Genomic DNA, 144,179 nt, shown 5'->3' on the forward strand with positions numbered 1-144,179 from the left:
AAGGTTGAAGAACAAAAAGTGGAAGAGATGAGCTTTGGGAGTAAGAGACGGCTGAAGCATGAAAATGGAGAAGACTAACATAAAACTTATAGGTGGGAGATGATTTTAGGTTGATTTTTAAAATTTTGTTTAATTCCCTCTTAGAAAATCACAATTTTGACTCTTTTACAAATCAGTCCTTTTTCTAAAACTAAAGGTTTCTAAAACAGTTTTTCAAAAATTGTTTTGACCTTTTAAAAACCATGATAAAAAAAATATTATCGATATATCATGCCGTAAATTCTAAACACTCTATGACTAAAATTCTTAAAATACCTCTAAAACTCTTAGGCCCAATTTTTGGGTGTTACAATTCTCTCATTCTAAAAAGAATTCTATCCTCGAAATTCCCTACTAACACATCACTTGCTTAATCGCTAAATATGCCATCCTAATTTTAAACCAACCATCACACTTTCGCTGTGCACTTTGATACTATTCTCTCTAACTTCTTACGGCTTTTCTTAAAGATCTTATCCACCACCACAAAACATTATACGATAAATTTGCTAACAGATTCCTTTACTTACTATGACACTCTCATCTAAAGAACTCGTAATTGTTGTTCTGAATCTAGCAGTCTCTATTGGGATTCCCTACTTAATAGTTAAATCGGTTCAAAATTATGAAGGCATAGAACCTAGGTCTACTAATGAGAACAAAAGAATTTATTACAAGGCAAAAATACCCGCAATCTCGTTGACCGAATCTAATAATCTAACATTCACAAACAAACAAACAAACAAACAAAGGTGTGAGTGGCGGGGGAGATGATCCAAGTCTCGTTCCTACAAGCAAAATTTAGGATTAAAGATAATGTGCTCCCATTCCTACCCCACATGCAATTAAATCAGAATATTTCAAACAATCTCATGCGATTCAATCAGAGTTATATCAACAATTTCAAGAAATCAAAGAGATTTGACTAAAGAGTGCCGAAAATACAAACACACAACAATCACCTAGGTCCAAGCGTATTGAACCTAGAGCTCTGATACTACTAAATGTAACATCCTATACCCGGCCTAGTCACCAAACCCGAATATCAGGATGTCACACCACCGTCTCATGTCATACTCATAGTAAATTGTCACATTATTAATAAATTTATCCTCTTTATCAGTGATCTTATAAATTTTTAGTCAGACATATACCAATCATCATTAGAACATGCCAAACATACTTTAAATAATCTTGTAATAATAATTAAATATGCATAAGGTCCATTTAGTAAAATCTCAAAACTGACTACATAGATATCAATACTGAAGGTGAGGTATTGATAATTCTTTCAAGTGGCACCGATACCGCTTAGAAAATCGGTACCAAAACAACATTTTGTTTCTCATCCAAAAATCAAAACTTGGAAAATATCAGTACCATTAAAAAAGTATCGATAAAATTACCTCGAGTATTGATACTCCTGATAGGGTATTAGTACCAATTTACAATTCTAACTTCCTACACATTTCAAAATTATAGAGGTATCGTTTTTATGCAAAATCCTGAAATCCACCATTAACGAGTCAAATTTCAGATTTTATTCAAACATGTGATTTAATGGCTAAAAACTTAGTTTTAAAGACTAAATAACATTTAAAACTATTTAGGAGTTGAATCTTTACCTTAGACAATGAAAAATCGAGTGTTTGATTGAAAACCTAAAAAACCCACAAGCTTGACAATGTAGGAATCTATGGTGTTTTTGGGTGTTTTTCTTGGATTTTATGGAGATATTTGACTTGGGTGATGATAGAAATCAAGAGAATTAAGGTTGAAGAACAAAAAATTGAATAGAGGAGCTTTGGGAGTAAGGGACTACTAAAGCATGAAGATGGAGAAGACTAACGTGAAACTTATAGGTGGGGGATGATTTTAGGTTTATTTTTTAAAATTTGGTTTAATTTCCTCTTAAAAACTCACAATTTTGACTCTTTTACAAATCAGTCATTTTTCTAAAATTAAATGTTTCTAAAACACTTTTTTAAAAATTGATTTAACCTTTTAAAAACCATAAAAAAACATTATTGATATATACCATGTCGCAAAATTCTGAACACTCTAAGGCTAAAATTCTTAAAATACCCCTAAAACTCCTAGGCCCAATTTTGAGGTGTTACATCTATTATTTCCAAAACTTGATGCGCCAAACATATTAACATAAATGTAATGTCATGTCAACTTATTATTTACACATATTACTCACTAAAAATCCAATTGATGGATTACTGATTGTCATTTGTGTTAAGTTTGAAATTTCAAAATTTGAAAAGTATAAAGACTTAGAATCATTCAAATGGAGAAAATGAACCAAAACTAAAACTGTACACATAGTATAGGACTAGTAAATAAATTTGATCAAACAAATTTAACTGCTACTATATATATATATATATATATTTTAACTGCTACTATTTAGCTGGGAATAAAATTAAAAATTTTGAAAAATACAAAAAAAATAAAATTAACCAATTTAAAAAAAATATAAAGATTAAGATTAATTAAATAAAAATATATAAATAAAATCCACAACTTTCATAAAGTATAAAAACTAATAGCATAAAAACTAATAGCATAATTTAACCTTTCCAAAATGCATGGAAATCTTAAAACAATATATGTGTACACTAATCACATAACTATTACTCTATTAATTAAAGACATGTATGTAATTTCAAAACTAAAGTGATGGGAAATATTGAAATATATACTTAAAGAAAAACTATTAGCTTCTAAAATTTTAGAAGAAAAGAAGTTAGAGAGAATAAATTCTAGTAAATATTGATTTATGAAATTTAGATTTTGTTTTCCCAAATAATTAGTATTATTGTTGTTGTAATACCATTACATATTATCATTCAACATAAGAATAATCAAGATTATAAAACTTAAAAAATAAAAAACAAACTACATGGTTGGAAAACCAAATCATCTTTTTCATTTCCTTGTTTTTTCCTTTTTTTTAATTTCTTTATTTTTCCTAGTAAAAAGAAAATTTTTGGCTTTTATAGGGAAAACTTGGGTGTTTATAGAAAAAATCATTTTTATCTTTATTTTTTTAGAATTAATTTTTTTTTTCAAAAAGATGATTTTTACAGAGAAAAATCTAGGGTTTTATAGGAAAAACCTAAATTTTTATAGAGAATTGAAGAAAAATTTGAGTTTCATCATTGCAGTTGAATAACTCAATTTTTGGTATAGACTCATTTTTTTTTCTTCAAATAAAATTAATTCTAAAAAAGAAAAGAGAGACCAAAATAAAAATATTACTAAAGTTGAGTGACTAAAATGAGTGTACAATAACATTGCCTAACCTAAATTAACGACGAATGACTAAAATAAAAACATTTTGTAACAACAATACTTTTCTTGCATTTTTTTATTTTTAGTGCCTAAAATAAAAGGTTAAGAAAATTGGATGATAAACCATAAATTTCCCATTATAAAATTTCTTTATTGATGTACTTTTGCAATTTTTATTGATTTATGTGACTATTCAATAAAATCCTTTTTTTATTTTTATTTTTAATGAGAAATGGTCACATTTAATATATATATATATTTCATTTTTGAATTTCAAAAGATAATTAGTGATGTCTACTGAACTAATTAAAAATGTAACATCCCGAATTTTAGCTTAATGGGAATGAAAAATTATTCCAAAAATAAGAAAATAGCTTAGGGGTTAAATGAAAATTATGAAAGTATGGAAATTAAATTAAGGTTCCAAGTTCGATTCCTTTCCCTTTGTTGGAAAATTCCCCTTTTTTTCATCGTGTTAAGATTCTATGCACCACACTATGGTGAATTCGTTTTTTCATGACTAAGATTATTTTGAGTTTGTGATTGTTTTTTTTAGTAGTGTTATTTTCATTATTTGAATTTGAGTCTTTTCGCTTAGAGTGTAATAATTTTTTTATTATTTCATTTAAGATTTATTAGTGTAAGAAAGACATTTTTAATAAAACACATTTCTTAAAATATTAATAATTATTGATAGAGTGTACAACAAAGGGAGGAGATGAGGTGGAGATGAGGAAGAATAAGGAAGAGTATATAGTAGTGTCAAGGAGATCGGTTCAACTTAAGAGTTAGAGAGCTAGAAATGGACAAGAGGATAGGGTGATTACTAGAAGGGGAGATTCCTCAAGACAAGTTCAAGGCTTAAGAAGGTGATCCTTTTTTTCATTGTTGGGAGGGTATTTATAAGAGAGATCCTTATATCCTGAAGTTCAAAGTGGCAGGCGGTTTCTACCAACAATGGACGCATTAGCATAGTGTATGCGAGTAGCAAATGTACTAATCCCAAATAATACGAGATTGTTATTCACTGGTAGGACTCGGCTGATGTTTGAAATGTGTTCACAATTGAAGAAATATTTGTATTCATAAAGTGGGTAACTAATGATATAGGTTGTTGAGTGGGTAACTTCACTAAGGAAGCGGATGGCTAAGGCCTTCTTCTAAAGGGAACAAATGGTCAAGAAGTCTAGATGACCAAAGGGGTATACAGGTTGATTTTGGTAGCTTCTTATATTGACAAGCGTCAAAGTGCCAAGATATGCCAATAATGATATGTACTTGTTTATTAAATTCAGCCTCTTTCTTCAATTTATCGCTATTTATTTGATAAGGAAGTATCATATGAAACAACATAGATACAAAATCTCAAAATTTTCCCATTAGATTCAATCACATTAGTCCTATAATATCATCTGGAATCAAGCAACAGTTTCTAGTAATAAGCAAGAAAACAGACTGAAAATGCGACCACAAATCCAATACTTTCAATTGTTGTCATCAGTAGTAGTGTTTGATGTAGCAGAAATGTGCATTTTGAGCTTCTCTAACTCCAGTCTCAGCTTCTCATTCTCTAACTCCAATCTCAGCCTCTCATTCTGGTGCAACAATTGATCTTCTTCGTTGATCACTTGAATCAATTTCAAGTTCTGTTCCTTTTCACGCTCTAATTCCAATCTCACCCTCGCATTCTCCTTCTCCAATTCATCTTCTCTGTCGATCGTTTTAGCTCCAAGCTGGTTAATTATTTTCTTCACCTTCTCCTTTTGATCATCCAAACTCGTCATCAATGCCATCAGTTCGTTCACCATTGTTTCTGCATTAACTTCATTGCCACGGCCACCTGTAGCCGGATGTTGTTCTTCACCATCATCGTCACATGGAATCACCGCTTGTGTTGACTCCACGGGGAATACAGGGTCATGCACTTCAAACTCCTCGTCTTCATTACCGTTCCCTTCAATTATCGATGAAATCCGACGGTTAAGGAGCAGACCAGACGCCCAGTCCCCATTAGGATCACAACCCACACCTTCCTCAAGAATCTTGCTTGCTGCCCTAAACCTTTCTTCAACACTAGGCAATCCAGGCAGCAAATTCTCCGCAAGAAACTCCGAAGTACCACTGCAACTCTCAAAGAAAGGATGTTTCAAAAGCTCATCTGCAGTGGGTCGGATTGCAGGATCTTTACGGAGACAAGAAGCAACCATGTCTTGAAATGTTTCTGAAAACTTCTTGGTGGAGTCAAGAGCAGTTACACCGAAAGACCATATGTCAGCTTTGAAATTATAATCTTTATGTGAATGAATCACCTCTGGGGCAATCCAATATTGCGAAAATGGCGAAGAACCTAATCTGTAAACCGAACTCGACTTATAGAACGATGACGAAACACCGAAATCCGCAAGCTTAACACGTCCGTTATCGTCCAACAAGATGTTACTGGCCTTTATATCTCTATGCAAATGCCCTTGGCTGTGAAGATACGACAATGCAGTCAGCGTTTCTTTGAGAATAATGGCAATGCATTGCTCTTGTATGCCATTGGGGGAAGAAGATGAGATGATGGACTCTAGAGAACCGCCGGACATAAAGGGCATAACCAACCAGAGACGGTTGCCGGCGGTGAAGGAACAATGAGGGTTGAGGATATTGGGGTGGGAAAGAAGCGACAAGGTGTTGGTTTCACGTCCGACAAAGTTGCGGAAATCGGCGTTGGACTGATCAAGATCGATGGATTTAATGGCAACAACAGTTGAATTGATGGGCAGACATTGGGCCGTATAAACTTTAGAACAAACACCAGCACCGATTTCAGCGGTGATGTTGTAAGAGTTGGAATCTAAAGGGAACTGAAGCTTGGGATGATCTTCTTGTTCATACGCCATGAGCTTCTTTCTTTCTTTGAGATTGGGTTTTGTGGGAGGATTCTTGAAGACTAAAGACGAGGGAAAGAGACGGGGTTTTAGAAAGCTTTTCTTGTAGGGTTTTCAAATGAAGAAGCCAATTTACAATTGCATGAAAATTTACGATTGCTCCATCCCTATATCTATAATCTTTGGAGTGATAAAAAATTCTTTTACTAAATTGATTTTTAAAAATAATTATAAATAATTTAAAAAAGTGAAAAAATATATTATAGTAGTTATATTAAAATAAAAATTGTGATATTGTACACTTATTTGAATTTTTATTTTAATTTCAGGATTAAATTGAACTTCGATTTGATATTAGGAACTAATTTGAATTTTTATCTTTTAAGTGAGGGACTAATTATGTAATTAAACATTTTATTTTAAAGTTTAGTTAAATTAGTTTTGTATGTTGGTGGTTTTATTATTATTATTATTATTATTATTATAGTTTATTTAAAATAAAATTTTATGTTATTAAATTTTCTAAAGATAACTATTAGCGAAGGATGATTATTATTAGTATTATACTAGGATCGTAACACCTCGATTGGGTTTAGGAATTTCAGTTAAGTCAAAGGTGTTACTTGATTATCGAAGTGATCCAGTAAAATAAGTTTTTTATCTGAATTGATTTGTATAAAAATCATTCTTTTTTTTTAGAAAAACATTTATTTATCAAACGATTTTACTTAGTAATCCAATTACAATGTTATTAGAATGAAGTTTTTGAGAAAACAGTTAAGGTTTAAAAAAACTTATCCAAACTTTAAATATTTTACAAAATAACGAAAAACATTATTAAGAATAACAATTTTCTAAACCAATTAGCATACATTTATCAGAGTATTAACTAAATATTATGCTTAAAGATTACTAAGCTAGATAATCTCAAACCACAGTTGTAAAAACATTAAATAATAAATAAATTTACAATATGTTGTTTCTTTCCAGATTAAACCATAATTCCTAATGCTTCAACTTAATTAATCATACATAATGATTAAATTAGATCTCACACCTAATTGAAAAAGAAAACCCTCAATTTTTGGATGAAGAAATTGAAAATCACCAGGAGGAAAGGGTTACAATTGAAAACCTTGAAACCTTGGGTTGAGTAAGGTGGTTCGACAATGGAGAAGAATAAGTGAGAATTTTGAGAGCTTTTCTTGAATTTTTTTTCTAAATACGAGTTCTAGGTTTTGAAAAGATTGACTATTTATAAAACTTTCTTTTCCTAATTGAAATAGATTTATGAATTCATTTAGAATTAGGATTTGCCTAAGGACTAAATTGAAAAAAATGGTTTTTGGTCTGGACTAGTTTGAAAATTTGATACTTTATGAGGGTAAAAATAAGAAAATAAAATATTTTGATTTAAAAGTACACAAGAGGTTTTGATCTTAGGATCAAAGGGAAAGCTAAGTCTTAACCATTAAACCAACAAGCTCATTTTTATCATAAATCTTCAAGAAATTGTTTTTAAAGGTTATGGCCAAGCATTAGGGGAAATGAAAAAAAATCAGCCAAAAAGTGCAATTTAAGGGGTTTGAACCTTGGACCTTAGCTTGCCTAACACCTTACCATTAAGCCTAGTGGCCTATTCCCATTAATTCCTCATCAACAATAATTTTTAAGGCATTTTAAGTTCACTTACCCTACTTATTTTTTGCTTTAAAATCTAAAATTTATACCCATTTCTTCTAGCCTTAATTTTGGGATGTGACAAATCTCCCTCCCTTAAAAAAATTCGTCATCAAATTTTAACTTACCTGATCCGAAAAAGTAAGGGTATTGTTGACGAATCAACTCCTCAGATTCCCATATTGCTACTTTGGCTCAATGGTTTTGCCCTAAAATCTTAACTAGAGGAATTTGCTTATTTCTTAGAGTTATAACCTCTCTATCTATTATTCTAATTTGTTCTTCTTCAAAAGATAAGTCTGGTTAGAGCTCGACCTCTTCAATGGGAAATATATGGGAAGGACCAAAGCGATAGCATCGTAACATAGACACATGTAACATATTGTGGATTTGATCTGACTCAGGAGGTAGTTCAAATTGTTAAGCCACTGGGCCAATTCGCTTCTGTACTTAGTAAGGACAAATAAAACGAGGACTCAATTTTTTTTTCGAACTTTAGAAAATTTTCTAAGGTAGACTTTTAAGAGGAGCTTGTGATGCCATCGATGACATCCTTATTCTTTTGCCATATGAACTAAAGCTAGTTGCCTCGCTTTTGCATGATTTTTACCTCGCCTTAGCGCTCTGTGGCCTCGATTTTCATTGTTTTGATTAGGACCACTATTTTCTTATTTTTGGGATAAATTTTGTCCCTAACTTTGTGGTTAAGTGGGATTATTCCAATGAGGACAATCCTTTATTTGATGTTCCATTGACCCGCACTTCAAACAAGCACCAATCTTTTTTCAACACTCACTTTTGTGGTGTTTCTCACAATATTGGCACTTTGGAGCACGTTTTTTAGTGGACTTGAATTAAAACCTAGCCCTTTTTATAGGCTTGTGGTCCAAATTATTTGAACTCAAATCTCTTTTGTTTGGTGCCTCTTACCTCTTTTCTCGCTCCGTGCGTTTAATTTCTTCTAAGATTTTGGTCTTTTCAACAAAATTTTCGAAAATTCTTTCCTAAAGGAGTAGCACTTGTACTTTGAGGTCATATTGCAACCCCTCTTCAAACCTTGTGCTTTTATATTGCTTTGTCGCTACCATTTCGAGAGTATAACAGATCAATATTAGAAATTTAACTTCGTACTCTAAAATTAACATATTTCCATGTTTCAATTCGATGAATTCATGTCTACGGGCTTCAACATATCGGAGACCCACATACTTTTTTCTGAAAAGCATCTTGGAAATAGTTCCAAGATATTCATTCCACAAGCGTTCCCCTAAAAATAGCCTTCCTCCGTTTATAGGCTTCGTCCTTTAATAAGTACACGACTCCTTTTAACTTTTTGCTCTGGAGTGCAGTCTAGATCCTCTAGAATTCTTTACATTGTTTCCATCTAATACTCTACTATAGTGGGACTTGTTTCGGCGAATCCTTTAAACAATTCAACCTTATTTACCTTAAGTTTTTTTAACAACTGTCTTTATGTTACCATTACTCAATCCGACGACCTTTTAAAGGACTCTCAGCATAGATTGAGACACTGTATCCATTCTCATGACCTCTACCATCATTGGCAGTAGAATTTTCTATGTAATTCACCCTTGAAGTTGGGTTTTCACCCTGAATAGTGGGCGGCTCAAGGGTGCATGTAACAGCCCGATTTTTCACCCTAGTCGGAACGGTGGTTTCGGGACCACGAATCCGAGTCAGAAAAATGTTTAAAAATTATTTTCTGTGTTTGCTATGTGTGAAATTATGAGTATTAAATTTTCATAATTTAATTATTCGGTTTGAATGCTTGATTATTAAAAATGGGTCAAATTGCATCAAGTGATTATAAGTATGCTATTTAATTAAGTATTAAAATTAGTATGTCTTTTAAAGAAAGGGGCTTAAAATGCAATTATGCCTTGAATAAGTTTAGTGGACGGTGATGGATCATTGTATATGATATTTTATGTATTATAAAGTATATTAGTTAATTATAATATGAATGAATTTATAATAGAAAAACAAAAGAAAGAAATATTCCTTTTGCATGTTCTTCCTATATTACCGAAATTAAAGAGTAAGAAAAAGAGAAAAGCTTTCTCACTTTCGGTCAAGGAAAGCCAAAATCCAAGGTTAGTTTTAGTTTAGATTTTGATAAAAAGTATATTTTTGAGCTTGTAGTCAAGATATGTACATAGCCCATGTCTTAATTTTGAAATTAATTCATATTATGGTATTCGGCTATGGAGAAATTTCTTGAGTTAAGTGTTGTTGATGTTAGAAAATGAAAGTTATATGCTAGATTTTTTTAAAGTTGTAATAAGATTTCTATGTGATTTTGTGCATAAGGGACGAATTTGTAAAATTTTTAAATAGAGAGGGACTAGATTTTAAATTAAATAAAATGTAAGGGTTTGAATAGGTTTATTGAATATTCGGCTCTTGTGAATTGGGATGAGATTGAGTGTATTTTATGATATATGCACTTTGGATTATTGTGTACAATTGTAAAATGTGAAGGGCAAATTAGAAATTTGCTTAATTGTGTAGTTGAGATTAAATTGAGTGAAATTCAATTTAATGACTTCAATTTGGAATTAATTAGATCAAGAACAAAAAGGACCAAGATCAGATCGGGGAAAAACGAAATTAATCGAATAGTCGTGAAACGTAGTTCGCCGATATACGAGGTAAGTTTTTAACCAATTAAGTCGAATTGGATTTATTTATAAATGATATACATGAATTTAATGGAAGTATATATATTATTGATAGAACCGAATGTGACATTGATTAAGGAGATGAATAGGTTAATATGTATTTATGTGGTTGGTGTTTAAGCTTTGTATGTATATATAAAAAAATGAGTAGCAAGTTTGAGAGATGCACTAAACGTGCAAATATGATATCGAGCACTAAGTGTCGGTCATTGAGCACTAAGTGTGAAAGTTGGTTTTAAGCACTAAGTGTGCAAATTGGATTTACGAGCACTAAGTTTGCGAAATCAGTTATTGAGCACTAAGTGTGCAAGAAAATTTTTAAGCTCAAAGATTGAGTTCGGTAAGTTTCGAAACTATGAGGTTTTTATATTTGAAAGTAAATATATGTGTTTAATTGTGGATTATATGAAATGCTAAATGTAAATCGTCTATTTGGAATTTTGTATAAGATGTATATTTTGAATAGCTTTGTGTTTGAAATTGTGGATATCACATGAGAATGAAATTTCATATTAGATTCGGTCGGGAGTTTGGGAACAAGAAATGCTTTGTGGTTGTAAGTTGGTATTGATGACTCCTTGTCTATAATATTTGAAATTATTATTAAGAGTTTGATAGATAGACTTATTAAAATTGCTTATTGTCGAAACCATTTTTTTTGCAAAACGGGGATCGACTTTGGTTTTGAAAATGGAAACGAAAATTGGGAGTCGCCACCAATCTTTTTTGTTTAGGTGTGATCGGATCACCTAGTAATTTGGTCATTTTAATAAAATATTCACTAAAACAACAATTTTGGTCTATGAAGTTTGAGAAAACGGGTTCGGGAGTCGGTTACGTGCGAGGAAGGATTAGCACCCTCGTCACGCCCAAAATTGGTACCTAATTGATTAATTAACGTCTTAATGTCGAAAATTGAAAGGATTTTGAAATAAATTTTAAATACAATCCCTTGTTATGAATACTCAAAAAAAACCTTGAAATGGATAATAAGATTCTTTGGTCTTGAAGAAATACAATATCACATCCAACAAGTAGGACACGATATTTCGACCTTCGATACCAAAATCGTCTCATAATTTCCAAAATTTATGTATTAAAATTTTAAGAAGGATATCCGGTCGTTCGGTCAAACGATAAATCGAAACCCAGCTCGTAGGGCAATATTTCTCGAAAATTCCAAACAACGGAATATTGCCTCTTTTTTTTAAAAAAAGGGGGCATTGAGTAAAATTGCAATAATATGAAACGATCAAGATTCTCTTGCTTCGAAGAAACAAAATATCACATCCAACACGTAGGACACAATATTTCAATCTATAAAAAGATATAAAAATATCACATCAACAATTGAAGGTATAAAAGATATACACAAATACATGATAAAAAGATAATAATGAGGGTAAAAATAAAAAAAATTCAATCTATAAAAATAATAATGAATAAATGAATAAACAAACGAATAGATATTAAATATTAATTAAATTAGTTTAGTATATAATCGTAATAATAATGATAATAATAGAGATAATGATACATATAATATAACATAAGTAGTCCGATTTTAAATGAATATATAAAAAGGGAATAAATAAGTGAATAAATAATGATAAAATAAGAATGATAGATAATAAAGTAATGACAATAATAGAAGTATAAATAACATAAATGATTAATAAGGAAATAAATAAAAAAAATGAAAGAACAATAAACAGATAAACGTAGGAACTAGGATAAAATACAATATGAATAATGTATATATGTAAGTTGAAGAATGAACAAGCAAATAAAATAAAAGAATAACGAATATGTAAACAAATAAACGGATAAATAAATAAATAAAAGATTTAAATATAAAAAAAACTTGATTAAGCTTAAACAAAATAAAAGGAGTAAACTGATATTAAAATGAAATTTAAAATCTTAAATAGTGGTAGGCGAATAAAGAACCGCCAAAGGGATTAAAATGAAAATTTAAACAAAAATAAACTGTAATAAGCCAAATGAATAAAATTGAAATAGGGACTAAGATTAAACGCGCGCAATAAAATGAGGATGAAAAGGGAAAATATCCCCAGTTTTTCGAAACGCGCAGCACTAGCAAGGACTAAAATGAAATGAAGAAAAAGTTTCTGAGTCAAATTGAAAATAAAGATAAACGAAGGGGATATGATTAAAACAAGTAGAAAAAGTGGGAGGGCCAAACGCGTAAAAACCCCATTCTTCCCAGAACGAGCGGATCGTAGTGGATCATGGGTCAGGTCAGGTCGGTTTTGCTTAAACGGTGCCGTTTTAGCACCTGAAACCAGGGCTCAAAACGACGCCGTTTGGTCACCTTATAAAAACCAAAATTTTAACCAAAAATTCACTTCTTCACCCCCTTTAAAAAAACAGAAAACTAAATTCCTCTAACCCTTTCCCTTCTTTCCTTATGGCCGACCAGGGGGGGCGCCCAATCGCCGTCTGTCGTACCACCACCGTATCCGGTGGCTGACGGTGCGTGAAGGTGGGTCTTTAGCCTCGTTTCAAGGCACTTTTGAAGGCCAAAATACCCTCGACCCTCGAAAAAGAATGGAGGGGAGTTTACACCATTCGAACGCAACGACGGGAAGCCCTCCGGCGAAACGGTCACGGGGCTGTAGATGGTGAGTTTTTACTCTCTCTTCTTTTATTTTAAATGGATTTATGACAAAAGATAAATATAAAATATAAAAATAAAAATAAAATATAGAAAAAAAAAACAAAAAGAAAACGAAATGTAGAAATCAACGTTTACTCATTTTTTGCTCTTTGATTGCCTAATCGTGTGTAACCTTACAACGTTTTATTTCTGGGCTTATATAGCCGAGAGAAAAAAACCGAAAAATACATTTTATTTTTTGTTACTGCTATTGCCTATGCCTTTTGTTTTCTTGCTTTGTTTTTGCTTTTTGCTCTGTTGTCTTGTTTTGTTTCTTTTTTTGCTTTCGTTTGCAGGCGCACCATGGGTCAACAGGGCCATATGTGGCCGTTTTGGTGTAACGGGGGCTGAATCTTGGGCATCATGCGTGTTGAAGGTGCACATGGAGGAGGTACGACGCACTCGAGGCACGCAAAGGGGGAAAACAACATCTAGGGTTTCTTGGTTTAGTTGATGGTGTTTAACTTTTGGGCCAATCGGGCCTTGTAATGATGGGCTTGGTTTTGAGTCTCTGTTTTGAGTCTTAATTGGGCTGATGGTTTAGGTTAGGTATTGGATTTTTGTAATGAAATGGACTGTTCATTGTTTTGGTTTTGTTTTTAAACGGGCCGGGCAAAATGGGCCTATTACACTTATAACTTACTAAGCTGTTAAAGCTTACATGGTGTGTTTTTGTTTGCTCTTTGTGTTTTAGATTCTTGGTGACCGTTACGTGCTCGGGGATTTTCATTTAAAATCATCACACTATCATTAATCTTTTGGTACTTTTGAATATCAAACTTAAAGTTTATGGCATGTATAAGTTAAGATACCTTTTGAATTCATTATGGTTGAGATGTATATAAACGCCATGCAAAAATGGCTAACTTGATACATAAGTCTATATTATCTTGATTGTGTTTTTGTGCTTGTAATGTTTGAATATGAAAAAGGTGAAGTTGATTGTGGTTTGAACGTTTGGTTGATATTTTGGTGTATAGTAGATGATTCGGCTATGCTATGTATTAGGTGTAAAACATGCATGTTGTAATCGGTTGATATTAGATAATGTGATTTTGTTATAATATACATAGGTGATTTTTCACACGACCGTTTGGTATGAATTTTGATTGGCTTAAAGATCTAGTTTATGGGAAATATTATGTATGCCTTTTTAATATTTTAAGTTATATATTTTTTAATAGTGGTGCTTTCGGCTAGGTTGCTTAGTTAATTAGATTTGGTTAAATGGCCGAATAAATTTAGAAATGTTTTGTCATTTGGAGGTGGTATATAGTTTTCCATGCATATATGATATTTGCAGTGAGTGCATTGTATGATATGTCTTGATTTTAAATAATTACCATTTGAATATTACTTATGTTGTTAAAACAAGGATGATATATGTGTTATTAGTAAATCAATTTTATTACTCATGTCACAGTTGAGTGGTTAAAAAGACTCGTTATTATGCATGTGAATTGTTCAAAAATTATGAGTAGGTCTCGTAATGCTTCGTAACCCACTTCGAAAACGGATACGAGTTAAGGGTGTTACAGTGCAACATTACCTGGTTTACCCCTACCGCGTCTACCTTGAGTGTCCATAATGGTATTTTATGAAAATCTACAATTTTAAGCAATTAATACTTAAATCAACTTTTCAGTTTGCACTATATTTTTTTCCTATGGTTTTTTTACTACTAGAAAGTTTTCTATAGTACTTGGAATCAAACTTCTAGGACTAGTATTTTAATAAAAACCTACTGTGGCTTTTTTCCCCAAATTTTTCCATCATAAAAATGATTTATATGCATGCATACTCCTTCAAAATTTCAATCTGTGTATGGAAAATCTACGCTCTGATACCACTTAATATAACATCCCCGACTCAGCCTAAGAGTTTCAGCTAAGTTAAAGGCATTACATTAATCATCGAAGTAATCTGGTAACACCATTTTTTCTTTGAGTTGATTTGTATAAAGATTGTTCTTTTGTTTTTACGAAAAACATTCATTAATCAAATTGCTTTTACTTAGTAATCTAATTACAATATTATTAAAGTGAAGTTTTTGATAAAACAATTAAGGTTTAGAAAGACTTATCAAAACTTTAAGTATTTTGCAAAGCATCAAAAAGCATTATTAAGAATAATAGTTTTATAAACCAATTAGCATGCATTTATCAGAGTATTAACTAAATATCATACTTAAAAATTAAGAAGCTAAATAATTCCAAACAATAGTTATAAAAGAATTAAATAATTAATAATTTTACAATCTGTTAAATAAATCTAAATAAACTATTAAGGAAAACTTTAATGGAAACTTAAAAAAAAAAACAAGATGCTAGTCCGACGTTTCTTAAATACCATTCTGAGTCCTAGTTTTTTGTGTTGCCTGAAAGATAAGAAAAAAGGAGGTGTGAGCTTATGGCAGCTCAGTGTGAGTCAAATTTTTAAACCATTATATATAATTGCTCAAAGAGTAAAGCATTCAATATATAGCATCATAGCAAATTAAGCATAATGTAAGGAGTATTCAATAAATCAATGCATGTAAAAATTATGTTCATGATGCAATGCAATTTTAATTCCCACCCATCCATCCTATTCGTCCTCAAACATCGCTCGACACTCCAAACACATATCAATAACTGACCATCCCAGATTTTCTCAGTGACAATGGTCGTTCACTTGTCATCCGTGACGATGACTTTTACTATAATAACTTACCATCTTGGTCTTTTGGTTTTGATGGCTTTTTTAAACTATCATATCGATTTATTTGGTTTCGATGACATTGTTGCCTACTTCATGCGGCACTGCCTTTCCTTGTTGACCTACATTGTCACTTTCTCCTACGGAACTCTTTCGTCCTCCATACCCAATTTCATGTAATCATTCACATAAACTTAGCATATCATGCTATTTATCAACAATCGATGTCATGCTTTTCAAGCATGTTTATTATCTCATACTATCATCAAATGACATGTTTTCATGCATTCATTCATATAAATTAAAATTTCACATATATAGATTTTTCATGCAAATTAAAACTTGTAATGGTATATTAACCTTAGATTGTTTATCATACTAGTTCGATTAACACATACATAACAGGTTTGTAACGACCCGTTTTTAGTGAAATCGAAACAGTGATTTTGGGACCCCAAATTCAAAATTCAGAAATTTATTTTAATATCTATAGCATGTTAGAATTATAGTATAAAAATTTCGTTAAGAAAATTTACAGTTTGTATGCTCAATTTGTGAAAAAGGACTAAATCACATAAAGTGCAAAAGTTATGTTCTATTAGCTAAAGGTATTAAATAGCTATAGAACTTAAAGTGGAGTCCTTATATGGTAATTATACCATTAAATGAGTTAGTGGATGTGCATGACCACACGGCCTAACACACGGGCGTGTGGCTGGCCATGTAACACAAGTCAGAGAGTTACATGGGTAAGGACACAAGTTGAGACACGGCCGTGTGGCTCACATTGAATGCCCACATGACCTGAGACACGGGCGTGTGACCCTGTGCATAAAAAAATATTGAAATTTTGCTAATAATTCTCTGAGTTTCTAATTTAGTCCTGACTTGGTTCTAACGTCTAAATTGGGCCCCGAGGGTCTATTTAAGGGACAAAATGATTGAATATGATTGGATTTGGACATGAGTAGTAACTGATATGAATTTACTGTATTTATTTTGTAAAATTTGGTAATGCTCCGTAACCCTGTTCCGGCGACAGATATGGGTTAAGGGTGTTACACCTTCATCAAAGCAACAGTCTCATGCTCACCGAGCCATTTCTTCTTGGACAAGATATCCTTCAGAAACTTCATGTAGTTGGGCATTTGTTCTAAAGCCTCCACCAACAGAGTGTTAATTTGAAGTTGCTTTACAACATGTAAGAACTTCTTGAATTGTACCTCTAGATTGAAATAGACAACTTATTCTATTGAAGTCTTTAAGGATATGGAACTCTAGGTTGATACAAACAACTTTTCTAAGGAGGTAAATCTGCAAAAAAAAAGGTGTTAGCTTTTCAAAATTTAATGGTTTAAGGTTTACCTTATCAGATTTTTCAGCATCTAATTTTTTTGGTGTAGGAACTTCAACTGTAGGTTGACTTTCCTCCTTCTCAGTAGGCTTATCTTTAATCACAACCTTCTTAGATTCCAAAATCTTACCACTTCTTAACTTAACCACTTTGACTGCTCCTTACCCAAATTTCTCAGACTTTATCGCTCAGCAAGACTCCTTGTGGTCTACTATGAAGCTCAGTAGCTAAATGACCTATCTGGTTCTCCAGATTTTTTAGTGTTGCTACTTGACTTTGGATCAAGGCATCATTTTTCTCCATGTACACCTTCAAAAAAATCCTCCAAACTGTTTGATGACTCAGCTTGAGGTGGTTTTAGGGCTTACTAGTTAAACCCTTGGGATTGGTTAGGTCCATGCTGCATCTAATTGTTGTTCGGTCCATTTCCTTGGTTACTCTAGGAAAAGTTCGAATGATTCCTCCATGATAGATTGTAGAAGTTGGATTAGGGTCCTTGTCCACTTCTGTTTTAATACTGATTCCTTACATAACAAATTGACTTGGGGTTTGAAGGGCAATTCTAGAAAGAATGACCATCCCCATAATATACATAAGAAATTACATCATACTAACTTGGTGATTGAGCTGCAAAGTTATTTAAACCATTAGTGGTAAATTGTTTTAACATTAAGGAAATAGAAGATGCTTAAGCAGAAAGTGAAATTAGTGCATCTACTTCATGCACACCGACTGCTTGTCTACCTGAAACTACTCGATTTGTCGGCCATTGGTAATTATTGTTTGTGATCCTCTTGATGATATCTTAAGCCTTGCTATAAGACTTAGATAAAATTGCACTATTTGTAGAAGCATCAACCATTAATCTTGTGTGTGCATTGAGATCGTTATAAAACATCTCTGAGGAATCCAATGACGAGGACACTTACGAAGTAATTCCATGAATCTTTCCCATGCCTTGTACAAGGACTCGTCTTCCAACTATTGGAAAGTAGTTATCTCATAACGCAACTTTGCGTTTTTGCTTGGTGGAAAATACATTACCAAAAACCTTTCTGCCAATTCTTTCTAAGTAGTTATTGAACTTGGTGGCAACAAATTTAGCCATGCTTGTGCTCGATCTCGTAACGAGTACAAAAATAGTTTTAACCTCAGTGTTTCTTCAGTCACACCAACTATCTTGAACGAATCACTCACCTCCAAGAACAAACGAAGGTGTAATTGTAGATCTTCCATTGGCATAGCACTGAATTGGCCCACCATTTGGAGCATTTGAAACATCACTGGTTTCAATTCAAATTGGGGCACTTCACAATTCTCGATTTAACTTATTAAAGAATGGCAAAACATATTGTTTGATGGTAAGATCCCTATCATTAGCACTAAGAATTGGGTTGTGAACTTGATTGACTCCATTACCTTGCCCATCATTTTGATTTCCAAGGTCCATCTCGGGTTGTCTTTGAGCAAATATTTTGCTTCTTCTTTGTCTAAAAGTCCACTCAATTTCAGGGTCTACAAGTAATAGATCAATGATTTGATCAATGCTCATAAAACACCTAAAAAATAAATAAATAATAAATAATAAATAATAAATTAATAAGGTTAAAAATTAAATAAATAAAAATAAAAACCAAGCTGTAAAAAATAATTTCACAAAAAAAATGATTAAGGCAATAGCCCCAGAACGGTGCAAAAAACTTGTAATGAGAAATATGCACAAGTGTACACAGTTGTTCAGGTAATAAGTAAGTAAAATGAGTTATCATCTCTACATGGACTGTGTATATTAATCGATTAATTGCAAGATTATAAATCACAATTTGATATAAAAAAACTCAATAATTTTGGATTGTGATGATTAAATTAAGTAGATGCAAAGAGTGATCCCTAATGCAATTTTAATCTAAATGCAAATGATCTAAATGTATGAATAGATGACTTTAGCAACAAAAATAGTCAACATTAAATGGGTTAGGACAATTAGATTAATCAATTCAATTTACTTTATCATGCTTAACAATGTTCGGAAATACTTCCATGGCAACTCAGTCATTCATGAGTTTGGAAACCAAATTAAGTCCTCTCGGATCCTTTACTTGGTGAAATATGCATTTTACTGACCATATTAGACTAAGGGTTTCTTAGCATTTATGCAAGGTCATAGGGACATTTAAGTTTGTAATAGTTTAATTACATAAACCTAGAACCTATGCAAGATAATAGAGCTAACTAAAGATATTATAAACCTCAACTTTGTCACGTTTAAGGATCTAAATTGAGCATTGCACTTTTCAATTATGTGTCTACTAATTATCGTCTAGTTAGGATCGCTCAGCTAATCTGAGTGTACCCAATCACGTATGAATGAAATGCAACATGATGTTAATTAAAAACATGATTGACCGAAGCCCAAACATATTAAACATGAATAAAATAAATCTTATTGAATTAACATAATCATCCTAGCAAACAAGATTTAAAATACAATAGTTTATGTCAAAAACAATAAACTCAAAGCAAACATAAATGACGAGAGGAAAAAGTAAACTCTATTAAGTTTAGCAGCCTTTCAGATCTATTCTAATTGATGCGCTCCTCTGTTCTGATTGATGCTTCTTTGCCAAGGGTTTCAAGGTGGCTGGCCAAAGAATTCTTTTGACAAAGCTTTTGTGGCTAAAGGATGGAAGGGAGATGATGGCTATGCAAAGGAAAGGAATAGGAGAATGGAAAAAGGGAATAATAAATTAGAGAATGAATAAGAAATGAATGTTGAGGGATGATGGATCAAGGATCAGGGATGCATGGTATTTATAGGTGAAGGTAAGGAGGTAGAGTTTTCTAAAAATAGAATTTAAATTCCTTCCTTTTCACTCACATATGGCCGACCACAATTCATGGAAAAAAAGGATGACTTAGTCTCCACATTTTGAATTCAAATTAATAGCCATAGGTTGGATGGTTTCAACAACAAATTTGTTAGGCTGATATCTGATTATTTTCCAACTGTAAGGATCTTCAATTAAATAACCCAAAGCTTGCTTTTGGGAATCCATCTACTTGTGTCGAAACTAGGCTTTAATTTCCCCTTGTTGGATGGTTTTTTAGTCCAATAATTTAGCAGACATGTCCATCTTTTAGCACATCTTTTACTAGGTCGAATTAACAACCTCATGACTCAGTTTTGCATGGTCTTGTCGTCCACATGAATTGATTTGTGCATGTCCATGTTTCATTCATATTAATCACATCTTCAATGGTCCTCTTACATAGTGAAAAATCACATATTAATAAATTAACATGAAATAATATAAATATGTGCAAAAATAATGTAATTAAGCACAATTTCACATACTTTATAAATTTATGCCCAATATTACTAATTAAGTAAAATTCACTTATTTTAATCACAATTACTCAAGATTAACATATTTATTAAGTAAAAATGTGGTAAAAAGATATAGAAAAACCCTATATAATTTCGAGTTTACAAGACTCACATCATTCCCCCTTTCCTCAAGAAGATTCGTCCCCGAATCTTTAGCTGCACAAAAAGAAAAGGGATTAGAATAAATAACAATAAAATAAAAAAAATATTACCTAAGGTTTCTTGTGCGCCAAAACTACCTCTAGGATCAAAGACATTATTTCGACCCTTCAAATTAGCTTCGATAATGGACATCTCCTTTAAAAACAAGGTATCAACACTAAACAAAGAAATATTACGCACATGAGTGTTTAAGTAAAAATTAACTGTAACTTTCTTTGAATATGAAAAATCTAGAATTATTAAAAAGAATTTCCAAAGATTAGTTAATAATTTCACATAATTATCAAAATCTAGAAGTTTAATATTATTATGTAGAAATTCATATTAAAAGTCTAAGGCCTAAAATTTTGTTGCAAGATCAAATGCATGAAGTTCTTTAATAAACCTATTGAATACAACAAAAGTAACCTTGACATACCTAGATAAACTCATAAAATCAATTGAACTTTCAGACCAAGGTTTAATAAAATTTGACCAACAAGAAAACATGTTATAAGGAAATATTTTACAAACAAAATCAGTAGCATACTTATAAAAAAAAATTCAAGGTAGGCATTCTTAAATAAATTTCTAATATTTCATTACCTTTCTTACCTTGTAACACCTATGGGGAATTATCAATATTCAACTTACCTCTTTCCCACAAGTAAAGTCTGTCAATGGATCCCTGAAGTCATGTAATAAAGAAACACCACTAAACAAATTTGAGTTAGGGTTAGTTAGAACATAATCATTCCTCACTTTTGTATGGGTATTTTCTTGCTTTTCATTTTCTTTTTCCACTTGAGAACTCTCCAATTTTACCTCATATGGATTTTCATTCGCCAAATTTGGACCATCAAGTAGACTTTTATCACTCAAGGTCTCTTTTCTCTCTATCTTTTCACATGATTCTTTCTCACTTCCCATATCCCCCTTACAAGTATTATGAATATTCAATTTTGTGCAATACATATCAGTGGGAGAACATGACATTTCTATCTTATCTAACTCCATCGCTATCATTTTTTATCAACAAAAGTCTCGTGTTGGCACAATCACGGCTATAGTGCCCATGCCATTTGCACTTAAAACATTCAATTTCACAAGCATTTTGTTGTTTTGGTGAAGAATTTGTAAAAGTGGGTTGCTTAGAAGATGTAGAAGAATTTTTTATAGGAGCCCCATTTTCCACTCAAAAGGTTTAATCTCATCATGTTTTGGCAGCAACTTATTAGTAGCATAAAGAGGTTTCGAATTCTTGAAAGTAGAATTAAAACTTGTACCTCTATAATATTGTGATGCACTAAATGGATGAGATTGAAATTGTTGAAATTGCTGCTCAATCTCAACTGCCTTGTGTATCGCCTCCTCAGGATCAATGTAGGTTTGAAGATTAAGAATAGTGGCTATTGAAATACTCAAGCCCTCTATAAACCACACCATGGTAGTCTCTTCATCTTCTCAAAAATTTTCTCTTTGCATAAGCATCTCCATCTCTTTAAAGTACTTATGAATAGATCGATTACCTTGAACAAGGAGTTGAAGTTTCATTTTTGCCTCTATGTAGTAATGATAAGGAATGTAACACTTTCCTATCACTTGTTTCAACTCGTCCCATGTTTCAATTACCCTTTTGTAATTTCTTTAACGATTAATTCTATGTTGAATCCACCAACTCAAAGCATAATATGAAAATCCAAAGGTCACCAATGAGAGTTTTTCCTTTTTGGGGCATTTATAATAATGGAGCATAAGTTCAATTTTTGGTTCCCACTCACAATATGCTTCGGGATCATACTTCCCTCGAAATGGTGGAATGTTCAACTTTGATTTAGCTAAAAAATGTTGAATACAGTCATTATTAACCAAAGTCTCATCACAAGATACATATTGAGCATTATTTACATGAATATGAGGTTGATCAACATTATCTCCCCAATTACGATTTCAACGCTCAATTTTGGTACGTAGACATTCCAAATTTTTGCTAATTGTGTCTAAAATAGTATCACGTTTCTGTTCTCAAGCATTTCGAACCTCTTGATCCCTTTGCAACTTCCCAATCATAATATTGTGAATCATTATAAAAGCCTGAAAAGAACACAACACATAAGAAAGAAAAATTTAAACAAACCTCACCGTTATGCACTCGCAATAAATAAATAAATAACTCTAAGAGACAAAGAAAATAAATTAAGATTTTCTCACTTGTAACTTCTGAAGAGTAATTGAACTCAAAAATATATAAAAATATGTGGGATAACTCTTTAACAAAGTCAACCTAAGGCTTTAAGAAGCTAAAGAAAAACTCGACTCCAAAAGAAGTAAGTTGCGAGGAGAAAGGAGAGACAACTCTTTTCGTGCCTATTATGTAACACCCCTTACCCATATCTTACGCTGGCACAGGGTATGAGGCATTACTGGACTTAAATACAATCAATGCTGTAAAAATCGGCCATAAAATTTTGTTATATTTAAAAACTTTCATACATATGCTTACCGTCCCTTATATGGGCCTACGGGGCCCAAAACATACAATCATGGTGGTTCGGGACCAAACCGTAAACATATGAAACTTTTGCAACACTTAGAAAATTTTCACACTTTGGAGAGTCATATGCCCGTGTGGGTTGGTTGTGTGGGTTTCACACGCCCGTGTGACTTGGACACGCCCGTGTCTTTAGCCCATGTAACTCTCTATTTATGATGTCAGCAAACATTTAGAGTCACACGACCAAGTCACACACCCGTGTACTAAGGCCGTGTCCCCCACACGGCTGAGATACACGGCCGTGTCTCTGTCCGTGTGATCAACACTTAGGCTATTTTCCAAGCCTTTATGTTACCCTTAATCCTTCACATCTTTATACACCCTGAGACACATATCATGACATCATTTTAATTTTCCAAGCCTTTATGTTACCCTTAATCCTTCACATCTTTATACACCCTGAGACACATATCATGACATCATTTTAATGATTTAGCACCTCATATTAAGACACATTCATAACATTAACGCCAACCACATATTGCCAACAAGCATAATCACACCACCTCATCACAAGCATTAGAACATAGCATAGATAGATAGGTTCACAAACCATAATCAAAATAAGACACACCTCTTGGCCATATACAAACAACTTAATATAAGCCAATACATTTGGCTAATCATAATAACACATAACATAAAGATAAGTCCCTATACATGCCACTCACTTAAAAACATTTAACATATATCAATATTACAAAGGTGATGGCTCGATAGTGTGGTGCTACCTCCGACGATCTCCAATCCCGAGCTAACCTGACAACACTAAAGAAAACGAAAGGAAAGGAGTAAGCTTTATAGCTTAGTAAGACCGCATGAAAATAATAAGCAATTTATCAACTTGCTTCTCAAGGTGATACAACCATATTTGCACTTTTACTTATGTTTAGGTCAAGTTGTTTTCTCGAGTCACAGTCACTAAATTATTTATATCTGGAGCTACAAAACTCCAAATTAAGATCTTATAATTTTCTCTAAAACTATACTCACATATCTTCTTACCACAAAATTTTCAGAATTTTTGGTTCAGCCAATAAGTAGAGCTTATTCTTTAAATTTACCCCTGTTTTGCTGTCTGGTAGTTCTGACCCCTCTTCATTAAAAATTAATTATATCTTAGTACGGGACTTGGATGATGCTCTTGTCTATATATATTAAAAATAGAGTCATTAAGAATTCTAACCATATAAATTATAACCCATAAGTATTTTTGTATAATTTTTAATGATTTTCTCAAGTTGGAACACGGGATTTCGAAATTATTCTGACTCTATCTCACACAAATTCAAATATCTCATAATATGAAATTATTTTTCTTGTACCATTTCCTTTATAAGAAACTAGACTCGACGATCTTCAATTCCATATTTTATTCAATCTCTAACTCACTTTCGACTTTTTTTGTGTATTTTCAAATTCAGACTGATGCTGCGATCCAAAACTATTTTAGTGTAAAGTAATGGTAACTAAGCTTATAATACCTTTACAAACCATTTTAAACATCATGGTAAAAATACATGTTGGTACATCATAAGCATAGAACCATAATCACAAGGTCATCAATATTTCATTCTCATAGGCATAGCTTACTTATTTGTATCCTTACCAAAGATCCATCATTTCATGATCGTAATAGTATTTGAGCTTCGAGTACCTATCTATACCTTTTCATCATGCTCATAACATTTCATAGTTTGTTCATAATACATAAATGGACATAAGCACAACTTACTCATCACTATCCAATACAATTCATATAGCATATATCGAGCTCACATCTCATACGTTTCAAATAGGCACCTATACCATTCACAACATGGTTATAACTTCTTTCATTAAGCTTAAACTATAAATCTCTCCGTTGAACTGTTCAGAATACTAAAGGACATTTGAGAAGCCCCAAACATAGGGTAGGATGCTGATGTCATGTGCCAAACATGGTCTTACACTGACTCATACATCAAGTCGATGCCATGTCCCAGACATGGTCTTACACTGACTATCACAATCGAGGCCCACGCCATGTCCCAGACATGGTCTTACACTGGCTCTCACATATCCGTGACGATGCCATGTCCTAAACATGGTCTTACACTAACACATCTCATAGCCGATGCCATGTCGCAGACATGGTCTTACACTAGCCCTCGTCTCCATGCCAATGCCATGTCCCAGACATGGTCTTACACTGGCTCTTATAATGTGGCCGATGTATGTCCCAGACATGTCTTACACTAGCACACATGTCACCCAAATGCCATGGCATGAATATCCAATCTATTCTTACGGTTCAACCAAGAATTTATCTCATTAAGTCTCATCATACATTTCTCATAGCCCCATTCAAGCATTTTTATGCAAAATTAATCATTCAATGCATAATAACAATAAACTTATTAATATTTACGCGCAACTACTCGTTTCAATGGAATATCATATTCCATCAAATTTCCAATGTATTCAATCATCACATAAATGTTATTAACATTTGGCATCCCTTTCTCATATACAATATCATCAACATATAATTCAATACAATCATAGCAAGATAGATTTCAAGTATATTAACAATAACATGGATATCATGCTTATTTAATCACACGGACTTACCTTGAATGCAATTTCGACTAATTACTCTATTTTAGTCCATAACCTCGTACTTTCCGATTTAAGCCCGAATCTCGGTTTTATTAATTTGCAAGGGAACTAAGTGGCTGAAAATTTAAGCTCTCAAAACCCCCATGTTTTTTTCTATTTTCGGTGGGAGAAGAAGAAGAAATGAAAAAGATAACTTTTTCTTTATTTCATTTTATTACCAAAACAAGTCACCTAATGCCACCAAATGTTGACTTTTCAAATTTCTTGTCCCTATGGCCAGCCATCACTCCCCAAATGGCCTATTTACACTTTAAAGACCTCCAATTTTGGCTCTCTAGCTATTTAACATATTTGGGTAGTAAAACAAAACTTTTGCCCTTTATATGATTTAGTCCTTTTTCGCAATTAAGCTCACAAACGCTAAAATCAATTCACCAAAATTTTCATGCACTCATATAATCATGCTATAACACAAAAAATAATATTAAAATAATTTCTTGTCCTCAAATTTGTGGTTTCGAAACCATTGTTCTGACTAAGCCCTATTTCGGGATGTTACATATTAACACAAGAAAAGAAAATGTGTTAGAATGCGTAATAGAATAAGAAAGGCTAAAACAAAAGAAACCATAATGCTAGAATCAAAGAAAATAAACTACCCAACCTAAAACCCGAAACAATGGGAAACAACTTGAATATTTTCGTTTGAGGTGTTTTCGATTTCCAAAAATCATGAAATTTAAACTGGAGTCTCTTCAAATAATGTAGATCTGATCTGAAAATTTTGACACAAAAATCATCCACAAAATATTTTTTTATTTTTTTGTTTTTGCACTTTTTTAATCACTTTTTTGGGGGGAAATATATATTTTTTATATTCTAAGAGAGTTTTAAGAACCGGTATGTAAAATTTTAGATCGTTTGGTAAGCGCTTACCCATTGAAAAATATTTTTTCTGAACTCTTTCTAGATAAAAAGAAAAAAAATTGCGATTGCTTGTTGGAAATCAGTTTATAAGAACACAAAAAACGCTTGAATTTGATACCAAATGATAAGGAGTTGGAGCGAAGGAAGCGGAAGAAGGATCATATTCAAGTTGTTTGACTCAATAAGGAAAAATTTGGATGTGAACAAAAAGGAAGAAACTAAATAAATTTAGAAAATAACAAAGGAAATAAGAAAAATAAGAAAACTTAAAAAAAATTAATGGACAAATATTCAAAATAATAACTAAATACTGAAAATATAGATTAAAGTAAAGTGGAAGATTGGACAATAAATCGATGGATATGATGGATAGAAGGATAAATGTCCAACTAAACCTTTTGAAATATAAATCCCAACAAGCTCAATTAATGGCTCTAATCAACCCTCCAAAAAAATCATTGGCAAATTGAAGGGTGAAGGATGAATTCTCATGACTCCTTGAAGAAAATAGAGAAGAAAACTACTTCTAAAAATCACAAGAAAGAAATCTTGCACAAAGAAACAAACTTCTAGAGTTGAAAACTTTATTAATGGCAACAATTGTATGATTTGGGTACAATGCAAAGGCCTGTATATAGGCCAGCTAAATAAATCTAAATAAAACTTTTAAGTATACTAGAAATCTAATTAATCTAAACAAGAAGTAGTTTTAAACAAAACTTTTTTGTTGACATAAAACTCCTAAAAAACTTAAACTATTTAATAATTATTAAAAATTCAAAATAATAAAATAATAAGAGCTGATAAATATAATATTGAGCTCAAATATAACAAAAATTAAGCCCAAAACTCGAAACCAATATGATTTAAACTCAAGTTAAAAGCTCGAAACTCATAATTCTAGTCCTAATCCCTTCCAAAAATTTTGCTCACGTAGCCTTCACTAAACAATTATAACATGAGCTCTCGAACTCAAAATCAAGTGATTTAAAATGTGTTTCGAAGAAAAGAGATAGATCTTTAAACGCCATGATAACATCTTAACCCAGAAATGCCTAGATCTCATCCAAAAAGTTGTCATAAGTCTACTAATTTTCCAAACTTGAAAATTGGCAGCTTTGATGAAAGAAATTTAATAAATTTCACCCCATCCATGCATGTATATTCCCCCTTTCCTAGAAAAGATTCATCCTCGAATCATGTCTTTAATCGAATCTTAGTTTGATTTGCTTGGTCTTTGACATTGTTGTTGAGTCTTGAGGTAGTGTTAGCTCATCACATCCATGGCTCTAAAATTGGGCCTTGAGACTCACATCAAAAGGTAAGTTAATATGTAATTGTTTAAAAAGTTTAAGAAATTTACCAAATTGTTCGCCATGCAGTCTTTCTTCAACTTTTCTAGATATGGAATTGGTGGTTTTTATTTCTTAAAAACTGGTGTTTGAATTCTCTCGTTTTCCTTCACCCCCATCATCTTTCTCATCAATTTCTTGTTTCAACTTCTTTTCCAATTCAGACAATAGTTTCCCACTTGTCAGCGTAACTACTTTTATATACTCTTTTGGGTTGGGTTCAGTGTTACTAAGTAAGCTACCTTGTTGTCTCTTCAAAACTAGTTTAGCAACCTGTCCAATCTGATTTTCAAGTCGCTGAATTAAGTCTTGCTAAATTTTCAGAGTTGTCTCAGTGTTTTGATATCTAGTTTTAGAAACCGAAATAAATTTAGCTAACATATTCTCAATGTTTGGTTTCTTTTTTTACTTATAAGGTTGTTGAAAACCTGGAGGGGGTTGTGACCTTTAATTTCCTTGACCACCCTAAGAAAAATTTGGATGGTTCCTCCATCCTGGATTCTAATTATTGCTATAGGGGTTATTTTGAGGTTTAGAATTATTACTCATAAAGTCGACTTGCTCATGCTCCATGTTAGACTTGAAAGGCAAACATTTTGGATTAATCATCTCCACTCCAATCGCACCACATTGCACTATCGGATTCATCTGCCCAGCCAAACTTAAACCATCAGCTTTCTAACCAAGAGCTTCAACTTGACTAGCCAATATAGAGGCTGCATCAATATCGAAAACTTCGACTGCCTTGGAAGGTTTGTAACACCCCTTACCCGTATCCAAGGCCGGAACAAGGTACGAGGCATTACCAAACTTAACCATACACATAGACGAAAATCAGGCCATAAAATTTCATTTAATTCAAAACTTTTCGAACACATGTATAGACTCATATTTAAAGACATATAACGTGGCATAAATAGTACTTACACATCCATAATCATGTAATAACATGTCATTCACTTTAAACATATTTGCTTACCATCCTGTATATAGTATACATTCTTACATTAAAACTAGAACTAGACATGCTAAATCTTATTCTCATTTTATATCATCATAATGTAGTTACCAATTTGTCCATTAAACATCCATATTCAAGGCAACATTACTCATTTTCCATTTAATTCATGATCCATTGGCCTGCATTTAACTTACCTGATGTATTACCAATCATACGTAACAAACAAAGCTAACTATATCATCACATCAAAACATAGGACATAGCATGATTAATTAAACTTATAAACCATAATGGATAAGGACCACATCTCATGATCATATACGATAACTCAATGCAGACTGATACGTATGGTCAAAGTCATAATAATAATAATACATATCACAAACCAACTTCCTATACATGCCACTCACTTGATATTTCTAATATTTGAATTAATTCTCCCGAAAATGATAGTTTGATAGTGTGATTTTGCCTCTGACGATCTCCAACTCCGAGCTGACCTACCAATACTAAAGAAATGGAGAGGATGGGTAAGCTTTACACTTAGTAAGTCCATATGAAATTAATAAGCAATTACTAACATGCTTTTCAAGATAAAACACTATAATTGTACAATTACACATGTTCAGGTTAAGTTGTTTTATCGAGTTATAGTTACTAAATCATTCATATCTAGAGATAAAAAACTCCAAATTTAGTTTAGTTACTTTTCCTTGAAACTAGACTCATATATATTTCTCCCATAAAATTTTCAGAATTTTTGGTTCATCCGATTAGTACAGTTTATTCATTAAATTTTCCCCTGTTTTGTTGTCTAACAGTTCTGACCTCTCTTCACTAAAAATTATTTATCTCATATTTCAGGACTCGGCTGATGTTCCCGTCCATTCTTCCTAAAATTAGACTCATTTAGGATTCTATTAATATAAATTATAACTTATAATTATTTTTTTACAATTTTTAACGATTTTTCCAAGTTAGAAAAGGGGATCTCTAATTCATTCTGACACTGTCTCACAAAAATTAGAATATCACATAATATAGAACTCTTTTGCTCCCCCTATTTCTTTTATATGAAAATAGACTCATTAGTATTTAATTTCATAGTTTTTTTTGAAATTTAATTCAACTTACACAATTTTTGGTGAATTTTCAAAGTCACGCAACTGCTGCTATCTAACACTGTTTTACTACTAAAATTCACTCTTACATAATTTCACTTAGTCCATTTTGTCTTATCGAAGTTCACTCAAATATCGAGCACATTGCTCATAATTTTCATAAACATATATCTGCACTTATTCATCATATAATCATGTTCACATGTATTTTTACTTAATCGATTTTCCCGTTGAACCCTTCGGAATATTAACTAATACTCAGTTGCCTGCACATATTTTCACACTTGTAGACAAGGCTATCTGGTACGCATAGTAGCCTGCACTTAGTACTACACACGTCACCTCACAATAGATCATTCGTATCATTTCTATTTCGAAGGCTCAACCGAGAAATGCCTCACTTTCCAACATGTTACAAATTTATTCATAGTCCTTTTTCAATTTGCAATTTACAACAAATAATCATTCTATAGGCAGCCACATTGCATATGATAACAAAATATAATAAAATAAAAAGAATTGATAAATTATTTACGTACAAACTTGTCGAAATCTCATCAGGTACAACCATGTAATAGTAATTTAACATTCAATTCATGTAACAATAATTTGCCATTCAATTTCACATGACACAACAAGCATCACATTTTCCATATCATACACACCATCTATCAACTTCTCCTAAACATATTAAATTATACAATTTATGCCATAACAATAGAAAATTACAATTCAAGTATGGTATTGCATTATCATTAACACACGGACTTACCTCGTATACGAAAATGACCATTTTTATCATTTTGTCCACAACTTGGTATTTTACCGATTTTAGCCCGAATTTCAATTTTCCTTGCTCTATCATTACAAATATAGCCTAATTAGGACTCACATTATTCAAATTGACCCTCATATTTTTGAAAAATTACAATTTTGCCCCTAAACTTTGTCAAAATTACATTTTTTCCCCTAGGCTCGTAAATTAAACTTCATCCTATTTTCTTGTGTTTTATGACATGCTGATCATTTTTCCCTTCTATAGAAACATCAAATTCACACTCTAACATGTACTTATGAACATTAGGTATTTTTATCGATTATGTCGTTTTACTCGTTTTCTCGTAAAATCGCTTAGTAAAAGTTGTTTAACACAATTTCAAGCTTCATATTCTACCATAAAACATTAAAATAAACACATTTCACCTATGGTTGTACAAACCCTAGGTTAAATTATTGCTAGAATAAGCTTAACCAAGTTACCAGGATTTCAAAAATGTAAAGAACTTTAAAAACGGGACTAAGGAGCACTTACAATCGAGCTTGGGAGTTTGAAAAAACCTTAAACATGGCTGCTGCTGGTAGAAATGGTTGAATGAAGAAGATGATAGCTAATTTGGCTTATTTCCCTTTTTAATTCTTTTAATTATTAGTTTACCAAAATACCCCTAACTTAAAAATATTTTATTACACCTATTTCATGTGTATTTTTGTCCAGAAATTAACCAATGATCTAAATAACATTTAAGGACCCTCAACTTAAAATTTCATAACAATTGGACACCTCTAGTATGTAGAACTCAACTTTTGCACTTTTTACGATTTAGTCCTTTTGACTAAATTAAGTGCCCGAATGTCAAAATTTTTGAACGAAATTTTCACGAAATTATTCCGTGAAATCGTAGACCATAAAAATATAATAAAAAATAAAATTTTCATAGTCAGATTTGTGGTCCCGAAACCACTATTCCGACTAGACCCAAAATCAGGGTGTTACAAGGTTTTACTCTCATAACTTGCCACTAATAATTATTCAGTGACATCTCCTCAATAAACTCTTGGGCTGCCTCAGGTATTTTGTTATCCAGTGTTTCGCCAGCTGCTGTGCTAATCATCTACCTAGTCGAGGGGTTCAAACCATTGTAAAAAGTTTCAACTTAAAGCCACAAAGTTAATCAATGATGAGGACACCTTCTCAAGAGGTTCTGCAATCTCTCCCATGTATTGTAAAGCGCCTCAAGATCAAATTGAACAAAAGAATAGATGTCATTTCTCAACTTAGTTGTTTTGGTTGGTGGAAAATACTTCAACAAAAACTTCTCAGTCATTTACGTCTAAGTCGTGATGGAACCCCATGGTAGTGGATTCGACCACTGTTTTGCCTTGCTCCTCCAAAAGAATAGGAACAACCGTAAGCATATGGAATCATCAGTAACGCCATTGATCTTAAATGTGTTACAGATCTCCAAAAAGTTAGATAAATGAGCATTTGGATCTTTATATTGCAAACCAATAAACTGAACATACTATTGCACCATCTAAATTGCGTTTGACTTAATCTTAACATTGTTTGCAGTAATAGTCAATTTGATAATAGTCGATTCAGCCCTAATCAGAATGGGCTTAGCATAGTTATACATAGTCTAAGGAGCAAGACTTGCAGGAAGTTGCGGATTAACAAGATTAATATCCATCTCCACAGTAATGTCATTTTGCTCTTGATTGTCTACTAAAATCTGTTGAACTTGCCTTGTTTCTCTAACCTCTCTCCAATTTTTCTGAGATTTTTTTATCTCACTATAAAAAACTAATGGTTCCAACGAGCTGCCTCTAGTCATAAACCAAAAGAACCTGTAAGAATCAAGCAAAGGAAAAAATTAGAATGTAAAAATTAAATTAAAAAAAGTATTAAAATTAAAATAAGAAATGACTAAATTAATAGAAATAAAGTTTTTCTAATATTTTAGTCCATGGCAACAGCGCCAAAAACTTGATACGTCACGAAACTAATTAAAAATTTGACAACGCAAGTGCACCTATCAATTAATAGTATAGCTATGGTTAGAAAAGATATGATTCCCATGAAGATTAAAAGTACTAGTAATTATCGTCTTTCTATTATTTAACTGAATAATTTGAGTGATTGATTAAACACAAAAGTTAACTAAATTAATTAACTAACAAATACGAGAAAGAACAAAACACAAAAATAATCGATTAACAACCAATAAGTGAAACAATACCCAGGAAAGAATCCACCTAGATTTCATCTATCACTATCAATCTAAATTACGCAATTTCTTTACTTAACACCTTGATTAGTAGAAATCTCTAAATTATGTTGATATCTCTTTCGAGCATAAGAGAATCTGACTCTAGGTTGATTAATTGAAATTTCTTTTTAATTAAAACCCCTATTATCGTATTAACCCGTGCTATGAATTTCGCTATTAGATTTGACTCTAATATGGTAGATTTATGTCATCCTATTTCTATGATTACATGTAACCCTACTAAATTACACAAGATCTACTCTTAAACAGGGTCTATTCAACCATCAATTTAAGCACATCAAACATGGATTAATAATATAGAAATATCAAACCAAGAATTAAGCATACATAATTGATAACAAGAAACTAAGTATTTATTTTTTAAAATAAAAATCAAATGATAGAATACATCATAGGGTTTATCTCCGCTAGGTATTTAGAAAATTAGTTCATACTTGAAAATAGAAACATCCAAGATACAGTATAATTGAAAAAAAATAAAGAAACTCATGATAACTTCCTAAGAAATCAACTGGAAATCTTCAATCTTAATGGAAATATGCTTCAAAGTTGGATTCAATGGTGTTTTTCGAGTTGTTTTCTTGAATATTCTCTGATGGCTTAGTCCTATCTTCTTATTTTTGTCATATATGAGTTTTAGAATGCCCGAAAAACCTAAAAATCACGATTTTTCACAGTTTGGTACGTCATCTCGTGAAATCGACATCGCCTACCACATGCTCGTATGGGTCACATCGCCATGTGGAATGGTTCAACCTGTGTGGCTCCTGTTGCTTGCTCTGACACTTCGATTTTTGCTCGTTTTTCACTCCAAAATGCTCTATTAATCATTTAAAGATTAATTTAAACGATTAGGAGTATAAAGTTCACAATTAACATCAGATAATCACCTAAAAATATAGTAAGAATAAGGTTAAAACATGTTACTTTTAGCATTTATCAAATTTCAAGTAAATATTGATTTATGAAATTTCGATTTTGTTTTCATAAATAATTAGTATCGTTATTCTTGTGATACCATTACATAAACTACTAGATTCTTTCAACATAAGAATAATCAAGATCATAAAACTTAAAAAAAAAACCAAAGATTATAAAGTTTTTTACGTCATTTAGAAAGTGATAAACTACATAGTTGGTTATTCAACTTTTATAAGTTTTTATTTAGAGTACAGAAAATAAAAACTTAGAAAAAGGGCATCATTGTTACAATTCGTTTTTATTTTGCTCACCAGGTTTTAATTTGGGGTTAAGAAATGTTATTTTACACTCATTTTGATCACCCAACTTTAGTAAATTTTTATTTTGGTCACTCATTTTATCTTTTTAATTTCGTTTATTTTTTAGAATTAATTTTAATTTTTTCAAGTAAAAAGGAAAAAACCTTAGGTTTTATAGAAAAAAACCGAACTTTTTACATGGAAAACCATATGATGTTTTTAATTTCCTTGTTTTGTTTTTCTTTTTTTTAAAAAAAATTACTTTATTTTTCCTTGATTGCATAGGGTTGTATAAGAAAAACTAGGGTTTTTATTGAAAAGCCATTTTTATCTTTTTAACTTTATTTATGTTTCCCTTTTTAGTTTTTTTTTAGAATTAATTTAGTTTTTTTTTCAAATAGCTTATTTTTACAGATAAAATTGTAGCTTTTTACAAGAAAATATGAGTTTTTATAGGGAATTGAATTATAGGAAAAATTTGAGTTTCATCTTTATAGTTGAATAACTCAATGTCCGATTTTGAAAAAAAATTAATTATAGGAAAGAAAAGAGTAACCAAAATTAAAAAATACTAAGAGTGACTAAAATGAGTTTACAATAACATTGCCTGACCCAAATTAATGACGGATGATTAAAATGAAACTGGATTATAATGACAATGCTCTTTTGCAATTTTTTATTTTTTTTACCCAAGAAAACTTATAAAAATTGGGTCATCAACCGTAAATTTTCCATTATAAAATTTCTTTATTAATGTAGTTTCGCATTTTTTATTGATTTACTAGTGACTTTTTAATAAAATCATTTTTTTAATGAGATATTGTCTCATTTTTTTTTTTTTTAAATTTCAAAAGATAATTAGCATAGACATACATCTTAAAAGATAAATGAAAAAACCTCCTACTTGTATTGTTGATTGCTTGTGTTAAGATACTATACACCGCAATATGGTGCATTCATTTTTTCATGACTAAGATTCTTTAAGTTTGTGATTATTATTTTTCATAATTTGAATTTGAGTTTTTTATTTGGAGAATAAGATTTTTTTATTATTGCATTTAAGAGTTATTAGTGTAAGGAAGACATTTTTAATAAAAAACATTTATTAAAATATTAATAATTGTTTATACAGTGTATAACAAAGGAGACTAGTGGAGATAAGAAGAGTATATAGTAGTGTTAAGGAAGCCAGTTTAATTTAAGAGTTGGAGAATCAGAAATAGACAAAAGGATAGACTAATTATTAGGAGAGATTGATTACTAGGAGAGATTACTTAATACAAGTTCAAGGCTTACAAAAGTTATCATTTCTTTATCGTCGGGAGAATATTTATAGAAGGGATTTTCTTATCCTATAGTGCAAAGTGGCAGGCCGTTATTATGGACAGTGAACGTATTACCATAGTGCATATGAGTAGTGGATGTAGTCGTTCCAAATATGAGATTGTTATTTTTCGGTGGGACCCACTTGATGTGTGTGATGTGTTCACAATTGATGAAATATTTGTATAAAAAAAAGCAGGTAGCTTATGAGATAGGTTGTTGAGTGGGTGACTTCACCAAGGAAACGGATGGCTAAGTCCTTCGAAAGGGAACAAATTGTCAAGAGGTCTTGATGACCAAAGGGGTATACAGGTTGATTTTGGTGGCTTATTATATTGACAAGGGTCTAAGGGCCGAGATATAACAATAATAAAGGAAAATATTTGATATCTACTTGTTTATCAAACTGAAAATCTTTATTCAATTTATTTATTTGGTAAGGAAGTAAAAGGTATCATATGAAACAACATACATACAGAATCTCAAAATTTTCCCATTAAATCCAATCACATTAGTCCTATAATACCATCAGGAATCAAACAACAGTTTCTAGTAATAAGCAAGAAAACAGACTTAAAATGCCACCACAAATCCAATACTTTCAATTGTTGTCATCAGTAGTAGTGCTTGATGTAGCAGAAATGTGCATTTGGAGCTTCTCTAACTCCAATCTCAGCTTCTCATTCTCCAATCTCAGCCTCTCATTCTGGTGCAACAATTGATCTTCTTCTTTGATCACTTGAATCAATTTCAAGTTCGGTTCCCTTTCACGCTCTAACTCCAATCTCAGCCTCGCATTCTCCTTCTCCAATTCATCTTCTCTGTTGATCGTTTCAGCTCCAAGCTGGTTAATTATTTTATTCACCTTCTCCTTTTGATCATCCAAACTCGTCATCAATGCCATCAGTTCGTTCACCATTGTTTCTGCATTACCTTCATTGCGACGGCCACCTGCAGCTGGTTGTTGCTCTTCACCATCATCGTCACATGGAATCACCGCTTGTGTTGACTCCACGGGGAGTACAGGGTCATGCACCTCAAACTCCTCGTCTTCATTGCCGTTCCCTTCAATTATCGATGGCATCAGATGGTGAAGGAACAGACCAGACACCCAGTCCCCATTAGGATAACAACCCACACCTTCCTCAAGAATCTTGCTTGCTGCCCTAAACCTTTCTTCAACACTAGGCAACCCAAGCAGCAAATTCTCCGCAAGAAACTCCGAAATACCATTGCAACTCTCAAAGAAAGGATGTTTCAAAAGCTCACCTGCAGAGGGTCGGTTTGCAGGATCTTTATCGAGACAAGAAGCAACCATGTCTTGAAAAGTTTCTGAAAACTTCTTGGTGGAGACAAGAGCAGTTATACCGAAAGACCATATATCAGCTTTGAAACTATAATCTTTATGTGAATGAATCACCTCTGGGGCCATCCAGTATTGCGACGAAAATGTCGAAGAACCTAATCTGTAGACCGAACTCGACGCATAGAACGATGACGAAACACCGAAATCCGCAAGCTTAACACGTCCGTTACCGTCCAGCAAGATGTTACTGGCCTTTATATCTCGATGCAAATGCCCTTGGCTGTGAAGATACGACAATGCAGTCAGGGTTTCTTTGAGAATAATGGCAATGCATTGCTCTTGTATGCCATTGGGGGAAGAAGATGAGATGATGGACTCTAAAGAACCGCCGGACATAAAGGGCATAACCACCCAGAGACGGTTTCCGGCGGTGAAGGAACAATGAGGGTTGAGGATGTTGGGGTGGGAAAGAAGCGAGGAGGTGTTGGTTTCACGTCCGACAAGGTTGCGGAAATCGGCGTTGGACTGATCAAGATCGATGGATTTAAGGGCAACAACAGTTGAATTGATGGGAAGACATTGGGCTGTATAAACTTTAGAACAAACACCAGCACCGATTTCAGCGGTGATGTTGTAAGAGTTGGAATCTAAAGGGAACTGAAGCTTGGGATGGTCTTCTTGTTCATACGCCATGGGCTTCTTTCTTTCTTTGAGATTGGGTTTTGTGGGAGGATTCTTGAAGACTAAAGACGAGGGAAAGAGAAGGGGTTTTAGAAAGCTGTTCTTGTGAGGTTTTTTCAAAGGAAAGAAGCCAACGGTGATTTATCTTTGAGAAAATGCATGAAAATTTACAATTGCTACATTTTAAATAATTTAAAAAGTGAAAAAATTATTATAGTAGCTATATTAAAATAAAATGTGTGATATTGTCAACTTATTTGAATTCTTATTTAATTTCAGGATTAAATTGAACTTCGATTTAATATTAAGGATGAATTTGAATTTTCATCTTACTAATTGTGAAATTAAATTTATTATTATTATTATTATTATAGTTGATTTAAAATAAGATTTTATGTTATTAAATTTTCTTAATATAATTATTAGTATAGGATTAGAATTATTAGAATTATACTAGGACAGTTATGGGTTTTATTAATATTATTAATTAGGATAATTAGGATTTAGATAAATTAGTATTATTTTTATACTTATATTATATTATTTTTATCTTTGAGGACAATATAGATTAACTTTAGATAAATAACTTTTATTCATTTACTTTTCAATTTTTATCTTGTAGATTAAATAATTAAGTTAGATTAATTTAGGACTCCTAAGTATTTTTTTACTATAAATAACAATTTAATTTGCATGAGAAAGTGACATAAAAAAAGATGACACAGAAAATCCCACTCAAAATCAGAGGTCTTTTTTCTCCGTTCGACTGCAACACTTTCCTATGTCATGGGGCTAGACTTTTCGTCTCGCAATCCATGCGGCCTTAGGCGATTCGTTCGTCCAAACTCGCCTAAGTTAGCCTTTACTCGAATGAGGATTCTTTAAGAACTCTTCCAAGGCACCAAATTGAAAAGCGGAAGCGATTTATGCCAAAAGAAGCAACCAAAAGAACAACAGAAAGAGCGCTCGCAAAGTGTTTGAGTAATGCTCTCTATTCTCTTATTCACAAAGAATAATGAAACAATGTAATGGAGTGAGTACAAATGAGGGGGAGGCTCTCTATTTATAGTTGAACTCCCCTAAAACTGACGGTTAAGATACATTTACATCGACGGACGAGATTAACCATAATCCTATCTAATCTTTATAAGATATGATTCCCTCTATCTTCTAAGATTAGTTAACAAATCAACCTAAGTTGCCATATCTTCGCTATTGGACCAACCAGGCTTAAATCTGACAGGCTTCTCCAACAGTTCCTTGAATCGGGCTAGTTCTCATGGGCCAAATGATCCCCATCTAAGCAATAGACCTCCATCGGATGCATTTGGTGCGATGGTCCTGGGTTTTGAACTCTAACCCGTAACATTCTTCCTCACCCATTCTCGCAACGTCCTCGTTGCGACTTCCGAATGGCACTAACTTGATTCGCCTCGATCTCGTATTGACGCCTTAGCTTTTCTCTTCCTTCGGGACTTTTGCCTCGGCTTCCGTTGCTTCTTAACTTGAGCCGTCCTACTCGTTTGTACATCTCGACAACAAGGAGTTATGTCACTCCCTTGCCCACATTCTAACTCCCCTCGAACAGAATCCTCGTGATTCACAACACTTGGCTTCGCTTTGCCCACAGTCTCATGGCCTCCTTGCTCAAGAACTTCGAAAGGGCCCCTATGTTCTTGCCAAGTCAACAAGTTAGAATGCAACACACTATCAAAGTGTTCAGAATGTACCTTTGCATTTACTCGGGTCAACTGTCCCACATGTATCACTTCTTTTTCCTTGAAGTCTGACGCATTACCCACCTCTCCCATAGGTGGAAGCCTTGTCGATGACTTGGCCAACTCCGACGCTTTACTCGACTTGAGTCTCATTAGTCCCAGCTTCACTGTTTTCATCGCAACTTCTTCTTCTAAGTTCGATGACAAACTCGCCTCTTCCTTGGGTAGAAGCCCTTCTAACAATTCATCATGCTCAGACGTTGCCTTTCCTTGAACTACGACTTGCTTTGGACAGTTTCGCAACTCATGCGGACCATGACATAAGAAGCACTTTACTCGCTTCTTTTTGCTCCTCTTTTCCCTCTTGGCTTCGGATTTTCCCTTACTCGAATCAAGCTTCTTGGGCTCCTTGTCTGCTCCATCATTCCCTTCGATGACAGACTTGCTCCTCTTTGCCCTCTTGGCTTCGGTTTTTCCCTTGCTCGAACCAAGTTTCTTGGGCTCCTTGTCTACTCCATCGTTCCCATCGATGACAGGCTTCCTCGGACACTACCGCAATCTATGCAGATCATGACATAAGAAATACTCCACTGAATCTTCTCGCTTTCGGCCTCCTTGGCTTCGACACCCCTTCCGCTCGAACCAAGTCCCAAGGCATTATCCACCGGCTTCTTCTTAAGCGCCGATTTCTTCGGACATTTCTTCAATATATGTGGACCGTCGCAAAGAAAGCATTTCAGCTTGTCCCTTTTTTCTCTTGGGTTTCTTCTTCCCAACTCGTGGTTTCCTATTACCACCATTGTTGCCGTTGTCATTGCCATCCTTATTGTCTTCCTTGTGATTCCCTTCACATACACCCTTTTCCTTGGACTTGGAAGACCCAAGCTTGTCTTTCCTTAGACCAAGCTTAACCACGGATTCTGCTACTGTCATGGCTTCCGACAGCTTTTGGACACCTCTTTGTTCCACCTCTTGTTTGACCCACGGCTTCAATCCCTCTTGAAAAGCAAGTAATGCTTCTTTCTCGGTCACATTTGAAACTTGGAGCATAAGTTCCTTGAACTCTTGAACATACTCCCCCACTGTGCCCTGTTACGTTATCCTTTACAACTTTTCCCGAGCTTCTTCCTCGACAAACTCTGGGTAACTATCCCTTCAACTCATATTGGAACTCTTGCCACGTTCCAATCTCACATTGCCTTTTATTTGTGGTCCTACCTCGCTACCATAAAAGCACAATATCAGTCAGAAATAATGAAATAGTATTTACCTTACCCGCATCATCCACGATGCCTTTGGCATGGAAGTAGTTTTGCATCCTCCACAAGAAATTGTCCATATCGCATGCAGACCTTGTCCCCACAAACTCTTTCAGCTTCGGTACATACTCGTTATTGAGTGCTGCACTTGACACTCCTTTCCCCACCGCTGCTCGACATAAGGCCAACTCTCCTTCGAGCTCTTCTATTCTTGTGCTCAAAGCCAGCGTCGTGGCCATTATTTCCTCCTTCAAAGCCATCATTATGGCCTCAAGAGCATCGTTCCTGTCCGGCAGTTTATCTTTATGTGAATCAAATAGCTCGTTTGTCTTATCCATGGTCGAATCAAGAGATATCTTCACATAGTCTCTAGACTGTTCGTTCCAATTGTCTATGCAACCCTCGACCCCATCAAGTGCCTCATTTATATCCTCTATGAATCCCTCGAGTTTACCCACACATTCCTCTACTACCGACAGCATCTCCCTTAAAGACTTTCTTGCCCACCTTTGTTTGAACTCTTCTTTCGACATCCCAACGATGCCTTCGAACCAATGGCTCTAAGACCACTTGTCACGGGACTAGACCTTTCATCTCGCAATCCGTGCGGCCTTAGGCGATTCGCTTGTCCAAACTCGCCTAAGTTAGCCTTTACTCGAATGAGGATTCCTTAAGAACTCCTCTAAGGCACCAAATTGAAAAGCGGAAGCGATTTATGCCAAAACAAGCAACCAAAAGAACAACAGAAAGAGCGCTCGCAAAGTGTTTGAGTAAATGCTCTCTATTCTCTTATTCACAAAGAATAATGAAACAATGTAATGGAGTGAGTACAAATGAGGGGAGGCTCTCTATTTATAGTTGAGCTCTCCTAAAACTGACGGTTAAGATACATTTACATCGACGGACGAGATTAACCATATCCCGTGATTTAAGGGATTTACAAAATATTGTCATATCAAATCCTATCTAATCTTTATAAGATATGATTCTCTCCATCTTCTAAGATTAGTTACCAAATCAGCCTAAGTTGCATATCTTCGCTATCGGGCTAACTAGGCTTCAATCTGACAGGTTTCTCCAACAGTTCCTTGAATCGGGCCAGTTCTCGTGGGCCAAATGATCTCTATCTAAGCAATAGACCTCCATCGGATGCATTTGGTGCGATGGTCACGAGCTTTGAACTCTGCCCCGTGACACCTACACCACTATTGCCCGTCTTAATCGATTCACGTCTTGCTGCCCTAGCCTCTTCCCTGCATCGACTCTTCATTGCTCATCGTCCCAGCTTTTTATCCAAGCTGATTGCCCCAGCCCTGATGTTGTCGCTCCTATCCTATTGTGCCTCTATGGCCATTATCCCAGACTGAATCCAACCTGCGTTAGGTAGCCTTCATTCATTCTTACATATATATATACATATATATATATTTCTTTATTTATCTATTTATTATCTAACATTAATAATTATTATTGTTGTTGTTATTTATTATTACGGTTATTAACATTATATTCTTCCTTTTGTGGTAATTGTTTTACCTTATCTTTTTCTATTTTGTAGCTAATTTTCTCATATTTTATTTTATTTTATTTATTATTATTTTTAAAAAATGACGGTCTTAATACCTTGTTTTTCAACTTTAAAATTTTGATTTTTAAATAAGAGCTTCCCATTTTATTTGTTCCTCTCCTTTTAAAATATCAATTTTAATCCATCAGAATTTTTTTAAACTCTTAAAATTTTGTGTTAAACTAATTTTATTTGATAATGTTTTGATATAACAAATAAAAATATTTTTGAATAAAGATTGTTTTTGAACGAAGAATTGATAATGTTCAAAGTATAAACCTATTTCAAATCTTCCAAATACTTTAGAAAATGCTTTGAACACTTAGAAAATTTTTGGACAAATTCAAAATAACCAATTTTAACTCAAGTTAAAGTTTTTTTTAATCAAGTGAAAAATTGCTCCCTAAACAACAAGTATCGATACTTATAAAACTATTGATACTATTTTAAGCTTCGAAGTTTAAAAATGTTAAGCAAAAATCAAAAGTGTCGGTACCTAGACTTTTTCTATCAAAACCTTGGCTGATATCGTAACATATTTTGCATTCTGATTTCTAGATTTTTGAACAATCACAAAAAGTATCGATGCCCTTTAAAAAGGTACCTTTTACCAGGTATCAATAAAATGTCTTTGGTATCATTATAAACTAAATTTAATGGTCACTGAATCAGTCATTAAATACTAATAGTATCGATACTTAATAAGTGATGAAAAGTTTTAGCCACATTTTTAATATTTTTTTTGATGATTAGTTGATGTAAAATAGTTAATTTTATACTTTAATCCTTTAAATTCATATTTCTATACTTAGAATAGCATTTGGGGGCAAAACGAGTGAAAATCGAAAAATCGGAGCAAGGTAAAAGGGCCACGGGGGCTGGACTCTCCTACACGGGCTACCACACAGACGTGTTCCAGATCGTATCAAAATTGCGATTTTGTAACACCCTATACCTGGCCTGGTCACCAAGCTCGAATATAGGATGCCACACTACCGTCTCATGTCATATACAACATGTAATATCCCTAAATCGAGTCTACTAGTTTCGGGTATATTTTTCGGGCTCCAAGCATGAATTTAGGAATTTATTGGGTTAATAGTAATTTTTAATTTAATTTAGGAGGTCAATTTTCATAAAAAATCTATTAAAAATAATTCGGAAAAATAAAAATATTTTGGAAAATTAATTTTAAAGTAATTAAATAATTATTAGTAAAAATAATTAATTTGGGTCAAAAAAATTAAAATAATTTTTATTGGGGGTTAATTTGAGTTAATTTAAATATTAATTAAATTTGATTTAATTGTAAAATAAAGGAAATTTTGGAGTATTTATTTGGCAAATAAACCTTTAAATTTGGAATTTTGGAGGGAAATGATCAATTGGTAAAGAAAAGGAAATGTGGGAGTGGCCATTGGGAAAATTTTCCAAATTTTAAATTTCTAGTGGGTTGTTTCAGTTTTAAACACAATGCATGTAGCCTATTTTTCACACAATTTACATCATATTAGAGAGCTACAAAGTTTCATTTTCTTTGGATGGTTTTAAAGATCTATCATCAAAGAATAGATTCAACAAATTTCCTTCTCAAAATCCTTTCTTTTCACCCCAATTTATTCACAAAAGTAGTCAAAAATATTCTAAAATTTCTCAAGATTCTTGAATCAAAATTTTCAATCAAAAGATTTAGAACGAATCAAAGGTAATTATTATTTGTAAACTTATTTTTATGATGATTAGAAGCATATTTACATGATTTGAGTGATAATTACATGAATTTTTTATCAATGTCATCTTTGTCAAAAGCTTAAGGTGTTTTAATGGTGGATCTTGAATTTTGAGAGGAAATCCACAAATCAATGGATGTTCCAACTCAAAATGGATTTATTAGAAGGTTTTTGATCTTTTTTTTATCAAGATTAAACATGTTTTGTAAGGTAACTTAAAGAAATTTGAATTTCATCATCTTCATGAATTAATTTTTTGGATTTTTGTAAAATTTATTTAAAAGTGAAATTGATGCTTACTATATGTTTATTTGGTCTAGTATTGATGTTTGGAAGTGATTAGAAGGGCTAGAGTAGTCGATTTTGTGAGGAATCGAGTTTTGGACTTGATGATACAAATCCGGTAAGGTAACTTTGAGCGAGAATTTCGTGTAGCCTAGTTGATGAAAATTTGTGTTTATTATATATTTTGAAAGGTGGTAATATCTATTTTATCTCTATTGAACCTTCGAATCTTGAAGAGGATCGAGCTAATCGAAATTGAAGCTTGGATTTGCTTGGTTGATCACTTGGTTGTGGTTGAGTTAGTTGTGTGGTGAGTGTTATTAAAGGGCGATTTGGTAAATTGACCCTCACTTATGCTTAATTGGATGAGTAAATTACTGATTGCAAATATTTAATTGAGTTTTGGTTGGTTACTTTTGTAAGATTATTGATATATTTTTAAGTGATGAAATTTTTGTTAAGTGTTGGTAACTGAGCATCTAGTGATTTTATGTGTTTGATTTGATTGATTATAATGGTGAACTAAGCAAGTATGTTGGAGTTTTTGGTTCATGGTATGTTGATATTTCAATTGATAAATGAACATTGATAATAGGTAATTGGTATGCTAGATTTAATTTGATGTTAAAATGGCTATTTACATGATTCACATATGCATTTTGGCACTTTAAATTGAACACATTATTGACTGAAATTATGTTATAATTGATTTATTATATTGGTATTATAGTATGGTGGGTCCATTGGATATAGTTGGTCTGCCATAGGGTTTGTGAGTACTCACCAAATTGATATGTTATTTGTGAGCAATGAGGCTCTAGGTGGATTGATTTGGAATAGATAAGGGAGTGTTAAGCTTGTGTCTCCAATTAATGGGATTGATTTAAGGCGATATAAGGGAGCGTGTGGCCTCGGCCCACTCAATCCGGGACTGATTCTGATTCTGATTCTGATTCTGATTGGGAGTAAGGAGATCCGTTTATCCAATGTATGATTACCTGATTAAGCCATGATTATATATGCCAAAATAAATGTATGAAATGTTATATGCTAAATTGATGATTATATGCCATGATTAATTATGATTTTTGATACATGGTTGAGCATATGACATTGAACTATTATAGATTGATATTGTGACTAAAAATTTTTATTTGATTGGTTTCGATTTAAGTATGATTTGGATGCTAATTTACTCTTCGTTTTATTAACATTCAATGAGCTTTTTAAGCTCACACCCTCACATTCGTGCAGTTAACCGACAGGATTAAGGAGCTGAGGAGTCGAGCAATAGAGTTCCAAGAGATTAAGGCTCGGTAGAGATTTAGTTACACGATGTTAATCGATCATTGTGGAACTTCTAGGACTTAGTTTAATTTTGGTTGTAATTGGACATTGGACATTGGACATTTTTAATTTTGGATGGTTTTATAATATCATATATGCATGTTTGAGTTTGATTATTGAATAATTTATAGTGTATTCTTAGTTGATAACTCGGTGATTGATAACACAGTGTGTGAGGCATGATGTTTACACTAACCATTGTTTAAATGAAGCTTCCATGGAGTGGTTTATTAGTAACTAAGGTACGTGATGAGTCACTTAACTAACTAAAATTACGACAAAGGCAAGCACACCTATTGAATAATAGTATAACTATGGTGAGTCGGGAATATCATATCCACGAGGACTAAAAGTACTAGTAATTGCTATCTTTTTATTGTCTAGCCTATAAATTGAATGAATTTGATTTAAATCTAAAATTAACTAAATTGATTACTAAAAATGCAACAGAGAGCGAATTGGGAAAATATTTGAAGAAAACCAATGAGATAGACAATACCCAGGAAAGATTTCACCTAGACTTTACTTATTTTTCTGAATCTAAATCAAATGATTTATTCACTTGTGCCTTGACCCGTATAAATCCCTAAATTATGTTAATATCTCTTTCAAGAATAAGAACAACTAACTCTAGGTTGATTAATTGAAATCTCTTTCTAATTAAAACCTCTATTGTCTCATTAACTCGATCTATGGATTCCCCTATTAGATTTGACTCTAATTCAGTAGATTTATGTCGTCCTATTTCTAAGATTGCATGCAACTCTACTAAATTGAAAGAGTGATTTCGGGACCACAAATCTAAGTTCAAAATAATTATTTTATTATTATTTTAATGTCTACAACATGATAGTATGATTGTGTGAAAATTTCGTTAAGAAATTTAATCGTTTAAATGCTTAATTTGATAAAAATGACTAAATCGCGTAAAGTGTAAAACTTGTATTCTATTAACTAAAGGTGTTTAACAGCTATAGAACTTTAAAGTAAAGGTCCTTAAAAGTGGTAATTAGACCATTAGTATGTTAGTGGACATTTATGAGATTTGTATTGTTGAAATTTGATTTAAATTAAAAGGTTAATTAAGTAATTTAACAATTAAAGTTAATTAAAATAAAACAAAACAAATTTTCTTTCCTATTCATCTTCTTCAATCGATTATTCAAGGGAAAGAAACCATTTTTCTTCATCGAGGGTTCGGTCACTTTGAAGCTTGATTGGTAAGTGATTTTTGTCTCGTTTTTAATGATTTCTATGTTTTTGAGATCGTTGTAGCTTAATCTAGCTAGCTAAGGGACTATTTTGCAAAACTGATAAAGATTTAGGGTTCTGTCATTGATGAATGTATATGTATTTTGATGTTTGATGATAGAAAATAAATGGTTGTTGTTAGATAAACAACATTTGTAAAGTGATTTTTGGTAAAATTGTCAATTAGGGATTAAATTGAGAAATGTGAAAACTTTGTGGTAGAAATATGAAATAAATGAAAAATATGGGCTGCTATGATAATAAGAAAAACTCGGCTAGCATGGGTAGGGACCTAATTGCATGAATTTGTATTTTTATGAGTTAGGGACTAAATTGTAAAGATGTTGAAATATTAGGTGCAAAAGTGTAAAGTTGTCATAATATGCATTTTGGGCTAAATTGAATAGAATGATAATTTAATAAGTTAAATATAAGTTAAATTTGATTACTTATAGATCAAAAAAAGTGAAGTTCGGATTGAGATCGGGGGAAAAACAAAGTGTTAGACTAATCGGTCCATTTCGTCGTTTTTGCATTCGAGGTAAGTCCGTATGTTAATAAATATTAATATATTTGTGTTTCAAATGTTTTATTATTGAATTCACTGTGAATACGACCTTGCGGATATGTTCGACAAAGATTCGACAATGTGAAATCCCGATTGAACCTTAGGAATAGATTAGGATACATATGACATGTCATTAGGGGTTATGTGATTTGGGCGCGGGTTCGTACATCCTACCAGTGGCTGAGTTATCCGGCATGTGTTGTGGATTCTCGTCAGCTTGTGTAAGCAGCACCGTGTAGCTACGTCATGACCGTCAACTTGTGTGAGCAGACCCGTTGAGAACTCGAGAGTGAGCATTATATGTGATATGAGATTGAGTTAGCTTCGGCTATGTATTTGGCACGTAGGGTGCAAGATTATCGGGTATCCAATAGTATTCCAAATGGTTCAACCGATATATCGAAGATATGAAATGGTGAGAAATAGATACGTATCAGTACAGGTATGTACGGAAACTATATGAGCATTGAATCTATGGAAGTTATGAGTTCATGATTAATTATGTGATTGAATATATGTTAACCTTATGATTAAATGTTTTGTAGTATATTATGTTCATATTACTTGAATGGTGAATGAATGGTGAGTTTTGCTTATTAATTCATAGGAGCTTACTAAGCTTTATAGCTTACTCTATTAATTTTTCTGTGTTTTATAGTGATTATTGAAGCTAGCTCGGATTTAAGAGCCGTCGGAGATTGCATTACACTATCAAGCTACACTTTGGTACTTTTGAACTTATGTATTTGGTTATATGGCATGTATAGGAGTTGTGGTCAATATGATCTTTATGTTGGTAGTGGACTTAGCCATTTGATTTGGCATTGTAAATGTTAAGTGTTTGGTTTTGTGTATAGCCATGTGACTTGGCTTATTTTGGTATATTTGGTGATGTATATATATGTGGAAATGACCTTTGTTATGAGTTTGGTAATTTCCATGTAAATGCTTATTGTGAATGGTTTTTTGTGAATTGGTATTATGATTATCAAATGTTTGATATTTTGATATTGGTATGCTTTTGGTTTTATGTAAAATGATATATAATTGGAAGATAACTAGTTAAATGATTCGTGAATGTGAATTTGGTATGAAATTGAATGGCTTATTGTGATACTTGTGTATTTTACGATTAATGGTATGAATTTAGCATGAATTAAGCTTGGTTGAGATTGGTTTGAATGCCAATTTATGCCATGTTATATGCCATTTGGATTGTGTTGGTAAATGAAAGTTTGGGTGAGAAAGATGGCTTGGTAAATAGCCTATTTTTGTCCACACGGATAGAGACACGAGCGTGTGTCTCAGCCGTGTGTGACACACGGTCAGGTGACACGACCGTGTGTCCCCTGGTGTTTAATTAGGAATCAAGTCAGTATGCTCCACACGGCCTAACACATGGGCGTGTGACTTGGCCATGTGGCATAAGTCAGTATACCCTACAGTTTTGGCACAGCTTGGTACATGGGCGTGTGTGGCCATTTCTTTGGGCACACGAGCTAGTCATAGGGGTGTGTGTGTTGGCTGTGTGACCCAAGTTAGAGAGTTACACGGGGTCGAACAAGGGCTGGGGCACGGCCATGTGATCCCATTTCAAATGTCCACACAGCATGTAACATGGGCGTGTCTTTGGCCGTGTGAGACACACGGCCGGGCCACAACGGCGTGTGTCCCCTGTATTTTGTAATTTTCTAAGTTTTCCAAAAATTTCCTGAGTTATCGGTTTAGTCCCAAACCACTTTTAATGCATGATTTGGGCCTCGTAGGCTTGTATTAGGGACAATGTGATTGATTATGAATGATGTTTATTTGGAAATGGATGTATGTGAAATGTATGTTTAATTGAGTAATAAGTCCGGTAATGCACTGTAACCTTATTTCAGCGTTGAAACGGGTTAGGGGTGTTACAATCGTTATCTTTATATACTTAAGCATGGGGACCACCGTTATCAAAGTTAAAGGACACTAGTAAGAAGTACTATGTTATTACTGCCCAAAAAAACAAAGCACGTTATAAACATATATAAAAATAAGGCATTATGATTTATTTCACCCTCCAACTTTACAAAAAAAAGATATTTTAGCCATCTATTTAATTTTTCACCTATTTTAGCCATTGGACTTGCATTTTTATCACATCACCCCAAAATTGATGGAAAAGTTAGTATTTGTTAACTTTGCTGACATGGCATGCATGTGAATTGCCACATAGATGACACGCTAACATTTAATTAATTTTTTTATAATTTAAAAAATAATTTTTTTATAATTTCTTAATAATTTTAATGAATTTTAATTTTTAAAAATAGTTTTATATTTTTTGAATTTTTAAATTTTAAAAAATTAATTGAATTTGGCGTGGCAATCCACGTGTATGCGATGTCAACAAAGTTAAAAATAAATAAATTTTCCATTAATTTTAAGGTGATTTGACAAAAAAAACGTAAGTTTAAGGGCTAAAAAAAGTGAAAATTATGTAAATAGCTAAAAAAAATTTTATTTAAAATTGGAGAGCCAAATAAGTTATTATGCCTAAAAGTAACTTTTAATATTTTTTTAATGGCATCAGACATTTAGCTCGTAACAGTTACCTATCTTTTCATTTTGGCTCTTAACTTCTTTTTTAGATCACTTTAGCCGTCAAATTTCAAATTTTAGTAAAATTGCTTTATTTTGGACGAAAAAGTTGATTGAACTGTTAAAATTTTAATGACATTGACATGGTAATTTATTTAGAAGTTTACATATATTTCATTGTTGACATAAATAATTTGTTTTAAAAAATTTCATAAACTTTTTTAAATTTATTTTATTTATTATTTATTTTTAAATTTTTATAAAGTATGTGTGGATTGTTATACTAATTTCTTTTTAGCATCGTTAAATTTTCAATAATTTAATTAAATTTTAAAATTAAAATTGTAAGTGTTAAAAAAAATAAATTTAAAAACTAAATTTATCATCATACTTTTTTAATATATAAACAATAAAAACAAATTATCAAGTCTAGTCCATTGAATTTGATATTGAATATCAAACTCTGTCTTTGAAAAGTCAATATTCAATCCATAAAGAATTCTAATCATATTTAATTTTTTAATCATTAAAATTTGATTCTGAAAAGATGTTGCATGTTTAATTTAATGAATGAAATTCAACCTATTTTATTAGGTAAAAACCAAAGTTTCTATACAAAATAAATATTTTAATGGCTTAAAAATTTTAACATGTGGCATTCATTTATTTTTTGTTGCAACATTAACTAGTAAATGTAATAGTGTTAAGACTTTAAGTTACATTGATACATACTAGAATAATAGGTATTAAATTGGACACTTCTACAAGTACCACAAAATACATTAGGCGAAAATTTAGATGTCAAATGTAGCATCAACTCCTTTTACTATCATCTATCTTAAATTTATGTATAACTAAATAATTAAATATCAATAACTGACACTGAATTAATGTGTCCATGGCAAGAATAGCTTGAATCTTCTTTGAGTTCACCTCAATACCTCTACTAAAAATCATGAAAATCATCTAGAACTTTTCAGCACCAACGTTGAATGCATACTTCAAAAAGTTCAATTCTATGTTATATTCTCTAAGCATCCAAAAGACTTTATAGAGATTGCTAATGTGTTACTTTATTGATACACTCTTGACTAACATGTCATTCTATAATAGCCTTCATCCATCTTAACGTTTGATACGGATAAAAAATGCCACCAGAATATATACATAACAAAAATATTTACCCTCTCTATATATAATAAAAAGAATTCTGTTAAACTAGATAGAATCCCAAGACATATAGAGTCCCAGGACAAATCTAACATTTAAGAAGTCATAAAAAGGCAAAACGATGGCTTAAGTTGTATGAATCATTGCAAGTATGCCTTTGGAGTCATGGTTGTATTCTTCTTCTTTACCTATAATTTATATGAAAAATTAATATAAAGACCTCGTCAAACATTTTGCCTTGGGATATTTTGATGAATAACCGGTTACTTGAATTTTTAGAATCTTATATTATATTTTTTAAAATTTTAATAAATTATAAATCCTTTTTTATAATTTCATAATTTAATTTTTAGTTATCAACAATACGTTGTGCAAATGTTGTTATAGGATATTTTTTTACAAATAAAAATACGTTGGTTTGAAAAGGAAGTGAAACTAAAAGTGAAAATAGATGGATGAATAGTACCGTAGCATAGATTGCATTCCTTTAAATGAAAAAAAAAAGATTCTACCCACAATCTATAGGAGTTGAGGAAGTTCACAAAAAGTATATCAACATACAGCCAATATCATTCTTATGTTTGGGCTCGTATCTTCATCAACCTCTTAATATACTACTTCTCTATTCCTGCTTGCCTTCTCCTTCCACAGCTTGAGTTGGGCCATCACCTGGCTCCTGAACCACCACGGCATAACAAAGCTAGGAAGATCACCATAACCACAGAAAAACAGCATCCTTGCTAGCAATCGTCACATCAGTAGCTCTCATCAAACCATCAGGGAATGAGGGATGGCATCCATACAAGTTATTGAACTGTTCAAAAAGATCAAATCACTGCAGCAATTAGATCAGAATACAGAAGTTACAGTAAAAACCACAATTCAACAAATGAACAAAAACCTATTAGCATTGCAATGGGAATCCAATTAACAACTACTTAATAAAATTATACAAGAAAAAAACAAGAAACAAAGATCTTGAATCTACATTTCCCTTAGTAAATACCAGTATCCGACACCCATATGAATACAACCCTTCAAAGACCTCCAAATTCAAGAAAAAAGGCCACTTGGATCAGAAGCCTCGATCGAGAAAGATACACAGTCATATCTGTCTTCATCTCCACCAAGACTATGAAACCAGTATATGAACAAAACATCCACTCTAATCTTGGACCCATCTTTGCATTACTCTCTCTTTCACCTATCCTCTTTGTGGATCGCTAAGAAAATCCAACGGTACTTCCAGCAACTCTTACGAAAACTCTAGTTTTCTACACTGCAGATAGTTGCAAAATCATGTTTATAAAGAATATGAGTGCTACAATAACAAATATAATCGAGTTGTAAAATGAGGATAAGAAATTTAAAGAACACCCTAACTTTGCTTCATTATCAACATATCAAACCAATAACTAAAATATTATAATTATCAAGTATTCTAGAATGCTTACCAAATAACGTTGGAACTTCAGTTTTGATGGAGTCATGTTGGTGTTAGACACATTTTAACCTGATGAAGTAAGAACTTCAATCTGGACTTTAACAGCAACGTATTATACCTGGATAAAATATGAAGGAAAAATGCTTGAAGTTCAAGCTTTCAGCTACTGTCAAGAATGGAGAACAGAACTTAGAAGGCAAAGAAAGATGGAGCATATGGAAGAAAATCTGATGATTTCATTCAAAAGAAACTTTGGCTCAAAGCCATTACATATACCAGTCATTGGCTGGTCAAAAAATCAACAAATTCATCACCTAAACACTACCTAACTCCATTTATTACATTGGAACTAGGTGATATTACTTGCACACTTAAACAAAGCTGGTAACCAGCTTTTTGACCATCAAGTTACATCAACTTGTCATCCAAGCATAATTCAAAATGAACTAAATTACAAAATTATTGTTAAAAGGTAACAAAATGAAACTAAGTTGAAGCAGTAGTATTAACATATTCAGTTGCACGTACTTTACCCGGGAAACTTATGTGCATGGATTCTTGCACGTGCTTTACCCGGACAACTTATGTGCATGAATTTGCATGAGCTGCATGTGTTGCATACGAACTAACTTCAACACTCCTACTTAGTTTCCATGCTTGTAACACCTAACTGCTTTCTCAATTTTATAAACCTTGACACACCAAGGGCCTTTGTGAAAATGTCAGCAACCTGTTCCTCTAAATTGCAATTAATCAGCTCCACCTCTTGAGCTTGTTCCATCTCCCTTATCACATGTAACTTGATGCTGAAGTGCTTCGTTCTACCATGGAAGACAGGATTCTTTGCAATTGCAACAGCAGACTTGTTATCACAAAAGATCTCTGTTGCCTCCCTTTGATGTAGGTTAAGATCAGCTAGAATTTTTCTCAGCCAAATGGCTTGATTTACAGCATTGGCAGCTGCAACATATTCAGCTTCTGCTGTTGATTGAGCCACCATTGATTGTTTCCTTGAGCTCCAACAAAACATGGTTGAGCCAAGGGTAAAAGCATATCCAGATGTGCTTTTCATATCATTACTTGAACCAGCCCAGTCACTATCAGTATAGCCTCTCAATTTCAAATTTTCAGCTTTATTGAATAACACACCATAGTCAAGAGTGCCTTTGATGTACCTTAGAACTCTCTTTGCTGCTTGAAAATGCTAGACATTACAGCAATGCATAAACCTTGATAACATACTCAGAGCAAACAAGATATCTGGCCTAGTTGCTGTCAAATATAACAAGCAGCCAACTAGGCTCCTGTAGGTAGACTCATTGACTGGTTCATGATCTCCTTGGCTTGACAGCTTCATTCCAACAGCAATAGGAGTGCTCGTTGGCTTACAATTCTCCATTGAGAACTTGGACAAAACTTTCAAGGCAAATGTTCTCTGTCCCAATAAGATTTTTTCTTCTGTTTGGCGCAACTCCATTCCCAAAAAGTATGTCATTAGCCCCAAGTCAGACATCTCAAACATGTCCTTCATTTTGGCTTTGAATTTAGCCAATATGTCTTGATCTCCTCTAGTCACCAAAAGGTCATCGACATAGAGGGATACAATAAGTTGTATTTCAGCTTCATTCTTCTTGACATATAGTGCTGGCTCACTAACACTTCTGTTAAATCCCAAACTGACCAAGTAACTGTCAATTCGAGCATACCAGGCTCTAGGAGCCTGTTTCAGGCCATACAATGTCTTCTTAAGCCTGTACACCATTTGTTCTTTGCTAGACACAACGAAGCCTTGAGGCTGATCAATGTAGATCTCTTCTTCAAGGAAGCCATTGAGAAATGCAGACTTCACATCAAGCTGGTGGATTTTCCACTACTTTTGAGCTGCCAAGGCAATCAGCAATCTGATGGTGTCTAGCCTGGCCACTGGTGCAAATGTTTCCAGGTAGTCCAGGCCATATTTCTGGCTGAATCCTTTGACTACAAGCTTGGCCTTCAGTTTGTTCAAGCTCCCATTAGCATTTTGCTTGGCTCGATAGACCCACTTTACTCCAATAACCTTCCTCTTGGCTGGTCTAGGAACTAATTCCCATGTCTGGTTCTTCTCAATCATAGCAATTTCATCAACCATAGCCTATTTCCAGCCTTCATCAGCTTCAGCTTCTTCAAAACTGCATGGCTCTACTATGGCAACTTGAGCTCTTTCATAAATTTCAGCCAAAGGTCTAGTGCCTCTGACTGGCATGTCATCAATGTCCATTTCAGGACTAATTTGATTAGGTTCAGCATGATCAACCATCAACTCTTCAAAAACAGCCTTTGGCTCATTCTTCTCCCAATTCCAGTAAGCCTTCTCATCAAACACCACATCTCTGCTCACTTGGACTTTGTTGGTTAAAGGATCCAGAATCCTATAACCCTTTTTGACCATACTATACCCGGCTAAAATACCAGGAAGAGCTCTTTTGGACAATTTATCCCTCTTTACAGCTGGTATTTGGCTGTAACATAGGCAACCAAAGACTTTCATATGAGCCAATGATGGCTTGAACCCGAACCAGGCCTTAAAAGGTGTCTTGTGAGCAAGTGCTTTGGTTGGAAGCCTATTCTGAATGTAGACAGCAGTATTGACAGCTCCAGCCCACATGGTCTTGGGCAAATTCTTTTCAAATAATAAACATCTGGCCATATCCATCAAGCTCCTATTTTTCCTTTCACTTACACCATTTTGTTAAGGTGTTTAAGTGTTGGTGAGCTGGTGTCTAATGCCAGCTTCATCACAAAATGTATTAAACCCGGATGAAGTATACTCTGTTCCATTATCAAACCTAAGGGTCTTGAGTTTACAGCCTATTTCAGTTTCTGCTGCAGCTTTAAATTTCTGGAATATTGAAAGTATTTCATACTTATTCCGGAAAAAATATGCCCAACAATACCTGGAGTAATCATCAATAAATAAAATGAAGTATCTGCTTCTATTCAATGATTCAGTCTTCATTGGGCCACACACATCTGTGTGTACAAGCTGCAGCTTCTCAGAGGCTCTCCATGCTTGATTGGTAGGAAATGGCGATCTTGCTTGTTTTCCCAATTGACAGACTTCACATACATCTTCTTCCTCAACAGAGCTGGTGAAGTTTTCAACCAAGTCTTCACTGATCATCTAAGTCATTGATCTGAAGTTGGCATGCCCAAGCCTTTGGTGCCAAAGCTTGGAGTCTTCAGAAGAAACAGCATAGGCATTATCAAAGCCTTTATTCCAGTCCACAACAAAGCTCTTTTCTGTCATGGCTACTGACATGAGCATAGATCCACTTGGATCACTAATCTGAAATTCATTTTCTTTGAACACCACATTATAGCCTTTTTCAACTAACTGAGCTATACTAAACAGGTTTCTTTCAATTTCAGGAACTAACAAAACATTTGAAATGATCTTGTTGCCTGTTGGAGTGCAAATAACCACATCTCCCTTTCCTTCTGCCTTGATAAAGTGGCCATTGCCAACTTTAACTTGTGTTTTACAGCTTCAGTCTAAGGACTTGAAAATAGCTGCATCTAGTGACATATGGTTGGTGCAGCCACTGTCAAGGAGCAAACCATTTGAGACTTTCTTCTGAGTAGTTGAGCAAGAGACTGCAAAGACCTGCTCCTCATTGTCACTGCCTTCTTCAGCTACCTGAGCTTCAGCCTTGTGTTGTTGATTTTGGCCAGGTCTGCCTTTTTCTTTGCAGACCCTTTCAACATGGCCTTTTTTTTTTTGCAGTGTTGACACATAGCATCTGGCCTGAACCAGCATCTGGCCGCTGGATGACCAGGTCTTTTACAAAATCTGCAGAGTCGATCTCCTCCTCTTGCAGCATCAGGCTTAGGCCTGTTTTTCCAGTTTTTCTTGCCTTTGTAGGCTGAGGTGCTCGAGGCTGCTTTAGCCTTAGCTTGGAAAGCACCCTCCTGGTGCTCCTCCATTCTACTGGCTCTCATTTGTTCCTGAGCATAGAGGGCATTAATGAGCTCAGTTAGGGAAATGGTTTCCAGGTCTCTTGAATCCTTCAATGATGAGATCTTTGCCTCATATCTTTCAGGCAATGTTGAGAGCACCTTCTCCACAATTCTTGCCTCACTGAACTGTTCTCCTAGCAATCTTATGCTGTTGACCACAGTCATTATCCTGTCTGAATACTGCTTCACTATCTCTTCTTCCTTCATCTTGAAATTTTCAAAGTCTCTTCTCAAGTTTATCAACTGTTGCTGCTTTGTTCTTTCAATGCCTTGGAACTCCTCCTTGAGCTTGTCCCAGGCCTGCTTGGGAGTCTCACAGGCCATGATTCTGGTGAAGATAACATTAGAAACACAGTTCTGAATGCATGACATGGCCTTGTGCCTTTTGGTCCTCTCAGCTGCATGCTGACTGATTTGAGCCACTGTTGGATTAGCTCGAAGTGGAGCTGGCTCGACATCAGTGTTAACAACTTCCCACAGATCAAAGGCCTACAGGTAAGTCCTCACCTTGACAACCCATATGTGCAACCTCTCACCATTAAAGACTGGTGGTGCTGCAGGAGAAAAGCCTGATGAAGCCATTCAATTTACTACAACAGGTCCTCTAAGATGAAAGCTCTTGATACCAATTGTTGGTGTTAGACACACTTTAACCGGATGAAGTAAGAAATTCAATCTGAACTTTAACAGCAACGTATTATACCCGAATAAAATATGAAGGAAAAATGCTTAAAGTTCAAGCTTTCAGCTACTGTCAAGAATGGAGAATAGAACTTAGAAGGCAAAGAACGATGGAGCATATGGAAGAAAATCTGATGATTTCATTCAAAAGAAACTTTGGCTCAAAGCCATTACATATACCAGTCATTGGCTGGTCAAAAAATCAACAAATTCATCACCTAAACACTACCTAACTCCACTTATTACATTGGAACTAGGTGATATTACTTGCACACTTAAACAAAGCTGGTAACCAGCTCTTTGACCATCAAGTTACATCAACTTGTCATCCAAGCATAATTCAAAATAAACTAAATTACAAAAATATTGTTAAAAGGTAACAAAATGAAACTAAGTTGAAGCAGTAGCATTAACATATTCAGTTGCACGTACTTTACCCGAGAAACTTATGTGCATGGATTCTTGCACGTACTTTACCCGGACAACTTATGTGCATGAATTTGCATGAGCTGCATGTGTTGCATAGGAACTAACTTCAACAAGTCACTTAGATCTTCTTCGTTTCTGATTCCAGTTCTGAATAAAACTAGCAGTCCATTTGTTTCTAAACTCATTCAGCACTTTATACCCAATAGAAAATCCAATCACCAATCCCCATCCATACCCCATCAATACAACTTTCCAAACAGATAAACCATCTATCCACAAATCTTCATCCTCCTTCAGGGGCAGCATTTTGGAACCAACTTCATTGCATTTCCTTGTCAAAGGAACCCCACACAATCTTAGGTTTCCTATGTAAGAATCATTTGAAAATGTACCAAATTGGTTGCTCTCTGGAATCCTTCCATCAAGTTGGTTGTAAGAGAGATTCAGCAATGCAAGAAAAGTTAGGCTTGTAAGTTGTGGAGGAATCTTTCCAGAGACACTGTTTCGGGAGAGATCCAATGACTCGAGCTCGGTTAAGCTTCCCAGTGCTGAAGGAATAGGGCCAAATAAGCCGTTGTAGGACAAGTTTAGCACATGGAGTGACTTGAGGTGTTGTACTTCTTCTAATATCCTCCCATGAAATTTATTATTGGACAGGTCAAGACAGGTAAAGAGGGTTAAGATTTTCTGGTAAAAAATTTCAAACCCTCTATTCACAATTGTCACCGAATCTTTATAATAATAATTATCTCCAACATAACTTGGCTTCGCTTTGTTGCCATCAATCACCATCATTCCCCTCAAAGATTGAAAAAAATCAACAGATACCTCACCTGAAAAGTTATTGGAAGCAAGATCCAGTATATGTAACATTGGGAAAGCATTTCCATCTTCGAAAAATTTAATCGAACCATAAAATCTGTTGGATCGTAGTATAAGAACCTTCAAGAGAGGCAATTTCACTAACCAGTAAGGAAATGTGTCATGTATCATATTTTTCCCAAGATCCAAAACTTCAAGCTTTTTGCAATTGGCTAATGACCTTGGCAACTTCCCTTCCAAGTTGTTCCCGTTGATTTTGAGTGAGCTTAGCTTATGAGTGGCTTGGAAGAATTCAATTGATAGTTGACCAGAAAAATTATTGGAAGCAATGTCTAATACATCCAACGTTGGAAAATTATTTTCCAAATGTTTAATTGGACCATAAAACCTGTTTGCTCGTAGTATAAGAACCATCAAGCCAGGCAACTTTCCCAACCATAAAGGGAATGTGTCGTGCAGAGTATTGTTTCCAAGGTTTACAGCATAGAGCATTGTGCAATTGGCTAATGACCTCGGCAACTTCCCTTCCAATTTATTGTCTTTGAGTTTAAGAGCGTACAGTTGGGTTGCTCCTCCAAAATCTGGTATGCTGCCACAAATTATTTTGCTGTAGATATAAAAAGCTGAGAGTACTGATATTTCCTAAGCAGCTTGGGATTGAGCCACTCAATTTGTTGAAGGATGCATCAAAACTCTGAAGTTGACTCAAATTACAAATAGGTGCTCGTAAAGAGTCTTGGTTCGATGAAAATTGGTCCAAAGATGTGAGAGAGTTGTTGGAAAGATTCAAAGACTGCAAACTTTTCTTCCACACCCAATTTGGTACTGCCCCACTTATTTTGTTATTTGAAAGGTCAAGATCTTCTAAGCTCTCTTGAATCTTTAGAAATGCTGGAAATGTACTTATATTACAGGATTGCAAACGCAACCATCTCAGCATTGGAAAGGAGGAAATTGCATCATCAAAAGCAATCTGATTTGGAATATCAATCATATTGGAAGAAAGGTCTACCCATATAAGAGTGCTCTTCCACAACCAATTTGGAACAAGACCGTGGATTCGGTTGTTAGAAAGATATAGGGAAGTCAATTTGTTTTGGCTTTTGATGAATTCTGGAAATTCAGTAAGGTTGCATGACCTTAGGGCTAGACCCTCTAATCGGGGAAAAATAAGGATTTTGTTCTGGCTTCCAACTAGCAAGCTCATGTTGGATGGGTCGAGAAACCTTAAGTTGTTGAGCTGGAAAAACATGTCGAGCTTTAATTGGTAATCACTAAAGCTGTTGTATCCAAGAGAGAGGGTTTGCAATGTTGAAAGAGTAAATAAAGAAGAAGGTATTGATCCAGAAAGGCGGTTCCTAGACAAATCAAGATATGCAAGATTTGGCACTCCAGATCTGTGAAATGGAGAGATTAAACCATTGAAATTGTTACCACTAAGATCCAATTCCACAAGGTTACTGAGATTTGCGATTGATGGTGGAATGGACCCAGAAATTGAGTTAAAGTTGAGGCTAAGTTTAGAAAGAGTTAAAACTCTCAACAATTTAAGATTACTGATTGATTCCGGTAATTTGCCACTGAAATTAGTATATTGCAATGACAACACCTCCAAAGTGTTGTTAATTGGAAATTCTAGCAATTGGCCCATGAGACGAGAGTTGTCTGAAATATCAATTCTTTGCATTTTGGGCAATAAGAAAAATTCTACTGGAAAATGCCCATTCAAATCGCAGTTGGACATGCTTATAACACTCAGCTTGGGAAGTGACAGCGATGTAGTTTCACACCATTCACTACTTTGACTTGAAATATTCACTCCATCCAAATACAACTCTCTGAGAGACCTCATTTTCTTTATCAATGTTTTGAAGTTGGGTTTCTCTAGTTTCAATGAAGCAGAACTTTGATCATTTCTCCAATATCAATCATCTTGATAAGATAGGTTAAGAGAGACTAACCTTGTTAAGTATAAAATCCCTACCGGAATTTGGTCATGAAAACATGAGGCCAAGAGGTCAAGATGAGTTAAATTAGGGAGTTTGCCAAACCCATACTGAAACAGAGTGGTATTAAAATTGTTTCCAGCAAGATTAAGGCGTTGGAGATGGTGGAGATTGAAAATGGAATGAAAGCTACCTGAAAGGTTTTGGTAACTGAGATCAATCCCAATGATATGACCAAGAGCATCACATGTAACTCCTTTCCAAGAGCAACAATGGGTGTTGGGATCCAAGAGGTCAAGTTTGGAAGAGAAAGTGAAGTTTGGGGCATAGTAGAGATGATGCTGCAATTGTAGGAGAGCAGACCTCTGATCATCAAGGCAATAGTTTTGGAGATTAGTTAGAGAAGATGGGTGAAGGGAAGTGGAGGAGGAGAAGAGGAAAAACAGTGCAGTTAAGATGCCAAGATTCTCCATGTTTGGTGTTTAGATTCAGAATTTGATATGCGCCATATTTATAGACAACAACTTCAGATTATCATTAAAGTTGCCTTCATCTAACGGTGTTGTATTATTAGAGATGGGTTTACTCGTCAAAAGTCTAGATTATTCGCCCTAATTAATAACGCAAAGTTAAAACAATAATATTAAAGAAAAAAACATAGAAATAATATAAATATTATAGGAATACATGAGATGAGGTGTTGAAATATTTATAAGACAAATATTGTTGGCACATTCATTTGATCATCTCAAAATTTTGGGTTGAAGTAATTAAGAAAGAGTCAAAGTCATTTTAAACGAAATTGAAGTCACAAATAGGAAAAATATATAAAAATAAAATTACTTTTTCAATCTCACATAGAAAAGATTGATATCAAAATAGTCAACTTTATCCTGGGGTTATTAATTCAACCCAAATAATACTTTTCAATCAAACCTCAACATTATTTATGAGGATTAGCTTGTAAATAATAATTTGAAATTTTGATTGAGTTTTTTTTTTTAACACAAGTTGAAATGAAAAAGTATGAGTTTGACTTTCCTTCTGTGATATATGTGTGTGTTTGGTATTTGTATTTGACAAAAGTTATATCTTTTGGTACATAGAATTAATGGTGTTAACTTTTTTGTGTTTAATTCAAATTTCATAGTTAATTTAATGAAGATTCATAATTAACTAATAATATTAGCAATTAACTTTTATCAAATCACCCCTAAAACTCGAATTGAATCACATGCGTTAAATTATATTTGACAAATTAAGCACAAAAGTAAACAAATTCACAATTAAAACTAGATTTATTCTATTAACAAAATCATAAAAACCCAACCCTAATAATATTAACAATTAAAATTCATCAAATTGGCCCTAAACACAAACTAAACATTAAAAAATTAACATCATTACTTTTGAGTATCAAAATATATAACTTTTTTGTCAAATACAGGTATCACATTCGACCCAAAAATAACATAGGTATCACATTAGAAAATTGTTTCAATCTTGGGTACCAAATGATATATTAAGCCTATTAAAATTACTAAATATTAAGTCGTTAAGCTTAAAATATAGTTTAAAAAACTCATATTAATAACATTTATCAAACTAAATTTATATTTTTTCCAAATATAATAAAATTAATTATTTTAATTGATTAAAAAAGAAAAACAATTATAAAATTATAAATCAAATCAAATTTTAACATTAAAAAAAATTAATTAAACAACATATATAAAATAAATCACCTGTAAAAGATTATTAATAATATTATTTAAATTAGGTTTAAATATGTGAAAAGTGCTTGCAATCTTTCAAAATTCAAAATTTAGTCCTTGTACTTTAATTTTGAGACATTGAGTCCCTGAAATTTTTTTATTTAAAAATCTTGGTCCCTCAATTTAATTTTGTCGTCAAAATTACCAATGTAAAAGGTAAAAATAATTCTTTTTAGTCCTCAACATTTACATTATTTGTCAATTTTGACCCTTACCCTTTGGAAGTACATAATTTTTTTTTAAAAAATTAAAAAAAATTATTTTTTTTATATTTTAAACAAAAAATATAAAAATTATAATTTTATTTTAAAAAAAATTTTTTTAAATAAAAAATTATTGAAAAAGAATAAAAGATCTTTAAATTTAAAAAAAAATAAAAATGATTTTGAAATATAAATAAAAATTGGAAATTTCAATGTTATCTAAATCGGACTGGCCCAACTAGTCAGATCAGGAATCGGTTGGGGTATTGGTCTAATAAGAAGTAAAAGATCTATTGACTTACAAACTAGTACGGATTGATTGAACTAATAGTTGAATTGGTTTCAAATCGGTTTGATCAATTGGTTCTCAAAACAACCGGTCCTATCTGTTCAAAGCAAATAAATTATTAAATATAAAAATAAAAAAAATTATAAAAATGGGTTCAATTGCTTGTTCAACTGATTTTTTTTAGCCCAATTCAATCAATTTATATTGGTTCAAGGTACTGGTTTTTAAAATTTTTAAACTTTTTTACATTTATAGTTTTTGTCAATTTAGTCCATACCCTTTAAGAGAATCTAAAATTTTTTAGATTAAAATTAAAAATTATTTTCTTCTTATTTTAAACAAAAACATAAAAGTTTTAAAAAATATAATGAAAAATAAAAAAATATTTAAAATTCAAAAATAAAAAATAAAATATTTTTAAAAAAATTTAAAAAAATCCAAATTTTAATATTATTTAAAACGAATCAAACCGATTGGATTAACATCCAAAAATATTATTCACCTCAAATCAAAAGACTTTAAAATATGTGGCATATTTAGATATAAGGTATACGAGTCATGAAAATAAACATAATAATTGAAGATAAACATAGTATTTGATATGTAGACCATTTTACCAATAAAGGCCCATTTCCAACTTTATTTATAGAAATGGGCCACTTTTTTTGTTATTTATCGGAATGATTTGAAAACACTAAAATGCATCTACGTAGAGCATTTTAAGAGGAAATTCCAGCAAAATGCGTCCCTGAGGAAGCGATTTTGCCATGTCAGCACAAAACGCGTTGATGTAGACACGCTTTGCTAACGTGGCAAAATTGCTCCCCCGAGGACACGTTTTAACCTGTGTTTTTCTATGGTTACTATTTGCATGTTTAGTGCCTAGGGTTTGTGGGTTTAGGGTTTTAAGGTTGTAATGTTAGTGTTTTGTTAAAATAATTTAGGGTTTAAGAATTTTAAAAAATAAATTAGGGTTTAGAGTTGTTAAAAAAATTAATTAAATTAGGTTTTAGGAGTTTTAAATTAATTAATTAAATTAGGGTTTAGAGTTTTTAAGAATATTAATTAAATTAGGGTTTAGTTTTTTTAAAATAAATTTGTGTTTAGCTTTTAGGGTTTTTGTAAAAGGGTTTAGGTTAAGGGCTTAGAAAAAATTGTATTGAGAAGAAGGATTTTGTTTTTTTTATGGTAGTTTCAGAAAAATTAATTTTGGGAAGACAATTCTGAAAAGATAATGTCAAAAACGCTTCAAGCAAGATGCACCATCAGCAAAATTACTGAAAAAAGCTTCTACGTGAACGCCCTTTTTCTACAATAGTTCCTGAAAAAATAATTTTGAGAGATGGTTCTGAAAAAATATTGTCAAAAACGCTTCAAGCAAAATGTGCTGTCAGCAAAATTACTGAAAAAACTCCAACGTGGACATTTTTTTCTACAGTAGTTCCTAAAAAAATAATTTTGAGAAGATGGTTCTAAAAAATAGTGTCAAAAAACACTTCAAGCCGGATGCACTGTTAACAAAATTACTAAAAAAAGCTCCTACGTGGACGCTCTTTTTCTACAGTAGTTCCTGCTTGGCCTTAGGCTATAAATGAGTCAAATTTCATTCTCATATTGCATAAGTTATAGCAAGAACAATTAGAGAGGCTAAGTAGAATAGAAATTGAAGATGAGTGAATGTATTAATGTTGTTGTTTACTATGATGGTGAGGTCTGTGACACCAAGAACGGCGTTGGTTTTTTATCAGAGAACACAACACGACTGGTTTTTAACAAGAACATATATTTGACAGAACTTCGTAAAAGACTTAGGTGCAAAATCTTCGAAATGATGTCAATGAGAGTTTCATCTATTAAGTATCGATTTTATGCTTCAGTTGATCCTGTAACATATGACTCATTTGATATCAAATGTGATCGTAGCTTGGAAGCAATGGTGCAGACTCATCTAGCTAGTGGATCACCTTATCTTGAGTTATATGTACAATTTTCTTCGCCAAATGAAGCATTTACGACGTCAACATCTACTGTTGTTCGAGAGGAATACACAACCCCTACCCAACACTCCGTAGTGGGAGGCAGAACACGAAAGCGCCCGTGTTTGGTGGCAGTATGAAATACACAACTGCTGCACGACACTTGGTTAGTGGATGGGACATGCACCTCGGTGGGTCGATGTTCGATGCTAGAAATACATACTCAGGAATGACATCAACTTCTAGTGGTTGGCAATCTACATCTGATTGGGGATGTTACGAAATGCCCACAAGAAGGGATAATGTACTCCTTACAACGTCCACCGACGAGGGGACCTCGTACGTTGCAGATGATAGTGGGTTGGATGATGAGTTCGATATGGATCCACCTCGAGAGCCCGACCCCAATAGTGCAGAAGTTACATTATTTTCTGAACCGGAGCCTGTTACAATCGTACCTGAAGACGGTGAAGGGGGTTCAGATGATGAAGAAGAAGATCTGATATTCAAGGTGTACTCGCCTCCAGCCCACATGCATAATATTGATCTATCAACAGATGATACGTTGGAGTTTCCAAATCTACCACACAGAAGGTGTGACCGTACAAGTTCGTCATTGGATTCGGGTGAATTGGAAGTTGATAAGGATTTTTCCAATAAGGATAGTTTTCTTGGTGCATTGAAACAACATAACATCATGAATGGGGTTAACTACCACGTGGTTAAATTTAAATCCAAGAAGTTCGAGGCCATGTGTACAGTGCAAGACTGTAGATGTTCATGAAAAATCATGGCTTTGGTTAGGAAAAAGACAGGCTTGTGGGAGATAAAAAAGTACAAAGGTCCACATATTTTCCGCATAATTTCTAACCTGGAAATTTCGCGTCACATTTGGCAAAATGATGCATTTTGAAACTGTACAAGAAACATTAATTTGATTTATAATTAATTGTTTTAATGTCAATTAATTACTGTTTCAAAACATAAAAGTTAAATGAGTTAGCTCAATTCAAGCAATCTGTGTTCGGATTAGGTTTTAAACGGTTCTTTTGTAAAATTGTTTTAGGATCATTTTGGTGATCAATGTAACCTTCGAGATCAGATCAAAATTTTCAGGCCGGATTTTGGGGTGTTACAGACTTCACCAAGGAAGCAAATGGCTACGGCCTTCTTCGAAAGGGACCAAATGGTGTAGAGGTTTTGATGAACAAAGGTATACAGGTTGATTTTGGTAGCTAATATATTGACAAGTGTGTAAGTGACGAGATATAACAATAATAATAAGGGAAATTATTTGATATGTACTTGTTTATCAAGCTGAAAGTCTTTCTTCAATTTATGTCTATTTATTTATTTGGTAAGGAAGTAAAAGGTATCATATGAAGCAATATAGATTCAGAATCTCAAAAATTTCCCATTAGATTCAATCACATTAGTCCTATAATACCATCTGGAATCAAACAACAGTTTCTAGTAAGCAAGAAAACAGTCTGAAAATGCGACCACAAATCCTATACTTTCAATTGTTGTCATCAGTAGTAGTGTTTGATGTAGCAGAAATGTTCATTTTGAACATCTTTAACTCTAATATCAGCTTCTCATTCTCTAACTCCAATCTCAGCTTTTCATTCTCTAACTCCCATCTCAGCTTCTCATTCTCCAACTCCAATCTCACCTCTCATTCTGGTGCAACAATTGTTCTTTTTCGTTGATCACTTGAATCAATTCCAAGTTCTGTTCCCTTTGACGCTCAAACTCCAATCTCAGCCTTGCATTCCGGTGCAATAATTGACCTTCTACATTGATCACTTGAATCAATTTCAAATTCTGTTCCGTTTCACGCTCTAACTCCAATCTCAGCCTCGCATTCTCCTTCTCCATTTCATCTTCTCTGTCGATCGTCTCAGCTTCAATCTGGTTAATTATTTTATTCACCTTCTCCTTTTGATCATTCAAACTCGTCATCAATGCCATCAGTTTGTTCACCATCGTTTCTGCATTAACTTCATTGCCACGGCCACCTGCAGCCGGTTGTTGTCCTTCACCATCATCGTCACATGGAATCACCGCTTGTGTTGACTCCACGGGGAATACAGGGTAATGCACCTCAAACTCCTCGTCTTCTTCGCTGTTCCCTTCAATTATCGATGACATCAGATGGTTAGGATCACAACCCACACCTTTCTCAAGAATCTTGCTTGCTACCCTAAACCTTTCTTCAACACTAGGCAATCCACGCAGCAAATTCTCCGCAAGAAACTCCGAAGTACCATTGTAACTCTCAAAGAAAGGATGTTTCAAAAGCTCACCTGCAGAGGGTCGGTTTACAGGATCTTTATCGAGACATGAAGCAACCATGTCTTGAAAAGTTTCTGAAAACTTCTTGGTGGAGACAAGAGCAGTTATACTGAAAGACCATATATCAGCTTTCTTCATATGAATAAATCACCTCTGGGGCCATCCAGTATTGCGGCGAAAATGTCGAAGAACCTAATCCGTAAGCCGAACTCGACGCATAGAACGATAACGAAACACCGAAATCCGCAAGCTTAACACGTCCGTTATCGTCCAACAAGATGTTACTGGCCTTTATATCTCCATGCAAATGCCCTCGGCTGTGAAGATACGACAATGCAGTCAGGGTTTCTTTGAGAATAATGGCAATGCATTGCTCTTGTATGCCATTGGGGGAAGAAGATGAGATGATGGACTCTAAAGAACCGCCGGACATAAAGGGCATAACCACCCAGAGACGGTTTCCGGCGGTGAAGGAACAATGAGGTTTGGGGATGTTGGGGTGGGAAAGAAGCGAGGAGGTGTTGGTTTCACGTCCGACAAGGTTGCGGAAATCGGCGTGGGACTGATCAAGATCGATGGATTTAAGGGCAACAACAGTTGAATTGATGGGAAGACATTGGGCTGTATAAACTTTAGAACAAACACCAGCACCGATTTCAGCGGTGATGTTGTAAGAGTTGGAATCTAAAGGGAACTGAAGCTTGGGATGGTCTTCTTGTTCATACGCCATGGGCTTCTTTCTTTCTTCGAGATTGGGTTCTGGGGGAGGAGTCTTGAAGACTAATGATGAGGGAAAGAGAAGGGGTTTAAGAAAGCTTTTGTTTAAAATTTTAAAATTACAAAAGTATACAGCAAATCACTTTATTTCTTATATTGTCGTTATTTTTTCATTCTATATTTAATGAATCTTAATAAAATCAATTTTATTTTCGGTTTTTTATTTTAAAATATGTATATCACTTTTTATGGATGTATGATTGATATTATTAATATAAGTATGATTTATTATTAATTATCTATTTACAAAATAAATTAGATTTATTTAATTTATGTATGATATATATATACAACCATGATTTATGATGGTAACTTCATTTTTTAGGATAATAATCATGATAATTTTATGTACATTTCTACTACTGTCTTGAGGTTAATATTATTTTGTGTATAATATGCATTTAGTCATTTATGCATAATCCTATATATATTATGTAGTATTTTATCACAGTTTGTATACTGTTATATATATTTATATGTATATATAATTATGAATATTTTTCACTTATAAATTTGTATATATTTTTATATATAATTTCGTGGGTAAATTATATAGATGGTCTCCCAACTTTTAAAAGTTCTTATTTTAGGCACACGAAGAAATATTTGTAATTTAGACACTTACTTGACATAGTTTGATTATTTAGTCACTTCCATTAAAATTGTAAATAGAAATATAAGGTGAAATTATTTTTAAAATTTTTACTTTTCACATAATTTATGTAAAATAAAAAATTATTATTTCAATCGGTTTAATCTTTTCCTAAAAAAAGTTAACCTTAAAAATTGAGGAAGAAAAGGGTTTATGGAAAATCGGTAGCTGAATTGTTTTTGTTTTGCTCCCTTCTATATTGTTAATGTAAGGACATAACTGTAGGGCAACCTTTTTGCATTTGGAAGTTGTAGAAATTTATTGTTTTTGAAGGCTAAAATTCACTTCCTTGCAGCGCCTTCTGCATTTCAATCGCAGTTATCGGTGGTCCTTTAGTTGACAAAGTAGGCAGAACTTCTATCTTAAAAAAATTAAGCAATGCTTGTTGTATGCCCCGAATCTTGGTTTTAGGTTATATCCTAAGTGGTTGAACCGTCAAATGAGTGTCGAAAGTTTGGGGTAAAGAGAATTTGGTTGTACTGATTTTATCTTTTGAGGTTTCATTCAACACACTCAAACCTCTCATTAATACTTTTCACTTCAAAGATGAAGGGGCAGTTTAGCATTATCTTTTAGAAACTTTTTTGAGAAAAAACACATTTTTAAAATAAAAAAAATTGCTAAATAAGATACTTTTGAGATATTAAAAAGTACTTTTCAGGTAAAATAAGTTTTAGAAAAATAAAATTTTTTACCAACAACGGAAGTAGAAAATTTTAATTTTTACTCAAAAATATATATATATTTTTAAAAACACTTTTAAAAAAAATTGCTAAATTAGTCCTAAGAAAACAACAAAGTGGACATGGTTGTTGGCTCTTATCCCCAATTTTTAGGGATACTCTTGTTTTTTTTCTCTAAGTATTAAATCTCATTTATATTAAAAGATTGGTGACTTAAATGATTGAACTATATAAAATAGGTGTTTAAATTGAAAACATTTTTTTCAGGTGCCTAAAATGAAAGTTTTTGAAAGTTGGATGACCTTCCGTGTAGTTTACCCTAATTTCATTTGCAACTTATGTATAATTTTTTCGAACATTATTAAAAATTATTTTTTAAAGGATTATTAAAATTGTTTAAAAACTAAAAGATGGTAAATATTTTTACGTAAAATTTCATTTTAAATTAATATATAATCTCATTTGTATTTTTTTTAAAATTCTATAAGTTGTTAATATGGTGTGAAACAAGTACTCTTATTTTTTAAAAAAGTGTGCATATTTTTCGTATTTATCATGAACTATTATTAAAATTGTTGTAATTTTAATTTTTCAAATTAAAAGTATAGTTTATTTTCTTATGTAGTTCCAAATTTTTATATTATTTAAAAATTAAAATAAATTATTATTATTAATGATGCCTAATGTAATAGGCCAATTTTAGCTTGGGCCTAACCCAAATAAAACAAAAAATAACCAATAAATAAACCAAAAATTCCAAATTTATTAACAGTCCAATGGCCCAAAATTAAAACTTAAATTAAAACCAAACCCGTTACACATCAATTAACCCAAACCCACTACCCAAATTTTATAAAGCCTAGCACCCAAGCATGCTACCACCGAACGTTTGGCCACCCCTCGGCCACCACGCCCCTGACCAGCACCAATTCTCCACGCACGTCACCCCTCCACGCGTCCCATGCCTCTCTAACACTTGCAACAAGAAGTAAATGTGAAGACAGAGAGCAATACACAGGCAGTAGAAGAAACCAAGCAAAAATGACAAAAAATATGAAGTGTATAGTCATCTTAATCGGCTATAAGAGCTCGATTCTTCTCATTTGTATTTTTTATGCACACATATTAAATAAAAAACAGATTAGAAAAGGTGATATTCTTTTTTTGTTTTTTTGATTTCATGTTTTATTTGTTATTCTTTTATTTTTTTACTTTCGAAAATAAAAAGAGAAAAGAAAAGAAAGAAAACCTTACCTGAAACCTGCGACTTCATCGTCGGAGGTCCCACCTCCAGCGTCGGGATCGGAATGGGGGGTGAGGGTCTCTATTTTCGGTTCTCTTTAGGTCAAATAGGCAAGGCCATCGAACCCACCTTGAAGCAGGGTTAAAAACCCACTTTTGCTAGTCGTCGGCCGCCGTGTTTGGTGTTGGTGCGGTGGTGGGACGATGCCTCATTGGTTGGCCAAACAGATGGCTAAAAAGAAAAGAGAAGGGCTGCAGGTTTTTTTTTTAAAAAATTCTAGGACGAAAATGGAATAAACAAAAAAAATGGGCCTTTTATACATTTACAAAAATGGTGCCGTTTTTGGGTAGGAGTCTAGGTGTCGAAACGGCACCAATTTGGGTACTGTAACGACGCTTGGTTGGTAAGTTTTTATTGGTTCCCAGATTAACTGAAATAATTTCAACTAATTAGGGACCCTTTTATGAAAATCTAATGCAAATGATGCTGCTGAAAATAGAGCTTTAGCGGCGTTTTAACTAAAAACGCTGCTAAAAATAGAGCAATAGCGGCGTTTTTGGTAAAACGCCGCTAAAAAACAGAGCAATAGCGGCGTTTTACCAAAAATGCTGCTAAAAACAGAGCAATAGCAGCGTTTTACCAAAAACGCCGCTAAAAACCAGAGCAATAGCATCGTTTTACCAAAAACGCGCCGCTAAAAACCAGAGCATTAGCGGCGCTTTCAGTAAAACGCCGCTTAAAACCAGAGCATTGCGACGCTTTCGATAAAACGCCGCTAAAAGTCATAAAACCCTAAACCCCTAAAAAAATCATAAACATTAATCTATAACCTCTAAAATACTAAACTCATAAACTCTAAAAACCCTAAACACTAAATTATAACCCCTAAACCCTTAAAACTCTAAACCCCAAAAAACATTATATGGATGTTGATGTGTATATACATAGATATTAATGTAAAAGCTTATGTTCATAATAAATTATGGAAGCAATACTTAATATTGATTAAATTTATTTTTGGGTTTAGGGTTTAATATTTAAGATTTAAGGTCTATGGTTTAGGGTTTTATGGTTTAAGTTTAATGGCCATGGGTATATAGTCTGTTAATCTCAAGTGAATCATATTCAATAATTAAATCCTAAACCCTATAATTAATTATTGTTATCGATAATAGATTCTTGATTTTGATAAAAAATATTTTTTATATATTAATAAGGTGTTATACAATGGTTTAGTGTGCAATTATTGTTATATTAATAAGGTGTTATACAATGGTGTTATATATTAAAAATATTTTTTCGAAATCCAAAATCCCCGGTAAATGTTTCTTTTTCTAACAATGGTTTAGTGTGCAATTGGATACATGAACTTTAATTTGATCCAGTTCTTGTAAATTACTAACACAATTATTGATATAACATCATTTTATATTTATATATTACATACATAAATATTTATATTTATCCAATATAAAAATATATTATTGATGTATTTATTTTTTTAAAATGTGCATGATTAAATTAAAATTAAAGTTTCAACTATATATACATTTAAACCACAATTAGAATTTTATGTCTGCAATTACACATTAAATTGAAATTCATATATAATTCTGAGATGTATCTCTATCAAAATTTAGGTGTATACATATAATTAAATGCCATTTATATAAAAATCAAAACAACTAATGCGAACCATACTTAAAATAATAATGTTTGTATTACTGTGTCATTTTGTATTTTTTTAATTCATCGATTTCATTTTATTTCTGTTAAGGTTTCCTTTTGTATTTTATATGATAATTTAAAAATTATAAAAATCTTCAAAAAAATTTAAAAATTAAATATTAAAAATTAAAAAACTTAAATATTTAATATTTAATATTTTAGTCATATTTCAGTTAAAAAGTTAAATATTCAAAATTTAAAAAAATTCTAAAAAATTATAATCTTAGTACAAAAACTTTGTAAAAAATAAAAAAATATATATTAAAAATAGAAAAAAATTAAAATTAAGCAAATAGTGTCGTTTTTATTAAAGACGCCGCCAAAATTTAAACTATACTGGCGTTTTAATTGAAAACGCCGCAAAAAAGCCATTACTTTATAAATCAAAATCCCGCTCACTTCCGAAAAATAACTTTTGGTTACCGCTCGTTTGCTCCCTCTTCTTCTCAACAGTACACTTCAATTCATTCACCAAAGTATCACCTGACAGAATCATTTCCAGTTTTCCATTTTTCATTTTCTTCAAAACAAAAACCCCTTTGTTGCAAACTGGAATTTTGTGGAAACTGAGTCTCTCCCTTTTCTTTTTATCTTCTTTTGGCTCTGGAATTTGAAAAACGAAAAAGTAAAAAACAGGATGAGTACTGAAGCAACTAAAAGAAGCACCACCGGAGCTCTGATGATGAAACAATGGAAAACCGATGAATTGAAGCCTTCTCCGGCGCTTACTGCAGAACCCAAGAAAGTTATTATCAAAAGCGCCGACATGAAAGACGACATGCAAAAAGAGGCCGTCAATATAGCCATTTCCGTTAGCTCTTTTTCTCTACCTTACAAGATTCCTAATTTTTATGGCTTTTTTATTGGAATTATTTTCTGGGTTTTCTTCGTTTGATCTTGATTTGTTAGTAAATACTGAAAATTTGCTGACTTGGTGATACGGGGTTGCGCGCGGACCAAGATCGAGTTGCCAAGTCATGAGAAACTCCTACGAAAACCCTAAACAATTAGATCTGAAACGAAACAGAAAATTAAAAGATTAGATTTTTGAATTTTCAGATCTGAAATAAAATCCCCAAATCAGCAAAGAATCAAATTGAGAATAGAAATAAGTGTTAGGGCTCTTGAAACCCTCAAGGAGATTGTGATTCTGCCCAATTGAACATCAAGATAGTTTCCCCAAATTTCGACAATCTAATTTCACCCAAAAAGAGTATGGAAAAACCCTAGAAATTGGGGATTTTTGGGCTGATTCCTTAAGATAGAAAAAAGGCTGAAAACACAATAAGAACAGAAAATAGATTAGATAATGATTCAGCACAAGTAGAAATAAAGAAAGAATTGACAGTAAGAAATTAAAAGATAAGTCCTAAGAAGCCTTAAAATCTCGAAAGATCTCACAACTCCCTTCAAACGGCTCTAATCTCCCCTCCAAAGAATATCAATGGCAAGAAGAAGGTTGAAGATGGCTCCCATAATCAAAAAGATTGTTAAAACAACTTCTAAAGAAAACTCAAGAGAAAATCCTTGAAGAACTCAAAGAGAATTTTCACTCAAATCAAATCTGAAATTTTCAATGTAATTGTAATGTAATGTAGGGTGGCTGGCCAAGCCATATAAATAGGCCTTTCAAATGTTTTCCTAATTTAATTAGAACACTAAAACTAAAACTAAAAAAAAAACTCCTAATTATTTTAATATGGAAATTCGGCCAAGGGTCTTTTATTTGGGACTCTTGGACTGAATATAAAAATTTAAACTAAGTAAAATAAATAAATAAATAAATAAAAATAAAACTTTACAACTTGGGCCACTTTGACAATTTGGCCTGATTTTCAACTAAGTATGGATGGATTTCTTGATTGGGCTGGGAATTTGCTTATTGGGCCTCGCCTTCAAGAATTTGGGCTTTTGTGACTCGTATCATTCCCCCCTTCCTCAAAAAGATTCGTCCTCGAATCTGAAAAATCAAATGAACTCGACTTTCCTCTATCGAACGGGAGTAATGGCAATTGAGTCCACTGAAAAGAATAGCCATGAAATAGTAAATAGCAACACAAACAAGCTTGTAGTCCAATTATAAGCATAATAGAACAGGTATAACGCATGTGAATGGACAGATTCAGATTACCATGCAAACAATCTAATTTACTCACCACTGCCTCGTCAAATATTTGAAACAAAGATGGACATGTTTTAAGGCATTCAGTCGTCTCACATTGTTCCCACAAACCATGAATAAATTGCGAGTAATAAATCAAATGGTAAACATAATCGTCACAAGTAGGTATTTGAAAAGATTCACATGGTTCACAGAGTTGCATAATCATACCATGCATTAATCGACGGTCTATAGATTCACTCACACATGCATTATCAAAAACAAGAATCTTTTTATCAACCATCAAAACAGATAGATCATCAATAAATAAAATAGGACAGTCAAGCACGTTTCGATCTAAGTGTTCATCAACACGATCTTTATCACTATCCGAGGAGTACAAAAGTGTTTCAAAGGTTTCAAGCATCTTACCTCGATAAGCAGAAGAATAAGGGTCGATTTTACCTTTTTCATTTAAAACAAACCTTCGCTCATCGGGGGCATAGTGTAGTCGAATCTCCGTTGTTGAGTTAACCTTTGTCAAATGGAACTCAAACTTCATGTACAACCACATAAACTGTTTAAGGCACGAATATAAATTGAAAACAAATTTGGAAAATTTCGTTACCTTATTCTCCAAAACAGATTTGGACAAATTCGAGGATTTTACACAAGGTAAATCAAGAGAATAACAAATCACGCTTCTTTTCGTAATGACTTTATCAACCACAATCGAAGAGTAACAATTAATCGGATCAAAATGAGGGGATCTTTTAAGAACTAAGTCACCAAAAGTTTTATCAATAATTTTCAAATCTGCACTGGACTCGGTTTCTAAAATTTCCTTACCTCGCTTACCTTCGAGATCATGTAGTGTGATTTCATCTTTGCCTAAGTTGATCGTATGAAAGCGTCTTTCATTTGAGAGGTATTGAAGTTGAAAGTTATCTTTCGATCTTTCAGGAACCTGAAAAGTAGCAACACAAGAAAAATTCATATCTTGGTTAGTGGAAACATTCCTCACTAGCCTTTCCTCGTCTTTTTCTTTTGTTTCTTTTTCTAACTCATTTTCTCTTCTTTCTTCAACTTCTTTTTCAAATTTCTTTTCTGTTTCACATTCCTTTTCACTCTCAATCTCTTTTTGCTCTTTTTCATTCTTTTTTTCTTTTTCCTCACTTGTTTTAACAGAATTTCTCAGTTTGATTTGGTCCTCATGGACTTGTTCCGGAGTGAGCGGCACTAAGGTAAGTTTCTTTCCTTGATGCTTGAAAGAATACCTATTGGTACGACCATCGTGAGTGACTTTTCGATCCAGTTGCCATGGTTCTCCTAGCAATAAATGGCAGGCTTGAATAGGTACTACGTCGCACACGACTTCGTCTTGATATTTACCGATAGAAAAGGCGATGCGCACTTGTTGAGTGACCCTAAATTGGCCTTCGTTGCTAAGCCCTTGTAGTTGATAAGGTTGTGGATGCTTGGTAGTGGTTAAGCAAAGCTTTTCCACCATCGTCGTGCTGGCTATGTTCGAGCAACTTTCACCATCAATAATAACTCTACAAAGCTTACCTTGTACGTGGCAGCGAGTATGAAAGAGATGTTCTCGTTGCTGCTCGCTCTTTGGTTTTGCCAAAGATGATTGTCCATGATCATGACAATCATCATCCATTCTAGGGACACGTTGAGGGTTGCACCTATGGGACTGGTTATCCCTATCTTCCTTAATTGGATCTCGATATTGATGTTTTTGATTCACTCGTACCTCATTCAAAGTAGTATTCAATGCTTGAAGTGTAGCATTTATTTGTGTGATTGCAGCAGTATGTCCGTCTAACTGTTATTGGACTTTCATAAGTGCATCATTATTATCACCTTTAGACATCTTCAAAACCTGTAAAAAATAAACACTCAACACTCAAAAATAAAAGTTAGCAAACCTCACCATTAATCACTCAAAAAGAAAAATCAAATTCTCAATGAGGTCGAATTCAATCTTGTGAGTTCTTTATCAGAGTTTATATCAACCAATTAGAGAGTGTGAACCAAACTACCAAAGAATCCTAATTTGCACTAGGATGCCAAAAACTGACGAAACACCAAGTGATTCGTGTTGCACCGAGGAAGGATTGTGCACACGTTTAAATCCTACTAACACAAGAAACAAGAAGGTGTTAGATATTTTAAAAGGATAATAAAAAGCAAACAAATGAAAACCTACAGCTAAGAATCAATAAAAATTGCTGAAAACAGAAAACCCGAAAAACTGCAGAGTAACTTGACAACTTCGTTCGAGGTGTTCCCGATCTCAAAAAATCACAAAATTAAATCTGGAATGTCTTCAAATATTGAATTTTTGATCTGGAAAATTTGGGCACCAAATTCAACCCGCTGAATATTTTTTTAATTTTTTATTGGATTTCGTCTTTTTTCAATTTTTTGACTTTTTCGAATTATTTTTTTGCGGGAAATATTTTTGTATATTCAATAACAGTGCCAAAAATATGTATGTAAAATTTTAGATCAATCAGAAAACGTTTACCCACTCAAATGAATTTTTTTCGAAAATTTTTCTGGGTAAAACTGCTGTTTGTAATTTAAAAAATAGAGATCAGTTTAGAAATCAACCAAGAACACCCAAAACGCCCAAAATCTGATACCAAATGATACGGGGTTGCGCGCGGACCAAGATCGAGTTGCCAAGTCACGAGAAACTCCTACGAAAACCCTAAACAATTAGATCTGAAACGAAACAGAAAATTAAAAGATTAGATTTTTGAATTTTCAGATCTGAAATAAAATCCCCAAATCAGCAAAGAATCAAATTGAGAATAGAAATAAGTGTTAGGGCTCTTGAAACCCTCAAGGAGATTGTGATTCTGCCCAATTGAACATCAAGATAGTTTTCCCCAAATTTCGACAATCTAATTTCACCCAAAAAGAGTATGGAAAAACCCTAGAAATTGGGGATTTTGGGCTGATTCCTTAAGATAGAAAAAAGGCTGAAAACACAATAAGAACAGAAAATAGATTAGATAATGATTCAGCACAAGTAGAAATAAAGAAAGAATTGACAGTAAGAAATTAAAAGATAAGTCCTAAGAAGCCTTAAAATCTCGAAAGATCTCACAACTCCCTTCAAACGGCTCTAATCTCCCCTCCAAAGAATATCAATGGCAAGAAGAAGGTTGAAGATGGCTCCCACAATCAAAAAGATTGTTAAAACAACTTCTAAAGAAAACTCAAGAGAAAATCCTTGAAGAACTCAAAGAGAATTTTCACTCAAATCAAATCTGAAATTTTCAATGTAATTGTAATGTAATGTAGGGTGGCTGGCCAAGCCATATAAATAGGCCTTTCAAATGTTTTCCTAATTTAATTAGAACACTAAAACTAAAACTAAAAAAAAAACTCCTAATTATTTTAATATGGAAATTCGGCCAAGGGTCTTTTATTTGGGACTCTTGGACTGAATATAAAAATTTAAACTAAGTAAAATAAATAAATAAATAAGTAAAAATAAAACTTTACAACTTGGGCCACTTTGACAATTTGGCCTGATTTTCAACTAAGTATGGATGGATTTCTTGATTGGGCTGGGAATTTGCTTATTGGACCTCGCCTTCAAGAATTTGGGCTTTTGTGACTCGTATCACTTGGAGTGGTTTTTCCTTCGGGGGGTTTTGACTAAGCTTTCGAGAAGAACAATGTAGAGAAAGATGTAGCAGAGTACATTAAGAAAGAATTCGACAAGAAACATGGACCTACTTGGCATTGCATTGTTGGTCGCAATTTTGGTAAACCCAAATTTCCATTAGATTCAATTTTCATGGAAAATAGAGTCCAAGATGTCTGTTATTTTTAAGCGATGCTGTTGTTTTTACTTGAAAGCAAGCATATCATAGCTTAAATGAGCTATCATTTCCATCGTGTGTTAAGCTATCATAACTGCCATTGATGTTAGATTGGATTGTCTTAAGCTTAGACCTTATGATTTAAAAACACACCCACAAATGATGAGGAACCAATGCCCAGTCTCTACTGATGAGTTGCAGTATGGCTTTTAAAACTTCACAATTTAAAAAGAAAAATGTTAATTTGTAATTCATTTTTCCTTTTTTTCCCAAAAGAAATTATCAAATACTGCTGGTTATCAATGTAATTTAGAATCCCTTTACAGAAAAATCTTGTTCAGTATAAAATAACTAAATAAGCTCTACTGCATGTTTTGAATCTAGTTTATTTGATTTTTAGATGCTGGTAAGTCTACAACTGGAGGCCAGATACTCTTCCTCAGTGGTCAGATCGATGACCTTACAATCCAGAAGTATGAGAAAGAAGCGAAGGATAAAAGTAGAGAAAGCTGGTGAGCCATAGATTTGCTTCATAACTTAGATAGTGGAAATCAATGTTGTTCCATCTACATTTGTTTTCCAAAAGAGCATGCCAATACTGGGATTTGTTCTTTTATAGAACTTGTTTTGAAGGTATTAGTATACTAGTACAATTCAAATTAATAATTTCGTTCTATTGATGTTATAATTATTCACTCTGTCTGAGATGCACACACATGCATGCTAATACACACACCTATATCCAATATTTTCTTAGTTTACTACTTGAAAATAATGACAAACAATAATGCCTTGCATGCAGAGGATTTTCAGCTATTTCATTATCTGACTTGACTATATTCCTTGTCTTAGGTATATGGCTTATATTATGGACACTAATGAAGAAGAGAGAGTTAAGGTACCATATAATGGGAAAATGATTTTACCAACTTTGAGAGTATGTGTAGTAGCTGTAGTTAATATTTCTGGATATAATTTTTATTATACTGTCTACATTTATTCTTGATTATCTAAACTACTGTTTATCTGAGCATTAATTAAATTTGAATTATTGATTGCAGGGTAAAACTGTTGAGGTTGGAAGAGCACACTTTGAGACTGAGATCACAAGATTTACTATTTTGGATGCGCCAGTAAGGAGATTGCCTAGGAATTATATTGTTATTCCTTTTTCATTTAAATCAATCTTGTCTTCTATTCCTATTTAATTGTTTGTAGGATAATTGATAATACTTTTCAAAATTGAGTTATTTTCTGTAATCTTTTTTGTGGCTTTGTTGAAATGTTTTCATTTAGCACCTGTTTTACACTATAGAACACTATTCACATTTTAAAAAATTAAATTTTTTTTTCTCAAGTGAAATGCATCTACTTGAATTCAGATTTGGATACGTTTTTTTCTTTTTAATTAAGACTAACTACAGTTTTGCATTTGAATCAGAAGTTAGTCTAAAATTTTTAAAGCAGGCTTATGTTTTCTGTCTTTTGAATTCTAATTTGTATACTATTGGAACCCACCCATTGTTTGAAAAGTCAAAAAGGGTGGGCACCGAAAGTAGAAAGTAAAATTGGTTGGCAAGTTGGGTTAAAAGTTGGCATGGGATAATTGCAATTTTGGTCCCTAATTGTATAGGGACATTGCAAGTTGATCCTTGAACCTCAACTATAAATAGGCCTAACCATTTCTTACTTTCTTCATCCCACACTTGCCATTCTCTACTTAAGGCAATTGTTCTCTCTCCCTATTTGTAAACTTTCACTTGTATTTTTGGAGTGAAATATATTTGGTAGTGCCCGAGGACGTAGGCAAAATTTGCTGAACCTCGTTAAAATTCTAGTGTTCTTTATTTTTTTGTTCTGCATATTTTGCAAGTGTCATTGTAGTAATTTATTGTGCTATTAAATTACGATAGAGGGATATTCTGGCTAGGAAAGATCTGGTATGTAAGCGATCCTCGTGATCCACCTCTCTTTCCTGGGAATTGAACTTAGTGTGATTTTTCAGTACAATAATTTTACTCTTTCACACGCTTCCGCGCAACAATTGGTATCAGAGCCAGGTTCGTACTTGGGGAATACGACCGTTTACGGTACTATTCACGTATACGGCACTATTCACGTATACGGTACTATTTACGTATACAGCACTATTCACGTATACGGTACTGTTCACGTATACAGTAGTTAGGATTGAGGAGAAAATGGCAGCAGCATCGTCATCAGCAAGGACTACTGTGACAAATGCAAAATTTGAAGTAGAGAAATTTGATGGTACCAATAATTTTGGTATGTGGCAGTGTGAGATCCTGGATGTCTTATGTCAGCAAGAGCTGGATATAGCCCTTGAAGAAAAACCTGACAAGATGGATGATAAGGAGTGGGCCAAGATCAATAGATAGGCGTGTGGTACAATCCGCCTATGTTTGGCCAAAGAGCAGAAGTACTCCGTCATGAGGGAGACATCAGCGAAGAAGCTGTGGGATACATTGGAAGAAAAGTTTCTAACGAAAAGTCTTGAAAATAGGCTTTATATGAAAAAGAAACTTTTTCGGTTCACGTATGCACCCGGTATGTCGATGAATGACCATTTGAACTCATTCAATAAAATTTTAGCAGACTTGCTAAATTTGGATGAGAAATTTGAAGATGAAGATAAGGCATTATTGTTGTTGAATTCCCTTCCTGATGAATATGATCATCTTACCACCACATTGCTTCATGGGAAAGATTCAATCACATTTGATGCAGTCTGTAGTGCGTTGTATAGATTTGAGACTCGAAAGAAAGATAAAAGAGATCACAGAGATACAACTGCAGAAGTCTTAACAGTAAGAGGTCGTTCACACAGCAGCAAACCTGGTAGAAGGGGTAAGTCCAAAGGGAGACCCGCCAAAGATGAATGTGCCTTTTGTCGTGAGAAAGGGCATTGGAAAAAGAATTGTCCTAAGTTACAAAAGGGCAAGTCTATTTCTAATGCATGTGTAGCGGAGCATGATGAGGAGTCAGACTTTAGCTTGGTTGGCATGGCAATGGCATGTCAAACGGATGAGTGGATATTGGATTCGGGATGTACTTACCATATGTGTCCTAATAAGGACTGGTTTTCTAGTCTTGAAGAACTAGAAGGTGGAGTTGTTTTTATGGGCAATGATAGTGCCTGTAAGACAATGGGTGTAGGTACAATCAAATTGAAGAACCATGACGGCTCAATCCAAGTTCTGACAGATGTTCACTATGTACCCAGCTTGAAGAAAAATCTCATCTCATTAGGGGCCCTAGAATCTAAAGGGCTCACAATCACTTTGAGAGATGGATTACTAAATGTAGTAGCTGGGGTATTGACGGTGATGAAAGGCACTAGAAGAAATAACTTGTACTATTTAAATGGAAGTACAGTTATTGGATCAACATCAACAGCTTCTGCGAAAGATGCAGATTCAGAGGCTACCAGGTTATGGCATAGGCGATTGGGACATGCTGGTGAAAAAGCTTTGCAGACTTTGGCGAAGCAAGGCTTGTTGAAAGGTGCAAATTCTTGCAAATTGGAATTCTGTGAACATTGTGTTCTGGGCAAGCAGACGAGGGTAAAATTTGGTTCAGCAATTCACAATACGAAAGGAATTCTGGACTATGTTCACAGTGATGTGTGGGGACCTACCAAAGTGGCTTCTTTGGGAGGTATGCACTATTTTGTCACTTTTCTTGATGATTATTCAAGAAAAGTATGGGTGTATCTAATGAAAAGAAAAAATGAAGTTTTGGATGCATTTCTGAAGTGGAAGAAGATGGTGGAGACTCAGACAGGTCGAAAGGTCAAACGACTTCGATCAGATAATGGTACTGAGTACAAAAATGATCCATTTCTACAAGTATGTCAAGATGAGGGCATTGTGCGACACTTCACTGTTCGAGATACACCACAGCAGAATGGGGTGGCAGAACGCATGAATCGGACTATACTGGAGAAAGTTCGATGTATGTTGTCCAATGCTGGATTGGGCAAGGAATTTCGGGCTGAGGCAGTTACATATGCGTGCTATCTAATTAACCGATTGCCATCAGCTGCAATAAATGGAAAAACTCCTATGGAGATGTGGACTGGTAAACCTGCTACTGATTATGATTCTTTACATGTTTTTGGTTCCACTGCATATTATCATGTAAAAGAATCTAAGTTAGACCCAAGAGCAAAGAAAGCATTATTCATGGGTATAACTGGTGGTGTAAAAGGATACCGTCTCTGGTGTCCTGATACAAGGAAGATTGTTTTCAGTAGAGATGTAACTTTTGATGAATCAACCATGATGAAGAACGAGGATTCACAAAAGGATGACAAAACCAGTAGTACTTTGCAGCAGGTGGAGTTTGAAAAGGTTAATGATGATCCAGCTAATATTGAAAGAACAAATGATGAAGAAGTTTCGACCCAAGAACTTCTACAGCAACAAGATTCAATTGCATATAGGAGGCCAAGAAGAGAGATTCGTAAGCCTGCTCGCTTTGACGATATGGTGGCCTATGCACTTCCAATTGCAGATGATGATGTTCCTTCCACTTACACAGAAGCAATAAGTAACTCTGATGGTGTAAAGTGGAAGCAAGCTATGAATGAAGAAATGCAGTCTCTTCATAAAAATAGGACTTGGGAGTTGGTGAGACTGCCCAAGGGAAAGAAGGCAATTGGATGCAAATGGGTATATGCAAAGAAGGAAGGATTTCCTGGTAAAAATGAAATTCGATACAAGGCTAGATTGGTAGCAAAGGGTTACGCTCAGAAAGAAGGAATAGACTACAATGAAGTGTTTTCTCCAGTTGTGAAGCATTCGTCTATTCGGATTTTGCTAGCCTTGGTTGCGCAATATGATCTTGAACTAGTTCAGCTTGATGTGAAGACCGCGTTTTTACACGGTGATTTGGAAGAGGAAATCTATATGACTCAGCCAGATGGATTCAAGGTTGCTGGAAAGAAAATTGGGTTTGCAAACTGACAAAGTCGCTTTATGGATTGAAGCAATCTCCGAGGCATTGGTACAAGCGATTTGATCAGTTCATGAAAGGGCAAAGGTACACAAGAAGTAAATTTGATCATTGCGTGTATTTTCAGAAGCTACAAGAAGGAACTTTCATATACTTGCTCTTATATGTTGATGATATGCTAATAGCATCTAAGAGCAAAGTTGAGATTGAAAGATTGAAGACTCAACTCAATCTCGAGTTTGAGATGAAAGATCTAGGAGAAGCTAAAAAGATTCTCGGCATGGAAATATGTAGAGATAGAGCTCATGGTAGAGTTAGCTTGTCTCAGAAGCAGTATTTGAAGAAAGTACTACAGCAGTTTGGCATGAACGAGCAGACCAAACCTGTAAGTACCCCGTTGGCTTCTCATTTCAAGCTTTCTGCACAACTATCTCCTTCGACGAATACGGAACGAGAATACATGTTGCAAGTTCCGTATTCTAATGCAGTGGGTAGCTTGATGTATGCAATGGTGTGTACAAGACCCGACATTTCACAGGCAGTTAGTATAGTGAGCAGGTATATGCATAATCCTGGAAAAGGACATTGGCAAGCTGTGAAATGGATTCTACGGTATATTTAGAAGACCGTGGATGTTGGATTACTGTTCAAGCAGGATAATACACTTGGTAAAGGTGTTATTGGGTACGTTGATTCTGACTATGCCGGTGATTTGGACAAGCGAAGATCAACCACCGGTTATGTGTTTACACTTGCTGGAGGACCAATAAGTTGGAAGTCTACACTACAGTCTACAGTTGCATTGTCAACCACAGAAGCCGAGTACATGGCTGTAACAGAGGCTGTAAATGAGGCTATTTGGTTACAAGGTATAGCTAAATCCTTGGGGTTGGTTCAGGAGCATATTAACGTGTATTGTGATAGTCAAAGTGCTATTCATTTAGCAAAGAATCAAGTCTATCATGCACGTACAAAACATATCAACGTACGATTCCATTTTGTGCGGGAAATTATTGAAGAGGGGAAAATTTGTCTTCAGAAGATCAAGACTGCAGATAATCCCGCAGATATGATGACCAAGGTGGTAACATCAACCAAGTTCGAACATTGTTTGAACTTGATTAATATCCTACAAGTTTAACAGTTGAAGAAGGCACTATCAAGTATTGTTGTCAAAGGCAGAAAGAATTGTGTGAAGATAAGATTATCCTAATCAAATCTTCAAGGTGGAGATTATTGGAACCCACCCATTGTTTGAAAAGTCAAAAAGGGTGGGCACCGAAAGTAGAAAGTAAAATTGGTTGGCAAGTTGGGTTAAAAGTTGGCATGGGATAATTGCAATTTTGGTCCCTAATTGTATAGGGACATTGCAAGTTGATCCTTGAACCTCAACTATAAATAGGCCTAACCATTTCTTACTTTCTTCATCCCACACTTGCCATTCTCTACTTAAGGCAATTGTTCTCTCTCCCTATTTGTAAACTTTCACTTGTATTTTTGGAGTGAAATATATTTGGTAGTGCCCGAGGACGTAGGCAAAATTTGCTGAACCTCGTTAAAATTCTAGTGTTCTTTATTTTTTTGTTCTGCATATTTTGCAAGTGTCATTGTAGTAATTTATTGTGCTATTAAATTACGATAGAGGGATATTCTGGCTAGGAAAGATCTGGTATGTAAGCGATCCTCGTGATCCACCTCTCTTTCCTGGGAATTGAACTTAGTGTGATTTTTCAGTACAATAATTTTACTCTTTCACACGCTTCCGCGCAACATATACATTGTTTTATGTTTACCGTTCTTGTTATGAAAAAGTGGATAAGATATATCTTAGTACACCAACAAAAATTGCCATCCTGGACCACGAAAGGAAGGGAAATACCATTTTTATTTAAAGCATTTTTTCCAATCTTTTGTACGTAATTAAAGAGTGAGATGTTTGAGGTTTATCATTCATTTTCATGTCTTGATAAAATATAGTTTGGGGTGGAATTGAGCAAAGGCTTTAGAACTATGATTTTGAGTTGAGTTTATGTTTACTCCTTGATGTACTGATAATAATTTGTCAGGGAATCTTATGCATTGGCTTTCTCAAACGTTCTCGCCAGCAAAAGGAAATTACAAGGGAACAAGCAGTTCAAGCTCAAGAATGGTTCAACTTAAAGATGCTACCTTGTACTCATTCTCATCCTCTTTATATTTTCCGATGCTTTCTTCAAGTAGGATACTAAGAAACATCATTTCCTGTACTATTCTTTCTGATTGCTTATAAAATAGTTTGTTCATTAGAACCTTCATTTTCTCTTGTCTTTTATTTATTTTTGTAAATCATGTTTCTTTGTTTAGCGACACAAAGAATCTTTGAACATAATTTTTGTTTAGTTACATATAAATGATTTTTTAAAAATTGTGTTTTTAAATTTTTTAAAGTATTATATATATGTCAAATTCTGCTGTTTGTCATTGCACTGTGTATGTTACTGATTTAGTATTTATACTCTAATTTGGCTATTTTTAATCGTTTTTTCTTTAAAAAATGAAATTTAGTTCTGACATTAAATTCCTTAAACTAATTTATATAATTTCAAAAATCTTTTATGATAAATAAATTATCTATAACGTTATGTCAATTTACTAGCACTGCCATATCATTTCAATTGCTTTGATTTACAAAAATTTGAAAACAAGGTTACTCAATTTTAACTTCAAGTCACACATTCCATTTGTTAGGAAAAGCTATATCTTTTTTCAGAATTTTATAAAAAAGATTTTATTTGAATTTTCTACTGTGGTACATTGAAGTTCATATGTAGCTCAATTGTGTTGCTTTATTTATAGGTGCTTCGAGAGTTCAATCATGTTAATCCAAAAACGGATGAGGAAGGAAAAGTGTTTTAACTTGTTGGGGTGTGTCGTTCATGTTTGTTGTTGGTTCCTTTTTCCATTGGCGCACATTGGCTCTGTTAGGTAACTAGAACTTCCTGAATTGCATTGGAAATTGGTTAGGCAATCAGATAGTTTTGTAACAGTTATTGAATGATTTTACAAACAGCCACGATTCCCGCTCTGCTTCAACTTGTACTTCTCTTCTTCATACCAGAATCTCCTCAATGGCTGGTGAGTACAATTTGAGTTTCTCTTAAATTTTACAGCTACGGTTCGATGCCTATCTTAAAGACTCAAGTAAAAAGAAAACAGAAAATCTTATTACTAACCTGCAAGATATTGTCCGTTTTGATATGGAAATCTCTAGTTTTGTCCTACAGCTACCAAATGGCTTTGAGTTTCTACAAATATATCATAGTAGATCATCATAAGTTTTCTCTTTCGGTTGAAATCTCCTTTTGTGATATATAGCCACTGAGAATATTTCTATGCGGGCAAAATTTGGTTGTGAGAAAGAGCTTGAAGCCGCTTTGTTGTGCCTCAGGGGAGATAAAGCTGATATTTCTCATGAAGCAACTGAAATAAAAGTAACCTTTGTTTTTTTCTTAGGAAAAAAGTATAAACTTTTATAATGGTTCAATTTCTGCTTGTCTGAGCTTATCTTTTTACAGGATTATGAGTGAAGGAATTTTAGACATATTTCAAAAGAAGTATGTTCGGCCATTACTTGTAAGACACGTAACTTTGTTGAAATTGATCAATTGCTCCATATTTGCTATATAATCCATTGATATATCTCTTGTTTTCCTTATAGATTGTTGCTGGAGTGTTGGTCCTGATGAATTTAGGAGGAATCAATGCACTTACTAGAGTGTTGGTCCTGATGAATTTGGGAGGAATCAATGCACTTACATATTATTCTGGTGCTATTTTTGTCTCAGCTGGTAATATTACTGGTCTTAACAATCTCCATAGAACTTCAAGAAAATTTATGAATAGTTCAACTACATTAAATTCTATTTTATGACAATTGAAAGGTGTATCTAGCATGGTTGGGCTCATCACACTAGCTGCTACTCAGGTTTGCTTCACTGTCATTTTGGATAGCAAAATTCTCCATTGATGGGATGATGTCTCGGTAACTAAAGAAATGTTCTGTTTTGCAGACAGTAATTGGTACTTTGGGTGCAACCTTAATTGATAAACTCTTAAACTGGAATAACAACCATCAGTATGAGTTTCTATTAATGTCCTCTAGATATGAAATCAAATTGTGTTGAATTATATTGTAAAACCACCAGAAAATGTTTGTGTCCTCTTAATATCAAACTCTAGAGTCTAGAATCCAGGCACCTCGGTGTGGATAATAGATTGTAACTAGATTTATCTGCCAAAGTGACTATGAATCTGATCATTTGGTTTTGCATCCTTTAGATATTGAAGGTGCGGCAGAGGATTCAATCTCTTCAAGCTGGAAAAGCCAAGGCTTAGCACTTCTTCAAGTGGAACATTATTTAATGTTGCATTCCATGGTCATTCATCTTAGTCGGAACTTGAATTTTGTGTTATGAAAATAGGGTTTTGTAGCTACCTTGTGTACTAGCTTCTTTAACCATGATTATTAATTATTACAAGTTTTGTAGTTTCTTTTATAATCGGCTGAGTTAATATAGATCAGATGAGCTGTGAGGTAGATTGCCCATTTATTTAAACATAATATTTAAATTCATTAATTTAGTTTTAAAGTTAAAATTTTAATAGAAAATTTAATTTAATTAATATTTTTTATTTATTCTTAAATGTATATAGTTTAAAGTTCAAATTTAAAAAATAAAAAATAGTATAATATTTATCATAGAAAATAAATATTATTTAATTAAAATATATTTTTTAAAAGTTTATATTCTTTAGCGGCGTTTGTGAAAAAAGTGCCGCTAAAGGTTTGATATATAGCGGCGTTTTTAGAAAAAGCGACGCTAAAGGTCATGGTCTTTAGCGGCGTTTGTGGGAAAAGCGCCGCTAAAGGTCATGGTCTTTAGCGGCGTTTGGGGAAAAAGCGCTGCTAAAGGTCATGGTCTTTAACGGCGTTTTTTTGCAAACGCCGCTAAAAGTCATGGTCTTTTGCGGCGTTTTTTGCGGCGCTTGTGAAAGCGCCACTAAAGGCCAAAAAAATGCCGCTAAAAGTCTATTCCCCTGTAGTGAATGAAAATGCATAGGATGAATGCAAAAGAGAGAGAGGTGTTGATTTTGAATTTAATTCCATTAGAACAACTTTTCTAGATAACAAATTCCTTTTACATAAAACGGATTACATATACGGCCTTGCTTTCATATTCCAGGCGAAGACACCGATCCCTTTTCTTCGTAAAAGTTAAATCTCGCAAGCTTCCAATAAATGCCTCCACTAGCTCCTTTTTGCTTGTTCTAAACCGCAACTTATTATCCTCATGATGTTAATTAGCTCCTTTAAGAAAGTCGAGACACGATGGCTCTCAAACAATCTTTATCGACTTGAATCCTCGGGCAATAAAACAAGGTCTTGTTTTCCTCCACGAACTATTAGCCTTTTTTCGTTGTATGTACTTGGACCATATCCAGACAACCGTATTGTCGAAACCATTTTTTTTTAGGATCGACTTTTTAAAACGAAAATGTGGAGTCGCCACCAATCTCTTGATTTAGGTGTGATTGGGCCACCTACTAAAACGCTTTATTCATGTAAAATCAAAAAGTGGGTTCGGGAGTCGGTTACGCATGAGGAAGGGTTAGCACCCTCATTACGCCCAAAAATTGGTACCAAATTGATTTGATGCTATCCTTATGCCAAAAGGTTTTTTAAAGAAAAGATTTTCCCAAAGTATGATTCTTTTTAAAATGTTCGAATAGTTTAAATTAGTAGTCAAAATTCTCTCGCTTCAAAGATATGCAGTATCATACCCAGCACGATTGGATACGATCCCTTATACCTTTAAAAACGCGATTGATTTTCAACTTTTGAAAACTCATACACTAAAATTATAAAAGGTTATCCAAATATTTAGTTCACCGGAAAAATCATACCCAGTACGATTGAGCACGATTTTTTCAAATTCCCCAAAAATTGGATATTGCTTTATTTCAGAATTTTTGAATGATAAAGAAAATTGGAAATTTGCTCAAAACACGTTTATCCGTTTTAAAATGGAATGCTTAATGAATTGTATCAAAACATTGGCTAAAGAAGGGATTAATGAACATGAAATAATAGAATACAACGAGTCACAATTAATAAATCCAACAATTATGCACAACTATTCTAAGTAAAATGTAACCAAATTCTTAACCATGGATAGTTAACAATCAATACAAAAATAATATACAACAATAATTAACATGGTAAAATATAAAAACAATCCGCAAAATATGTACAAAATAAAATGGAATTAGAGGTCAATATAGTATAAGGCAATTTTTATAATAATTATGAATTAATGAACACATAATATACATATTATATGAGTAGATTAATTTACATAAAAAACTAGGAATATATAATTATTGAAATAAGTACTAAAACATTTAAATTGAATACCATGCAAAATATTTTAAACACAAATTCATTTAAAAATTAACAATATACATGATAGCTTATATAAAATATAAAAGAGTAATAAAATACATGATAATAGATTTACAAAACATGCATATGTACATAGAAATAATTATTTGTAAAAAAAAAATAGCATGAGATTAATAGTATATAATAATTATGTAGGCAAAAACTATATGTATAAAATGTATGAATTGAGTGAGGCTTATAAATCAAGCATATGCTTTAATATATGTATGTGTGTGTAAAAAGAATTTTGAAATAAGCAATGTACAAAATAATTTTATATGGAATAAATTAATTTTGGATTAATGATACGTATTGATGCTATATGCACAAAAATAATAAGATATGGAAGTTCGTAAAATAAGTAAATTGTACAACTTAAATATAATCCTTAAAAGAAATAAATTATACACATAAATAACTTCAAAGAAATACATAGAAAACTATTTACATGAAACAATATGAAATCAATTATGACGCGGACTATAGCAAAAATAGTCTAATATGAGTTATTTACATAGGAATAAATTTTAGAAACAATTGTATGCTAAGATAAACATGAAATTAAAAGGTGAATTATAAGATTAAATTAATTTTATTTTAAATTATATATGTAATAAATTTTAAAAACACCATTATATACATAAATATATATTTTTCTTAAAAAAACCATATGTATAAAAACATATAAAAATTAACCAAAATTATTAACACATAATTATATACATAATTGTACAAATGTAAACAAACAAAATTATTAACATAGATTAACACATATAAAAATATTAAACGTATTTTAAATTTGCAAATCATACAAATGAAAGACCAAATTAAAATTGAAGCTAAAATAACAGGGATAATTTAAAAATAAAAATAATTTAAAAAAATTAACGTGCAAGTCATATAAATGTACAGGGACTAGAACTGGAAATAATCTAGGTCCCAAAACGTTGCACCTTGGAGCGAACTAAAATGAAATAGCATGCAATTTTTTGGGGAAAAATTAAAATAAAACATATGGATGCCAATGGGGTCTGCTGAAATGCGGCGCAAAAGGTGAAGGATTAATCGTGGAAATTTCCCATTTGAAATATAAATGATGAATCGGGTCTGGGCATGGATCAATACGTGGATTCCCCACCATTAAACACCACCTTTTATCTTGATCCAAAATTAAAAGAAATTGAATGGCCATTTGCTGTTTTCTACAGCAATTGAGTCAAAACCCCAATGCCCCATGTTCTCTCCTTATTTGGCCGACAAAAGAACCAAAACCTTAGCACCTTTTTGATTCTCATCAGATCTAACCCAAAAACTCTCACTAATCGCCATGACACCCTTGTATTTGATGATTGGCGATGAATATATGCCTCACTTTCACCCCTTTTGAAACCACAACCCGTGGATTGCCGATTTTAACTTCGAATTCCCCACCTCAAGCTTCGATTGTGACAAAGGAGTTAGGAACTCCGACGGTGTTTTATGAAGGTAAACCCTTCCCCTTTTATGTTTTTATGCAAAAACAAAAAATATGCAGGATAAAAAAAAAAGGCAAATCGCACAAATGAAAAAAAAAATCTAAGATCACCTTCTAATTTTCTGGATTGCTTTATATTTCGTATGCGTATTTCAGTTTGCGTTCATCCCCATTTACAGGTACATTCGACGGCTTTTTATAGCCGAATTTACAGAGTAAATAAAAAAATAAAATTACATTTTCTTGCTGTCATTTGCTGTAAATTCTGTTAGCTCCTTCTTCTCGTGTGTTCCATTGCAGGAGTAGTCGTACAAAGACACGAACAGAGACTCGCGTGAGGAACTAGTGGCGCACGTGTGGTGCTGGAGACCGACTGCTAGTTGCGGCGTGAGGGGAGACGGCTAGCTGCTGGTGTTTTCCAAAAGCCTCTAGGTTTTCTAGTGTTTTTCAGTTATTGGGCCTTTTTTTCGGGTCATTTTGGGTCTCGGGTTTGGGCCCGTAAATGGGTTAAGTTTGGATTAATAGATTTGGGTTTAATTTAATAGGCTATGGGGTTAAGTTTATTGAGTCATGGATTGTTTTGGACTAATGGACTTTTATTGTTTTTATTTTGGTTTTTTTTGTTTTTTAATTTTTGGTTTTTTGGTTTTCTAACGGGCCCGGGCGAAATGGGTCTATTACACGTATTATAATCCACTTTATCAAGAAATTCGTTTTCTTATGACAAACTGCTCTATTTAGCAATTAAATATGAATCAACACATTCTTTCTATGATTATGTAATGCAATGCAGTTATAAACAAAACACATTAGTACAAAAGAAATAAATAACAAATAAAGTACCTACTCAGGTAATCACTAAATTTGGGCAAGGTTTTACCTAGGGTGGATTCTTAGGGTTCACTACATGTGGCTTGGCTTTAGAGAAAAGGTACTCGAACCAGCAGATTCCTCAATCTTCACTTATTATAGGCTCATATGGATCGAGTTTGGTTCAAGGGAATACATTTCCCTATGACCATATGGAGATGAAAATCTCACAAAATCATAGGTACGGATGTATCCCGGAAGTAATCGACTAGCCCATGAGGAGGTGAAAACCTCATGAAGGCGTAGTTTCTCATTCCCACTTAGAAGGTGTGACTACAATGGTCATGCAATGCAATGCCATATTATTCTACAAGACTTGGACCACAACCATCATGCAAACAAATGCATCAAAGAATAATGATTTTCAAATTAAATTTCCAATTTAGACAAAAGGAGAGCAAATAATCAATTTTATGGCTTGACTCTCTTGTTCGATCCCCAGTAGAGTCGCCAAGCTGTCGAAACCATGTTTTTTTTTTTTAAAAAACGGGGATCGACTTTAAAACAAAATGTGGAGTTGCCACTAGTCCTTTTGTTTAGGTGTGATTGGATCACCTAATAAAATATTTTATTCCATTTAAATCAATTTTGGCCTACGTAAATTTGAGAAAATGGGTTCGGGAGCCGGTATGTATGAGGAAGGATTAGCACCCTCACTACGCCCAAAATTGGTACCAAATTGATTAAGTACTGTCCTTATGTCTAAGATTTAAAAATATTTTGAAATATAATTCCTTTAAAAACATTCGAATGGCTCAAGTTGGTCGTCAAAATTCTCTTGTTTCAAAAGAATACAGCATCACATCCAACACGATAGGACACGATCCTTTATACCTTCGAAAACACAATCAATTCTTGACTTCCAAAAGCTCATACGTTGAAAATTACAAAAGGATTCCCAATTATTTAGTCCAACGAAAAGTCGAAACCCAGCACGGTAGGGCACGATTGCTCGAATTTCCAAACATTGAACATTACTTTATTTTAGAATTTAGAAAATACGGATGAAATTTCAAAGGAATATTTGATTATTTTGGACAAGCGAAAAATCGAAACCCAGCACGATAGGACACGATTCTTTGAATTTTCAAACATCAAACATTGCCTTTGTTTTGGGAGATTTTCAAACAAACATTTGTAAAACCGGCTCAAAACGCCTTTACTTGATTTACTTGAAATGAAAATGAGACGACCAATATCAATCAAAGCATTGAAGTTTGAATCACGATGCATAATGTAGAAAAAGCGAAGTTACAAACATGAAATATATACTTAGATGAAATATTATATAAATAAATTACAATGATATGAAAATAAGAAAAGAGCAAATTAAGATACACGCAATAGCAGTAAGTTTTCATCATACGTTATGCAAATACTAACGTTAACATCCAACGACTTATGAATCAAAGAATCAATTTTGAAAGAAATATAAAGCCAATTAATACAAATTAAATGCGACAAGTTTTGAAACGATGATAAATGAGTTTGAAATTAATAATGAAAAATAAGACATTTGAAATTATAATATATATATTGATTTTAATTTTAAAATAAGTTATAAACGTGAATGTTTGAACTAGATCAAAAAGATAAAATAAGTAAAATAAATAATATACGAAGTAGCAATGTATAAATGAATTTTAAAACAAATATCAAAAGGAGAAAATTAAAGTAAGTAATATACAAAATAATATACATTAATTCAAATAAATAATATACCTAAATTAAAAAAAATAGTGTAATGTAAATATATAAAAATAATAATGTATGAGAGCATTCAAAAGAAACATCACGAAAATCTTTAAAGCAAAGAATAAAAGAGAATTTTAAAATAAATCAATTACATAATAAAACGAATAAAAAAACACACAAGAAAATATAAAAATAGGCAACTAAAACGATGTAAAATTAGTAAAGTAGTTTAAAATGAAATGTTAAAACAATTTCTAAAAAATGAATAAGGAATAATTTAGTTAAAATGATATAGATAACAATAATGAGGAAATATAATAACATAAATGTATTTTTTAAGAAAAGTTAAATAAATAAAAAAATAACAGTAATAAGATATTAAATTAATTAATCTAATAACAAAATGGTAAGAAATAACAAAAAAAGGGACCAAACCAAACCTTAAAACAAAATTTTTGGGGCTAATCTGAAATAAAAGGAAAGGGGAGGACTACATTGAAAGACGCGGATAATATGGAGGGACCAGATGAGAAAATAATTCCCGCCTCCAAAACGCGACACTTCAATCGAGATCAAATTAAACACTGAAATAAAATATAAGGTACAAATTAAAATAAAAGGAAACTTGATTACAAACTGGGTAAAAAGCAGGGGGACTAATTGGGAAAATAGCCCATCAGAGCCAAAACGCGCGGATCCTAGGTCAGGCGGGTCTGGTTGCACGGGTAAGGCCTATACGGCACTATTTTGGAGCCATTAAAACAGGCCCTAAACGGTGCCGTTTCATGCTATTCATAACTCAAAAATAAAAAAAAATAAAAAAAACCTAGAATAAAGCATCTAGATGCTCTAAAAATCTAAACAACAAAATCCTAAGCCTCCATCTCCCTCATTCAGCTGAATCCCCAAACATTCCATTTCCAAATGCCCTTTCGTCATCAACTTCATTTGAACCCCCATCCGAGCTTCGATTTCAACGAAGCGAACAAGGATTTGAAGCCACTCAAAGGTAAGTCTCCTCCCTTTCTTTTGTTTTTTTTTAAATGCAAATGATAAAAAAATCGAAAGAAATAGATAAACAATTAATAGAAAATGAAAGAGACTAGAAAAAAAATCAGGAATCACCTTCTAAAAAATGCTTTTGAATTTTCCTATTCAGTTACCGTAAAAAAAAAAGATTAATACATTGTTCACGGCTTTATAGTTGAAAAGAAAAATCAAAATACAATTTTTACTATTTTTCTTTGTATTTGTTGTTGTTTTTCTCTCTGCTGTGTTGTCCTTTTTGCATTTGTGCGCAGGTATGAAGGTACGAAGCTCGGTGGTCATACGGTGCTGCGCTGGCGGTGACGACGAAGGGCTGCTTGGTGGCTACTGCAGCGCCTAGCAGAAACCCTAGGGTTCTGAGTGTTTAACGTTTTTGGGCTTGTTGGGCCGTGTAACTTTGGGCTAGGTTTTAAGTTTTTTTGGGCCTTATTGGGTTGATGTCATTGGGTTTTGTAACTAGACTGAGTTATTAAGGGACTGTTTAAAATTGCACTTTATATTTTATTTGATTTTATTTTTTTTTGTTTATAACGGGCCAGGCAAATTGGGCCTGTTACAATTTAATTCTAATAAATCCCTTTCAATTTTTTATTTAATGGCAGATTTTGGTGATATTTTTCCATAATTACAACACTTTCCATGCCTATAAAAGGCCATGGTTCTAAATGGTTTTTTGCACACTCTCATACTTTATAAGTATTTCTCTTGCTGAAATTCTGTTGTTCTCAAGAATCTCCTTTTTCACCTTTCGTGTTTTTCTAAATATTCCAAAGATAAAAAAATGCATTGTTCGTTCGATTGATCATGATAGAGGTGTTACTACTTCAATTATCGCTGTTGTTATATTCTAAGAGACATTCGACCAACGATTATTCCAAGTATTGTAGGAGCGGTCGAATCTGTCTTATGGAAACTGTGTTTCACAACGCTTCGTAAAATCTCAATTCTCCTTTATTCCAATTGTTTATTATGGTTTTATTTGATTTTCATATTTGATAAATTAACTATAAATCATTCTATTTATATTTTATTTCATATTATTTTATTTATAATTAATTTATTTTGTTTGCTAACTTGTTTTGTCTAACAATCTTAAGATAGATTTGCTTATTTGCAATTTTCTAATTCGACACAACACCAAGGCGAAAAAAATTTACATATTTTTTTGAAAATCAATTTTTTTTTAAAAAAAATTGTTTCGGGATTTCCTTGCCATTCAACAAATTTCCTTTTTCCTTTTATTGTTATTTTTATTTTCAAATAAATATTAAAACTAATAAAATCTGTTTCGGGAATTTTCCCGCCATTTAACAGATTTTATTCGATTTTGTTTCCAAATTAAAAAGAGGTAAAACCCGTTTCGAGATTGATTCCCGCCGTTCAATGGATTTTATTCCATTAATTTGATTTTATTTCCAAATGGGAAATTAAAAGTAAAATAAAAATCGTTTTGGGATTGATTCTCGCCGTTTAATGATTTTATTTCAAAATTGTTTTATTTCCAAAAACGAGTTAAATAAAATCATTTCGGGACCGATTTCCACCATTTAATGATTTTATTCCAAATTTTTTTATTTTCAAAAACGAGTAAAATAAAATCGTTTCAGGATCGATTCTCGTCGTTCAACGATTTTATTCCAATTTTGTTTTATTTCCAAAAACAAGTAACATAAAAATCTTTCTGGGATTGATTCCCGTCGTTCAACGATTTCATTCCAAATTTGGTTTATTTCCAGAAACGAGAAATTAAATTAAATAAAATATGCTTCGGCATTTATTCTGCCGTTTAACAAGATTTTATTTGATTTCCAAATTAGAATAGAATTAAATAAAATCTGTTTCGAGATTTATTCTCGCCATTTAACAAGATTTTATTTGATTTTATTTTGTTTCTTAATTCAAATTAAATTAAATAAAATATGTTTTGGGATTTATTCCTGTCGTTTAACAAGATTTTATCGATATTGTTTTGTTTCCAAACAAAGACGTAATCAAACAATTCTATTTCAAGATTTATTCTTGTCATTTAATAGATTTTATTTTGATTTAATGATATAATTTTGTTTTGAGATTTAATCCTACCATTTAACAAAGATTAATTTTGATTTTGTTTTAGAATTTTATTATTTCGTATAACAAATCAAATGGAAATTTTTCTATTTATGATAGCCTTAATTGTGGCTTTAAATTGAATTAAAAGAAATTTATCAAAGGAGAATTAAAAAGACAATATGAGAATGCATGTCTATGATTGGTTCCTTGAAAGACTTGGTATTTAAGCGTGTCGAGTGCACCACATCTCTTTTAGGGTTACCTACCTAGTGTATTGTTTTACTGTATTTTTAAATAGACCGTAAAAACTTTTGTTTCTGGTTTTATTAGATTCCTGCCGTTTACCAAACGGTGATAAGTTTTTTAATTCTGGTTTTGTTTCTTAACAGAAAAATGGATACTCCCACCAATTCAATCAATTCGCAATTTGAAGCTTTGGTTCAAATGCAATCTTCGATCCAAAACTCAATATTGTCGGTGGCGACTACTATAAGCTAGAACGAGAAATCTGCAAAATTCTCGAGACAGAATTTCAAGACTTGGCAACATAAAATGTTGTTTTATTTGCCAATGTTGAACTTGGCCAAATTTTTGAAAGATGATCCTCCTACTGTTAAAGAGGACGAGGTAAATAAAGTTACCGCTTTCACTGTCATTGAAGCTTGGAAACATTCAGATTTCCTATGCTGAAACGACATCCTGAATGGATTGTCGGATACACTGTACGAAGTGTATAGTATTAAGAAAATAGCTAAGGAATTATGGACATCATTAGACCATAAATACAAAGCCGAGGATACTGGAACTAAAAAGTTCTTAGTTGCTAAATTCTTGAATTTTGTAATGGTTGATTCTAAATTAGTTGTGAATCAAGTGCAGAAACTTCAACTGATCATTCACGGAATTCTTGCTGAATGGATAATAATAAGTGAATCCTTACAAGTGGTAGCCATTATTGAGAAGTTGCCTCCTGCTTGGTATGATTTCAAGAATTACCTAAAGCACAAAAGAAAGGAAATGTTAGTGGAAGACCTAATTGTCAGACTTTAGATTGAAGAAAACAATAGAGGTACGAAAAAGAGGCTCAACAAAGCACAAATGACAATGTTTCTAAGGCAAACGTTGTAAAAGTTAAGAAAGACTTCAAGAAGGGAAAACAACAGCAAAATGGGCCTAAACTGGGACCAAAAGGTGGTGTTTCCAAAAAGCAAAAATTTCAAAGAAAATTCTTCAATTGCAACAATATGGGCATAAGTCATCCGACTATAGGATCCCTAAGAAAGTTAGAGCTACCGAGGCTATTGTTGTGGAAGAAATTTCCAAGGAAGTGTCTAATATGAAATTATGTGCCTATGTAACAGCCTAATTTTCAGTGGTGTCGGAACAGTAATTTGAGATCACTAAATCCGACAAATGAGTAGAAAATATTATTAATTTGATGAGTATAAATTAAATGTGAAGTTAGGAAAAATTTTGAAATAGTGAATAGTGTACTAAAAATAAATATTAAAATAATTAGAATCGAAAACGAGGTATCGAGACCTCGATAATTTTAAATTGAGTCATAAATATTTTTATAAATATTTATGGAGTGTTAATATGTTAGTATTAAAGTTTCGTCAAGAAATTTTAAAGTTCTAATAGTTAATTTAACAAAAAGGACTAAATTATATCAAATGCGAAATTGTGGGAAATGATTAAATAGCTTAATTGATAAAAGAAAGACCCAAATTCTATTTGGGATGAACGGAAAGAGCATGAAATCAGCAAGAAAATAAGGAGAATTAAGGGAAAAATTGCAAAATTGCAAAATTTACTTAATAAAGCTAGGACTAAAGTGGAATTATCTAGATTTCTCTTTATTTTTCTGCATTCTCATCAGAAAAACGCCATGGAAGAGTTCTATTAAGCTGGTTTTTCATATTTTTACTTCAAGTAAGTTCAATTCTTGATTATTTTTTGTGTTTTTGTGACTTTTACAACTAGGTCCTATTGTTGAATTCATTAGTTTTTGATTCTATGAAAGAAATTGAAAGTTTCTATACATATGTTCTGGAAGTATATGATGATTTGGCATGGAATTAGAGCTTTAAATTGTTTATATGTTGATTTTATTGTAAGAATTGAATAGAAAGTGAATGTTTGGGACCTAATTGTAAAAGAGTTTGAAGTTAGAGTTTTATGTGGAAATTATGAAATTCAATAGTTATGAAATAACTTATAATGTTTAGGAAAAGTATTAATTGAGAAAATTATCTTAATTGAGGGGTTAATTGAGCAAGGACTAAATTGTATGAATTGTGATATTTGGGGCAAAATGGAAATCAACATTTTGCACTAAAATTGTTTTGGACAGCAGCAGTAGTCTAACTTTGAAAAATCACCAAAAATTTTAGAAATGGATTTAGAGGATGAATAAAATATGAAATTAAAGATTATTGAGTCTACTTTCTTATAGAAGAAATAATGTAAGCAATGGAATTGTAAATCATGATATATGATAAATTTTGTGAGACAAGGTCAGAATGATTTCGGGTTCCCCTATTCTGACTTTGTAAAATCATAAAAAATTTAATAAAAATAATTATGGGCTTAAATTTATATTTTTAGAATCCTGAATGAGTCTATTTTCAAGAGAAACAAACGGGAACATCATTCGAATCCTGTAAGAGTAGATAATTAATTTTTAGTGAAGAAGGGTCGGAACTGTCAGGCAGCAGAACAGGGGAGACTTCAATGAATAAACTGTATTAATTGGCCCAACCAAAAATTATGAAAATTTTATGGCAAGAATATATGTGAATCTAGTTTCTGGGAAAATTTATGGATCTTAATTTTGAGTTCTGTAGCACAAGATAAAAATAATTTAGTGACATGACACAGATGGACAGCTTGAATATTCACATAAGTAGATAGTGAAAATTATAGATAATGTTACCTACAAGTGTGTTGTTTATACTAAGGATGTGGATGGAGAGGAGGAGGAGGAGGAGGAAAATATACAAAAATATATGAATGACTCGTGTATAAATTGATCACATGCCCGATTATAATCGATAAGTGTTGAATTAGAAACGATATAATGTTTTATTTGGAATATTTATTATGAAATTATGATTATCGCTATAATACAAAAATCGAACTTGTGAGTTTATATAACTAAATTTAGTGACCATTTGTTAATATTATTAAATTTCAATATTATTTATGAATGATGATTAATATTTATGTATGTTAATTGTTGAAAATAAGTAAATTATGTACAAAAGTTATGAAATTAAACTGAGAATTTCGGAGGAACGGAACGCAGGAAATGAGTACAATTTTTTAGTGAAAAAGATGAATTGACGGTAAATTACCCAAGTAAACTAAGATTCAGCATTTGTTGCGAATTCTCGTGTTTGCTTTCCGTTTAGCTCTTACGAGCTTCCGTTAACTCATATGAGTTTCAGTTAACCCTTTTGGGGTTTCAGTTCAGCTCTGATGAGCTTCAGTTAGCCTTCGGGCTTCCATTTAGCACTTATGTGCTTCAGTTAGCCTCCGAGCTTCCGTTTAGCACTTATGTGCTTCAGCTAGATTTCGGGCTTCAGATCACGATGTACTCAAATCCGTAAGCTGTTCCTTGGATGAACAAGTTGGTAAGTCGTAAATGTAACATGTGGAAAAAGAAATGTAAGTAATGTTAACATTATTATTATTGAGCTCAATTATGTGATTTTATCATTCAGAGATTGTGTTTGACAGGATATGTTAGTAAATTATGAGTATGTGAATCAAAGTGACAGAATTTAAACACCTAATGAGGTTGAGCTGATTCACACGAATTTGTCATTTGAAATTGTGATTGACAGGAAGAAACAGTGAATTACATGCTTATCAATGGTTACACATAATTATCTGAAAAACAAGAAAAATGACAGTTATTGATATATGGAAATGTAAGACATTGATATATGAATATGGAATATGTTTGATAAATGTGTTCATTCTTAACTATGAAATTATGTACCTCATGTGTGCTATTTGCATAAAGATGATATTTCAAATACTTTGATGAGTAAAGCTTAAATATGAAATGGTATGAAATCGAGACAAGTTGTTATGAAAATATATTTAAATTATCTGTAAGTGTTTTGTACTCCTCGGTAATGCCTCGTACTCTGTTCCGGCGACGGATACGGGTAGGGGGTGTTACAGCCTAACTATGAATAGGAATGTTCTTGATAAAGGGGAATGTTTGTAGGAAGGGGATATGTATTAAACTAAATGCTATCTCTGAATAAGAATTTTGTTCTTTCTTGTTCATATGCTTTAGTCATTTAATTAATGACATAGTAGGCTCGGATATGTTAATTATGTTACTTTACATACATAAATTAACTTAGAGCACATTCCTTCTTTTCGTAATAATTATAATTATAAATGTGAAACATGTGTTGAGGCAAATTAATAAAAGTAAAAAAAATCACTTTATCTAAAAAAAAATCACTTTATCTAATACATAGCAATGCTTGTAAAGCCTGTTTAAATGAGAGGAAGGAATAAAAATGTTTATTACCTTCATTACTATGAGCTAAGATGAAAAGAATTTATTCTTTATAAGCAAAAAGTTGAAAACCAACTTAATAAAAAGGCTAAGTAATCATGGTGGTGGATATATTGAATCATTTCAATAACACCACCATACTATCCTAAACTAGAATAACCAAGAAGAAAATCAGGTTCTAAAGGAAAATATGAACACACGGCTAAAAAGCTCTGGGTTATCACATGAAATGTGGGGGGGGGAGCGTTTCTATCAACTAATTACTTTTTAAATAAGGTTCCCTGCAAGAAAAAGGACAAGACACTATATGAGTTATGGAAAGGTAGAAGCCATCTTACAACCACTTGAAAGTATGAAGGTTGTCTTGCTAGCGTAACATATAATGGTAAGTCAAGACATATATGTCGTCAACATAATACTGTTAAACAAATGATCTCAAACGGAGTTATCTATATTGATTTTGAAAAATTAAAAGATAACATTGCAGATCCGCTAACTAAAACTTAAACGGAGATCATGTTGTTAAAACATCGAAGGGAATATGACTAAAGCCCATGAAAATAAAAGATGCTATGTGAAGGAAAACCCTATCTAGTTGACTGGAGATCCAAAGATCTAGGTTCAAAGGGACAACCTAATTGAATAGACCTTCTGAGGTCACTGTGGGGTTACTTATCCCAAATCCATTCCTATGATGTAAAAAGTGACTAAAAATGGGATAGGTTAAGCAATGCTTTTAATGACCATTGTGTGTTTCGGGAAGCCGAACAACATAAGTCACCTATGTGAGAGTGAAGTGGGGCCGTTTCAAGGAGACTATTGGAGCATAGTTCTCTCAAACTCTTGTAGAACCAGGAGATGTTCACGGCTATATGAACATAGCCATGAGAACTAAAACCTTGCCAAAGAGGTAGTTGTGTAAGGTATATCATTGATTACACAAAAGACAGAACAGTTCAAGGACATCATGTCTACTGGTCAGCTAGTAAAGTAAATATACTTTCGCAAGGGAAGGTTCAAGGGTGGATACCTACCTATCTTATGCAACTATCAGTTATAGATTCTATCACCACATCGAGTCAATGTTTTTCGATAAAACTATCAATTTTAATTAATATGGGGGATTGTTGGAAAAATTGCATTTTATGGTAACTTTGAGGCATATTCTCAATAGATAAGGGTGGAAAGTTGAAAAATAATTTTATGGTTTCATATTCTACTCCATGAAACCTTTACAACGATTATCATATGCTCAAAATGGTTGAGTGATGAATGAGAAATTGATGATCAAAGTATGCAACTTGGAAATATTTTTGAGGAAGAATAAAAGACTTAGATCTCACATTAGTTAAATACCAAGTGTGGGATGTGTTTATATATGTGAACTCTCTTAAAGGGTGATTGAATGACTAAGCTTGTAACCTTGCCTCGCGCGTAAGGGGGTGCAAGTTACAACCCGAGAAGGTTGGGCCGCACCCGCACGACGTGAGTGACGCAAAATGTCCGGATAGGTCAGGCCCAAAATGGGCATACGGATATTTTAGCCCAACACAAATTTATTTTCCTCGGTAGACAAAATATGCTTATATATAGAAACTTATCTTATTGATTTGATTTCAATAAATCTGTTTAAATTTTTTATTTAATGATAGATTTTGGAGATATTTTTTCGTAATTACAACACTCTCCATGCCTATAAAAGGTCATAATTCTAAATGGTTTTTTGCACACTCTCATACTTTCTAAGAATTTTTCTTGCTGAAATTCTATTGTTATCAAGAATCTCTTTTTTCACCTTTCGTGTTTTTCTAAATATTTTGGTGATAGAAACAGGCATTGTTCGTTCGATTGATCGTGGTAAAGGTGCTACTACTTCGATCACTGTTGTTGTTGTATCCTGGGAGACATTCGACCAACGATTACTCCAAGTACAGTAGGAGCGGCCTAATCTGTCTTAAGGAAATTGTGTTTCACGGGCCTCAACGCTTCGTAAAATCTCGATTCTCCTTTTTTTCAATTATTTATTATGGTTTTATTTGATTTTTATATTTGATAAATTAACTATAAATCATTCTATTTATATTTTATTTTATATTTGTTTATTTATAATTAATTTATTTTGTTCGATAACGTGTTTTGTCTAACAATTGCTTCTCATCGTCGTTGTCATGATTATCTGACATCTTCTCTAGCAACAACCTATCAATCCAAAAACAACCAATGTAAAGTCAAAAGCCTCATCTTCAAATCTATAGGGTTAGATTTCTCCAAAACCCCCTAAAAATTGTGAGGTCACTCCCAAAACTTTAGAATTTTTGTGGTTTGATCACTTAAACTTGCTATCATTATGACTTGATTTTAAGACGTCTTTCTATTTAGGAGCTCGCTAGTAGTGGTTTGACGGAAGAAACGACAAATCTTTAAGGGAGGCAGCAACTAGAGCTCCTAGGTTAGAAGGAAAAAATAAAAAAAAAATGAGAGGAGAGAAAAAAACAATAAAAATTGGATTTAACAATTGAGTAACCAGTTTGATCAATTTCTTTAACGAAAGTGACCAAATTAACAAAAAAAAAGTTTAAAGTGACCAAAATAAAAATTATTTAATTTTAGTGTCACTAAAAGTACTTTACTTTTTTTTAAAGATAGTCTCTTTATTAATAAAGAGATTTTCTTCTCTTTTTTTTCTGAAAACTTAGGTTAAAATAATAATTGCTGTATATATATATACACCATAAAATGTGTTATCATACCTTTCGAAAAAAGTAAGAGAACAAAATTGCTTGAGATTTGTTCACAATCTTTGCAACCAGCAAAATTGATAATTTGGTGTGAAAGACACCGGAGAATCAACCATCAGCATATAAAACTCAAAGTTGAAAGACATTGGTAAAATCAAATTACCTTATAAACATATATAAAAATAAGGTATAATAACTTATTTTGCCCTTCACTTTTATATAAAAAAATTATTTTAATTTTCTATTTAATTTTTCATCTCTTTGAATTTGAATTTGTAATTTTACATATGGATTGCCAAGTAAATTACACGTTAACATTTAATTACTTTTTTTATATTTTTAATAATAGTTTTATATTTTTTGAAATTTTAAATTTAAAAAATTTATTTAAATGTTGACGTGTCATCCACAAGGCAATTCATGTGTATGTAATGTTAGCAAAGTTAGAAAATCATTAACATTTCCATTTATTTTAGGGTGATTTGACCAAAAATACAAGTTTAAGGACTAAAAAGGCAAAAAAAAGGGGCTAAAATGACTTTTTTTTGTAAAGTTGAAAGGTTAAATAAGTCATTATGCTTAAAAGTAACTTTTAATTTTTTTAATGGCATACATTTAGCTCCTAAGGTTTACCTATTTTTTTTTGAAGTTAAAAATTTTAAGTTGCTTTGTTTTAGACCAAAAAGCTGTTAAAACTTTAATGATGTTGACATGATATTCTGTGTGTAAATTTACATATACTTCACTCTTAACATAGATAATTATTTAAAAGTTTTTATGAGTTTTTTAAATTTATTTATTTTAATTTTTATGAAGTATATACGAATTGTTATATACGAATTGTCACGACAATATTGTTAAATTTTTAATTATTTAATTAATATTTCCTTCTTAAAAATTAATTTAACTAAAATTTTAAAAATTGAAAGTTTAAATGATAAAACAAAATAACCAAAATTAAAATTAGAAACTAAAATTATCATCACGTGTTTCCATAAACGATTCTAATCATGTTTAATTTTTTAATCATTAAAATTTGATTCTGAAAAGATGTGAAATTCAACCTAATTTATTATGTTAACCGAAATTTCTATAAAAAAAATAAATATTCTTAAGTAAATTGCTTAAAATTTTGAAATGTGTATTTGTACATGTGATATTCATATATTATATGTTGCAACATCCACGAGTAAATATAGTAGTGCTAAGAATTTGAGGCACATTAATACATGCTAGAATAATAAATATTAATTTTGACTTTCTTTTTTTTCAAGTATCACAATGTACATTGGGCCAAAATTTAAAGGCCAAATCTAGCATTAGCCCCCTTACTATCTACCTTAAATATTTGTATAATTAAATAATTAAATATAAATGATTGGAAGAAGTAACACTAATTTTATATGTTCGTAACAAGATTAACTTGAATCTTCTTTGTGTTCGCTTCAATACCTTTGCTAAAAATTATAAAAACCCCTTTACTAAAAATCATAAACACCAAGAATTTTTTAGCACGAATGATGAACGCACACTTCGAAAAGTTTAGTTTTATATTATATTCTCTAAGCACCTGAAACACTTTACAGAGGTTGGTAACATGTTGCTTCATGGATACGCTTTTGACCAGCATGTCATCTTGTAATAGCTTTTACCTATCCTGACATCCTGTACGGATGAGAGATACATTGGAACTCATACGTAGTGACAATTTCAAAACAGTTAAAAGAGAACTATAAAATTTATATAAAATAATTCTGAAGACTTTAAGTTCATTTTAAAACTATTTTTCAAACCATTAAAAAAATATTTTGCGAGTAAATTTTTGTGCCCTTAGTATAATAATTTCATCATATTTGATTGAAATGGCCAAACTAATTATTCATGGAAATAAATAAATGTTATTTATCATCTCTATGTTATACTATCATCAATGGTTTTTACAAGTAAAGCAAAATTATAAGAAAATATTGGCTCATTGATTACCTATGGTTTAATTAATATTAAATTGCATTATATGGATGGATTATAATGCAAGGAAAACAACTTCTTTTAGTAGGTAATCTAAATTGTCCATAGTCCGTAAAATCAAATTGAGCAAATAATTCAAATAATAGGAACTATTATGTCATCCATAAGTCCAATTGGGGAGATAGTTTGCCTTTGCTATCGGAGTAAGATTAACTCTAAAAAATAGATATATATAGATGTGATTGTCTGAACTAAAAATACATGTATGATAAATTTGTCTTAATTTATTTAAAATCTGTTTGTGGATTTATTCATTAATTTGTTTTGCTTTAATTTTTGCATTTTATAATTTGGGTCCTCCTAAGTTTTGATTGTGTATACTTAAGGTTGTCTAAGGTGTTGTTCTCATGGCCAAAATCATCTTATTCCTAAATTTGGAAGGGCGTTCTTAAAGAAAGAGATGCTTACAATAGAGGTAAATATGTGCAAAGGTGGAGTTGGATTAACACTTTCCATCCAACTGCATATGGCGAGTTCTAGTAACACACATCGATTAACATCTAGAGACAACCATGGTAAGTATTGGGATGTGAACAGATTCACCGAACAACTTAATAAAAAATTAAGTGGTTTTATTGATTTTCTTTTTCTGGAAAAGTCTCCTTGGATCCAAAAACCTTAAAACTAGTGTGTATATATATAAATTAGGTAAAAACATTCTTCCAAGTGCTAAAATTTAATTGAGTAAATTGATCACTTTAAAAGAAATTGAGCAATATAATTCTTGTTAATTTCGAAAGTGGACATCCCAGGACAATTAATCAAAAATATAATATTTTTCATCAATTTTAAATAATTTGATTGGTACAATAACAAATTTAGCCTTCCATATTTACACATTTTATCTATTTATATATATATTTGAAGCTAAAGGCTTTTTTTTACATTTTTTTTGAATTTTTAGACTTTTTAAATTTTTATACATTTTTTAAAATAATTATTTTTAGAATCAGAACCAATTTGTCAGAATACATAAATATTGAGGGCTTAATTTATTATTATATTAATCAAAATTATGTACAATTTATAGGAAAGATTAACTGTTGTGATTAATAGTCTTTAATTATTCATTTTTAAAATTGATAAGAATTAAATTGCTTTGACTTTTTAGAGAAACTAATTTAATAAATATTAAAATTAAAAGGGAATAAGAGATATTTATTTATTTATTTAAATAATATACATATTTCGTAATTTGAACTGGAGCTGCCCCATGGATCACGTTGAGGCCTAGTTCCAAAATTTGTTTCAAGCCTAGGCTCGTTTTCAAGTTAACTTGACTCACCTAAAAAGCTCACTTCACTATTTAAAAAATAATAAAATAATAAAAATTATATTTTATATATTTTTATAACTAAGTTTAAATTAGAAAATTATTCTTATAATTTAAATTTAATTCGAGTCAGATCAGATCGGGCTGACTCGAAGTATAAAAATTTTTATTCAAATTTAACCCTAATTCGACTGGGCCTACCAAACCGAGTATCTACCCGAGTTTTGTACAATTCTAATTTAAACATCTAGTCTACTAAAGAAAAAACAAGGACTGGCACGCCATTTTAGCCCTTTGATGAGAATTTGCCACCTTGTCATTGGCTTCAAAGTTATACGGAAGCATGCTTTATTATGCATATTGTAACATAATTTCTTCCTCCTTTCTATTTAGTGCAATTTTTTTATTTTCAAATATACATTCAATTGAACTCTCATAATTTAAAAAAAAAAGTGGTTTCATTTATAGAAACTATTATTAATTGGTGTAACCATTAACCAACGCTAACAATGATTGATGGAAATAATGAGAAATTGACACGTGACATGTCATTTAGTTTTTAAAAAAATAACAATCTTAAAAAATTAATAAAAAGTTCTAAGAAAATATACATAAAAAATGAAAGTAGACACAATGACGTCTAAGTTCGTTTGAATATGGACTTCCATTTGTCCAAACTCAATACAAATGTGGTTATTTGAAAATCATAAAATATTATCTAGAAATTATAAAATATTTTTAAAAAAATTATAAAAATTAATAAAAAGCAATATATATATTATTAAAAATATTAAAGATTTAAATTATAAAAATCATAAAATTAAAACTTTCTAAAATTTATAAAAAAAAGTGCTAACCCTTTATATATATCATAGCATATATTTATTATTATATCAATTTTATTTGTAAAATTTCTCTTAAACTGGGTAGAGTCCCAAGACAAATAGTCACAGGACAAACCTAACATCGAAGAAGTCATAAGAAAGTAAAGTAATGGCATGAGTTGCGTTGATCACTGCAAATTTGCTTTTGGAGTCATTGTTGTATTCTTCTCTCTGTACCTATAATTTATATGAAAATTTAATATAAAGAACTCTTCAAATACTTTATCTTGAAACATATTGATGAATAACTGAATACTTGAATTTTTATAATCTTATAATACATTTTTTAAAATTCTTATGATTTTTATAGTTTTTAATAAATTGTAAATAAATTTTATAATTTTGTAATTTAATTTTATTATTTTAATAATTTATATTTTTGGAATTTTAACAACTTTTATAATTATTTTAAAAATATTTTAAAATTTTAAAATAATATTTTAATGATTTTTTAATAACCACATGCGGAATGAATTTGTACAAATGGAAGTCCAAATGCAGATGAACTTGGACACCTATTTGTGTAGACTCATTATTAATGTGCATTTTAAAAAAAAATTATGATGTTTTATTTTTTAAAATGCATGTTGATGTGGCATATCATGTTAGCATACTTTCACGTGACAGGTTACGTATTAATTTTTTGTTACATTCGTTAGTCACATTAACATCTTTTAATGGTCAAATTGATAATGATTGTTTACATTTAGAAGGGCTTAATTGATATTTCGATCTTTATTAAATGTTTTAACCCTTTACCCTTAATACGATAAATACAAGAATTTTAATTCAAAATATTAGGTATTGTTATACCTTATATTAGGAATTTAGGATAAACCATCATACTTGGTTCTTACCGCTTCTACATATGTTGTTATTCTTATGTGGTAAATTTTTACAAAGTAACAATACGGTGGCTTGTAAAAGAAGCAAAACTAAAATAGAAAATAGATGGATGAATAGTCCATTACCATAGAATGCAGTCCTTTAAATGAAAAACAAAATGGATTCATTTCATCAAGTCCGTTTAGAAAGAACAAAAGATTAGGCCAAGCCAAAGAAAGAAGATGGAATGAAAATTCAAGATGCTCATTTTATCCACAATTGCAGTCTTTATCTATAAGACTTGAGGAAGTTCACTGGAAAAGAATATGAACATACAAACAATATCATTCTTATGTTTGGACTCATATCTTCATCACTCCTCTATTTCTGCTTCTCTTCTCCTTCCACAGCTTCAGTTCGACCATCACCTGGTTCCTGAACCACCATGACATAACAAAGCTAGGAAGTTCATCAGATATCCTCTGCCGACTTAGTGATGCTGGTGTTTGTTTCAGGGAAGATCCACCTATGGATTTGAGGTTTGACGGTAATACGCTTGACACCAGGATAGTTCTCGGGATCATGCATGGCGATTTCCTTATCAAAATGATCACCATTGTCCTCCATCTTCCTTATGTGGTTAACCATGATGATGTCCTTGTTACCAGTTGTTGTGACAAAGATATCAGCCCCAAAACAACATCCTCAAGAGTCCTACCATTAGAACCTGAAGGGCACATTTAGGATCAATCTCATTGACGATTAGGTGAGCACCCGCTTGCTTCAATGCATCAGCACTGCCCTTGCCAACATCACCATAACCACAGACAAACAACATCCTTGCCAACAAACGTGACATTGGTAGCTCTCAACGAACCATCAGGAAGAGAGTGATGGCATCCATACAAGTTATTAAACTGTTCAAAAAGATCAAATCATTGAAGCAAGTAGAACAGAATACATAAATTACAATAAAGACCTTCAAATACACGAAAAAACTTATCAAAATATTGAAGGTGACAGTTGCACACATACACAACACTTGGATATGCCAGTCACATCAATGATAAGTGAATACTAATGGAAGTTTTTGATAAAACATCAGTTCATGATTCAGTGTTCATAACCAAAGTTGCACCATAATGACAGTGAAACAGTGCATGTAAAAACCAAATCTGCAGTAACTTACCTAAAAAAATTGTCATTTCTAAATCATTTTCATCAGGTTTGTAAGAAAAATTTATGTAAATAAGTCACATTTAATGGGATACTCATTTAAAACATCCAAACTCATAACTAATGTTTACCTCAAATAATACAACTCATTCATCGAATCACCAAGATGCCATCTAGTTTGGTCCCTGCACTAAATTGTAATTAAATGATACTGGAAAAATAAGTAATTTTACATAGATATCTACAATTATAATTTCTATTATGGATTAGTTACTCAGAGATCATAAAAGACTCTAATATACTTTCACATCATTGGCCAGATAATTACAAGGATGAAGTTACTTCTTTATACTAAATACAACCAAGTCTATATATACACATAAGCTCAATTTAGTAAGAACAACAAATGAGGTTAAGCAAAAGAAAATGAGGTACTCATCTAATAAGAAGCTATTACCATTTCATTTTAATGCTAAAATTAAATCAATTGATTGAGTAGACAATATTTTAAGAATGTGGTTCTTTTTAATTTTAGACCCTCTTAAAAATATTTGATTTATTCACACCTATGGGGAATAAAACATCACAATGTAATTAGCTATAAAGGGCTTGAGGAAAACCTGTCAAATGCAGAGAAGCATATGCACTTGGATTTGAAATTAACCATTAGAAAATGAAAAATGCAGCAAACAATGGATTCCTTCAAACAAAGGTCTCTTGGATCAGAAACCTCGATCCACAATAATTCACTGCTATATCTCTCTTCATCTCCACCAAGATGATAGAATCAGTATCTCATTCTTATCTTGGACTCATCGTTGCATTACTCTCCCTTTCACCTATCCCCTTTATCAATCGCTATGAAAATCCAACGGTACTTCCAGCAACTCTTATGTTATTTACTCCTCTGTTCACATTTCTCCACACGTCTAATGGTTGTGCTAACATACAACGACTTGTATTAGTTTCCTGCATTGCAAATAGTTGCAAAATCATTGATAATGAAAGGGGTAAAGGGTGTCATGTATATAAAGAATATGAATGCTACGAAAACAAATATAAAAAACTTGTAAAGTGAGGCCTAAAAGTTTTTAATTAATAAGTATTCTGAGATGCTTACCAAAGGACATTGGAATTTCAGTTTTGATTGAGTCACATAGATCTTCTTCGTTTCCGATTCCAGTTTCGAATAAAACTAGCCATCCATTTGTTCCCAAACTCATTTAGCACTGTATACCCAATTGAAAATCCTATCACCAATCCACATCCATACCCCATCAACACAACTTTCCAAACAGATAAACAATCTATCCACGAATCTTCACCAACCTTTGGCGGCAGCATTTGCGAACCAACTTCATTGCACTTCTTCATCAGAGGAACCCCACACAATCTTGGGTTTCCTATGTAGGAATCATTTAAAAATGTACCAAATTGGTTGCTTTGTGGTATGCTTCCCTCAAGTTGGTTGTAAGAGAGATTCAGCGCTGCAAGAAAAGTAAGGCTTGTAAGCTGTGGAGGAATCTTCCCGAAGAGTTTGTTGAAGGAGAGATCCAATGACTCAAGCTCTGTTAAGCTTCCTAATGCTGAAGGAATGGAGTCAAAGAAGCTGTTGTAGGACAAGTTTAGCACATGGAGTGACTTGAGGTCTTGTATTTCTTCTAATATTCTCCCATGGAAGTTATTATTGGAGAGGTCAAGACAAGTAAGCAGGGTTAAGATTTTCTGGTAATTAATTTCAAACCCTTTATTCACAATTGTCACTGAATCTTGATAATAAGAATTATCTCCAACATAACTTGGCTTAGATTTGTTGCCGTCAATCACCATCATTGCCCTCAAAGATTGAAAAAATTCAACAGATACCTCACCCGAAAAGTTATTGGAAGCAAGATCCAGTATATGTAACATTGGGAAAGCATTTCCATCTCCGGAAAAATGAATTGAACCATAAAATTTGTTGGATCTTAGTATAAGAACCATCAAAGAAGGCAATTTCACTAACCAGTTAGGAAAAGTGTCATGTATCATATTTTTCCCAACATCCAAAACTTCAAGCTTTTTGCAATTGGCCAATGACCTTGGCAACTTCCCTTCTAATTTGTTCCCACCGATTTTGAGTGACCTTAGCTGATGAGTGGCATGAAAGAATTTAATTGATAAATGACCAGAAAAGTTATTAGAAGCTATGTCTAATACATCCAATACTGGAAAATTATTTTCCAAATGTTTAATTGGACCATAAAACCTATTTGCTCGCAGTATAAGAACCGTCAAGACAGGCAATTTTCCCAACCACAAAGGGAATGTGTCGTGCAGAGTATTGTTTTCGAGGTTTAAAACATAGAGCATTGTGCAATTGGCTAATGACCTCGGCAACTTCCCTTCCAATTTATTGTCATTGAGTTCAAGAGTGGACAGTTGGGTTGCTCCTCCAAAATCTGGTATGCTACCACTGAAACTATTTTGCTGTAGATCTAAATACTCAAGACTACTGATATTGCCTAAGCAACTTGGGATTGAGCCACTCAATTCGTTGAAGGATGCATCAAACCTCCATAGATGACTCAAATTACAAATAGGTATTTGTAAAGAGTCTTGATTGGATGAAAATTGGTCCAAAGATGTTAGAGAATTGTTGGAAAGATCCAAATATTGCAAACTTTTCTTCCACACCCAATTTGGTACGGCCCCGCTTATTTGGTTGTTTGAAAGGTCAAGTTCTTCTAAGCTCTCTTGACTCTTTAGAAATGCTGGAAACGTACTTATATTACAGGATCTGAAACGCAACGAAATCAGCATTGGAAAGGAGGAATTTGCATCATCAAAAGGAAACTGATTCGGAATGTCAATCGCATTGGAAGAAAGGTCTACCGATATAAGTGTGCTCTTCCACAACCAATTTGGTACTGCCCCGCTTATTTGGTTATTTGAAAGGTCAAGTTCTTCTAAGCTCTCTTGACTCTTTAGAAATGCTGGAAACGTACTTATATTACAAGATGCCAACAACAAAAATCTCAGCATTGGAAAGGAGGAATTTGCATCATCAAAAGGAAACTGATTTGGAATGTCAATCGCATTGGAAGAAAGGCCTACCGATATAAGTGTGCTCTTCCACAACCAATTTGGAACAAGACCGTGGATTCGGTTGTTAGAAAGATCTAGGTCAGTCAACTTGTTTTGGCTTTTGATGAATTCAGGAAATTCAGTAAGGTTGCATGACCTTAGGTATAGAGACTCTAATTGGGGTAAAGTACGGATTTTGTTGTTGCTTCCAATTAACAAGCTGATGTTGGATAGGTCGAGACGCGTTAAGTTGCTGAGTTGGAGAAACATGTCAAGCTTTAATTGGCAATCACTAAAGCTGTTGTATCCAAGAGAGAGGGTTTGCAATGTTGAAAGAGTAAATAAGGAAGAAGGTATTGATCCAGAAAGGTGGTTCCATGACAAATCAAGAGATGCAAGATTTGGAACTCCAGATCTATGAAATGGAGGGATTGAACCATTGAAATTGTTATCACTTAGATCCAATTCCACAAGGTTACTGAGATTTGCAATTGATGCTGGAATGGATCCAGAAAAATTAGTATATTGCAATGACAACACCTCTAAAGTGTTGTTAATTGGAAATTCTGGCAATTGGCCCATGAGACGAGAGTTGTCTGAAATATCAATTCTTTGCATTTTGGGCAATAAGAAAAATTCTGCTGGAAAATGCCCACTCAAATTGCAATCTACTAAACGAAGAGAAACCAATGGAGAGGAAATTTTCGAGAACTTGGGAGGCAAATAAGAGATTGGGTTAGAATCAAGGTTAAGTTTAGAAAGATAACGAAGGTTTAAGAGTGATGAACAAAATGGACCGGTCAAACCACAGCCTGACATGCTTAAAACACTCAGCTTGGGAAGTGACAACGATGTGGTTTCACACCATTCACTACTTTGACTTGAAATATTCACTCCATCCAAATACAACTCTCTGAGAGACCTCATGTTCTTTATGAATGTCTTGAAGTTTGGTTTCTCTAGTTTCAAAGTAGGGTCAAATGAAGCAAAACTTTGATCATTTCTCCAATAGCAATCATCTTGATAAGATAGGTTAAGAGAGACTAACCTTGTTAAGTATAAAATCCCTACCGGAATTTGGTCATGAAAACATGAGGCCGAGAGGTTGAGATGAGTTAAATTTGGGAGTTTTCCAAACCCATACTGAAACAAAGTGGTATTAAAATTGTTTCCAGCAAGATTAAGGCGTTGGAGATGATGGAGATTGAAAATGGAGTGAAAGCTGCCTGAAAGGTTTTGGTAACTGAGATCAATCCCAATGACATGACCAAGAGCATCACATGTAACTCCTTTCCAAGAGCAACAACGGGTATTGGGATCCCAGAGGTCAAGTTTGGAAGAGAAAGTGAAGTTTGGGGCATAGTAGAGATGATGCTGCAATTGTAGCAAAGTAGACCTCTGGTCATCAAGGCAGTGGTTTTGGAGATTAGAATGAGAAGATGGGTGAAGGGAAGTGGAGAAGGAGAAGAGGAAAAACAGTGACATTAGGATACCAAGATTCTCCATGTTTGGTCTTAGATTGTGTGGAGATTCGGAATTTGATATGCACCACATTTATAGAAAACAACTTCACATTACATACTATTAAGCTTCATCTAAGGATGTTGATTTCAAATTAAGTGAAGCATTTTTGTTTAACTTTAAGAATGATGCAAGTAAGTTTTCAATATTCTGCCCCACAGTTTAGTCGTCAAAAATAAGAATCTTATTAGTTGCATCATTAATTAATAAACAAAATTATAACACTAATATTTATGGTTATATTAAAATAAAAATTATTAGTTGCTAATGGCAAGGTATGGGATTTACATATTTGGTAGTAAAAATATAAAATAAAATTAAATTTGGATGGAGGCTTCTTAGCTTGGTGATTTATGCTTGATTTGACTCACACTAAGAAAAATATAGATTTTATATTGAGATTTGTTGTAAGATGTGGTTCTCAAACTCATCAATTAGTTTTTAGGGTGTGCATTCTTTAAAGTTGATATCAAAATTAGAATGTATAAAATGGGCAAAGACTTTTGAACCTCAACCACTAGTGCATAGTATGGTGGACTGATATGTGACTAATTATAAGGTTTGAATCACATAAAATTTTCTTATCAAAGTGTGGGGTTTATACAAACCTAAACTTTTCAACCCCAACAACTAACTTTTTTGTGTGATTATTAACAATTTTTTTTACTATTTTTATTTTTTACATTATATATTTAAAAATTATAATTTTTTAGTAAAAGAGAAAATAATAAAAAATTATAAAAAAAATTAATTTGGGAATAGTTCTGTTTAAGTCGGGATGAGTATTCAAGTAAAGTTCTCCAAATGTCTATTTTAGAATTCAAACATAATTTTCTTTTTCTAATTTCACCAAAAAGAATAAATCTAAATTTGAAAGTTCAAAGCTTTTGCGTTAAATTGAATTTACAAATATAACAAAAATGCTTCCATTCAACATCTATTAAATTTAAAGAGTATAGTGTATAATCATTTTTATTTAGTAGGTTTTAAAATCAATTTCTAAATTTATCGTTCATCCACCAATATATCGTATCATTAGCAGTTCTTTTGCAATGTTCAATGGTTTATTCACAACGTGGTATAAAATTAGAAGAGTTTTAGAAAACGTAGTGTGTAATAACATGATAATACCTTTTTTTCTGTTAAATTAAAATAGCATTACATTCATAAATATTCACAGGACTCAATTTAAAGAATATGATATTAGCAATAATGTAATCATTTTTAGGCTTTAAAACTCAATTTCTTTACAAATCATTAATGTAATTTGTTAACCTTGCACAAAAGCAAGTGTTATCCCAATGCCATATAAAAGTCATCAAAAGGGGACATACCTTTTTCTTTCATGATGTGATTGTATTTTCTAAGTCTTAGTCTATGCTGCATACTTTTGCTTATTGCAAACCTTTTGCCCCATTCTTACTTCATAGAAATAAAATCTAAAAATTTATTGACTAAATAATTAACGTATTTTCAATCATTTATTGCAGTGAATTAATACACTATTTAATTATAATATTTAGATGAACATATAAATAAAATTATTACAAATTTGCATGTAATTATTATTAAAAATATTTATAAAATAATGATCAATACATTAGAATTAAGGTAAATAATTATTTAAATAAACAATAAAATAGTTACATTAATAAAATTTTAAAATATATTATTATAAAAATCATTTTATTAATAAAATTATAATTTTTTATATTTTTAATTATTTATAAAAATGAAAAAAATTTAAAACTTCTATTATATACTATTTTCAATCTAATATATTTAGTACTCATTTTTCATTTTTTACCTTATTGTTACAGTTACACTTGAATCCAAACACATATTTCATTACTGATTTTAATCTTATAATTACAATACTCAATTTCACTGCTACAGTATTTAATCTCATCTCCACCTATATTTTCAATCTCGTAGAACTGTTTTCACTACTCATCCAAAAAGACGACATCACAAGGTTTTATAATAAAATATATTTTTAATAATTTCTGCATTCAACCTTTTTTTTTATAATAATTATTCAGAGATGGCAGCAACAAGGTTTGATATTGATAAGTTCGACGACATCACAAATTTCAATATATGGCAAGTTTGGATGACGATAATTTTGATTTAGGGCGATCTTGAGAAGGTCCCTACAGAGAAGCTTGCTAACATGGATAAATCAAAATAGGACAGGTTAGATAAAAAAGCACTATCCAAGATTCAATTATATCTAGCAAATAATATGTTACAGGAGGTTTTGATGGAGAAAACGTGTCACATCCCAAAAAAATAGGGGTTAGTAGAATAAGGATTTGTGAAACCGAGAGTGGTCACGCCCTAATTTATAAAGGTTATCTTTGTGCATTTGAAACTAAATTAGTTATTGGTCTAATGGTTAAGTGTCAGTAAATTTCACTAGATATCCAAGATCGAATCCTTTCTCTCGTATCAGATCTATTTAGTGCAATTTTGCTCAAAACCCTAGTAAGTGTCAAGCCTCATTTTAAGAATAAATATTATGAGAGGTTAAACAAAATTCAGTATTTGCCCTGATGATTAAGATAGATCCTAGGTTTGGGCTTCCTTCCTCCCATTTTATTATTTTGGGAATTTGGCAAGTCTCTTGAAAAAAAACATATACATTTAATTGTCTAATTTAGGGAAGAAATGAGCCAAAGGCTCAATGGTTAAAGCGCTAGAGACCCACCAGATCCAAAATCGAGCCCCTTCTTGGTCTATGATTCATACTTTTCTTTGTTTATTGCAAACATTTTGCCCCATTCTTACTTCACAAAAAAAAATCTAAAATTTGATCCCACCATTTAGTTTTTTCAATCATTAACTCTAGCAAATTTTGGGCAAATACATTATTACAAATATTTATATGAACATATAAATAACATTATTACAAATTTATATGTTAAATATTATTAAAAATATTTATAAAATTATGATCAACACATTAAGGTAAATAATTATTTATAATATAAATATAAATATTATACCAATATGTTAAAATATTTATAAAACAAAGTTTGCTTGCATATTCATTTTATTTAGTTTTAAATATGTTGGGATCGATCCGATTAAGCAACGAACAAGTAAAAAATAGCGAAAAAATTGAGAAATTGAACACACAAATTTAACGTAGAAAAATCCCTCCAAAGAGGATAAAAAACACGAGAAAAGATAATTTTACTATAGTGACAAAAGAACGAAGAGTACAAAAGATGGATATAAAAACTAAACCCTGAAAACCTAAAAACAAAGAACCCCAAAACGTAAACACAAAATTCTCTAAATGTGTTATGAGTTATAATCTCTAATGGGTGTATTTTCTAAGGTTGTAATAGAGCATATTTATAGGCTAAATTCATAGGTCAAATAATAATAAAATAAATTAGACTAATCAGAGCTTGATTGAAACAAATAAATAGAGTTTAACTAGAAGATTATTTCTCAAATTTGATAGAAATATGAGTCATACATAACAAATCTCCACCTTGACTCATATTTCCACAATGTCATCTTTCCCAAAGCCCACCACAGGCCTATCTTGAACTATGCAAAGAATTAACTGAGTCGAATCTGTGTTTAGAAACTAGAAGACTTTTAGCTTTCGACTTGTACACTGCCAAATCAAAACTAACCCGGGCCTGATTTTCACGAACACAGTGCCTTAACTTTTCAAAACTTGCATCCAAAAGAGAATCTCTCTTCAACGAAACGGTCATACCGTTTTCCCCCTATGACCAAGTTGCCTCCGCTCCAAATGAGTTGACTTTCTCCGTAACGGACGAGAGACGTCTGATTTCACCGATCATTGTAAAACCTTCTAAAATCTAAAGACTGTCGGTTCTTTTACCTTTTAACAAAATGAGAGCTCCAAGAGATATTTTAATGCAACTCTACTCAATGTTGATTCTGCATCCTTTCAAGTCTAAAATACTCAAGGAGATGAAATTCTTTCGTAAATCAAGTACATACCTGACATTTGAGAGTGTCCTAATCGTTCCATCATGCATCCTTATTTTAACAGTATAAATACCAATACGAATTACCTTACTGGATGAATCGTTTCCCATGCGCACAACTCCCCCTTCAACCGAACAGTATGTGGAGAACCATTCTCTATTGGGACATATGTGGAAAGAACATCCTGAATCTAGGATCCACTTAGACATAAGCTTGGAGTTATCGCTCGGTGACACTAATAAGAAATCATCATTGCTTTCATTGGCCAAATTAGCACCAGCTACATCTTCCTCGTTACTCTCAACAGCTCTTTTATTTTGCAGTTTATAACAATCTGTTTTGACGTGACCTAACTTTTTACAATAGCGACACATTTTATCTCGCTTCTTTGATGCTACCAAAATGGAAGCTTGCCTATTTTCCTTGCTATCCAAACAAAACTCATTATCGAGTTTGTCTCTACTCAAAAAATAAACCTTCACATCTTCGAATGAGAGTTTGTCTCTACCATAAATCAGGGTCTCCCTAAAAGACTTGTATGAATGGGGTAAAAAGCACAATAATAGCATAGCCTGATCTTCGTCATCAATATGAATCTCAATGTTCTTTAAATCATTTAAAAGAGTAATGGATTAACTGATATGATCTCTAAGAAGCTCACATTCATTCATGTGAAACGTAAATAGACATTGTCTCAACACTAAACGGTTAGCCAGAGACTTAGTCGCATAAAGAGTTTCTAACCTTTTCCACAAGGCAAATGAGGTATTCTCCATCAATACCTCCTGCAATATCGTATTCATGAGGCACAACTGGATTGCAGACAAGGCCTTTTCATGAAGCTCTTCCCATTCTGTTGATTTAGATTCTCAGGCTTTTTCTTGGTAACAACCTTTTTCAGGCTGGTTTGAACTAGAATTGTCATCATCTAAACTTGTCACATATTGAAATTTGTGACTCCATCGAACTTCTTAATTTTAAACCTTGTTGCTGCCATCTTTAAACGGGCTGATCTACGAAAATTGAACTAACTCTGATACCACTTGTTGGGATCGACTCGATTAAGCAACGAGCAAGTAAAAAATAGCGGAAGAAATTGAGAAATTGAACACACAAATTTAACGTGGAAAAATCCCTCCAAAAAGGATAAAAAAATCACGGGCAAAAATAATTTTACAATAATGGCAAAAGAACGAAGAGTACAAAAGATGGAAATAATAATTAAATCCCAAAAACTCAAAAACAAAGAACCCCCAAAACGTAAACACAAAATTCTCCAAATGTGTTATAAGTTCTAATCTCTAATGGATATATTTTCTAAGGTTATAAAAGAGCTTATTTATAGGCTAAATTTATAGCTCAAATAATAATAAAATATAGACTAATTAGAGTTTGATTAAAACAAATAAACAGAGTTCAACTGGAATATTATTTCTTAAATCTGATTGAAATAGGAGTCATACTTAACAAAATATGTCAAAGGTTTTTGTACTCTTTAAAATTTAAAATTTAAAATTTAAAATTTAATCTCTATACTTTGATTTTGAGATATTGAATCCTTGAACTTTTTATGTAAAAATCTTAATCCCTCCATCCAATTTTGTTATTAAAGTTATTGATGTAGCAAAAATAAAAAATGTAAAATAACTTTTTTAGCCCTCAATGGTTATAGTTTTATCAATTTGGTCCTTTTTCTTTAGTAAAAAACTAATTTTTAGTAAAATTACATGCATAACTAATTATAAAAAAAATTAATTTTTTTTGGTTTTCTGTATAAAAAATTATATTTTTTTTAGTAAAAGAGAAAATAATAAAGAGTTATAAAAAAACCTTTAAAATCTAAATCTTAAAAGATCCCAAATGTCCTCTTTTTGGAAGAAAAAAAAATCAAATGTAAATCTAAATTATATATATAGTAAATAAGTAAATAGACTCAAGATTATGCTTAGGAAAATTTCAATTATTAATTTATTTTGTTTGTAAATCTTTTATAATTTTTTTAAAAAATCGCATCTGGGATGAATCTAGACAAATGGTTATTCTGATTCATTTAATCCTGAACATGAATTTTCATAAAAAATATAAAAACATAAAGAATTATTTTAAAATGATTAAGAATTATAAGAAATTCTTAAAATTTGAAAAACAACATCTAGAAAGACTTTGAACAAATGGTTCTTTAGGCTCATTTGGACCTAGACAATTGTTTGTCCAGGTTCATTGTAGAAATTGTTTTTAATAACTTTTAATAATTTTTAAAATATATAATTTTGTATAAATTTTAACAATTTTTAAATAAATTTGTATAATGTTTTTTATAACTATTTAAAAAATCATGTCCAAGATGAACTTGCATAATCATTTGTCTAGATTCATATTTGATGGATATTTTAAATAATTATTAAAAAATATTTATTTTTAAGTTTTTTATTTTATTTTTAGAAAATAGACTGTATTACTTGAGTGGAGAATAACTATATATGAAGAATTTGCGTAAAGCCAACCTGTCTAAGTGTGAGGCATGCAAAGTATAGTGGATTGATATGTGTCTAATTAGTAAAAATGGAATTTCAATCACATAAAATGAAGTGTGGGGTTTATAACCAGACATTTCAACCTAACTTATTGTGTGGTTATTAAAAAAATAATAATAAAAATATCAATTCAACCCAAACAATACGTCTAAATTAAAGGTCAATAATCAATTCAACACAATTTGTACTTGTAAATTAAAATGGAAAAGAAAAATTGTAAATTTCATAACTTGTCAAAGAGGGATTGAACGTACATATGCGTGGAAATTTTGATAACATTCATGATACACGAGATATAAGACAATCACGAAAGAAGAAAAAAACCAAAAACTTTCTAAATATGAATTTTCAAACTTCATTCATCGTAATTAGAATAATGTAGATGAATGTCGCAAAGGACTTCATTTTCATTGAGAAAATGTTTTCCCATTCCAAAAGATTTTTTCCTTCTCAAAATTAATTCGTAAAGCAATGAGTTAAAAGAATAAATTGATATTATTGGTAAATTGTTTACAAGGAATATGTAGTGAATGATCAAACTTTTAAGGTTTTTTAACACAATTTGAAAAGAAAAATAAAATTTGTCACGCCTCAGGAGTTAATTGAAATAAGTAGTCTGTAGGCTTAATGGTTAAGTAGCTAGTCTATTCCCTAGACCTTTTAGGTTCAAGTCACACTTCTCCCATTTCATTTCTTTTTAATTTCGGCAAACTAGGTGGGCATTAAAATCTTCCCCTAAGTGACCAATGTTTGAATCTCACTCTTCTCCCTTTCGTTTTTTTTTTGTTTCGGCCCAAAATTTTGGGTTATTTACCTTGCTGCCCCTAAGGTTTGAAACCCTAACTATTAAACCATTCTATTCCTATTAGAATTAAGTTTGCTTTTGTTCAAATTTTAGTCAAAAATTCCTTCCTATCCTCTCTTTATATTTCTTCAATTTATTTTATTCCCTTTTCCTCTACATCATATTTTCCATCTAAATTTTTAAAATTATTTTGCTTTCTCAAATTAAACCGTTTACAGTTTTAATGTTTTTCTATCGGTTTGTAATTAGCATCAATAGCAACCCCTAGCTTTGTAACGCCTTGATTTTTTTATTTTTATTTTTGTAAATTTTATCATACATGAGTGTGTTTCTTATCAGTTGTGAACTTTGATTAGGAGAGTGAGGTCTTGGGTTCGAGACTTGTGGGGGAGGGGGGTATATCTATTTTTGTTTCCACGTGGGTTGTTGGTGTAGTAGTAGTGGGGTCATGTTGGGATTCTGCTTTGTGGGAGGTGGTTAGTAGTGGGATGCTAATTTGTCTTTTTCCTTCCACTATTTTTTTTTCAAGTCTCTCATTTTTTTTAAAATTTTTCTCATTATTTTTTTACGTGAATTTTCTCTCTTCTTCCACTGTCTATTGACTTTTATTTCAAAATTTATTTTCAACACTTAATTGTGAAATCTTACTCCTTGTAGCGACGTAAAATTTTTTGCTTTGGTCGCTAGTTGAGGCAATTATTTAAAAATTTGAAAATGAAATTTCGGTTTAAAAAAAAAAGGAGATGCCACCGATCTTTTTTTCTTAAGTGTGATCGGACACCTAATAAATCCTCCTTTTTTAAAAGAAAAATTATTTTTTTAAACAAAAAGAAGGCCGAGTTTAGGTCTACATCAAAAGCCAGAGAAAAAATAGGATTTGGGAGTCGGTTACACACGAGGAAGATATTAGCACCCTTGCGACGCCCAAAATTGGTATCTCGTTAAACATGTGTTGTCTTAATTTTCAAAAATGCGAATTCAATGTAACATTTAATCATGATCTGATCAAAACACGAGAATTTTTATAATCTCGATTTCTTTTGAGAAGGACGTTCCGTTTTTAACACAAGCCGATTGATATTCACCCAACATAGCGATGAAATCGACGACTTAATGTTAAATCGGTGTGTTGCCTTATTTATTGAAATAAAAAAAATGAATGAAAATATTTTTAAATAAAAATAAAGAGAAAACTAATATCGATGTTGAAATAAGATGTGATCTAATAGGCTAAATTCGGAACAGGCAAATAATAATAAAAAGTTAAGAATATACGAAGCAAATAATATATAAAACATTAAAAATATATATGTGATAATAATAGTCATAAAACAATAGTAGTGCATATGGTATTAAACATGATAATAATAGTAATAATGCAAATATGAAATAGTAGTGAACATATATATATATAAAACATATAATCCTAGATTAAAAATATATACAATATATATTGAAAACAGTAATAATATAAAAAATAACTAATAATAACGATATATAAATATATAAATATATGTATTAAAATATATACATATAATAGGAATAAAAAGTATATACATAGTATTAAAAATATGTACATAATATAGCGTTCAAAATACATACATAATATAGTTATTAAAAATAAATACATAAGATAATATGTAAAAAATATATATATAAATAATATAGTATTAAAAAATATAGTATTTAAAAGATATATATACGTAATATATATAAAAAATGTATACATAATATAGTATTAAAATATTTACATAATATATACATATTAGAAATAATAATAATGTTAAAAACAACTATTAATAATACTACATAAATATATACATATATATTAAAGATATATACATATATAATAAAACATATAATAATATTAATAATAATAATAAGAATAATATAAATAATAGTAAATATAATAATATTAAATAATATTAAAAGTAATTAATTTAATAATAAAGAAATGAAAATAAACCAAAAAGGACTAAAATTGAATGAACGACAGAATTCTGGGGCAGATTTAAAAAGAAATAAAGAGAAAAGGGCTTATTTGAACAAGCACAAAATGGCAGAGGACCAAAAGCGCAATATTCCCAAGCCTTTAAAACTACGTCACATCAACGAGGATTCATTTGAATTCCAAACACAATTATGGGGCTGATTTTAAAAATGCAGAAACTTAATTGCAAAACATAGAAAAAGCGGAAGGGCCATTTGCGCAATTAGACCATTATACAAAAACACGCGGATCTTGAGTTTGGAGCGGGTCGGGTCGCTTGGGTCAGCTCAAAACGACGTCGTTTTGGGGTTAAAGGGCAACCCCCAAAACCCCAAAACGACGTTGTTTTGGGAGGCTATAAAAGGCTTTTTTCTTCAAAAAAAATCATTTTTGCAAAGTGAAAGGAAGAAAAAAAAAAGGGAAAGGGAGGGGTTTTCTCTCTGGACTATGTCCAAAAGCCGGCCAGGAGAGCCACCGTGCGCCGCCGCAGCTCCGTCGCCGCCAACCACCGCACACAGTTGCCGAAAGTTCAAAAGGTATATATATATTTACTTTCTTTTATTTTATTATTATTTTTTGCTTAATAATATATATACTTTTTGATAGATAAAGATATATACTAAAAAAGATTTAAAATAAATAGAGAAAAACGATGAAATCACCTTCGGACTGTAAATGCTTCTTTAGGTAAACGATGGGTAAGAGCCAATTTTTGCTGATAATATATCTGAAAAAGGGTAATAATGGGCTTTTAAAACTTTTGCTAAAAGACAATTAGGCTGGGATAAAAGACGCCAAACCTGTTTTGCTAATAAGGTTTTATTAAACAAAACTAGATTTTTAAAACCCAGCCCACCAACACTTTTCTGTTTGCACAAAGCATCCCAATTACTCCAATGAATGCCCTTAAGTGATTTGTTATTGGACCACCAAAACCTATTCATTACGCCTTCAAGTTTTCGACATAACGTTTTCAGTAGAGCAAAACATTGCATAATGAAAACTGGTTTACTTTGTAAAACTGACTTAACAAAAACTTCCTTTCCTCCCATAGATAAGTAATGCAAACTCCAACCTTCAATTCGTTTTCTAAACCGGTCGACAAAATTGGCAAAAGCCCACTTCTTTTTCCGTCCTACCATCATAGGCATCCCTAAATACTTTTCCGGATTGGAAGCCACCCAAACACCCAGTAAATTAGTAATAGATTCTTTGACATTTGTATCCATTAGCCCCAAAATAGATGAGTGATTTATCAAAATTCACCCTCTGACCCGAAACCATCTCATACTCCCGAACAGTATCTCGAACCACCATAGCTCCCTCGTTTGATGCGTCTCCAAATAGAATACAATCATCCGCAAAAAACAAATGATTAATTGACAATCTTTCTCTTCCAATAGGGGCACCCCTCATCAGGCCTTTATTTTTTACTTCATTAAGTAGCGTAGAAAAACCCTCCGCAAAGATCAAAAAGAGATAAGGGCTGAGAGGGTCTCCCTGTCTTAAGCCTCTTGAAGATGAAAACCACTCACTGTTTGATCCATTAAGCCTCACAGAATAGGAAACAGAACAAACACATCACATTATGAGAACAATCCAATCCTCGTGAAAACCCAAATGCATCATCATTCCAGCTAAAAAATCCCATTCAACTCAATCGTACGCTTTATTCATATCGAGTTTAAGCGCAAAGTGTCCTTTTTTCCTTTCTTTTTCATCTTCAGTGAATGAAGGACCTCATAAGCAATCAGCACATTATCCGATATATGTCTTCCTGGGATGAAAGCCCATTGGGCTTCATTAATACAATTTCCCAATACTGCATTCATATGATTCACCAAGACTTTCGCGATAATTTTGTAAACTACGTTACACAGACTTATGGGTCTAAATTGTGAAAGGTTTTTTAGATTTTTGACTTTAGGAATCAAAATAATACGTGTTTTATTAATCTCGCCTACTTCAGTTTATCCATTCAAAATAGACAAAAAGTAGCTAATAATGTCAGGACCAAGAATATGCCAGTACCTTTGAAAAAAGATTGCTGGGAATCCATCAATTTCGGGGGCTTTCAAAGGCTCCATCAATTTGACAGCTTGAGTAATATCCTCCTTAGTAAAATTCTGTAGCAGCTTCTCATTCATATCTGCAGTAATTCTTTTTTCAACTAACTCAAATAGGCGTTCATTTGTACCTGTTTCTGAAGTCGAAAAAAGATTACCAAAAAAATCCAAAGTAAGCTTCAGCATCTCATCATTCGTGGTAGTCTTTGTGCCGTTCTCCCCTTCCAAGTCCTTAATTTGTCCACGAATTTGTCGTTGAACAGCTACTTTATGGAAATAACTAGTGTTTCTATTTCCACTTTTCAACCAATTGACGCGAGCTCATTGCTCCCAAAAAATTTCCTCCTGATCAGCCTCCAAATTAAGACCCATTTGAACAGCTACAGTTTCAGCTAGTATTTCATCAGTTGGATCCCGAGTATAGAGACTGTTTAGTTGCTCTTCTAATTCTGCACGGTTCTTCTTTTGCTCCCTACTTCTAGATTTTTCCTATCTCTGGATCTGCTGTCCCATTCTCTCCAGCCTGTCCAGAACACTTCCTGAATAATCAGCCCAATATCTCTTAACCTCCTGCTCAAATGAATTCTCGAAGCACCACTTGGCCTCAAACCGAAAAATTTTGTCTTTATTGCATAACTCACTCCTTTTTCTTCCCATTGTATCCAGTAGTATAGGACAATGATCTGAAAAAGAGTAGCTCAAATGTTCTAGCTGGTAGCTTGGGTAAAGATTTACCCAATTCAAAGATGCAACTCCCCGATCCAGCCTCTCTCTTATGTTTGTAGCTAAAAACCTTCCACGCTCCCACGTAAACCACCTTCCAATATAACCTAGATTGTTAAGTCCACAATCTTCCAGCGTCATTCGGAATTCATTCATTTGACGTTTAGCTCTCAGTCGACCCCTTTTTTTTCAAAAGAGTTTGTGATTTCATTAAAATCCCTCAACACAACCCAAGGCATCATTTGATCGTGACTTAGACATCTAAGTAAATCTCAAGATTCAACTCTGCTCCTTTCGTCCGGATTCCCATAAAACCCCGTTAATCTCCAAACTGCATCACATTCATTATCACACACCTCAACATCAATATGAAAAGAAGAAAAACTTTTGAGTCGGATCAAAGAATTTCCTTTCCAGTCCAGAGATAGTCCTCTTTTTGAGCCCAACGCTCCAATATCAATTCCATTTTCAAACCCGCATTTCAATCTAACTGCTTCCATTCTTTTAAAACTTAATTTTGTTTCTATAAGAAACAAAATTCGGGGATTAATGGCTCTCAACTTATTTTTGAGCCTCTTAATAGTTCGTGATCTCTCCAAACCATGAATGTTCCAACTTAATATTTTCATTGCATTTGGCTGCTCTGTTCACCAGAGCTAGCCGTTAAATCAGAAAAGCCTGCTTCAATATTATTACTCACGGTAGTTAATGAACCATCCACTACCCTTTGCCCTTTTTTTCCTTCCAAAGTAATTAAAGGATCATTCTCCACCTCCAATATCATATCATTGGGCCCACTTGGGCCCACTTTTAAAACCACTATCATGTAATTCTTCACTGCCCAGATTCTGCTAGCTGTCAATCCCTTTTGATAAAATCTTTTGATTGGAATTCAAATGAATTAAATTGGGATTTGAAAAATATTTCCACGAATCCCCCCTTAAATTGCGCCTAGTGTTAATCTCCCAATTACTGCTCTAATTGATACTTTCCATACTTCCATTATTCCATTGCGATCCATCAGCTGAACGGAGCCACCTGCTCACCACCATGTTATGTTTCCACACCACTGCCCTCAGTGAAATATCCCAGCCGAATACAATTTTGGCTGGTTCAATACGAAGTCGAAGAGGGCAATAACTTTCTCCATGCCCCAGCTTTCCACAAATAAAACAAAATAAGCTCAGTTTTTCATATTGAAAACGAGCATAAACCGTATTCAATTTTCCAATCTGGATTTTTTTCTTTCTTTTCAACGAAGCAGATACATCTAAACAGACCCGAATACACATAAAATTTTTTAAGCTCAATGTCGGAATAGAAGAATCATATTCTAAAAATTTTCCCAAAAATTCACCAAATTGCCTGGCTATTATTTCAATCATCATTTCTGGGGGCAACTCATGTATTTGAATCCAAATTTCTGTAAAATTCAGAACTATGGCTGACGGATCTTCTTCACTTTTGACTTGTTACAGGATAAGCAAATGGTTATTGAAAAACCAAGGAATACCCGTAAGCACTCTTTGCATATCAACATCATGAAAGAATTGGAAAAGTTACCGTTTTTCTCCAAGATCTGAGATACATATCCCTCCTATGGGATGCTATAAATCAGCCATTGTGTTACGTAGCAAGGGAAAATAGACCACACTATCAGTTAAACATCTCCCCACCAAACAGAGCTGGTAACTCCTCTCTACTACCGTTGCTTCCTCTTGGAACGCTTCTTCCTCTTTATCAATTAATCGCAAATTGGCTATCTCTTCTTCCATCCGAACTCTCCACGGACCAGAAACAAAAAGGGAAACCAAAGCAAGAATACGATTAAAGAATGTGAAGGAGTTTCATATGAATAATTTTAAAATAGATAATATATATATACATACACAAAAGTGTAAAATAAATAATATATAAAAACCTAAAGTAAATAATAATAATAAAACCATTTTAAATAAATAAAAAGAGTTTAAAATAAGATAACAATTTAAAACAAACAATAAAACAGTTATACATAAAAACAAGTTTAGAAATATATATAAAGCAATTCAAAGTATATAATATATGAAATAATTTAGAATAATACATCTAAAACAATCTAAAACAATTTATTATATAAAATTTAAAATAAATAAAACAGTTTAAAATAAATGAAAAAAAAATCAAAGAGTCCAAATTTACATGAAAAAGGGGTAGATTGTAAATAAAATGAAACTTTAGGGTCCAATTTCAAATAAAATAAATGCAAGTATATAGAAATGACTAAATCAAAATCTAAATAAAATTAAAAGGGGAAATTCAGATAAAAAAAAGGCAGAGGACGGATTTGAAACGTGCCTGAAAACTGAGGGACCAATTGGAAAAATATTCCCAACCCTTATACGCTACGTTTCACCCGTCTGCCTCTTCAAATGGTCTGAGGATCAAATTGAAACAGAGGTAAAATTACATAGTCAAATTTAAAAATAAAAGGAAAATAAAAAGGATTAAATTAAAAGAATCAAAAATGCGGAAGGATCGCGGGCGTGAATAGCCCATTTACCGAAAACACGCGGATCCCTCTAAGAGGGTCGGGTCGTGCGGGTCAGAGGCCTAAAACGACGTCGTTTTGGCCTCTAAGCTCAATCACCAAAACGGCGCTGTTTGCTTCTTATTACTTAAGCCATTTTTTTTAAAATTCATATTTGCTGCTCTTTAAAAAAAAACTTTTAAACACCTCCTCCTTTATTTCTTCTCTGCTAGGGTTAGAAAACCATCATTGCTGCCGTCGTGACCGCCGTACCAATGCGAGAAGATTGGCTCGTTTAGCCCCGTTTTGGAGCACCTCTGAAGGCCCTACCTCCAAAACCTAAAAACGCTGAAGGGAGAAGATTTTCAGCCTCTTTTGGGCCCTATTTCGGTGATGGAGAAGGGCTCTCCGATGCCACGACTACGGGGTTCAAGTAAGTTTCCTCCTCTTTTTACATTTTTTGTTCAAAACAGATTTACAACAAAAGATAAAAAGATAGAAAATAACAATGAAAATAAAAGAACAAAAGGAAAACGAGATATGGAAACAAAACTCAACCTTTTGCTTGTTTTTTCTTTTTCGATTGCTTAATGTTCGTAAAAAATTTACAGAGAAGAAGTTTCAGACTTTATAGCCGAAGATTACAAGATCCCTTTTTTGTTTTTTTGCTTATTGTCTGCTATTGTGTCTTGTTTTTTTCTTCTTTGTTTCTTGTATTTTGCGTGTTTAGATTTGTTTTGCAGGTGGTGTCAAATGCGAGTGCTGCGGTGGTGGCGTACGGGAGGCTCTGCGCGAGGTGGCCAATGGTGAGGAAGTGCGGCTTAAGAGGGGGCTAGGGTTTGTTTGCTGAAAATTTTGATAGCTAGTGGGCTAGGATTTGGGCTGGTTTGTTTTGTATTTTGGGTCTGAAATGGGTTTTAAATTGTTGGACCACACATATATTGTAAATGGACTAAAAAAATTGGACTTTTTAATTGTTTATTTGGGTTTTATTTTGTTTTATTGGCCTAGGCCAAAATTGGCTATTACAGCCCCTCTTTGCTCATTGTCATGTAATGAGAATTGAGTAAAGACCTTAAAAGAGCCAATTTTGCCTAGTCTTATCGAATCTTGACTTCTTTGGTGCTTCTGCACTTCGAGTAGACTCATTCCATCCCATTGTATCTTCAGGGGTATAGGAATTAGTGCCTCGATTCGCCCCAATTTAATTTCAAGAAGAAGAGATTTGTGGCTTTGATCTACTCCACTGGAACTTCAAAGAGATAAGACTAGGTAATTTCAACCTGCTCCATTGCATCTTCAGGAAGATGAGGTTTGCAACTTCAATCTGCTCCACTGCAATTTCAGGGAGATGAGATTCGCCATGGTAACTTGATCCGACCTACTACAACTTCAGAGATAAGATTTGCTATATTGAGTCTGCTCCACTGTAACTTCAGAGAGATAAGGCTCTGTAATCTATAGCTTTGATCTACTCTACTGTAACTTCAAAATTAGAGCTCCTCTAGAGAAAGTCTTCTTCACCACATAAGGTCCCTCCCAATTAGGCATCCATTTTCCTCTAAAGTCCTTTTGTATGAGGAGGATCTTTTTCAAAACAAGGTCTCCTTCATGGAATTCTCTAGGGCGAACCTTCTTATTATAAGCCCGCATCATCCTCTTTTGGTACATTTGACCACGGCGAATAGCCTTTAGTCTCTTTTTTTCAATTAAATTCAGCTGATCATATCGAGATTGGATCCATTCTGCTTCATCTAATTTTAGTTCTGACAGCACTCGTAGCAAGGGAATCTCAACCTCAATAGGCAGAACTGCCTCCATTCCATAAACTAAAGAGAAAGGCGTTGCCCCGGTAGAGGTTTTAACGGATGTTTGGTAGGTGTAGAGGGCGAATGTTAATTTCTCATGCCAATTCTCATAAGTCTCAGTCATTTTCCCCACGATTTTCTTAATGTTCTTATTTGCCGCTTCCGCTACACCATTCATCTTTGGACGATATGGTGACGAGTTATGGTGTTTGATCTTGAATTGGCTACAAACCTCCGCTATCGTGCTATTGTTTAAGTTCAGTGCATTATCCGATATGATTCTCTCAGGCATCCCATATCGACATATGATTTCTTTCTTTAAGAACTTGCTAACTGCTGACTTTGTGACGTTGGCATAGGAGGTGTCCTCTACCCATTTGGTGAAGTAATCTATGACCTCAAAGATGAATCGATGTCCATTAGATGCTTTCGGCGAGATCGGCCCTATGACATCCATGCCCTACATGGAGAAAGGCCACAGAGAAGTCATGTCATGAAGAGGTTAAGAAGGTACATGAATCTTATCTCCATAAATTTGGCACTTATGGCACTTTTTTGGCATAGTTGATGCAATTCCCTTCCATAGTGGACCAATAATATCAGAATCTCATGATTTGTCTAGCCATTGTGAAACCATTAGCATGTATTCCGCAGACACCTTCATAGACCTCTTCTAAAATTTACTTAGCCTCGAAAGCATCTACACATCTTAGGAGCACCTGATCTTTGCTTCTTTCATATAGGATCTCTCCATCCAAAACATAGTTACTGGCCAACCTTCTCAATATCCTTTTATCATTTTCAGTCGCTTGGTCTAGGTATTCACGATTCTTCACATATCGCAATATATCCTGATACCAAGGATGATCATCTTTTCCTTCTTCTTCGTCAATGTTATACCAATGAGCTGGAGCCTCGTAAATACTCATTTGGATAGGCTTCATATCCTCTTGCTCGTTCATTTTGATCATAAAAGCCAAGGTTGCCAAGGCATCAGCCATCTGGTTTTCATCTCGTGGAAGGTAGCAGAAAGTGATATCGTCAAACTCCTCGATTAACTCAAGAACTAGCCTTCGGTAATTGATCAACTTGGGGTCTCTTATTTCCCCTTCGCCTTTAAGCTGATAGATCACTAATGCAGAATCTCCGTATACCTCTAATACCTTGATCTTACATTCTATGGCTACATGGATACCCATGATGCACGCCTCGTATTCCGCCATGTTATTTGTGCAGTCAAAATCCAATTTACTAGTAAAGGGATAATGATCGCTGTTTGGGATACCAAAACTGCTCCGATTTCGTTACCCACAGTATTTGAAGCTCCGTCAAAATTCAGTTTCCAAATATGGCCTTCTTGAGAGTCTTCTTCCATGGTTGCAACATATATTAGATCCTCATTCGGGAAATCAAAGCTCAACGGCTCATAATTTTCCAGAGCTCTACTGGCCAAAAAATCTGCTATCACACTCCCTTTTACAGCCTTTTGGTTCATGTAGGCTATGTCAAACTCAGAAAGTAAAATTTGCCAACAAGCCATTCTTCCGTTCAGAGCATTTGACTCCATCATGTATTTTAGAGGGTCTAGTTTTGAGATGAGCCAAGTAGTGTGGTACAACATATACTGTCTCAGCCTTCAGGTTGTCCAAATCAAAGCACAGTACAACTTCTCGATCGATGAATATATTGTCTCACATTCAGTGAATTTCTTGCTGAGATAGTATATTGCTTTTTCTTTTTTTCTTGACTCGTCATGTTGGCCTAGCGCGCATCCCATAGAGTTTTCGAATACTGCCAAATATAGTATCAGTGGTTTATCCAGGCAAAGTGGCATTAGTACTAGAGCATTGGACAGGTAATGCTTAACCTTATCAAAAGTTTTCTGGCACTCCTCATTCTATACACCTGGGTTGTGTTTCCTAAGGAAATGGAATATCAGGTCACATTTCTCCGTTAATTGTGAAATGAACCGGGCGATGTAATTTAGTCTTTCTAGAAAACCTCAAAATTCTTTTTGAGTACGTGGTGGAGGTAATTCTTGTATGGCCCTGACTTTATCTGGGTCAATCTCAATCCCCTTTTCACTGACTACGAATCCTAACATTTTCCCTGACTTGGCCCTAAAGGTACACTTTGCAGGATTGAGTTTTAGTTGGAACTTCCTTAACCTTAAGAATAGTTTTCTCAAGACTTGCACATGCTCCTTTTCTGTTATGGATTTTGCAATCATGTTGTCGATGTAAACTTCGATCTCCTTGTGCATCATATCATGGAACATAGTTACCATGGCTCTCTGATATGCTGCTTCTGCGTTTTTCAGTCCGAATGGTATAATCTTATAACAAAACGTTCCCCACATGGTTAGGAATATGGTCTTTTTCATGTCTTCAAGATGTATTTTTATCTGGTTGTATCCCGAGAAGCCATCTATGAATGAGAAAATTGAGTAATCTGTCGTGTTATCCACTAATGTATCAATGTGAGGCAACGAGAAGTTTTCTTTTGGGCTGGCCTTATTTAAATCCTGATAGTCCACGCACATTCGTACCTTCCCATCTTTCTTAGGAATTGGGACTATATTGGCTACCCATTTTGAGTACTTGACCACTTGTAAGAAACCGGTGTCAAATTTCTTCTTGACCTCTTCTTTTATCTTCAATAAAATATCGAGTCTCATCCTTCGGAGTTTCTGTTGAACAGGTTTGCATTCTTCCTTTATGGGGAGACGGTGTACCACAATATCAGTATCTAACTCGGGTATTTCCTGATACGACCATGCGAAGACATCCTTGAATTCTTATAATAACTTAATAAGGTCTTGTTTTGTCTCTGCAGTGATACAAGCTCCAATCTTAACCTCTTTTCCCTCTCCTAAGCTCACAATTTCTACTGACTCTTTATGAGGTAGTATTTGTTTCTCATCTTGTTCTACTATCCTTAACAAATCAGGAAATAGGTTACAATTTCGGTCATCTTCAAAATCCTGAGAATCCTCTATGCGCATATCTTGCTCAAAAGGAGACTCTAAGTCAGTAGCAACATTGTTCATATCATTGATATATGGGAACCTATTATAGGGATGAAAAAAAATCCAAAGAACAAAAGAATCTAAGAATATTTTATTTGTGTGGTATGATTATGAATGAAGTAGAAAAAAATAAAAGAATATTTGCTCAAGATGATATGCAAAAATGCATTTTATTGAAATAATGATATTTGGACATATGCCTATTTCAGAAAAGGGTTTTTATTGCCCCTAGGCTTAGAGAAATAAGCTTATTTTGAACATTACTCTGAGTTAATTCTAAAAGTTACAGGGATCTCTTCCGCAGTCTAATTGTTCAAAACAATTCCAGGGATATAAAGGCAGATTCCAGATAAATTCCCTTCTTCGATTCTTTCTTCAGATATGGCGTTAATGCTCAAACTTCCCAACATTTCTTCTGCCATTTTCTTTCTTGTCATCTCCTGTTTGGGGTGGATAGTTCCTCCTGACACAAATGTTCTAGATAAATGAGGAAAGGTTATTGGTTCCCATTTGACCTCCTCACCGCGTAGACGCGCTTTTCTTCTCTCTTGCTTCTTCTCCAGCTGTTTCTTCTTTTGCCTCATATCTGGCTTAAATCCTAAGCCAAAGTGGTCTCATTTTTCCTTTAGCACAGTATCTCGATCCTTTCCTGAAGGCATCTTCCAAGTCCTCTCCCTAGCAGGGCTCCTTTCTCGACTGTCAATTATAGGCCCATCTCTGTAGTTTTGGATATTTTAAGAGTTGGGATCTTGTTCACTTCGATAATGGATGTAGCATTGACAAATTCTAGTGATTGAAAGGAATATTCTATTGCCTCATCGTTTGCACCTATGTACGGTGCGTAACTGGTAACGGATGCAATGATGTCTTCTTCCGCGTTATCGTTACCAGTCTACCCTCGGTTATCAACTTTAACTTCTGGTGTAGTGACGATGGCACTGCTCCCGTAAAGTGAATCCACGACATCCCCAACAAGCAGTTGTACGAAAGCTTGATGTCCATCACCAATAAGTCCACCTCATATGTGTTTGGGCCAATCAAAAGAGGTATCTCGATTCTTCCCATCACCTTTCTTTTAGTACAGTCGAATGGTCTCACTATGTTTTGACATGTCTTAATGTGGGAGCTATCTACTGGCAACCTATTTAGCGTGGACAAGGGCAGGACATTCAACTCCGATTCATTATCGATTAGTACCCCCGGCAATGTGTATCCCTTGCAGCGAGTGGTGATATGCAAGGCCTTTGTGGATCCCATACCCTCCAGTGGTATTTCATCGTCATTAAAGAAAATAAAATTATCGGTGCTGATGTTATTGACCAAACGATTGGGCTTGTTGACAGAGATATTATCTGCAATATATGTTTCATTTAACACTTTTATTAATGCAGTGCGGTGTGTCTCTGAGCTCAAGAGCAAGGCTAATACCGATATGTGAGCTGGCTGTTTGTGCAACTGTTTCACAACACTATACTCGTTGTACTTCAAGAATTTTAAGAATTCCTTAGCCTCCTTTTCAGTTACAGGCTCATTGACAGGTGATTCAGGTCTGGTTGTCTTTTCCTTTCTTTGTTCAACAACCACGAATTTACTTTTAACTGGGTCTACCTTTTTGTTCAAGGTATAACGCCTTCCACCGCGCGTATAGAAACCCTCATCTTGACCTTCCTCTGAAGCGCTAGCCGGGTTCTCCTCTCCCGGGATCGCCACATTGTAGTCGTAATTCCAAGTAACCCTTTTGTTATCCTTGTAAGGAAAGGATATAGGTTTCTGGATTATGACTCTTGCACCATTGGTATTCCTACTTCATTATTCCTTGGCCGCGAAATGATCACCACAGGGTGATTAACCTTTTGGACTCTTTCTGTTGATCCTTCCTCTGAGGCGCAAACCTCTCCTTCTTCTGCCCCTTTGATTTCTTCGTAAAATTCTATCTCTTTATTGTCCATCAGACTTTGCACTATGGATCTGAACTCAGCGCATTCTTGGATGTCATGACCCTTCTCGTCATGAAACTTGCAGTATTTCGTTACCCCTTTAGGCTTCTCCTCTTAATGTCTTGTGATTAAACCTCTATTGACCATTTGTTTCCAAACTCAACTCAGTGGAGTTTTTACCTCTGATACCTCTATCTTGGTTCTCTTCCCTCCATTTTTAGTTATCGCGTTTACTCCTTTGTCTGAATGACTAGGTAACGAATTTTCTGCTACATGAGGTCATGTGGGATCATCGAACTTTACAATGCCCATCTTTATAAATCTTTCAACTATTTTTTTGAAAGCAGTGCAGTTCTCAATCGTATGTCCTGGGATTCCTGCATGGTGTTCGCATTAAACGTTTGTGTCATACCACTTAGGGAATAGATGTTGCATGAGTTTTAGGTAAAATGGGGATACCACATGCGCATCGAACAGATTCTGGTAAAGCTCCCTATACGTCATTGGGATCGGCGTGAACTGAACTCTTTTCGTGTTAGGCCTTGGGTTAGAATCTTGTCTTTTGGAGCCCTGATAGCTAGTGGTCACTGCCCTCGGTTGGCTTACAGTGACTGGCTTGGAATAACCCTTATTGTATACGCTCGCATTGTTCACCTCATTTTCTTTCCTTCTCGAGGCCAATTTCTTGGCACTTTCCCCCGCTTCAATCTTCCCGCATCTTATTGCATTTTCTATCATCTCTTCAGACATTACTATGTCTGAGAAGCTCTTAGTAGCGCTTCCCAACATGTGGTTAATGAATAGGGCCTTTAGGGTATTGATAAAAAGTATGGTCGTTTCCTTTTCCAAGAGAGGTGGTTGGACTTGCATTGCTATCTCCCTCCATCGTTAGGCATACTGCCTGAAGCTCTCACTTGACTTCTTTTCCATGTTTTGCAATGTAATTCTGTCGGGTGTTATGTCCGTCATGTGACCGTATTGTTTCATGAAAGCTTGATCCAAGTCCTTCCACGAACCAATTTGGGCACGGCTTAGCTAGTTATACCACTTGGCCGTAGACCCGACCAAACTGTCTTGGAAGCAGTGGATCAACAATTGATCATTGTGAACATACCCTGCCATCATTCGACAGAACATGGTGATGTGAGCTTCCGGACAGCTAGTTCCATTGTATTTTTCAAAATCTAAGGTTTTAAACATAGAAGGGAGTACTAAATCTGGGACCAAACTTAGGTCTTTGGCGTCTATTCCACAATGGTACTCAGAATTCTCCATTGCTCTGAGTTTCTCTTCCAGCCATCAGTATCGATCATTCAGTTGTTTTGGTAGTTCCACTCTTATTTTCTCTACCTCTGCCACATTATCAAGATCAGGAACAAGGGGATTGGTTGAGTTATCCCCAGGATTGGAACCCGAGCCTATTTGATAGTTTATCAGAGCTAAAGTATCGATTTGATGCTGTTGAGGCCTGATAGTAACGGGTACCCTTCATGGGTACACTTCTAGTGGTGTCTGGACGTTGATTGGAGTAAAGACTGGGAGGTAGATAGGATCCTCATTTTCGTTCGCAGTACTCTTCCCTTTTTCACGTTCTCTGACCAGCAACTGCGCCAATTGGCTCATCATATTATTTTGGGACTCTTGCATTTGTTCCCTCATATCTTGTTGTATTTTAGCTAACTGCTCTTACATCTGCGCTTGTAATTGCTCTTGCATATCCTTTTGCATTTATTCTAGTCTTTCTAACCTCTGATCCACCTCTTTAGTTTTATGACGGGTATTGTAGCGGTATTCGATTGGTCGACTCTTATTGGTTTCCAAATTAACTGAAATAATTTTTTTTAATTAAGGCCTTTTCGTGAAATTTAATACATATGATTAAATGTAATGCAAATGAATGAATGCAAAAAGAGGCATTGATTCTGATTCAATTTCATTAGAAGAACTTTACTAGAAGAACTTTACTAGAAGAAAAATTTCTTTACATAGAACGGATGATTACATATACGACTTTTCCCTAATGTCCAAAGCCTTAACTTTTCTAAGGACCCAAGCAAAGTTTCGACCTCGATTTGATTCTGACCCGTACTTTAAGCTTAATACATCAGCCTGAACTTCCAAGTCTTGCAAATGATCGGCTACCTCACGAACTTGAGCTACAGCCTCGCCCATGACATAATCTCTATTTCTAATCTGATCTTGAGAGCGGAGAAGTTGTTCTTTGCAATGCTCATTGTTTGCCTTAAGGAGTTCCACTCGAATTTTACTGTCTCGTAGTACAGTCTCAAGTTTCCCTATTTCCTCTTTTAACCCCTCGATCTTGCTTAGACTGGTCTTTAACTCAATCACGGAGTTACGGCTACGATGATAATGCAGTGATTTTTCTAATTCGGCCACCCGAGCTCGTAACCTTTCTTTTTCTCTTTGGCTTTCCAACAAAATCTTTTTCAAAGTATCCTCTTGAAACTTCTTCTCCCAATGATCGACTCTAGTCTTTTTCTTTTCAATTTCTTGACACCATTGCTCTGACGTTTTACCTAAACCGACAGTTCTTATCGACATACGCAGCTTCTTATAATCAGTCTTTAGACTATCCAAGTCCTCATCGGCTTTGTTCTTCCCTTTCCTTAGCTTCTTGGCCTCTAGCTTATGGATGTCGACGTCTAATCCTAGCCGCATCTTTTCCTCCTCTAATTGCTCTATCTTTTTTCCCAATTCCGAGCTCCTTTTCTCGAAGTCTTACTTGATGATCTCTAACTCAAACGGGACTACTTGTAAATGCTCTTCTATCGGTCGAGTGTTCCCTTGATTCAGCCTAAGGATATTGTCATTGACTCTTCTACCCCACCACCATTCATACTCGGAGGTTGTTATCGGGCCCGTGGTGAATCCTTTCATTCTTCGGGTTTGGTTCCAAGCATTTAATATCTCATGAACCTTCTTCTTATAATTGTTGTCTTTATAAGAGAACTCACATTGAGCTAACCCTTGTTTTGCTGGTATAAACTTTCTTAATCGATACTGCCTTAACACAAGTAGTGGAACGTATCCAACGACTCCTCATATTCCACCTAGAGGAACCCAGTCAAAATTGCCGCACTGATATAAGATTTCGCCAGGGATCAACCATGGAGCCCTCTATTCAACATCTTCGCCTTGCAAACTCTGGAAAATAGCTATCATTTTTCTTCTGAGATATCGTCTCGTCTTGGTGTAGCGACTAATTCTCTTAATAGGGAATAGTCCTTGGAGAAAACTCGATAGGAGACATTTTCTACTTTCCAAAAGTGGCTGTGGAATCAAGCCAACAATAACTGCGCACATCCTACGAATCTTCCTTCGCCCGCCCTCCGACATGCGTTCAAGGATCTGAAGGTTTCTACTAGGATTGCCAGGACGGGTGTGGTCCTTTTTATCAAGTCTGTCGAATAAATCTGAGACGGCCTCATCTACATGTCCTAATGCCTTGGGAAAGACGATCAAACCGTAGAGGCTCAAGGCGAAAACGTCAACCCTCTTCTTCATATCCGGGTGTGCCAGGATCAAGTCCCTCAAATTCTTCCAAAGAATACACTTACTATCCCCTTTCTTCTTGATCCGGGATGCAACCCATTGTTCACTCATCCCCGTGATATTCATCAATTTCTTCAAAAAGGGCGGGACATTAACAGGTCTTGAATAGGCCCTGTCGGCTTGAATCTTTGGGCAATTATGTAAAGCCATGTATTCCTCCACAGTAGGTACCAAATCAACTCTCCCAAAAGTGAAGCAACTGTAGGCGGGGTTCCAAAATTGGGTGAGAGCTCGGAATAAGCATTTGTCCATTTTCACCTCGAGTAAATAAGCGTTTTGGCCTAACCCGATCCGACCAGACCCGTCTTACCCTAGGATCTGCGTGTTTTTTGTTTGATGGTCTAATTTCGCGATTGGCCCATTCCGCCTTTTCATGTTTTTGCAATTGAGTTTTTAATATTTCCTAATTAGGCCCCGAAATTTGACGCACTTTGTGATCTAGTCCTCTGCCATGCGCTGCGTTTTAGGAGGAGAGAATATTGCGCTTTTGGTCCCCCAGAGTTTCCCGCGTGTTCATTTTGGTCCTTTGCCCTTTATTTCTTTTTAAATTTGCCCCAAAATTCTGTTCTTAGTTCGATTTAGTCCTTTTTCGTTTATTTTCATTTTTTTACATATTATTAATATTATTACTATTATTTTATTTCTATTATTATCTTTATTATTACTGTTAGTATTATTTTCATTACTATTATTTTTATTAACATATTAATTATTTTCTAACGTATTATTATTACTAATTATTATTATTTCTAGTTTTATTATTATTATTAATATTAGGGTATGTATATTATATATGTATGTATATATATTTACATATAGTACTATTTTAATTACTTTATTTTAATATTACTATTATATTATATTTGCTTTTTTATATACTTCATTATTATTTCTAATATTATTATTATTATTAGTCGTTATTTATTTCTAATATGTATATATTATGTAAATGTTTAAATATTATATTTTATATATTCTTCATGTATGTTATGTATATATATTTTCAATATTATATATTTTATATATTATTATATATATTTTAATATTATTAGTTATATATTTTTTATACTATTATGTGTATATTTCTAATATTATATTGTATATTTCTAATACTATTATTTATATATATATGTGTGTGTGTAGATACTTGTGTAGTGTACAAAGTAGTTTTTTATTATTATTATCATTTCTAAGGTATGTATATATTGTATATATTTTATATATGTTATGTATATATTTTTAATATTACTAATTATATATATTTCTTATACATTTCCATGTACATATTTTTATACCATCTTATGTATATATTTTTAAATACTATATTGTATATATATTCTTAATACCATATCGTGTATATATCATTATTACATTTATTTTACTCCTACTATGTTTGTTATTAATATCAAGACATATATTTTATTATACTTGTATGCATATTTTATATATAGTATTATTTTCGTATATCATTATAATTATTATACCCATTAGTTTCACTATCATCACTTATTATTTTATATTACTATGTATATATTTTTCATATACGTCATGTGCACACATTTTTCATATGTATACATGTATATATTATGTATATATTTTAACATTATTAGTTATATTCTCACTATCAAACATTATATATAGTGTACATACATACTCTTAATATCATGTATCTATATTCATTATTTCCATTTCATATTTAATTCTAGTATCATATATATCTTTATTGTTTATAATATTATTGTCACATTTATATTCGCTTCAATGTACCTCTAGATTTGTCTTTTATTTTTTTATTTATTAATTTGCTTTGCATTACTTCGAAAACCATATTCTTGTTTTCTAATTAATTTCAATAATCAAGGCAACGTACCGATTTAATGTTAAGCCATCGATTTCATCGCTATGTTGGGTGAATATCAATCGACTCGTGTTAAAACGGTATATTCTTCTCAAAAGAAAACGAAACTTGAAATTTCTCGTGTTTTACTCGGTCACGATTCAAGTTACTTTGAACTTGCAATTTTGAAAATTAATACAACACTTGTTTATAAGATACCAATTTTGGACGTCGCGAGGGTGCTAATACCTTCCTTGCGCGTAACCGACTCCCGAACCCTAAATTTTCTCTGGATTTTAACGTAGACCTAAACTCAGCCTTTTATTTGTTTTAATAAGAGATCTAATAGGTGTCCGATCACACCTAGGGAAAAGGATCGGTGGCGACTCCCTGTTTATTTCAAAAATCAAATTTCAAATTTTTTTTTCAATAAATCGCCACAATTAGCGACCAAGCTAAGCTAAAATTTTTACGTCGCTACAGCTGGCGACTCCACTGGGGACCATTTTTGAGAGTCGAGTTGAATTAAACGCGTGTTGTCAAAATTTTCAAAGTTCCTTGTTCAAAATGAATATTCAATCATGATCCTTAAGTTTTGTTTTCGAAAAAATCATACATACATATCTCCTAATTTGTTTTATCTTTCATTTTTCAGCTTTAAGTTTTATGGTTTTAGTTTTGTAGTTTTAAAATAAATGAAAGGTTTGCAAGTTTCTCCCCACGCACCGTGCACATGCATTTTTGTTGCATAACATGAGCTCTATACCCGGGCTCCATCCTTATTAAGTGAAAGTAAATGCTACGCCTTCGTGAGTTAACTCGTTCCTCCGCACAGGCTAGTGAATACTTTCGGGTTACATATGACTTATGCTTTCGTGAGTTAACTCGTCCCTCCGCATAGGCATAAGTAAATGTAATCGCTCGAATTGATCTCGTAAGCCTATGATGGACCATGACCGAGGCTCTGTACTAATCTTAGTAGATGACAGTATAGACGATTCGAGTACCCATCTAGAACCAAAACTGCATGTAGTAAACCATACGAGCCATCCAACTAGAGCCGTGCCAAAACTCCGTCCGTTTACTAGTCACTGAAATAAGTACACGGGAAAAACACATCTTACCTTCTATTTCTTTTACATTTGCGCTTTCTATGCAAGGGAATCGAGTCCATTGGACCAAGTAGCTTAATTTATTAGATTGTCCACAGTTTTTCTCTGTTCATATGTGTTGTGCTAACCAAGTTTGTTTCTTTTTATTCTTATTTTACATCATGCATTATAGGCATCATATTAGGAAGGTGTTGACTAGAGATCGGTTGCCAAAAAATGGGTTTGTAATGGAAGAGTCAATTATACAAACAACCAAGAAGAATGCCGCGGTTTGAGATTGGTCTCTAAAGACTCAGAAAGAAATAGGGGATAGTCTAGTGGAGGGATGCATTGCCAATTTACCCGAGCACGTAACTGTGAATATTCGCCAGAATAACCTTGAATATTTGGTTCGGGTTTGGAATCAGTGGGACTTGGACACTAGGGGTATCTTCACTGAAAGATATGGGGACATAGCCGACTTGATTACTGTCAACGTAGACGAACGATTGATCCAAACCATGGTCAGATTTTGGGATCCAGCCTACCAATGTTTTACTTTCAATCAGGAAGACATGACCCCGACTATAGAAGAGTACGCTGCTTTACTTCGTGTCGAAAACGTACAACCCTATAAGATATATGTGAAAGAACCTAAGCCAATGACCTTCAAGAAAAAGTTAGTAAGATTGACAGACGTGACTGACACGTGGGTCAAAAAACAGATAAAGAAGAAGAATGAAACCATTTGCATCCCATGGTCTTCCCTACGAGACTTTGTTCTGAACCATCCCGACATGTTAAAAAGGGTAAATCTGTTCGCTCTGGTCATTTACGGTTTGATCATTTTCCCAAAGGTCCTTGGATACATAGAAGTTGCGGTGGTAGATTTCTTCGAAAGATTAAAACAAGGAATCAACCCCGTCCCAACTATCCTGGCCGAAACCTTCAGATCATTAAGTAGCTGTAAGAAGAAAGGGGAAGGTCGTTTTATCGGATGCGCGCAGTTACTCAATGTTTGGATTCTGAGCCACTTCTGGAAAATAGAGCGTACACTATTCCATATGTTTTCTAAAACATTCTCCCCGTTAGAAGCTTATCTCAAGAAAGAATGGCCGAAGGATGTCCCCGAACGACATTGGGTCTCAGTCTTTCAGAATCTTCGCGCTGATGACGTAACTTGGAGAGCCCCGTGGATATGCCCGTCAGTTCTGCTATACAAGGTCGGGGATCAAGATTGGGTGCCACTACTCGGGTTATGGGGAGGAGTTGGATATGCTCCGTTAATGCTCCAAAGGTAATTTTCT

General features: G+C 33.2%; 7 protein-coding genes, 3 long non-coding RNA genes and 2 pseudogenes across 10 annotated transcripts; 4 read left to right on the forward strand and 8 right to left on the reverse strand.

The window, feature by feature from the left end:
* Window positions 1-4,698: 4,698 nt before the first annotated feature.
* Window positions 4,699-6,394, reverse strand: LOC107896028 (serine/threonine-protein kinase BLUS1). The gene has a single exon (XM_041079165.1). It carries the CDS (start codon window positions 6,225-6,227, stop codon window positions 4,827-4,829), a length of 1,401 nt encoding a protein of 466 aa, XP_040935099.1. The 5' UTR covers window positions 6,228-6,394; the 3' UTR covers window positions 4,699-4,826.
* A 29,990-nt stretch (window positions 6,395-36,384) lies between these two features.
* Window positions 36,385-38,140, reverse strand: LOC107896029 (serine/threonine-protein kinase BLUS1). The gene has a single exon (XM_016821186.2). It carries the CDS (start codon window positions 37,984-37,986, stop codon window positions 36,589-36,591), a length of 1,398 nt encoding a protein of 465 aa, XP_016676675.1. The 5' UTR covers window positions 37,987-38,140; the 3' UTR covers window positions 36,385-36,588.
* Window positions 38,141-56,050: 17,910 nt separating this feature from the next.
* LOC107895605 (uncharacterized) lies at window positions 56,051-57,468 on the reverse strand. Its single transcript, XM_016820862.1, has 4 exons — window positions 57,423-57,468; window positions 56,784-57,332; window positions 56,488-56,637; window positions 56,051-56,400 (listed from the first exon to the last, which is right to left on the reverse strand). The coding sequence occupies exons 1-4, from the start codon at window positions 57,466-57,468 to the stop codon at window positions 56,051-56,053; spliced, it is 1,095 nt and encodes a 364-aa protein (XP_016676351.1).
* A 642-nt stretch (window positions 57,469-58,110) lies between these two features.
* On the reverse strand, window positions 58,111-61,237 carry LOC107895606 (receptor-like protein 20). The gene is made up of 3 exons (XM_016820863.1): window positions 60,958-61,237; window positions 59,613-60,702; window positions 58,111-59,407 (listed from the first exon to the last, which is right to left on the reverse strand). The coding sequence occupies exons 1-3, from the start codon at window positions 61,235-61,237 to the stop codon at window positions 58,111-58,113; spliced, it is 2,667 nt and encodes an 888-aa protein (XP_016676352.1).
* A 5,096-nt stretch (window positions 61,238-66,333) lies between these two features.
* LOC121208472 (serine/threonine-protein kinase BLUS1-like) lies at window positions 66,334-68,075 on the reverse strand (annotated as a pseudogene).
* A 4,718-nt stretch (window positions 68,076-72,793) lies between these two features.
* LOC121208473 (eukaryotic peptide chain release factor GTP-binding subunit) lies at window positions 72,794-85,656 on the forward strand. Its single transcript, XM_041079166.1, has 6 exons — window positions 72,794-73,200; window positions 78,179-78,283; window positions 78,741-78,852; window positions 79,193-79,238; window positions 79,402-79,473; window positions 85,384-85,656. Exons 1-6 carry the CDS (start codon window positions 73,026-73,028, stop codon window positions 85,543-85,545), a joined length of 672 nt encoding a protein of 223 aa, XP_040935100.1. The 5' UTR covers window positions 72,794-73,025; the 3' UTR covers window positions 85,546-85,656.
* Window positions 85,657-87,048: 1,392 nt separating this feature from the next.
* LOC107896030 (uncharacterized) lies at window positions 87,049-87,731 on the forward strand. The gene is made up of 3 exons (XR_001683563.2): window positions 87,049-87,144; window positions 87,238-87,281; window positions 87,635-87,731. It is a non-coding gene; the product is annotated as an uncharacterized lncRNA (long non-coding RNA).
* Window positions 87,732-90,935: 3,204 nt separating this feature from the next.
* On the forward strand, window positions 90,936-92,000 carry LOC107896983 (uncharacterized). Its single transcript, XR_001683974.2, has 2 exons — window positions 90,936-91,283; window positions 91,573-92,000. It is a non-coding gene; the product is annotated as an uncharacterized lncRNA (long non-coding RNA).
* A 2,663-nt stretch (window positions 92,001-94,663) lies between these two features.
* On the forward strand, window positions 94,664-95,493 carry LOC121208474 (uncharacterized). Its single transcript, XR_005903525.1, has 2 exons — window positions 94,664-94,846; window positions 95,139-95,493. It is a non-coding gene; the product is annotated as an uncharacterized lncRNA (long non-coding RNA).
* Window positions 95,494-109,397: 13,904 nt separating this feature from the next.
* Window positions 109,398-110,089, reverse strand: LOC107895608 (adenosylhomocysteinase-like; annotated as a pseudogene).
* On the reverse strand, window positions 109,398-114,978 carry LOC107896984 (receptor-like protein 7). Its single transcript, XM_016822309.2, has 2 exons — window positions 111,527-114,978; window positions 109,398-111,375 (listed from the first exon to the last, which is right to left on the reverse strand). Exon 1 carries the CDS (start codon window positions 114,976-114,978, stop codon window positions 111,559-111,561), a length of 3,420 nt encoding a protein of 1,139 aa, XP_016677798.2. The 3' UTR covers window positions 109,398-111,375; window positions 111,527-111,558.
* An 11,877-nt stretch (window positions 114,979-126,855) lies between these two features.
* On the reverse strand, window positions 126,856-127,230 carry LOC107895609 (uncharacterized). Its single transcript, XM_016820865.1, has one exon. The coding sequence runs from the start codon at window positions 127,228-127,230 to the stop codon at window positions 126,856-126,858; it is 375 nt and encodes a 124-aa protein (XP_016676354.1).
* Between the last annotated feature and the right edge of the window lie 16,949 nt (window positions 127,231-144,179).

This window comes from Gossypium hirsutum, chromosome A10 (assembly GCF_007990345.1).
Source record: "Gossypium hirsutum isolate 1008001.06 chromosome A10, Gossypium_hirsutum_v2.1, whole genome shotgun sequence".
Classification (NCBI taxonomy): Eukaryota; Viridiplantae; Streptophyta; class Magnoliopsida; order Malvales; family Malvaceae; genus Gossypium; species Gossypium hirsutum.

Excerpts from the sequence above, each read along its gene's own strand:
- LOC107896028 (XM_041079165.1), bottom strand. The coding sequence starts at position 6,227 with ATGGCGTATGAACAAGAAGATCATCCCAAGCTTCAGTTCCCTTTAGAT.
- LOC107896029 (XM_016821186.2), bottom strand. The coding sequence starts at position 37,986 with ATGGCGTATGAACAAGAAGACCATCCCAAGCTTCAGTTCCCTTTAGAT.
- LOC107895605 (XM_016820862.1), bottom strand. The coding sequence starts at position 57,468 with ATGGCTTCATCAGGCTTTTCTCCTGCAGCACCACCAGTCTTTAATG. Across the intron at positions 57,333-57,422 it reads AGCACCACCAGTCTTTAATG|CTCCACTTCGAGCTAATCCA; the intron begins GTGAGAGGTTGC and ends ATGTCGAGCCAG. Across the intron at positions 56,401-56,487 it reads TCAGAAGAAAGTCTCAAATG|TTAAAGTTGGCAATGGCCAC; the intron begins GTTTGCTCCTTG and ends GTAAAACACAAG.
- LOC107895606 (XM_016820863.1), bottom strand. The coding sequence starts at position 61,237 with ATGGAGAATCTTGGCATCTTAACTGCACTGTTTTTCCTCTTCTCCTCC. Across the intron at positions 60,703-60,957 it reads CAGTTACCAAAACCTTTCAG|AGAAACCCAACTTCAAAACA; the intron begins GTAGCTTTCATT and ends CATTGAAACTAG. Across the intron at positions 59,408-59,612 it reads GTGTGGAAGAAAAGTTTGCA|CATACCAGATTTTGGAGGAG; the intron begins GTCTTTGAATCT and ends AATTTGTGGCAG.
- LOC121208473 (XM_041079166.1), top strand. The coding sequence starts at position 73,026 with ATGAGTACTGAAGCAACTAAAAGAAGCACCACCGGAGCTCTGATGATG. Across the intron at positions 79,239-79,401 it reads ATGAAGAAGAGAGAGTTAAG|GGTAAAACTGTTGAGGTTGG; the intron begins GTACCATATAAT and ends TATTGATTGCAG. Across the intron at positions 79,474-85,383 it reads TTACTATTTTGGATGCGCCA|GGAATCTTATGCATTGGCTT; the intron begins GTAAGGAGATTG and ends ATAATTTGTCAG.
- LOC107896984 (XM_016822309.2), bottom strand. The coding sequence starts at position 114,978 with ATGGAGAATCTTGGTATCCTAATGTCACTGTTTTTCCTCTTCTCCTTC.
- LOC107895609 (XM_016820865.1), bottom strand. The coding sequence starts at position 127,230 with ATGACGCTGGAAGATTGTGGACTTAACAATCTAGGTTATATTGGAAGG.